General features: G+C 46.6%; 2 protein-coding genes across 3 annotated transcripts; one reads left to right on the top strand and one right to left on the bottom strand.

The window, feature by feature from the left end:
- Positions 1 to 451: 451 nt before the first annotated feature.
- On the top strand, positions 452 to 46,215 carry LOC142571123 (uncharacterized). Of its 2 annotated transcripts, XM_075679410.1 has the most exons (5): positions 452 to 549; positions 4,173 to 4,235; positions 5,662 to 5,736; positions 19,161 to 19,214; positions 46,116 to 46,215. In XM_075679410.1, exons 1-5 carry the CDS (start codon positions 478 to 480, stop codon positions 46,197 to 46,199), a joined length of 348 nt encoding a protein of 115 aa, XP_075535525.1. In that variant the 5' UTR covers positions 452 to 477; the 3' UTR covers positions 46,200 to 46,215. The 2 variants fall into 2 exon arrangements, with proteins under 2 accessions (XP_075535525.1, XP_075535526.1); XM_075679411.1 differs by lacking the exon at positions 19,161 to 19,214 and having other exon boundaries at positions 46,116 to 46,208.
- LOC142573354 (uncharacterized) lies at positions 43,318 to 44,989 on the bottom strand. Its single transcript, XM_075683006.1, has 3 exons — positions 44,766 to 44,989; positions 44,312 to 44,410; positions 43,318 to 43,471 (listed from the first exon to the last, which is right to left on the bottom strand). Exons 1-3 carry the CDS (start codon positions 44,987 to 44,989, stop codon positions 43,318 to 43,320), a joined length of 477 nt encoding a protein of 158 aa, XP_075539121.1.
- Positions 46,216 to 101,099: the final 54,884 nt, after the last annotated feature.

Below are 101,099 nucleotides of genomic sequence, written 5' to 3'. Positions count from 1 at the left end.
AAACTACGGTCAACGCTCTGCGAGGTTACTAAGCATGGCACGCCACAACACCTCAAGCGAACACCTCTCCCGGTGTGTTTCGTGTGCTACGCAAACAGCAGAGGTGCACGTAAGATAATGTTTGGCATTAACTCGCCCCTTAGGGTTACACTAAATGTAGAAGAAATTAAACATTCGCCGTCAACGTCGGTACTAATTATGGCCAATCAAAGCAAACAGCACAGAGAGTTTCACTTACATCGATTCCCACATTGCGTGGTATCCGCATATTTTGCCTTTTGGTTTATTTTATTGCCCGTCACCACCAAGAGCATTTCTGTGCTCGATCCCCTATTTAGGCAGAGTAACCATGCACGGGTTTACCTGTACGCTGGTAGAATTAGCTTTGTGTCATTAAAAAGATTTCTCCCTCTCTATCGTTGTCTCTCTGCCGCTTTTTTTTTTCCAGATCCTCTCGATAGAGCGAGGGCGACAAGAATGACGACTAACATGTTCTTCGCCTGCAAGAAAGAGTGGCTTGACTTTAACATACGACCGGCCATTATAAAGGTAATGTGTGAAAAACAAAAGTACGTCACTTCTTTAACGACAAAACCGGCTTAAACGCTGATCGCGAATTTCTCGTTCACTTCGTTATTTTGTCTTGGCGCTTCCCAATTATAGCGAATGGAGGAAATGTGCGACACAAACAGATTCCACCAATCCCAGTAGCCAATAGCGCATTCGCGAGCCTCTTCTGCGTTCCAGTATAGATTTCCATAGCCAGAAATAGGTGACAGTCGTGTTGATGAGCAGTTACTAAATGTGGTAGAATGGAGCTCCGGACCGCTTGACTTGCGAGTGTGCGCGCGGTGGTGTCATCCAAACTTCGAATGACATCCCCCCCCTCCCTGCAGACTTTGTGCAGCGTACCCAAGGCCTCTGGCCGAAATTTGCAGTGAAGCAGAAGGGGTAGCGCGCAAAGTTGATGTTCGTTTTTAGACATACATCTGACCCTGCCCCGACAAATGAATGTGATAGAGAGCGAGACAAAAGGAAGGAAAGGCAGGGCGGTTAGCCAGTGGAAATACCGACTGGCTACCTTGTGCTGGAGAAAGGGGTAAAGGCAATAAAAGGAGGAAGAAGAGAGAAAAAAACGAGAAAAATTCACGCAGTAACGCGATGTTACGCGCAACAACAGTGAAAGGCGGTCGCACAATTCACAAGCCCTTAAATACTTCAGCAACGCCCTTGAGGCCTTGAATGCCGGAACCCGTTTGGGCCAGTGTCCTAGAACTTTCTCTTCTGTGAAGAGGCGATTGTCTAGTTTTTCGAGCGCGGTCATGAGCACTTTTCTTAGCACATTGCAATGCGGACAGTCAAAGAGGAAGTGAGTGATCGTCTTCTCGCGGCAGCAGGGGTCGCAAGCAGGGCTGTCGGCCATTTCAACGCGGAAGGAATAGGAGTTCTTTTAGTGCCACGCCGAGCCATAGGCGGCACAGAAGTGTTGCTTCCGCTCGTGGCAATCCTAGTGGAAGACGGAGTTGCAAACGCGGATTCAATATGTAAAGACGTGCGTTCGTGAATTCACTGGTATTCCACAGAGTTTGCGTAAGCTCGCGTGCGAGGGAGCGAATATTTGTGGATGCATCTGTTCTTGACAGCGGTATGGGTATAATCTGGGCTCCATCGTGGGCGACCGGGCAGCGTCATCCGCATTGTGGTTTCCCGAAATTCTGCAGTGACCCAGTATCCTTTGGTAGATGATGTTGTGTCCCTTGTCGATTGCGTAGTGGTGGAATAGTCGGATGTCTGCGACTAATTGCACATTAGGTCTTTGGTTGAAAGGGGTCAGCAGACACTGGAGAGCTGCCTCTGAATAACAAAAGATGGACCATGAATGCGGTGACTCGGGACCATTTAACTCCACAGCAGCACGGATAGTTGCGAGTTCTGCAGCCGTCGATGATGTAATGTGAGACGTCTTGAAATTGATGGAGACAGATTGAGTTGGAAGTACCGCTGCTCCAGCTGAACCTTTAGAGGAGACAGAACCGTCCGTGTCAACGTGGGTGCGTTCGTTCTGTTTGTCATGTAGGAATGAAAGCGTGGTAGTCCCGTGTCTTCTTCCGTCGTCCGTCGTTTTATTTCGCCTTCGTTGTAGACATGTATACCCAACTCACCCACCAGCCGGTGCTCAGCGGCACCTTTTTCGATCGTTTTGCAACTTCTACGTAGGCTAAGAAAAAAAACTACGGCCAGGATTTAGCCGGCATATACGACGTTTTAAACACAAATGTGTCTCCTTCGGGTCAACTCTACACCATTTTTATAGTCCCAGATAAACCCTATAAAAGCGTCATGAATATCTTTTGTGCTAGCATGAACGTTGACTACTTTGTCAAACTGGTGTTAACTGAGTGCACCCTTCGAGATTTTGTGCGCTATCAAATTACAGGGGCCGCACGTTTCAAATGTTAGCTTGTGTAACCGAAAGCGCCACAAGAGCGGCACGCGCTAGAATTTCGTCCTTCGCTTCAAACATACATCAAACCACGCTGCGCTAACGTGAAAAATTCCCTGAAATACTTCAAAAGATTTAGAATTGGGCGTATACGCAGTGTCGCATCACACAAAGGCGAACTGACAAGAGTGGCCGGGCTTCGCATAGGGCTCTCACTGCTGATTTGGTAGCGGGTTTGGTTTTATATGCGTATCGCCGCTTTCCGCTTCTTGTGCGGGGACTGTAAGAAGTGGAGAGCGGTTCATTTCATATCGCATCGAACACAGCTCAACTATATTCAACTTTGGAGACAGAAATCCACGTCGCGTCACCCTAGTGTGACCGCGCCTTTAGGTTTGCTCGCGGCAACCCTTTTATTGTGCGCATACCATGCCCCTTAATCTGCTTAAAGCGAAAGTATATATTCTGCTATCGTGGAGAGAGGGGGATTAGGCATGGCAAACAGTGATTGACTTGATAATAGATCGAATAAGAAGGCCAGCGACGCCATGGCTCCACCACATAAATTTCTGGCGATCCGGCGTTTCGAAAGTAGTGCCTGCTACAGCTTGTATTGTGTTATTGATGCAATGGGACTCGGAGCTCAATTTGGAAATTTCTAGCCCAAGTACGCGAATCTTCAAAGTATCTGACTTGAGTTTTTTGCAATAGAGGTCTGTTAGCAAGCAGACGCCACTCGTAATAGTTAGCTTCCATATGTGGCATTAAAATTTTGCAGCTATGAATCCGTAACTGTGCGCACCAGCTTTAGGCTGTGTCTAGCGCTGTGTGACGCGCTTCTTCTTGGTCGGAGATCTCAGGATGAATAAACGAAAGATTATGGTCATTTCACATAGGTGATGAAGTGCGCATTACACAAATTAGCTCTGCAGAACCTCGCAAGCTAAAAGAAAGCTTGGAAACGAAATATTACTATCATCTCGAATGTAGCACGAAGCTACAAGAAAATGCAACCCGGTTTTTGTGAAAAGAAATATCTGCAGAGGAATGAAACTTCTTCCTTGTCCAGGAATCCGAGTCCGGCAACGAAGCCTTTCCGCAGTGCTTGCTCTACCGTCTCAGCTAACCAGGAGGTGAAGCGTCTACGGAGCGAAGGCTATTTATCGAAAAAATCGAAGCACTGGGACACCAAATATGGCGAACCAGTTTTTAAGAATCTGGAAAGGACCAGAAGAGTTCGTGAAAACGAAAACTGGCATCCACTCGACTGTGGCACCAAGACCCAAAAGAAAGCTAGTATGAGTTTCTCAGAAAGACAGCTTCGGAGTCTAAGGATAATTGTCGTCCATCCGACTGTAACAGAGAGGTACAAAGGAAGCCCAATACGAATTTGTCCGAAAGAACAAGGATGTTCTACAAACAGATAAATGTGCGCAATATGTGGTCTACTGACGTCCCGGTTGGACCGAATCATTAGTAAGCGAGACATCTCGTTTAGATATATCTATGTACAAAATGTGTCCTTTATTGACATTTCTGATGACTTACCAGGCAAAACGTTAGTAAACGACCCCTTAAACAATATTTTGTACTTATGTCCGTTTATAGAGCATCCAAGTTACAGACAAAGCGCTAAATACGGAATTTCTCTACTATTTCCAAGGCAAATTAGTATACATTCATACTTTGACTGCGATTCCTTAATCACATTAGTCACTTATCTTTGCAGGAGTTTAACGTATTCTGCATCGCCTTACGAATGTGCTACAGCTACGCCGAGGACCAAACTGGGGTAAGTTTGCTACCATCAGTCTACAGCGTGGGTCTGGGTTTCGTGTCGCTACTACTTCATTTGTTGCCCTTATTAAAGAAACAGCAATGACCGCTTTCTAGGAAAATAAATTGCTGAATTCTTAGGAGGTTTGTGTCTTTGGTCTCGTGGATAGGAGAAGATGATGTTTAGTAGTAGAACACGCGGTGCAACATCGGTTAATTCATACGAAGTAAAGCCGCTTTATGCTACTAGTTTTACAGATGCCGGCGCAGTAGATAGCACATGTATTAGCACAGGGTCATAAATACTTGTCAAAAATTACATAATTTCTTACCCTGAAATTTGAATTGCTTGTAGTCGTAAGCACCTAAAAAAACGAAGAAAGTTTTAAATAGTGTGCTAATAGTATATAGGCCATTCTAAAGCGCTGAAGTGCGAAGGAGTGGGTACAAGCCTCTTCCTCACCTAATAAGTGCGTTAGGGCGTCGAAATATCATTGGCAACACCCTAACGTTAATGCTTGCTCAATCACACATTCATTGAAGGTTATAGATGGTATTGGAAATGAAACACAGTCTCATAATTGCAGCCTAATGAATAATTTGAAAATGAGAAGTCAAACTAGGCCAAAGACAACTGATTACACTGGCTCGGGCGTAATTGGCTAGGCACTCTAGGATTAACGATTGCGTGAATGCTATTTGTTTAGCGGGGTTGCACGAGTACATCTGCGCGGCTTTCCTGTGCTGCCTTCCTGTTTCGACACACTCACAACAGTGTTAGCACTCACTTAAAAATTCACATGGGACTTTACGTCCACCTGCCCAATCTTTATTTTCTCTCTCGCGCTTACCTATTGCTTGCTATTTCTGCTTGCCATGTTATTCCTTTTTATCCTGCGGACGGGTAAGGATTTGTTTCAATAGTACGAAAATGCTTTATTATAAGACCTCTTAAATTTTGCTTTCTCAAGCTAACCAATTGTTGCTGGTTCCTACAGAGCGGGTATGAGCCACAATAACAGAGCTTATTAGTATTGTCATCATCACCGATATTACTATCATCGTCACTGAGAGCAGATAATAATCTGGGCAACGAGCACGCTGTACATCTTACAGCTCACGATGGAGTACAGGTAAGTCACTGCTCACGGTAAACACCCAACGGCTAGGCATGGTTAGAATTCAGAAACCAGTGGTCAGGTGTAAACTGCAGCAAACGGCGGCCTGTACTTAATGACTGCAAACTTTTGTCGTAACCTGAACCCTAACCGTCGGCAAATATTTAATTCAAGAAATAAAAGGTTTGAACTACTTTACTGCAGAAGTTCAAGCTTCACTTCGCTTTCAAGCCCCAGTCAGACAATCAAACTGAAACCATTGGGAGCAATACCATTCCAGTTCTAACTTCATGATAACTCATTTGTTTCTGCAATTCGTTGCAGGACTTCCGCGCCACAATGGCAACAATTTTGGATTGTCTTGACAAGCTGGCTCTTGCTGAAATCTCAGCCAAAGCGGTGAGAGCACGATGTCCCAGTCTTCTTTATTGTTTCAGGTTGCAGTAATGGGGCTTTTTGACAACTCAAACCTGCAGTTAAGGCTTTCCGCATGCTGTGAAAACTAGCAAGTGCATCCTGAGTACGACAGTGTTGACCTGGACGTTCACAACTCTGGTACTGTCAGAAAACATTAAATGGTTATGTGCTAATAGGCTCCTATTGTGAGTCCTCTGAAAAGCTTATTACATTGCAACCTGGCTTCACTTAGACTTTCCTGTGGGAAGCGCAAGGTTTTCTAGCAGATTTTACAAAATTATAACAAATATGAAAAGTTCTCATAATACAAAGTAAAGATACTCATAAACTATATATTATACATATAATATCAGCCTATTTATTTCCACTGCCAAACTAACGTCCTTGCTATAGACTTTCACTTAACACTTTCTTGCTCCCGGTGGCGGCAAATTTTGTGTTTACAAATTTCTTAATTTCATCACACCGCCTATTTGTTTTCCTCGACTGCGATTTCATTTCTTTGGCACCACTTCAGCTGATCTAACAGGCCATCAGATTAACAGGTCACGTTACCAATTACATGGCGTCGCACCTCTAGTTGGTCTTCTTAATCTCGACAATATCGGCAACTTGTGTATGCACTCTAATCCACACCGCTGTTTTCATGTCTCTTGAGATTACGCCAAGTCTCTTTTTTTCTCCTCAATATCTAGGTTGCCTCTTAGTAACTGATAAGCGTACTCTTCAACATATTCTAGAGGTGGACAGACAAAAATGAAAGATATTTCTTCCCAGTTTATTAACCGCTGCGTTTCTCTTCTGCTTAATAATCTTCAAACCCGCCCTTCCTATCTTCTAACGTCCTTAATCATTGTCGGCAAATCATTTCCAACATTGTTGAAGCGAGAAATGTCATCCGCAATGCGCAGGTTGCCCAGGTATTTGGCGTTGAGCCTCACTGTTACTAATGCTTCCCAGTAGACCAGTTTGCACACGTCTAACATGCAGCGAAGACATTGTAGAGATATTGGAGAGATTTATTTGGTTGTTTATTTATTTATTATTTATTTATTTAAGATACTTTCAGGGACCGAAGGCATTACAGAAAGGAGTGGGTGAACATAACAAGAAAATTTTGCAAAATATAAACATATTCAACATGGCGTTTCATGAATGCTGATTTTGAAGGTGTCAGTATGCAGGATGGCTGCAACGGTGGCGGGAAGTTGGTTCCAATCTTTGCTTGTGCTAGGGATGAATGCATTACTACAAATTTTAGTACGTGAAGACGGCACACCAACTTTGAAACTCAGTCAGAGCGAGATGATATGTGTGACGGTTGAGTGATAAGCTGTTCTTTCAACAAAGGGTTGTGGTGGTAGATTTTATGGAATAGCGAAAGGCTGAAGATTGTGAGATTGTGTCTCTTCGCTAAGCTCCTTTTCTCTGAACATTTTATCCCTCTACTTTCAGTACATTAAGGTGGTTGTGGAATCTCCGTAGATCTTTTCTAAGAAATGAAATTGCGCTGCTTGTAATCCTTGGCTACGCAATGCCTCTATGACAGTTGATATTTGAATTGAACCAGGTGCGATTTCGTAATTTATGAACGCCGTACCTAGAAGTTCTTTAAACTGTTCATGTCGGTTAAGGCAAAACTAATGGCAGGCATATTATCAGTTGTAGAATATCCCTTCTTGTAGTGAATTTGTTCTCCAGGTTGAATAATTGCAAGTTACCTTGATTGTACTTGAAATCACATTGGTGAATATGTTGCAATATAATGCAAAAAAACTAATGCACCTAAAATTTTTATTTCCTATAAGGTTTCCTTTCTTGTGAATTAGGACACTCGTGATACTTTTTCCGTGAAGTCTTGAGGCACTGCGAATAAAAAGTCGCAAGCTTTATGATTATAATATCCCTTGCGTATTTGATCATACGAATTCGTTTTCCATTTTCTCTTACTGCTTCTACCATGGACATTGTTGTGTCGTTAATTTTGGTCTCGATATCCCGCCTGGAAACCCTGCAAACGACTGTGACGTTGTTGTCCACAAGTATATAACAGGGTGTCATGAAATAAAGGAACATCATTACATTGGTTATGAGTGGTTGGCTCCTTTCTTCGTTGGCCCGTAGGCCGCTATACCACATTGGCGACGAGGACTCTAGATTGTTCATTTTTTTCTGAAGCCGTACCTACCCTGCAGCCACGCGGACCACGTCATGAATTTCTTCAGTCTAGCTCCACTGCCACCATTTCTGCATGTGCAGCGCCGCCCACCGGTTCCATGGCCGCAATGGTTTCGCATGTTTGTGACCTTTCTTTTGGCATCCGGAGCATCTCACTTCCCGGCGGAACGACGCAAAGTGCTCCTGATACACAGCCTGGAAATTGAAGGTCATCATGTTTTCTTCGCTCTGCATCCCACGTCTCCGAACTCTCCCCGCCGGCTTCCAGCGCGACAGCGTCCGATGGGGCCAAAACGTCGCCCAGTGCCTCGTCATCCTACGACCAGGCCGTCCCTGCATTGACGCAGCATTTTGCTTCTGCAAGCAATGCCATCGCAGAACGCCATCGGTTCCGCCGCCGGCGAGTACATACAACCAGACGAGTACTTACAAGAGTACGTCGCTGTTTTATGACGGCTTGCTGCTATGTGTTCTTTCGTCGCCCTTGAAGACTCCCTCCGCGACAGTTTCTTAGAAGGCATCACATCACAACACCTTCGAGAACGGTTGCTTAAAAGAAAGCTCATCGCTCTCCTTTTCGCGCATCGTGGTTCTGGCACAGCAACTAGAGCAGCCTGCTCAGCGATTTCGCGAGGTTACTCCCGGGCACATTCAGCAGGCAACTTCACGATGCGTTCGGCGTTCAGGGGATACAACAAGGCTGTGCTCGTCTCCCCGTCAGTAAGCTTCCTCTGAGCGCTTTCGCGACTCGAACAAGGCGTCAGCTCACTGTTTGGTTTAGTTCCTGCCAGCGTCGTGCCTCGTCATCCTCCTTTTCAGCACAAGTTCAGCGCTGTTTTCACTAGTCACCGTGGACTCTTCCGCTACGTCTGTAGCAGTCCACAGCGTCATTGCACCGCTGCCGCCGATGAAGCCGACTCCCAGGACTCCTTCGATGATGCAGAATGTTTAAGCGTTCTTACTGAGGTCTGTCCTCCTCGAAATGCCATTTTCACTGACGTTTTCGTCGCCGGCAAGTCCTTGAAGTTTCTTCTCGAGTCTGGATCGGCTCTTTCCATCCTGGAGGAACACCTCATCCAGAAATAATTTATTAAAGAGTCACTTCTTTCCATTCCGCGAGCGAAGCTCCACGATTACTCTAAGCGTTCCATTCCCGTACATGGTTCCTTCTTCTCGGAAGTTACGTTCAGGGAACGCATGGCGTACCTCCTGTTTTGCATTGTGCCAAACCCACATCCATCCTCGGAATTGATGTGATCAAGGATTTGGAACTGCACATTGAAGGCTCGTCTCTGCATTGCTCCAAGACATCGACCACGCCAGCGATACTCGACGTGGACCAGCTCTCAGGCCCGCACCAAGTTTCATCACCTAACCCTTTTCCGAATACTCTATCTAGTGGGTTCAGCTCCCTCTTTGCCCAAGGCCTTCATCTCGCCAGGGGTTTCGTCCATCGGATCAAGATCTGACTCGCGGTGCCTCCTGTGGCATTGAAACTTTGAAGCCTCCCGCTGCCACTCCGTCGATTGAAAGAACTGGAAGTCGTCGAGCGCGTTAATGCCTCGCGAAGGGTGTCCCCCATCGTCATGGGAAGGAAGAAGGACCAAGGCATTCGACTCTGTATAAACCTCCGTTAACCTAACAGAGCAGTCATGCCGACAGTTTTGCGCTTCCTCACTCTTAAGAGCTCCTGAACAGCCTCGTCGCTGCAACTACTTTCTCCAAGCTGCATCTTGCATCCGCCTCCTACCAGGTTCTACTCCATCCTGAGAGCCGAAGCGACTACATTGGTGACTCACGACGGACTGTTCCTTTTCAAGCTGGTATGCTTTAGGCTGGTGTCTGCGCCCGCAGCCTTCCAGCAGTCGATGTCGCAGATTCTCAAGGAGTGCTCCAGCGTTCTGTTTTACATTGACAATATTAATGTGTACGGCAAGACCGAACAAGAGCACCTAAAGAACGTTGTTCTCCGCTACATCAAGGCAATTGGACTCAAGCTCAACCAAAAGTTTACCTTTTGCGTCGAAGCATAGGCGTTCTGGGCAACAGGATCATTGCCCAAGGCATCACGCCACTGCTAGAAAAAGTGCATTCCATCATGAAAACTCCCGCTACCACTGACACCGCTGGTTTGCGTTGGTTCCTCGGCCTCATCGAGTACTATAGCAACCCTGTTCCCTGTCTTGCTGGAGTCGTTGATCCGATGCGCGCATTGCTAGGGGAGAATCGATCCTACATCTGGAGTGATACTGTCGACACTAGTTTTCGGAATGTCAAGTTTCTGTTGTCATCCAGCAAAGTCCTTCAGATGTTTGATCGCGCTGTTCCGGTGGTTGTATCCACCGATGTTTCTGAATGCGGCCATGGCGCCGTTCTTAAACAAATGAATAGGCGTCAGCTGCGCACTCGCCCACTCTCCCCAGTAAAGAGGAAGTATGTAGTTGGTGAACGAGAAGCGTCCGCGTGTGTCTGGGCTTGCGAGCGTTGGCATACACATTCCTCTGGGGATGGTGCTTGACTCGTCGTACGGACAGCCAAGCCTTTGTCTCCCTTTTGTCGTCTCAAGGATCACGAAGACGCCCCCTTCACATCGCCTTCTGGTCAGAGCGTCTTCTGCCCGATAACTGCACGGTGGAATACCGCAAGGGGTCAGAGAATCAAGTTGCAGATGTGCTGTCCTGCCTTCCAGTGTCTGTTTCGCAGGAAGGTGTTTCGTTCAACGAAAAGGTCGTGTCTCTCATTGCTCCACTCTGCCTCACCAAAAAAGAACAATTCCAGCACTCCCTGAGTGAAGGTGCTACCCTTATAGCAAGTCAACGCTTACGTAAAATCATCTCGGCCTCACAGCAAGTCCATTCCGGGTGAACTGCAACCATTCTTCGCCATGCGCGAAGAGCTGTCTGTGGCCGATGACCTGCTTTAGCGCAGGGAAAGGCTCGTAGTTGCTTTTTATGCGAAGGATAATGCTTCAGCGCATACAGGGGTACAGGACGCGGGCGAACAAGGCTCGTAGTTCCTCCTTCCCTTTCACCACAGGTCATTTCCACCGCGCACGAAGCCCACCCTGGGGATGTTTGAACCAAGGCGCGACTACAAGAGTAGTGTGGTGGACTGTCCTGGACAACCAAGTGGAAATTGCCAACCATAACTGCTTAGTCTGCCAGGATGCAGAAAAGAATGCCAACACTACATTAACTCTGCTGCAATATGAGCCCCTGCCAGAACTTCCATGGCAGAAGGCCGCCATCGACATCGTTGGTCCCATGGAAAGAGCGCCGCACTATTGCAGGTTCGCTTTCACCCACGTAGACTACTTTTCCAAGGCCTTAAGTACAGTTTTGCAGCGAGGTGTCGACGCGCACAGTAACAATCTTTTTGCTCTCAGTATTTTATAGAGAAGGGTAACCCGACGAGATTCTGTGCAAAAGCGGGCTTCAGTTTGGTTCCCGGGAATTCGACCAGTTCCTGAAGTATCATGCCATTCGCCTCACATACTCTTCAGTGTACTACCGCACGTGATTGGACCTGTAGAACGATTCAGTCGTGTTTTGAAGGACTTCAGCTGGAACATTAACTGTTCCCCTCATCGATTACTTTGGCATCGACCGGAGCACACCAGACACGTCCAAGGGAGTCGCCCCGGCTCTCTTGCTGCATAGAAAGCTGCCGAGAATACGCCTGGACGTCGTCGGGCTCCCACCGTCTTCCTTCTTCAAGGACAAAGCTACCGAACTATGTCAGCTGCGTCGTCGGTTTAAGCATAAGCGAGAGAACAGCAAGAAGCACAAATATTTTTGTCTAGTCACGAAGAAGACTAACATCGCAATTGGTGACTTTGTCCAGGTGAGGAAAACCTTCTTCGCCTTCAAGGAAGACTCCTCGTTTGGCAGTTCCCACAAAGTGCTGAAGCAGCGCGGACAGTCTTCTTTACGCCTCGATGATGGCATGATCTGGAATGCATCTAAACTTGCCAGGGTCCCTTGGGGTCTCCGTACTTTGTATCTAGAGGAGACCTGTAACGCGCAAGAGGGTAACACAACGAGGTTCCCATCACCGGGGATCCCTGGGCTACCAGCTGCTCCTGAGGCATCTCAAGCGGCGGCGGCGTTTCTGCCTGCTCCTGTGGCCCCCCGTGCTGCTCTCGGCCCAGACACGCCTGAGCCACAAGCAGGTGCGCCTCTTCCTGCTGTTGTGATCGACCGGGCCATTCCAGACCCGGACCCCTCTGTGCCGCAACCGGGTCCGGCTCCTGTTCGCGTGCAACCGCCACCGGCAAGACAACCTCCGAAACGTTACGGCGCCTATGTGTGGCAACTCTGTTTTCGTTCTACTCGTATAGTTTATGTTCTTTTGAACATACTGTAGAGATATTTTTTTTTGTAGGGAGAGAATCTAGTTTTCAAGAGTTCTGTATATAGAATTTGCAGTTGCTGCTGAGTGTACTTGCGTTAAGTGATGTTCCTTTGTTGTTGACCGTTTTTCATTGCCTTATGTTTCCCTCATGAGCGCTTATGATTTGTTAGTGTACAGAGCACCTCGCAGTACCAACCCGCTAACAGCTTACTAAAGCAATGAAATATTTAAGAAGGGCGACATGTTGTGTCGGTAGCTTTCGTTTCGATATACCGTCTTGAAACTCTGTGAAAATGTGGGGCGCTGTTGTGTCCATGCATCTAATTGCGTGTCACAAAATAAAGGAAGATCATTCGTGGGGTTATGGCTGGTTGGCTGCCTTCTTCGTCGGCCCGTAGGGCGCGATACCGAAGACGTCTTGGAAAGCCCTTCGCATCTCATATCTAGTTGTGCATGGAACACCTCGACCCTGCTCGTCACTATTTACAGTCAAGGTTACGCGGCTGCTTTGGGCACTCTACGGTTCAGTACAGAATACAACTACAGCTTTTACTATGTCGTAAAAATGGCTGATGGCTTCGCCGAGCTTATTACACCTTTCTATTTCATGTGCTCAGTTTCTTTCTCCACAATTTTATTATTCCAAAGTTTCCAACTTTCCCAGTTTGGAAAGTCATCATTTAGAATATCGCTTACGTTCAGCTTTGACAGTTCAGCGCAATTGACCTGATGCCATAAGGAAGACAATATTATGCGTCTGCTTTTATTCATTACGTCCTTAGTTACTTGGGAAAGCTTATGTGTTTCTTGTCTTGGTGCCATACCTACGACTTCTGTTGCCACATGTGCTGTCATTGTATTAGCAGCTAATGTCATTGTTTTTATGTGACCTACGCTGTGATAATTTTTAAGTTTTATGAAAGCTTAAAATAGCATGTCGCAAATAACCTTATTCTATTTCTTGAGCTGGATTGTTCAAGGAAGCAGGCATTACTTGCGCGAGACATTCTTAATGCTAAAGCTTCATCAAATTTAAGATTATCCGCAAGGAAAGGCACAGTAAATGCCGTAGTCTTTATGGGACACAACGTACTCGCCCCAAGAGAAACATCATTCTTTCCTTGCATGCTCTATAGCGACATGGCTTCCTTTCAAGATCACATTGTCCTACATATAAAGCGATAACCAATGAAGATATACGTGCGTCTAAAAAGAACAAATATCTTGTTATGAACCCGAATTAACACTTTATTCAGAAAACAGTTTGCTTATATGCATGCGCTTACTGCAGAGACTACGTCGACATTTCCGAATGCCTGTGGAGGACGATTTCCTCTCTGTAGGATGGAGGGATCTGTGGTAGCAACCCCTTTGTTTGATAGCTTGTGTGGAGGGATATGTACGAGAAAGAGTGCGAGAAAAGATTTACAACGTATATATAACAAGCTAGATCCTCTCCGTAACATAATTCTAATCATTTATGCAAAAGTAAGCAATAAATGTACCAATGCGCTAGTTGCCCAGGCTTTGCCGCATTGCTTAGGTTTCAGATTGCTTCAGCGATCCATCGCATCCATCTCATGGATATGAGTTCAGTTTGTCGTTTGTAATAACACGGCACCTCCGACAAATGATCAATCTGCCGTGTCGTACTGACCGGTATTCGGACCGTTTATTTTGCGTCTACAAATGATTTGTCTAATAACATTTTGTCACAAATGTGTTCATTTGGGCACGACTGCGCGACACATCGTCAGAAGGCGAATACTTTCGACTCGACACTTCTTCAAACAGACCTGTACACAGTGCATAAGTGGTGCCGTACAGGGCACATAGAATTGAACACCGGCAGTTGCGAGGCAATGCGAATTTTCCAGACTAATGTACTTCAGTCTACGTATCGCATAACCAGTGAGCCGCTAGGCTTAGTAACGACATACCGTTACCTAGGAGTCTATTTAACCAACAAGTTGTCTTGCAAGACACAAAGCGACCACGTTACTTCTAAAGACAATCTCCCCTTAGGGTACCTGAGCCGAAACATTTATATGCTGCCATCATCTTTAAAACTGCTCCTATGCACTACATTTATCTATCCGCAACTTGAGTGTGCCAAGTCGATATGAGACCCGCATCAAGCTATATTTACCCAAAACTGTGAGGCCGCGCAAACCCGCGCACTCCGCTTAATTTTATTTAACTATCATCGTAAATGGAGCGTAACTACCATCATATCATCATTTCAGCTTCTCTCACTCACCAGTCGCAGGAACATTTTCGTATATGCCTTTGCGACAAAATTGACTATGACAACACATATCGGTCTTCACTGTAGAGTCATCCTGCTCTTTATTTCTACGCATCTTGATCATCCTCAGAAGGACGGCATGCCGAGAACTAATATGTTTGCACACTAACTTTCGTATTTTCCCATGACTGCGAAGGACTGACGACAGCTAGCACTATCTTTAACCAGCATTAGCGAGCCCATTCATATTAATGATGCGCTACTAACTCAATATTATTGAGTTGTTCTTAATATGAGGCAATGCATACTGCCTTTTTTATGTGGCTATATTTTAAAGCTTTTGAATTCTCCTGTATTTTCTGTGCACTGGCCTGTACATAGCTTGATAATGATTTTTATGTTTCCATGTAACATTTTTGTGGATTTATAACATGCCTATCAACCTTGTTTTATGTCATAATCTTTCCCCTCTATCTGTAATGTACAAATGAGCTTTGAGGGTAAAATAAGTAAATAACTACTATATAGGTGACCACTCCGTCGCGTGGATATAGTGTCATTTTATCCTTGTGTAAATGCGCACACTAATACTTATTGACGCCTACTTGCTGCGGACTCTTCAAGCGCTACCTAAATACTCTGTCTAGTAGAGAGTCACAAGAGTGATTGAAGAGGTAAGTACAATTGCAGAAGCATTCCACAACACCGGCATACAATAAGCGGTTTAACAACCCCATATTACAGCGTCTTCTAATTCAATAGCATTCCCTTTGATGTTACACGATTTTGCTAAGCGATGACAAAAGCTGCATGCATAAAGAAAAGCTCTGTTTTATTGCCTTCATTAGTGTGCACGTGCTCTCACAGTATTTGCTGTATAAATAATACAGCAAAGAATAAAAAAAGTTTATTCCCCCTCGGTGATGCCTATCAGGTTTGCATTACGTTTTATTGCGATAGCAATATTACATATACCATACATCATATATACGTTATTATATGGACCATACGAGCACCTTCCTGCCGTCGGCGTCGCCGTGAGTTTGCGTATAAAGTAGCAGGACCATTAAACCATCGCCGCATGCAGTATGCTGTACGTGTGAGTGAAAGCGTGCGAGGGTGAGCGGCGATTACAGGGGAATCTCGCGGACGAAAGGAAGGAAAGTGGGGAGGAAGCGCGCCGTCTTCCATCGCGCGCAAGACTCAGGGTAAAATTGGGAAGGGAGGCACGTTCCACTACGGGCAGCGCACGCAACCCCACGAGCCCACGAGACGTTCATATGAGGGATCGCCAGCTGTTTGCACGCAGGCGCGAGTAAGAGCGGGAGCGAGAGAGAAAATCTGGCGGCTTTGGCTCCTTGAATATATGACTCTGCCTAGGCACTATGGAGGATGTTTCTTAGCGCTTGTTGCAGGCGTTTGTCCCTAGGCGTGCCGGCATTGCGGAGTGGGGTCGGGTTTGTTTACGCTCGGACGATGGCTGCTGGCGCAGTAAATAGGTGAAGCAGCGAGCACTGACGCTCTAGTTAGTGACCGCTGTGCCTGACAGTCTGTCTCCAACCTGCGGCGCTCGTGCGAAGTAAGTCGTGGCGGATCATAGCTTTCTCGCGCCTTACAGCAGTGTACCTTGTAAATACCATCATAGATGTTTCTGTGGGAGCAGTGGCAACCGTAGTAGAGCCGCCGCTGCGTATATTGAAAATCTAGTAGGCAGAGCACCTTAGCAACCGCGGTTGAATGCAAGTGCATGAAAGGCCGCCGGCGACGATGACTCTCTGAGCACCAGCGCCGCGGACGCGAGAAAGTCTGTCCGAGGTACCTTCACAGGCAAAGTTCTGACTGGTGTTGCGAAAGTTGCGGGGCCGGATAGTGCTGAACTTAGCGACACTAGTAGGCGGCTGAAACTAACTATATATATATATATATATATATATATATATATATATATATATATATATATATATATATATATATATGTGTGTGTGCTCAATTGTGTTTGTTACTAATTGTAACAATGTGTCGTTATTTCGTATTATTGACGGCGCCTCGAGGACGCCAAAGCGGCAACAGGGACACCGAAGCTAGAACCCGGACGGGTCCGTGGGTTGGGGCTCGCCGAGGTCTGCGCGTGCCAGCGGTGTAGAACATCGACTGTCCGCGACAGCGGACAGCCATTCTTTTAGGCGGACACCCCTTGGCACGTTTCGGCCTCCGCGGCCCCAACCCACGGGCGGCCCTGCATCCAGCTTTGATCCCCCCGCTACCCCTTCGGTGCCCTTGAGATCCTGCGACGCCTGCTTTATTATAACTTCGGGTGCTCTCCTGAGGCCTCCGTTTGCCGGTTACATGTGTCCTACGGGAGCAGAGCTTGTAAAAAATTCCATCTATCGCCGCGACGAAACAAGCGACCCTCGACTCACACAGCACCAGTCAGAACCTTGCCCCTTCAGACACAGCGAGGGGACAAACGCATACAACACGCGCAAAGAAACGTCCTCCGTAATGCGTAGGCCGAGTCGTATATTCAAGGAGCAAAAGCCCCAGATTTTCTCTCTCACACCCGCTCTTACTCGCGCGTGCGAACAAACGGCTGGCGATCACTCAAATGAACGTCTCGTCATGAGCCCGAGCCGTGACTTTACATTCGCTATTAAGTCCAGCGGTGCGTGGCATTTCCGGAGGCGCCCGAAGTTCGTGCGCAAGCGCGAGTTAGAGCGGGTGCGAGAGACAATCTGGGGGATTTTTCTCCTCGAATATCTGACTTTGCCTAGGTACTGAGGAGGAAAAGTTTCATTGCGCGTATTCTGTGCGTTTGTCCGTAGATGTGCCGGCATTCTGAAGTGCGGTCTAGTTTACGCTCCGACGCAGGCTGCCGGCGCAGCGAATCAGTTAAAGCAGTGGGCAATGACGCCCCTTTTAGCGATCGTTGTGTCTAAAAGTATGTAGGAGGTAGGCGAATGCCAAAAGCTAAAAGTAGGTTTGACAGACTCTCCCGCGCCTGCGCCGTTCGTGCTCAGTCAGTGAGGCCGCATTATAACTGTCTCGCGCGTTACGGTCCTGTGCCTTCATAAAAACATCACTGGTTTTACGGGGCAAGCAATACAAGCCGCAGTAGCGGCCGGGCCTTGCTCTTTTGGAGCAGTAACTTCGCTCATGCCAGGTTTTTTGTATACTGCGGCTCGTGACTTTTACAGAGCATCTTTCAATGGTACCCTTTGAGTAAAACGTATTTCCGCAGAAATATGTGGGAAAATCGGTAGACGGAAGGGCCGCCGAGGTACCGAGACGGAAGCAAAGCAGCTACGTCCAACGTATCTTTAGCCTGGTGCTAGCGACGATACTGCTCCAGCAGAGCAGGCACGGCCTCTACTACGGTCCCTACTGCTTCCCAAGGAAAATCATGATGTTATTTAGAAGGCAAAGCGCCGGAAGGTGCGAGAAATGTATAATCCGCCATGAATGACTCAGCACGAGCGCCGCAGGAGCGAGCTACTCTGTTTGATGTACTTTACGCACAGAGATAACCAAATGGGGCGTCGGTGCATACTGCTTCACCTGGTTTACCGCACCGGCAGCCAGGGCCAGGACCTAAACAAACTCCTGCATCGGCATGGCCAGTGCGCTAGCTCAAGCGGAATTTGCGGCACAGCTAGAGACAAGCGCATACAAATCGAGCAAAAATATTTCTCCATAGTGCCTAGTAAAAGTAAGATGTTCAAGGAGCAGAAGCCCTCCCCCCCCATTCGTACCTGCTCGTAGTCGTGCCTCTCGTACCTGCTCTTAGTCGTGCCTGCACACAATGTCGGAGTCCGGAAATGTCACGCCCCATTTTACTTACCAGCAGTTGCAAAGATGCACCCGGGCCCCTGTATCTGGAAAGGCATCCGCGACGGGGATACGGTCCGTCGCACGCTGTTTTGGCGCCATAGTTCGCGTTGCTACGAGACGCAGCAAAAATGTCTGTTCGCTCGCGGCTGCTGCCGCGCTTCCTCACTCCAGCGTTTTGAGAGCGATTTTCCATGGACTACGAGTGATCTGTGTTCATGTTTGCTTGTGAGCGCGTGACACTATGCTTGGTAATTTAGTCAGTGTGCCTGCGTTTACAAGATTATAGGGCCAACAAAACTGCTATCCTTATTTCGTACAGCAGCCCGGTAATTTGCTATCGCCATCGATACTTCGTATTTAATCTATTTAAAGTAGCACGTAATGAAGAATAATTGCGAATTTCGTGTAGTAGTCTGCTTGCTCTGACTTTATCCGCATTCACTCTGCTAGACTCGGTTAAGGCCGTTATAGCATCACGCAATGAATGACACTGAAAGACGGGACCAGCGCTGAGCGTTGTCCAGCAATTATATTTTTATGGAAAAAGATGCGCACTTGTGCTCAATGTAATTTCGAATGCCATTCAGTGTCTGTCCAGTAGTCTTTCCGTTACTGAGTTTGCTTAGTGCGTGCTGCTATCCTGGACATCATTCACGGCACCCAGTTCACCATCCTTATGCATATAGATTAAGCGTGCATTTCCGGCATCACAAAAGAATAACTCAGGTGTTGTTTGAAGTTCCGCTATAGAATCTGTCATTCGAGTTTCTAAGTAGTCGTAAATTTCTGTCTTTTACAGGGATGGGTTGACAAGTACAACTTCAACTTCACTGTAGCCATGAAATCTTACAGGGTACGTGTACTTCTTCTCGAAGACAACACCTGCCGTGCTCATTTTATATGTGTGTGGGTGTTGTGCCTTAATTAGCTTCCAACTTTTACTCTAGCCTTGAGCAAAATTTTCGATACTCAGCCGCCACTTCCTGCTTAAGAACACTGCACCATATTTCAGTAGCGGTCTCCAAGCAGAGATTAGCAATTTTGATAATTACAAATTTAATAATACAATTTAATCTAAGTCTTTCTTCAGAGATATCGAAAAAAATACGGGAGAACTCATCTCACGATGACTGTCGGCGGTTATATGTTAGTATTGAGTCAATACTGCGACACGTGTTATTGACACCGGCGAAACGAGTTATGTATGAGGCGTGTACTTCTGCGGGGCTACTCTTCCGCGTGTGCTTGAGGACATTCGGCGCCATGTAGCGCCGCCACAGCGAAGCCTGCACGTGGCCTCTGAAATAAATGGCCCGCTAGTGCGTTCTTTCTGGAAACAATGTGCCATACAGTAGCAGTGACGGGATGTCCGCGCATGGCCACCGAGACGAGAAGTCTGGCGTGCTGGTGCCTGCTAACGATGAGAACTGCTCCCTCAAGCTTGTTGCACACTCCGTAGTACCTTCCCAGTGCGCAATGTGAGCGAGAGGTCCTTGAAGAAGGGCCCATAAATAGTGATTTGATGACGAAACTAGCTAAAGTACTGGCGTGAAAGGCGTTCGTTAAAAAGCGGAACATACCTTATGTTGCGTCAGGTTGCTGTCCTTAAGGAACTCTTCTGACGCTTATTCGATTTCGCTCTTCATTGTAGAAGTTTAAGCCATCTATTTCTTCTTTGTAAAACGGCATCTAATTTCCAAATTAGCTTCAAAGACCTCCATTAAAGAGCGGCACGCGATTACTGGCACATACCCAGTGGTTCAAGTTGGGGTTATATAGTTTCGTTGGAGATTAGCGCAGAATGGCGCATACCCAGTGATTCTAGTCGGCATCAGGTTCTTCGACGAACGGTATCGGCCCAGTCCCGCATCTACAGTGACCCATGTCTGCGTGAAGGACGTTCTGTGAAAATCGACACGTATGTGCAAACAGCCAGAGCTCAGGGACCAAAGTACGTGCGATGTTTGCTTTGGAAGCCTATTACCTCAGCACAGCATCCCGATGCGCGACCCATTCGACCACGAACTACCTAATGACCTAGGTAGGCGGGAAGACGCCGCGATACTAACATATAGATACATACATAGATACACTCCAAGCCAAAAGAGACTAAAGGGGAATAAAGGTTACAAACTGCGTTGCCACAGCGACTACTCCCTCTTCGCACCAGTGGCAAGGGGACGAACTGTTAGTCTCCTAGCAGTTACTCTCTTCGAGATGGGCTTTAGTTCTTCCAGTTACTCTCTTGAGGATTAAATTTTACTCTCCCCAGTTCCCCGAAAATTATATGCTAGCCCCACCAGTTGCTTCCTGAGGACTAGCTTTTGGTGTTTGCAGTTACTCTCAAAGACCAACTGGTGGCCTTTGCAGTCACTCTCTGAGGGCCAAGTGCTCATCCTTCCCGTTGCTCACCAGGGGATCAACTGCTCTGTCCTGCCATGTCTGTAGTTAGTCCTTACGCAGTTAAATTTTTGTCGCGAAGATCATTCTCAAAGGCTCAACACCTGAACTAAGGTGTTTGGATTTGGATTGAATTTTTTGTCTTGAACGTGCTTTTCAGACGACTGCTTAAAACCAGAGCTGCTAGGGTAGTTGTAACATAAAATATGGACTAAATTGAAACAGTGGAACACTTTATATATTTTAATGCAGTAACGTGTCCGCCACACCCACAAGCGCAGTTGGCCGCCCACCACGGTGAACTCCAACCATGCGGCATATCAAGTGAAATGTTCTTTGTATTTTCAGTACGAAAACAATGTAGAATTCCCAGTATAAAGTAAATTGCTTTGTGAGGGCATAAACAAGGCAACCTTTATCCATTTTAAACGTTTCAAGCTGCCATGGGCTGTTGCTTCCAGCAGGCTAGTGTCCTCGTATGTCACTGTAGGCACATGATGTGAAGCATCCGTGTGTTGCAAAAAGAAAAAAAGTGCGCTGCACATGCCAAAAGCAATATATGATTATTAGGCATGCCCTAGATAAGTGGTCATGCAGCAAGTCTATTATCAGCATGCAAGTTGCCGATAATCTTACGCAGGGGCAAATAAAAGCGTCCATCCTCTCCTTTCCGACGCTTCACAGCACACAAACTGAAGCTAGGAGCTGCAGGTCTGAAACGAAAAGTTGACACAGATGAAGCATGAACGCCCTAAACCACTCATTGCGAAAGCCCGTAAAAGAACTGAAACATGGAGACTCATTTTACAAACACTTATAAGTCGACTATCCATTGGTCAGTCGTGCCTTCGAGTTGATTAATTTGCTCTCTAGCTCTAAACAGCTAGCCTTATGGATAGCCCCATTGGTAGAGAGACCGTCGTGATAATTCTGTGGTCCCAGTTTCGAACTTCTAACCAGGACAATATTTTCTCTAACTTTCAAGTGTAATTCAGCTTGGTGACCAATATGCAATAAAAAATAGGAAAATTTGAATTCAGAGAAGTAAATTCAGCCAAGTACAATTCGTTCGTTTGCAACTTTGACTGCATACTTGATAAAAATTCATAACATCACAAGAAATGAGTAGGGAAGAGCTCTTTCTGTGCTTTGTGATACGTAGGAGTGTGTTTGGCTTAGAAAATACTCGTAGCTTAATTGGAGTTGGGGCACAAGCTATCATACAATGGTACTAACAATTGAAATTTCCCTGGGCAACTAACTAAACTAATTATGACATGTCGAGTGCTCAGTGTGCAATGGTATGAAGGGTAAACCTGAACTTTGAACATTGCATTTTTGTTAACCGCTAAGCCACAAAACCCAAATACAAGAGCCTGGTACAAGCTTAGAAACACCACATTGGCTGGCCTGAAGCTATCCATTTGTTTCTTTACACAAGTGTGCAATGATATTCTTATTCGTTCTTCTCTAACGTAGAGTCAGACGTGCGAAAAACAGTGGATTTGGAAACGCATAATAAGAGCAGCAGTAAAAACTTCCATTGAACCTTTGGTTTAGAGCCTTTGCGATGAGCTGCCTTCATGTCTGCTTTATTTATTGTGCTATAGTTTTGTCATGACATAAATAAGAGTGCACTTCCAAGACCTTCAGCAACGCTGCTCTGCTATACTACAAATAAGTTCCACGCTTACCAATTCATTCAGCAATGCGCACAGAAGTGGAGTTCCCCATCAGCTATACCACCATGTCAGGCATGGGTACATCTTCCTGACAACACATGCGCTGAATGTACATGACATCTTCAAAAGTGCCATAGCACATTTGCGACACTACACATTACACTGGTGCTCTAAGAATGTAATCTGAAGAGCAGTGATGCACTAATTCCAAACTAAAAATGCTCAAAGCCCACCAAGAAAAATATCTTCGTGGGTAGGCTATGCGGCACTCATCGCCTCATCAAGAGAGCCAGAGGAATACTTCAAGTGGCGCTTATTCTTGGCAACCTCATAAATTTTTGTGGAAGTTGCGGACAGCATATCGTGCACCTTTCCAAGCAAATAAATTCCTGTGTTAGAATGAAATTCGCTATGGACCTTTGGGTAGTGCAGTGCAAAAAAGAGAGACATCAACAAAACCTTACTTCAAATGTACTACCCAGAACTGCTCAAGTAAATAGCTAACAAAAGCAAGTAACTTTTAATATTCCCAATTTGTCAACTTTCCAATACAATTTTAGCTTTCCAAAAGTAACCTGTACATCTGCATGTCTCTCTGCTAAATTATTAAAACTATTTGATGAAGTGATTTTATTTTTTCAATCGCATAAGACCAGGACGAAAAATGGGTGGTTACAGCAGAATCACTGAAAACGATGTAGTTAGCACAGAAAAAATAACTGTCTCCGGGATACTAGGAAGTCAGTCTTACGCTTTACCAGAATCGTTCAAAAATATGTAGTCATACCACGCAAAAAATTGGGTACAGGAAATTAGAAAGCAAGTATTCATCCATTACACTACTGATGGAGCTTTCAATTTTCAATATACGATCTCTGTCCAGAAAGCTTGCGACCTACGTACAAATGAACTGCTTGCACTTCACAGCAAGCTAGTTGTCTTTGTTGTATTCATAGTTGCCTCCTTCCGAGTTGATCCTATGAATCCAGTGTCTCTGCCATGACTAGAACACACCCTTTGTGATGCTGCACACCTCCGTGAGGGAATGTTTCCTCATAACATCAGTGGATTGGAAACAGCATCCGCTCAGAATGGAGTTGAGCATTGGTGAATCGAAAGTGCATGCGGCATAGAGTACAGCACCGCTGAACGCGTGCTGCATTCTTTTTCAAGGTTACAACCTAAACTTGCCGCTGTACTCTGCCACCTCTTTCTGGGAGGCCGGTTGATGTGACGTTGCTTGCACAAAGTAAAACAGCTCACCATCGCCACGTTGGTTCAACAACAACGTCAGCTAGGTGAGCAAGTACAGCCAGGACTGGCAAGGACACCGAAATGCCTCACTACATAGCTGGTCCCAGAGTCCCAATAAATAGTTGCCGCCAGCAAACACTGGTGAAAGTCTGCCGGTATAGGATGGCGTGAGCTCGCAGGTGACACTTTGCAGACAAATTGCGCTGGATAAATGGCACCACGTGGTATCATATTTCAGTAAAGTATCGCCAGCTTTAGCCGAATATCCTATCTTTGTACGAACACGTGCACACGCATCAGAAAAAGCAGGACGACTCTTCCACTGTGCCGGCCGAGCCTGTACCTGCTTTCTCTTCGAAAGCTTCGAAATGCTTCTTGGTATCAACATATTGGCATATAAAGAATGTTCAGAAAAAAAAATATGGGGTTTTACGTGCCAAACCACTTCCTAATTATAAGGCACGCAATAGTGGAGGACTCCGGAAATGTCGACCACCTGGGGTTCTTTAACGTGCTCCTAAATCTAAGTACACTGGTGTTTTCGCATTTCGCCCCCATCTAAATGCGGTCGCCGGGGCCGGGATTCGATCCCGCGACCTCGTGCTCTGTGGCCCAACACCATAGCCACTGAGCAACCACGGCGGGTACTATGTGAAGAAGTCTCGGGAAAAACAGTGGGAAACTGAATATGGGCTAGTGGACTTGCACAAGGAAGAGTTCATTGACCTGAATTGGAAGGTTCTTTCGTAAGAACAGACGTGGAGTACACTTTGAGAAAATTGGAGATTATTTATCAGAAACCGGAGTTTGTATTGCATCGTGAATTGCGATGTGTTCTATATAACAATTAAGGCAAATAACTTTCTAGATCTTTTTTTATTATTGCTGATAAGTAAGTGCCATTCTTGCGAATAATATTTCTCTTTGGCGGCACTGAATGCTTTGCAATGGGCTCGTAGGCATTCCTTATATTTATCCCAAAAAATAAAACGTATTATTGCGCCTCGCGGTGCTGTACAAGCGTTTCTTTTTATTTTGCAATAATCGAAGTTTCTTATTAAATGAAGGGTTAAATTTATTATTTGCTAGGTATTAATGGTACCTTCATCTCAACTAACTCTAATATTTTACGTTTAAAATATGTCCAGTTCTCATTCAGGGACCGGGAAGGAAACGATAGTAGACAAATCTCATTGACCAAGACTTATGATTTGGGGTTTTTTCCGTCGTAATTGGCTCTTGTATAAGCCCAGATAGTTTCAGTCGTTGCACCAGAAAATGTTAACCGTAGGTTAATTCTGAAATGGTCACTAAAGTCTTCTATGTAAGAAACTGAACCAGCAGTCTTCGGTGCCCTCGTTCAAACTAAATTCAATAAGTTAGTACCACGAGTGCTTTGATCAACAACTTGTGATAAGTTATATTCATGTATTATTATTATTATTATTATTATTATTATTATTATTATTATTATTATTATTATTATTATTATTATTATTATTATTATCGTCTTGTAGGCACAGCACGTAGTAAACATAGCAAATAAATCGATGAGAGGGTATAAAAAGATATATTACATCGGTTGGACAGAGTTATGCAGCGCCTGCTAAGTTGTCGTGTAGCTGCCTAGTGAAAGGAGAATCGGCATCTGGTGGGTGATAACATGATGCTTGAAGTAATTTAGCAGAAGGTGTAACGCATGCTGCCCATGTTATTTCTACCTTCGGGTTAGTATCAAGTCCAAAATATGACAATGTCTTCTTGACTGCTATTACCACGCGTTCTCCACTTTTTACAGCGAAGCTGAATATGGTTAGCGTTCTGTGCATTTTTGTTCTTTGTGAACAAAAATCATCGCCATCAATGGCTCATACCCCGTAAGCATTCATGCTCCCGTAAGCAAGCAAAAAATGCAATGGTTCATAGCCCCGTAAAGCATAGGTTACAAGCAATCAAGTGAAGCGAACAGTGCTTAAAGGGGTTGAAACACCAAATTTTGAGGCTATAAAAAGCCTGTTGTAGGCTGCTTCTGTATGCGAGGACACCAACAAGGAGGTATTGGACGCTGCAAACATTTCAAAATAATTTTAATTCAGCTCCAAAAAGTCAGTAAAAGCTCCTTCCTCGTGATCGAGACCCTTCGGTAGCGCGACTGTTATGACGTCACAGTGGAGGAACGAAACTATTGACGTCATAGCACACCACCACAAAAACGTGACGTATGATGAGTAGCGATGAAATGCTGCTAAATGTCCCTGCCTAACCGAGACATAGCGCTGCATCTGCGAGTCGCATAGTTGGGCAGCTCGTAGTGGTCTCTTGTTCAACTTGGCGTTTCCGAACGTGTAATCGTACCTTCTTCACATCGTCACGCAAACCGGCGACGTTCATCGTGCGAGCGCTTTCTCTTGGAGCCGTTCGAGGCATCCGGACGCTAGCTATGGAGCACAACTGCCGCCATGCCTTTGATGTACTGCGTTGTGGACTTTTGCCCTAGCAGAGTCGGAGACGGCGCAACATTTCATAAGTTCCCTCGGGACGGTGCGCAAAGGGACGCGTGGACGGATTTTATTCGTGCTACAGGGCGGCACTATTGGGTGCCGAGAAAGGCTAGTGCGGTGTGTTCACTGCACTTTTCGTCGGACTCGTACCGTAGTCAGTATGCGGCCAACTTCGGGATCCCGGCGAAGCGCTGCCTGAAACCCGATGCCGTCCCGATTGTGTATCCCGCTTCCACTTGCAGTCTCCTTCAACATGGGACTGGAGCAACTGCACCGAAGCGTCAGGTGTGTATTACATCCGATTGTGATGGATATGGCGCGTTTGTTGTCGGTGGATCTGACGCTGGCGTATGTGATATTTTGTGCAGTGCATCGCTGGAGTTGGCAGCGATCATGATAATTCCTGGGACACGACGGCCATCGACGAAGTATCTGCGAGTAAGTTTTGATCGCACCCATATGTGCAAAGTGCCGAGAATACGAAATTTCAACTAGTATAGGCGATTTTCGACATAGATGTGCTGGGTCTCAAATCTGTGTTTCAAATTCTTGATCTAAGGCGTCGCTATGGCGGAGCAATTGCTGGCAGAATAATCGCGAGGCTAGTCTTACCAGTAGCTTCTTACGTAAACCTTAACTCACCTCAACTTGGCGCGTAAGGTTACTGATAAACGCACACTAAAGGAAGCACTTCCAAAGATCTTACATTGCCGCGTCATTACATAGGCTAGAAATTTAAATTTCCAAGCATGATCTATGTTGTGGTAGTGGTATTTGAGGGGAGAATATGCCTACAAACATATGTTTGTACTTGTAAAACTGGGTGACAAGTCTACATTGTAATGGAATAATGGAACCACTGGCATGATTGTGGCAAGCATGTTGCTTATGATGTGTGCTCCGTGTGCACAAATGATCCATTAGCCATGCCTCCAAGACGCCTGTGATTGTTTTCTTTTGATCTGGCACTTGGGCAGCGCTACTTCACGCCATCACCCCCATGCGCAGCCACAATATGAATCTCATGCAGTACACGTGACTCCCAAACGCAATGCACTCTACAAGTGTCAATAAAAGCGACGCAGGCCACTCTGCGTCCGAAAATGAGGAGCATCGGTCCACAAACAGATTGTGCAAACCGAACTGCGGGTGCGTATGGAGAGCTAGCATGACTGATCTTGGTTCAGTTATGTGAGAAACTTGTCACATATGCCACTAGTGACGAGTTTGGATATGAAAAACGGGTGTTTTCTAAAGAAGTTGTCCATTATAGAGTGTAATCTTGCATGAGTGACAGCCCATCAATATCTGCAGGCATAGGGTATTTTTAAATTTGCATGTCCCCTGATGGCCCGCCTCATTGCTCAAGATGTCAGTGTAACCGAAGACACAAGCAACAATGATTTATGTCAGTGAATTAGGGCAGCGGGGAGGTATGCTCTGAGGAATTTTAGTGGCTACAATTAGTGCCTTATTCTAGCTGGCCATCAGGCACAGGGCCTCGCTTCTGTGAATGAGCACATAATCCATCTTGGCTGATAAGAACTTCAGATTTGAATCCAAATCTCCTATTGAAGCATGCATATAGTTCACAAAGCAAGAAAACATGCTCCAGATCGCTGATTGGAGTATGACATAAGATATGATATTAATAGCTCCTTTTCCAAGGACCTAAAATCTGTCTTTTGATAGGGGTCATCTTATAGTGAAGATAAGCGTACATGGATTGGCAGGTGGAAACAGCATTTTCGTGTTCTCCTGTCTCCACTGTGCATCGCATGTGCACTTTGCATTATGTATTCAAGTGAAGTATATGTAATATGGACAGCTTGTTTTGGTCTCGAAACATGACAGAGTTGATTGTTCGACCTCCCCCGTTAGGTTTTTGTGTTGTAATCTCGCTTCTGAGAGTAATGTTTGTAGTGCACTGCTTTCAAGCAACACACTTAGTGCAGGCGGGTTTTTCTCTTGTGGGCCCTGAAACAAAAATTAATGCTTCTCTTCTAAACAAGCGTTGCAGGCGCAGCGCCACAGCACAGTTGTTGCGTTACGTATACTTATAACACAATAGTATTAGAGAGAAAATTTTGGGCAAACCCCAGTATCCAATGACGAAGCTCTCCGATTGATCCAGTTAATGACGACATTGCAGCAGTATTGCTTTAAAAAAATGGGTGGTCATGCGGCACCGAACCATAGTCCTTGGGGTCATGAGGAGGAGCTTGGGTTAAGTGTAACATAAAGGAGGCCTTGTGTATGTGCCTCGCACCACAGAGTAGGCTACAGAGTGGGCAGTAACATGTAGTCGCTAATGTTGTAACGAAACATAACAACATAAAATAACCAGCATGTTACTACATGTAGTAACATATAGTTACAAAAGTGGCTAATTAACCTCAGTAGTTATTGTTGCCCATTAACAAAGAACATAATAGAAAATTACAGCCGCCTGACGTGTTGTAGCAGTGCCAGCGTTGGGCGGTTGCCGGAAATACGAGCGAGGTACAGAACTGGTGTAGTATGCCATGCATGATTGGTCATGCCAGCCGAAGGCATTTATAGGGTACCAGCTGCGTGCGGTGGAGGTAAGAGTGCGTGGCATTATTCCGCAGCTCGAAAAAGAGGTGTCAATACGCATAGCTGTGAGTAGCAGAATGTTGCATGTCGAGTTGCATGTAAGGGCCCTCTCACGCTCTTGCGGCTACTTGCTAAGGGTTTACTTAGGAGTACCCAAAGTTCTAGCTGAGCTGCTGCGTTTTTCACTCTTTACAATTTAGCCTCAACATGTGCACATTTACAATAGCTTTTCATCTTTCTTTGCAGAATGCCAGACTGAGTGTCATTTTGCTGACATTGTGCTGCCAGAGGTCCCAATGTGCTCTACGCCACAGTCGCAAGCATTTTCACTCAGTTTTCAGGACGATCGAAATGATTACACATATGAGCCATCTTTGGAGGATGTGGAAGTGTAAGTGTGTCTGATCGATTGATTAAACTTTTATTGACAAGGATGGTAATAGGCACATTTGTGGAAGAGCCCTCAATCCAGGGCTGCGGAGGCCTCTGTCAACCTGCTGGCAATTACAAGGAGTGCTGCCTGGTCGTCCAGGCATGCACTGGTCAGCTTCACCTCCCACGGTTCCAGGGCCACATTACACTGCTTTATCTGCTGGGGATTTTGGGAACATGTTCATGTGATACGTGTTAGTGTTCGGTGTAAGCGATGTGAGTGGTGTAGGTTGGGGTAGTGTGTCTGATGGCTCAAATCTTTGCTTACAGATATGTTGGTCAATGCAGGTACTTTAACCATACAAATTTTGTCAATATATTCGTGCTAAATAGTTGCTTTTCTCAGTAATACTCTGAAAAGCTCTGCCTTCTGCAGGAAAAATGTGAAGGATGCAGCTCAGAATCAGAGCAGTTGTGCTAAAGGGAATATACATTTGTTTTACAGTTCTGCCATTCAACCAGGATTTTCTCGCAAATTCATTGTGTATGAGCAAAACCTCCTGGCCCTTACGAAGTTTTGCAGGAAATGCCACCTTCCAGCAAAGTCATCTGTACAGGTACGGGAATCATTGCTTTTATGCAAAGCTGTTGAAACACACTTAAATTTCGTGCTCTCATTTTGCCAGCCCCATTACCTCTTCCTTTCTTGCATTCCCAATATGCATGTATCAAAAGACAATGCAAAGATATTTCTTGCATGTTGTCAGTTCCAATAGAAAAGAAACATTTTTACTCTCCTGTTCAAGCACCTATGAAAACAGCAGGCTATACTTAGAACACACGGATAAATTCACTGATCATTGAAGGCAGTGTTTGTTGGAATACCCGAGCTTAAGCGATCAGTAATCATTCTGTTCTAGCTATATTATAAAACAAGTGTTGTGTCCTAATTTTCTTCATTCAATTCTATGTAGTAATCGCATAATAGGAGCTTTAATCTTGCATTCTGGTATGTGTCGGATTATGTGGGTGTTCTTGTGTGCTCAGGTTTCTGGCTCTCTTGCCGTTGTTACATCAACCTGCTAGGATGGCCACACTTTGCATTGGCACAGTCAGCCAAAAAAGAAGCGGTTTGCCATGGGCAATGTCATTCTTGCTGCTTCTATCATGTTTACCGGGTCAAGTCCCACACAAGTACTGCGGGTGCTCCAGAGTGCCGGTATTGCGTGCTTCACCAAGCGAACGTATGACCGCCTACAGAGGGATCTCTTGATCCTAGTTGTGCACAAGGTGAGCATGATTAACAGTGTGCTTGTGCGCACTAGAAAAAAAAGCTTTAGTATCAACAAGTTCATGAAGCTAATAAAAATTGTTTGTTTGAAGCCTGTTTTATATGCGAAAGCATTACTAGCCCCATTGATCGAAAAAGCCATTGTTGGCGGCATTGAGGCCGGGTTCAAAATCAACAACCTGAACAACCTATGTCGCATAAGACCCACGGGTGGCTGTTTGGGAACAGCCACCTGCCAGAACAGTGGTGCGTCATTTAACCGCCACACCGCTTTGCCAGAAATGGTATAAGGACTTCTGGTGCTCTATAAAACCTGCCCAGCACATTGTGAGGGAACTACCCAACATGGGGGGCCGAGGGAAAGGCTGTGTTCTTGAGGCTGGATTGAAAATAGACAATGTGGCAACCTGGCTCGCACAAGAACCATGGGTGGTTGTGTTATAAACAGCACCTGTCAGGACAGTCGCATTACTTGTGTAAATGCATCACTGACAAGAAAGATGATCTTCTGAGGGGACACCACGAGAGAAAACGGCAAACATTGCTGGAGAACGTTGTTCATCATTGTGCCGCTTTATGTCTTGAATACTGCCGGCTCGAAAGCGGACACATTCGAAAACAAAACTTCGCTGTGGCGCAGTAATGCTTTCGCATACTGTATGACACCCATTTCTATGTCATACTACTTTGCCTATTAATAAAGCTGTGTTGTAGCATTGTCTCATTGCATTACACTTCTTGCTTTCTCTCTTCTTTTTTTCCTTACTTATGACCCTATAACACTGTTTATATATGTGTCTACTTTTCATTCTTGCTTTGGGAACGCGAAAAACTGTCTCTTTTGAGCTGCTTAAGCAGTACTGGTGCCCAGCTTGCAGGTGACAGCGTGCCGATTCCCCAGGCTACTGTGCGAAATATGGGACATACTCACTGCTGGACACCTCTCTCAACCGTGTAATAGATGTGCAGCTTGTCAAGGTGAAAGACCGTTCTGGATTTGGTATGCGCAGCATAATTCATTTTGTGAGCTTCAACTTTTCTTTCACTTCCCACTGCAGTCAAATGAAGTCGCCAGCAGTGGTGCCATGGAACTGCAAGGGTTGAAGAGGGCGCTGAAGGCTCTTGATGACGGAAAAATTTATATGAATCAATTATTAGCAGACAGGCACACCCAGGCGCGCAGCCATATGCAAAGAGAGCGGCCTGATGTCACCCACCTCATCGATGCTTGGCATGTTGCGAAAGGTTAGCGCTTCACCGCTTTCAGTGTATCATTGGTCTGCTTTCTGCCAGGAAACTTCACATTTTCAATGACCACTAGCACTACTGTCATGAAACACAGAAGGCCAAGCAGGAGATTAGAGGTTGTCACATTAGCAGAGTAAGAAGCTTTTGCTGTCATAGGTGCTGTCATCATTGTGTTCCATCCAAAAGAATAACCTTTTTTTAAGCTGCTAGTGTAGCAGACATGTTGTGACAAAGCAGCATTTCGACCATTTCTGACCATTGCAAACATAGTTGTGCTGTTCACCATGCACAGGGGTCTTGTGGTATATAACTGTTGTGTGCTCACGTTAGGATTTTTTCGTGTGAACTGCTATTTACTCATGAACAAAATTAGGCACAAGAGGGGTCCTCATCATTATGGAAGACTAACTGCAGTTGGTAGCTCTTGGTGATGCAGATGTGGTAATTACTGTTTAAGCAAGGCAGCTAAGAATACTTGCCTGGTCTGCCTTCTTTTTTTGTGTGTGTGCAGGGCTAAAAAAGAAGCTACAGGCTGTTTCACGTTCACGAGGCTGCAGTGTCATTGAAGAGTGGATCACGTCCATCATCAACCATTTCTACTATTCGGCGAAGATTGGTGCGGGCAGAGGCGAGCTGGCAGTGGCTGTTTGGAAATCTTTCCTAAACCACGTGCGAAATAAGCACTGCAACCCCAGTGATGACTATCCGCATTGTGAACATGGGGACCTGTTGCCCAGAAAGTGGATTTTTGCAAGTATTTACGTCATACCAGGTGACTTTTCCATTCATACTGCAGGAATATCTTTTGCTTTTCGTAGGCTGCAGATCTAAACAATGGCCCTTGGTGGTCACCAATGACACTTTTGACGTCATGAGATTATGATAAAGTGCTTGGTTAATGCATTTCAACTGAGGATAGTATACCTGCTCATTGATGCGCTCTTGATGATTTATTCTGAGAGCATTTTTAAATGTTTCTGCCTGTATGTAACGCTGTATCCTATTGTTTTGTGTGATCAGGCACTGACAGGTTTATAAAGCTCCAGAAGATTGTCGAAAACCGTCGCCTGATTATCGACATCAAGCAAGTGTCACCATCATGCTAGAGATCGAATGTAGAATCATTCCATTCATTAATTAACAGGTTCGCGACAAAAAGCTTCACGTTCTCCTTCTCTGAATGCTCGCAAGGTAAGAAAGCACCAATTTTTTACATACATTGATGTAGCTGTGTGCTAGGTATTGTAAAAGATGAGAGTAATGTGTCCAAAATACGCATGTTGCAGTGTTATAACATTACTTATTGTTCCTGCACAAAAATATCAGTATTGGATTGTTTTTCAAGATGGGAGCCAAATAGGTACACGAGATGTCTCACTGCAAAACTGCAGGCAGGCTGGCTTGTTGAGTTTTGTGCAAAGTTATTGCTACACCACATGACCGCAGTCTGACCACTTTTGACATTCTGCATATCCCTGCACAGGTCACAACTGGCTGCACTGCATTATAACGAGAATGCGGACAGGTCGCAAGGCAGAACCTCCATGGGCGAGTGTCGGTGGATGGTAAGACATCCCAAGGCAAGGAAAGGCAAGGCAGTAGCATGCCCAGTCAAAGAGCGTCCAACTTACGGTGCGTACATAACTGCAGAGGGAAGGCAACACTTGAATGCCTACAATTCAGGCACTATGCTTTTCCGATTGCTGGTTTCAGATGCACGATCCAAAATACTGGGCTACAAAAACAATATTGCATGTACCAACAGCAAAGAAGTGGTTGTGGCACTCTATGGCCATACCTGGCCCTTGCGCCACTAAGCAACACACATTCATTCTACTTCCAGTTAACAGCACTGCGGTGCAAAAGGACGATCTAAATGACTGCACCATTTGACATTAGCAGTGGAATCCTTATTTTAAATCATGCCTCTGATATATGCAATGAAATTTTATTTCAGTATGAACACAGTTTACTCCCGTTAAGACGAACTTGAAGGGACCAGAAAATTTGTTCATCCTATCAGAAGTTCAAGTACCCCTAAAGTATTTGAGCATGCTAGGGCTATCCGTACCATATTTACTCGCCTAATGATCGCACTTTTTGTCACAGCACCATGATTTTCGCAAAAATTTTTCTTGTGAGATTCAATTATTAACCTTTACTAATGATTTCTCTTCCGCTTTAGATCTAGCTTCAGTTATTGACTGCATCTTCCTTGACTTCGCGAAAGCTTTCAATACCGTCTCACATCAACTACTATTACTGAAACTTAGCACACTCCATCTTTATTGTAACTTGCTTAAGTGGATTGAATGTTCCTTGCAGAATAGAACACGGCACGTTTCTGTTAATGATCATGACTCTAAATCATGCAATGTAACATCCAAAGTTCCCCTGGGGTCAATCCTAGGGCCTCATCTTTTTTTTTATTTATAATAATGACCTGCCTGATTCTGTTCTAACATAAGGCTCTTTGCAGACGACTGCATTCTGTACCGCGTAATTTCTAATGAGTCTGCCTTCTCCGTTCTCCGACCTAAATAAAATTTCTTCTTGGTGTGATGCATGGCTTATGAAAGTAAACATTAATAAATGTAAAGCAATGAGGGTGTCTCGAAAGATTAGCCAGTCCATTTCTCAGGGCTATGATCTTAACGGTTGCCCTCTTCAGTTTCTAGGCGTCCATATCACTAATAATCTGTCATGGCAGAAGCATATCCACCATGTTATTAACAAAGCTGACAGTTCCCTTCGTTTTCTCCGGCGGAATTTTCGTCGCGCTCCCGTTCCCTTGAAACCACTACTATATAAAACACTTGTGTGTTCTAAACTCGAGTACGCTTCATCGATATGGGACCCGTACACTAGCTCGTTAACAAAGTTCATAGAATCGGTTCAGAACCGCTCAGTTAGGTTTATCCTAACTACTATCGCTTAGCCAGCGTTTCTCGCATGAAGCAAAACCTTGAACTACCTGTTCTTTCTACTAGACGTCGAATTTCCCACTTATGCCTGTTTCATAAAATATAATACACTAATAATGAGCTAAAAACGACCCTTTTTTCGCCACCCAGCCATTTGTCATTCCGGATTGATCATCGAATGAAGGTTGGGGTGCCTCAGTGTAGAAGCAATGTATACCTCGAAGCCTTCATCCCGAAAACAAGTCAAGACTGGAATCGCCTTCACGCATCATTCGTCAATATCACGGACCATGATGTGTTCAAGTTGGCTGTCTGTGACCATGTGCTGCCTCATTAGCTTTTTTTTTCTATTGCCACTCCTCTCTGTAATGCATGTACGGCCTTGAGAGTAAATAAATGAAATGAAATGAAAGGCTGCGGAGTGCAAAAAACATCTGTAAACATGGCGGAAGGGATATTTGCTAAGTAACGCGCAATCGCGTTCTCCACGGAAGTTCTCCGGGTAGTAAAATGCAAGAAAACTATATTCTTGAAGGTGGGGCCACGACGTGAGGATCTAACTTCACCAGAGCGCACACCTCTCACAAACACTGGTGGAGGATGGCAAAAGTTTGCTTGGTTATCCTAGTCCCCGTGGCAGGAGAGAGGAAAAAAGCTTAAGGAGGGAATGGCAGGAAAGGGGCATGACGGGGTTGCTTGATTTGGTTAGCTGTAGCTCCGCTATTAATAGTTTATTTAAACTTTAGTGGCCACGCATTCCGGAGACAACCATCTAGTTAGAAAATATTTTAGGCTGGAGGGTGGTCAGTGGTCCTTTAAGCAGGTTTCTTTTACATTGAGTACTATGGGAAACCAACCAAATGTCTCGCATTGTTCGTCTTATCAAATAATTGATCTTAACAAAGTTCATCTTAATGGGAGTCTACTCTATTTGCAATTATCCTCTCTCTTAAAGGATGTTTTATGCAATGTTAACATGTATCATATGGATGCACCTGGTGGGCTCAACTAATTTTAGGGGTACTTCTGTTAAGAGAAACAAATGTTCCGGTCCCTTGAGGTTTATCTTGAAGGGGTGTACTCTATATACAAAATAAATGACAAGCCTACAGTCGAATGGTAGATTGCAAAAGATAGTGATAGCACAGAGGTGCTTCACTCTGTTGTAGAGCAACCCACAGTTCACTGCAATTATTGTCACCCCTTTTGAAAAGTTCAGTTTGTAAATATTTTTGCCTAAGGTGGATATGGGGTATGCAGCACCGTATCAGTTCTCCAGCTTGCCTAAGGAGAGCAGGGATCATCAAGGCTGTGTTTGTTTTCAACTAGTAGCAGTCATTCTTTTTAGATTTCGAACTGATTACCTGCACTCCTGCTTTCTGTACATTAATAAAATAGGGAGACGGCAGGTACCCCACTTGTGCATCAGTTTAAAATAATCTGATGTGCTTTTCTTTGTTTGCATGTATCTTCTGCAGAGTACGTTAGGCGACTGCTTGAAATTGTTGAAGACCTTGTGGAAAGCAATAGCTTTGGCGCTGCCCACCTGATTGCCCTACCCCCTGTGCCACCACCTCTTACAAGCCGTTTTGAAGCTGTGGATCAGGTAGATCTAGTGCAGGACCACTTTTCACGGTTTGCACCAAGAGAACATCACCCCAGTTGTTTGGAAGACACAGATGATGAGAGTCTGTGATGTGGTTACACATGGACGAGACAATCAAGGTCAAATATTTCTAGGAAGTAGTTGTAGGAGTTAACGTTCTAGAGTGACACGTGCTGTGGGGATGCCATGGTGAATGGCTCTGAAATAATTCCATGCAGAGTGTAGATCAGCTGCAACACGTGAGATGTGTCGACCACTGTATTGCCCCGAACGTTTTTAATGTTTGTTCTTGTTCAAAGCCACGAGCATGTGGCTTTATCATTTTTTGTGAAGAAACAAGCGGCTAGATTTACGTCAAGTGATCGCAGTCGTGCACAAGCGCTTCTGTATTGTTTGAAATTGTTGTAGTTACTGTTTCGTCTTATCTTGAATACCCTTTGCCAGCTTTAAATTGAGTGTAGCAGAGATTCTGTTCTTCAACAACCGGCAAGCATGTTTGTTGCTATCATGTACAACCGCCGAATATTTGAGTTCTTCATAGGTGCAGTTCAAGCCAATCGAGTTTCTTAAGGAAGCCTGTCATACCTGCGGTACTATTAACTGTCGCCACTGCGTGACACCTGCTGGAGATGTGGTGTACCCGTTCATGTTCCAGATGCCCTCTACAAGTTGTTATACAAGCCCTCTTTGTGCAGCGCCAGAGGAGCTGACAACATTACAAAAAGCTAGCCATCGACTACTAAGTGTTGAGCCTGAGTTCGGGCCCTGCCAAATCAAACGCAGCAATTTGAGTGTGTTGCCGCATTCAACAACTGAGAACACTCCAAAAAAGTGGGCCACGTTTTTTTTATCCCCCTGGAAAGCCCTGCAAGGATGTGGTTTGGATATGTGGTTTTCAGTCACATAACCAGCACCCAAGCGAGACGGTACTTGCATTCATTGAAGAAATTTATTTAAGAACCCTGGCAACAACAGCAACTGGGGAGCAGCATCGGTCATTACATACACTGCTGCACCACGCAGACCTGAGCCATGTCGAGATGCCCTAAGCCCCCTCTGATGCCAACCTACCGCATTAGTATGCCACCTCATAGCCCTCACCTGCTCTGCGTTCAAACAATGATCTAGCTTCAGGAAGTGTGACACCTGGAGAACCCATGACAATCTTCCGCTGCGTGTTTATTACAGCAAACCTGGCCACATCCTGTAGCACTGCTCATACGTAAGAATGGATCTCTGAGGCTTCTTCTACGGTGCGCCATGACCACATCCCCGTCCCCGGCCTAGCGAGGTAGAAGTTTGCCTGCATGACACAAAATACATGCCAAGATACTCATGGTGCTCCTCGTTGCCATCAGCTGTGCACTTTGCTTCGCCACACTGCAGTTACGCAGCCGCTGTGCAAGTGAGAGCCCCTAGCCAGTGTAGGCAAACTAAACACAGCAATCTTTTGAGTTAAGGTTGCTCACGAGTGGAATGCTGAAGATCCATCGACCCTGGTCTTTCCCCATCTCATCGCCGTCAACTTCTCGCGCTCCTTCACAAGTTTCTCTCTTCTTTTGACTGTCATCAGACGTCATTGGGCCATGCCACCGGTGTTTCTCACACCATCGACACTCCCCCTCCCCCTTGCGTTCACACTCGCTCTTGCTATAGCGCCCGCATCGTGTCTCCGCCAAAGAGCCCCGAATCATTACAGAGCAAGTGGACGATATGCTCAAACGTAGAGTCATCCGTCCCTCTCAAAGTCTTTGGTTTTTGCCTGTTGTATTGATAAGAAAAAAAAAAGATGGCTCCACTTGCTTTTGTGTCGACTACAGACGCCTAAACAAGATAACGAGAAAAGATGTGTATCCACTGCCTAAGATCGATGACACTTTAGACTGTTTACAAGGCGCAGAATAATTCAGTTCCTTGGATCTGCGCTCCGGGTACTGGCAAGTTCCGATGGCCGAACCTGACCGTCCGAAAACCGCATTCGTTACACCTGATGGCCTCTACGAGTTTACCGTCATGCCTTTGGGCTGTGCAACGCGCCTGCGACTTTTGAGCGTATGATCGACACCATCCTTCGCGACCACAAATGGAAGACCAGTTTATGTTACCTCAATGACATCGTCATCTTCTCAACCGATTTTCCGACACACCTCCCTCACCTGCATAATATTCTGACCTCTCTCGCATCTGCCGGCATACAGCTTATCCTCAAAAAGTGCTGTTTTGCTGCGAGCAAGCTAACCATCTTAGGTCACAATATCTCAAAAGACGACATTCTCCCGGACCCAGACAAGCACCGCGCCGTTACAGACTTCCCAAAGCCCGCGTCTATCAAAACCCTGAAAAGTTTTCTTGGCTTATGTTCCTGTTTTAGCCGCTTTGTATGCAATTTTGCATCCATCATGGCACCCTTGACAAGTTTACTTTCCGCCAGCAACGGCATAGCAGCATGGTCACCTGAATGTGATGCATCATTTCAGCAGTTGCGCCACTTGTTCACCTAACCACCGATTCTTCGCCACTACGACCCTGATGCTCCCACGGAAGTTCATACTGACGCCAGCGGAGTTGGCCTTGGCGTGGTCTTAGCGCAACGGAAAGCTAGCTATGATGAATATGTCGTCGCTTATGCGAGCCGTACTCTAAAGAAAGCAGAATGAAATTCCTTCGTCACAGAAAATTAGTGCCTAACGATCATCTTGGCACTAAGCAAGGTTCGCCCATACCTATACGGCGATTCTTTCGCCGTAGTTATTGACCACCATGCCCTTTGATGGCTTTCTTCGTTGAAATACCCGTTAGGACGCTTGGGGGCACTGCGCGCTTCACTTGCAAGAGTATGACATCCGCGTCACGTACCGCTACGGTCGCAAGCAGTCCGATGCTGATGCGCTCGCCCGCTCCCCACTGACGCCTAATTTGGTGTCTTTGTCAGCTTCCTCGTCCACGCTGTCACCGTTGACCGTCACAGACATGCTCACAGAGCAGCGCAAGGACCCAACACTTGTAATGTTACTTGACTACCTTGCCGCTCCGTTTGATGTCCCTTCGACACAAGCACTGCGTCGCCAAGCAACCCACTTTTTTGTGCAGGACAACATTCTACATCGCCGCAACTACATGCCCGACGGTTGGAAATGGCTCCTTGCTATACCTCGTCATATGCGCTCTGACATCTGCGCATCTTTTCACGCTGATCTCCTAAGCGCTCATGCTGGCATCCTCAAAACTTACACAAGGTTGAGTCAGCGCTATTATTTGCTAGGCATGTACAACTTTGTGCAAAAGTACATTCAGTCTTGTACTACATGCCAACAAGGCAAGACACCTACCCAGTGTATAATAGGACCGTTGCAGCCACTACCGTGCCTGTCTCATCCGTTCGACCTCGTCGGCATCGATCTATACGGCCCGCTTCCATGTAGCGGCTGTGGAAACCGATGGATTCTTGTCGGCGTAGACCACCTTACTCGCTACGCTGAGACAGCAGCTCTGCCAGCAGCGACCACCCGTGACGTTGGTTTTTTCATCCTTTGCAATTTTGTTCTTCGCCACGGTGCTCTCCGAGAACTACTGAGTGATAGAGGCCGTGACTTCATGTCGGAGGACGTCCAAGCCCTCCTCACTGAGTGCAGGATAATTCACCGCAAATCAACCGCGTACCGTCCCCAAACGAACTGTCTGACCAAGGGGTTCAATCGCGCACTTGGCGACATGTTGCGGATGTACATTTAATTCAATCCCTCCAACTGGGACACCATACTCCCTTTTATTACGTTCGCCTACAACACCGCGACGCAAGCGAATACCGGCTTTCCCCCTTTTTTCCTTGCGTATGGCCGTGAGCCTTCAAGCCCTTTGGACACGATACTGCCGTAGCAACCTGATGCTACAGAGTATACTCCGCTTTCAGAAGTCGCCAAATATGCTGAAGATTGCCGTCAGCTGGCACGTGCCCTGACTAGTGAGACTCAAGAACGTCAAAAGACATGACCGTACTCATCAACCACCGCACAACATTGCTCCTGGTTCGCTTGTGTGGCTTCGGATACCAGCTCAGATTCCTGGCCTTCCTTCTAAACTCCTGGCACGTTACCACGGTCCATACCGTATCATCAAGGCCACTACACCGGTCAACTGCATTGTCGAGCCGCTCACACTGTGACCGGACCTGCGTCGTCGTGGACGAGAGACAGTACATCCCGGGGGCATTGTAATGAAGCAGACGAGCCCCTGTGTATGTGCCGACTGAAGAGGAAGACGAAAGACCGTGCCGTGATCGCGAGCGAGCCCCATGTTACGGACAGCCCTTGCAGTGCCTTTACCTAGCGTTCCACAACGTTGTGAACAATACACCTCGTCGCAATACATACAGTGCCTTCACCGAGTATAGACCTCAAACTCGAGCAGGAAATTACAGAAGCAGTAGCACTGATGACAACTGGCACAACCCAATGTAATTAATAAAGGGAAAATCAGAGATCCACCCCTTCGTAGCAATTAATACAAACAAAACACATACGGTTTCCTCGAAAGAAAAGCCTCGCAGTGGAAGAAAAATTTGTGGTCCAGGACTCGAACCCGGGACTACCGCCTTTCCGGGGCAGCTGCTCTACCATCGGAGCTAACCAGGCGGTTGGCAGGTGCAAGGGCGAAGTCGAATTTGTCAGCAACACGAAGCAAAGACAAGAATTTGACGTAATGGTTCTGGGAAAACCTGCAAGGTGGAGTGAAGTAATTAATAAAGGGGAAATCAGACATCACCCGTTCATAGCAATTGCTACAAAGGAAACCTATATGGTTTCCTCGAAAGAAAAACGTGGATGTCTGAATTTCCCTTTCTTAATTACTTCTCTCCACCGTGCGGGTTTGCACAGAATTATTACGTCAAACACTTGATTTGCTTCATGTTGTCAACAAATTCGACTTCGCCCTGCCATCCGCAAGCCGTTTGTTTAGCTCAGATGGTAGAGCGGCTGCCCCGGAAAGGCGGTAGTCCCGTGATCAAGTCCCGAACCAGGACAAATATTTCTTAAACTGTAAGGCTTTTCTTTCGAGGAACCTGTATGGGTTTTCTTTGTAGCAATTGCTAAGAAAAGGGTAGAAGTCTGATTTTCCCTTTATTAACTACTTCTCTCCACTTTGCAGGTTTCGGCAGAACTATTACATCAAACCCAATGTAATCTCAAGAAGCTGTGTAAAATTATGGCTCCTCACTACAGAGGTTTTGCTGTTAAGCATAAGCTGGCAGTAGCACCGCTCGCAGAGCACTTACTTGAATTGAGAGACTCCCTTCCCATGACCAAACGCCCATATTTATCATCATATGCGAACTGGAGTTCATGCCGAGAATGGCTGAAGAATACATCAGACAAGGAATCGCCAGACCAACTATGACGTTACACTGGGTTATCACGTAGAAGTTTGTCATTTACTGGAAAGGAAAACCACTGATCTTGGCTTGTATTACAGCACAACCTGTTACTGTGTGTGTTGTTTACATGTGACTCATGGTGAAATCGCTCGCGTGAAAAGTGCTCACTTCTTCGTCTATGTGTCACTATTTCCTTTGTCATTTTCTGCTCTGTGCATTGCCACAATTATGTGTTGCACTTCCAATAAGTAATTATTTTTACATATTTTGGCTTGTATCAGAGCACAACCTGTTACTGTGCATATTGTTTACACGTGAAATCAGCTCACAGTGAAATCTGCTCTGCTGCAGAAGCCAGAAGCAATTTTGTAGTTTTGTTTTGGTAGCATGGAGAGGAACTAACTTTTAGTAAGTTACTGTAGCTACATATGAAGGATTGCCCATACTAACACAAGAACTTTTTACATGTTCTTTCCAGCACCTGTGAAGTGACTGGCCTAGCCTACTGTTAAATGCATGTGGCCACGACAAGATTGTGATCCAAAAAACTGCTCATTCAATTCATGTAAAAAAAAGAAGCAGAGAAGCACCACTTCGCGGCAATTTAAGAAATTGCAGAAATCAGCCACTATATTTAGTCTGGGTTTACCATTGTATTATTTGACATGCCCATTACTCTTACCTTACATAAGAAAAGACTGGTTATAGTTCCTGCGACACATTAAGTTTCAAGCAACTATCAAGTGACAGAGCTCTCCCTTGTTGTATAAGGAAACCAAAAGTCATAGTCTTATAGCAAGGCGATTACAAGTGTGGGATAACTGCTTGACATGCCCGAAAAGCAGTTTTGGGGTGTGTCAGAACATTGATTTTAACTAATACTTGTACAATGCACCCTCACAGCAGTCATAACTAGAACAGTGGTGAAGAGAAATGGAGGTCTTGGTTGGGTGGAGATGCGATTTACCGGTATGAGGCCCAGGGTGATGTGGGGACAAATGTTGGGTACACTTGGGAATGTTGTGCAGGACCTACTTTTTGTGACTGGTGAATGCTACTCAAATGTGGGGGCGTTGCAGTGCTGCAAGAGCAATGACGAACAGGCTGTCATCATCATCATTGCTAGTTTGCTTTCAAAGGCGTGGGGTGCCCTCTGTCTCTGTGCCTGAACAATTTGGTGCTGATACAGTAATTGTCTCATCAGAAACCTGGAACTGTGCAGAAAGTGGACCACCTGTTTGGCTGCTGTCCTCTTCTATGGTCACTTTCACAACCTTTTCATCCAGCCCACATGCCTAACCAGAGTGGGTTGTGCAAGAAAGGGACAGATTTCTCAAATTGGGCATCTGGAGCCAACGCTTGGTGCCGTTTTCCCTAACAGCAATATTCACAGCTCAGTATTCAATATTCACTCACATTTCGGCATATTTGCGATTTGTTTCAGCTGCTGATAATTACACATTGAAGTCAAGTGGCAAACCGCAAAAGAGCCACTTCCACATCTCCATTTTTTGTCGTCATCACTGCTCGAGCTAAGACTGCTGTGAGGATATAGCTTGCATGTTTTAGACAGGGTATATTTCGCCACTATCCAACAACTTTCTTTTTTAGATTTCTGTTCTCTTTTTGTTCATGTTGGAATGGAGTTGTGACCATCATGAATACAAACATAAAATAAAGTACGATTGAAGTGTTGGCATTTATTTGTGGCAGAACAGACAACTTGTCTATTATTCGGGGTATCTCAATCCTGCATAGCGCGCTGATGGAAAAGCATTCCTTATTTTACTGAAGACGCAGCTGGGCAATACTCTGGAATTACGACGGCCCAGCCAAATCCATATCCAGCGGACGAACTGCCTGTAGGCAGTGTGTTTGTATCTCCTATAACGAGAGACAAAAAAAAAGAACAGATTAGCAAGCATCTGGGACTGAGCTAGCAAGGTGTCACCACAAGCAAACAAGTGTCCTCATCGCACAGTCTTTATTAAGCGCACCCTTTTGCAAATGCTGACAGCTGGCGCTGCTGGGCACGGTAGACCTTGTATAATGGCAGGATTTGTGGTGAACGGTAGGCACCAGAAAATAAAGAATGTATGGCACCTCTAATGCCCATTGCCAATCTGTACTTACAAATTCCCGGATTTGCGAATAAAAATTGGAAGGTAGATGGAAAGTAGGCTTGGAATGTGTGCATACTGGCAAGTAGTATTAGCATGGCTGCTAAGCGACAAACCTTGCATCATTTTTACCGCTCATGACAACTGCAGTGGCAAACTATACAACCATGGGTGATCAGTCTGCTCTCAAATTCGCCTCTCGTCCAGGCTGATCTCTGCCGAAATGTTCGCGTTGCAATATGTGTATCAGGTTTGTAACATGAAGCTATACTGATGTAGTGTGCACAGATATAAAATGTAGCGCCATCTGCGGCGTTCCGCACTGCGTAAAACAAAAGGAAATCTGTTATTAACATACAAAGTCAAGCTGCGGTACTGTTACAGAACGCGCAAGACTCGCCATGCGTGCGTGATAGCTTCTGCTGCACGTCAGCTCGCCACGCGCTCACGATCGTAAAAAAAAAACAGATGCACTCGTATGTACGTGTGGATATCATGTGCGTTGAGCAGCGAAGGTCGGTCCTCTCTCAAGGTGTATTATGTGACCTTTAAAGCATGCACGTTGAGGCACGCGTGCACAAAAGTGGGGGAGTTAGTTATACACTTGGCCCCTTCCGGCAGACGGGCTGCCACCTCCGAAATTTCGCGGCAGCACACCGATTCACGGTTCGTTTCAATCGGCCGACAACGACCACAGGTGCACCTGCAATGAACATACATTTTATCGTTTCTCGTACTCTAACATACATCATGCGTACTTAGAAAGCCTCAGAGTCAGGACGGCATATGGTACAGACTCGCAAGTAAATATGACCGCAAAGTTGAGAACATATTACATCGCTATTTTCGATATAAGCTGTAGCACCCGATCAGCTGTGTCACAGTGCTCGGAAGAAATATTCAGGAGAACAATTACCGACCACCAGCTGTCTTGAGCACAATGGAGTTCAGAGCGCGACAAGACAAAGGGCAGAAAACCTAGCTCACGTGATATGGGATACGCCATCTACGTTCAGGAATATAGCAAAGCCTATACAAACATAACGAGCGTATCTTACCGGTCAACGTTGCCGCTCCGCTCAACTTGCTGCTCGCGAACGGCAGGCACGACATTCTCCCCTTCTTCATCGCTGGCAAGCGGATCGAATCTAAAATGGTTTTCTGGATTTTGGACCGCGCTGTTTTCTTCACCTTCACTGCAGCCATAACAAAAGTCTGTGTCCTCGTACGACTCCGATTCAGAGAAAGACGTGCTTTCGGGGAAGTATGATTCGTCGGACATCGCGACATGCACTTCGAGTCGCCAGTTGTTTACTTCCGCTGGAAGAGCACGCGTACGCGCGAGCAGGCGACGCAGCATCGTTTTACGTCACAACTTTTTGTGACCCACGTGTCCAGGCCATGTTGAGTTTCCTGCTCTGTGACGTCATAGCATGCCCCGGAGCCCAGAAACCGAAAGCGAAATCGCACGGTATAATAATGCTATTATTAAATTATTTATCGGATATATATGAATCCCGCTGTGTGTATCGTGCTCCCTGAAGCATGACGCAACGTTTGAATCAACAAACGCATGAACGAAAATTTGGATGTCTCCATCCCTTTAAATACCTTATCGCACATACAGCATACAGAACAGCATGTCAAAAACTCTCACCATCAATCACTCCTAGCCCCGTAAGTAATGGCTCATACCTCCGTAAGCAAGCAAAAAATGATGTGACTCATAGTCCCGTGAGGTTCCCGGCTGCTCACTTTGAGCTAATTAGCTGCGATGAACCTACCCCTGTTTTCGTTGTTGGTGATTTCAACGTGGATGCGTAGGTACTGAAAAAGGAGCGGTTTACGCGTTCTGTGTGGCAGACATAGCCCTTGCGACGCCGCAGCGATCCGCGTAATGTATCCTTTCGTGTCTTTCAATGCCCGTTTACCTTGTTATTTTAACACATAACATAATTAAACACTTAAACACCGAACTTCCACTGTCCCTTTTCATGGCTTTATTTTGTGCCACTTTGTAATGTTGCGGAAACCAAAAATTCAAGCTCCTCCAGTCTGCTTACTGTTATCGCTCACAGATGCGCGTACATAGGCTGTAATCACATGTTAAGCCATTTTTAATTGAAGTGGAAACTGCGTCTTTTTAGAAATAATCAAGGAGTGGGGATTTGTTCCTCTTGCGAAATTTATTGTCATATCCGAACATAAGAAGACGGGGGAGCGCAGAAAATAAAAACACTTCCCAAATTTCAGCTTAGGCAGTAATAGGCTACAAAACATTTTTATAAATTGAAAATTATGCCTGCCTGGAACATTTTTCCGACGCATCTACATGTCTTTCTGCAGATCTTAGACGAAAGACCGGCACAGTTGCTGAAATGAGGCTAATAATATTTTTTTTCTTTCAGAAGTGCGCTACACCTTACATTTCTCAAGATGTTCGTTACGTCTTGGCGGGTCTTATGTGGATCAAGAACCTCGTTTCTGGCTGAAGAATAAACGACGCCATGCGTATATATGGATTACTGAGTGTACCTTGTCACGACGTGCCATTAACATATTTGTTATTACTTATATTGGTCGAATATATTGCCGAGTAGTCTTATAAAGAGAAGGTAACGTCTGTTGTCCAGCGCTGCCCTCATTGCTTGCTCCGAGCTTTAAGCAGCTCGTCATTGTTCTAGGTGTTTCTGAACGCGCGCAAGAGCATCCTAGGGTACTGGATACCAGACATGATGTGTCCATGCTAAACAAGCTATTTCGCACCATGTTCAGGTTAGCGAGATAGCTGAGTTTTTGTGTTGCGATCTCAATGGAACTCATGGTACGTAAAAACATTCAAGTTATTCCTGTGTACTTAGTGTATGAGGAACTCCCCTCTAGGGACGCAAACAAGCAATAAACCCTTCGCAAGTTCAGCTTTTCCCAACAAATGCAACTTTGCGCACAACCGCCACTACCTAGAGAACTCTGTACAGCAGGTTTCATGTTTCAATCAGCACTGGTAGGCAATTCTCTGTAGGGTTGCTGGAGACATTAAAAAGAAATGTTCAATTTAGTTCTATTAGCAAATGGGTGCCAAGACAAGGGAAGCTCAGTCGAGGACGGCAGAAAGCTAGGTGGCGCAATGGTATTGGGAGTCCCAAATCAGTCCCAAATGCTGCCAGAGTCAGAGTCAGAAGTGGTTTTATTCAGGCATGAACTGAATTACAAAATTTGTGTATACGTTCATGACTCCAAAAAGCACTCCTGAACACTGCACGTCTCCGACTTACCTGCACGTCGTGAATCGCGAAGATTCTTAAATCCAGCCGCTTCAGTTTGTGGAGGCGCTTTAACATGAATCCGTCGATGACGACATGGATACTCTGAGATCGCCTTCCTTCTGTACTCTGGCACGTGGTGTACAGAGCGGCGTGCGCGCTCGTTTGCCGATTTTTGTTTCTTCCAGTCCCACCAGGTCACAATACCAGTCGGGAGAGGATGGTCTCGCTAACATAACGGCACAAACGCTGAAAGTCAGGCAAACCTGGACATATGACGCTTTTTACACGGTACGAGATCCAAGAAACAACGCACACAACAGCACACAAATAAGCGCATGCAACCATAACAAAGACTCCCTTGTGTGCGACAACGTGGTGGCTACAGCAAGAAATATCGCGTGTCATCCCCCGCACTTTTCTCCTTGAACGCGAACTAGGTAGAGACTCTCCACATATTTCTCCTACCTCAATGGTTACAGCTATAAAAACGTACAAACAAACGATTCGCAGTTTGTTCTCCATGTTGTTATTTAAGCACATTAATTGAAGCAGATTATCCTCCTCACTTGACTATTGTCACCATGGGTTTATGAGGTTGGAACAGTCCTGCACTTTAGAGTTGGGCCACGAGACCTGTCTAACCAAGCTTCCCGTACAGCACAGTGGATGGTCCTCGAACATCTGCTTCCAGACGCCCTTGACACATGACGGCCAGCCAAACGCTCTTCCAGGATGCTGACGCCCCTTTGGGCGAATGATCTATTCAACCACATTAAGCGCGGATACCACCTAACTTCTATTTGGCCACAACACTCACAAAAAATAAAGAAAGCGTCACCAGACCAAGCATGCCCTATGCTTCAGATGAAATTCAACCACAATTCTCGGTAACCTAATATACGAGGAAGTGCATTTGCCAACTTCGGAGCAGTTAAACCACACGTCACGAAGAGTAGACATCTAGCCATTAGTTAAAGACGGGCTGTCTTTGAGTGTTATTTGCGACTTCAGAACAAGGGAGAAAAAAAGCGTCAGCATTGTCCGCAGAACGTTGATCAAGAAATAACACAAACACCTCAATATACAGTGTTTTTCACGTAAATTCAGCGAAACTTTGAAAATATGCAGATTCCACGGAGCTGGACCGAAACAAGGTAATATTTTGCAGTCGCTTGCAGGTACTCTGATTATTTTTTTATTAACCCTCATTACATAATTAGTCCTATTGAATTATTCAACTAAATTATTATAATTAGAAGGAACGTGCCAATGACAAAATCGTAGAGAAACATAAAACACTCTTAATACAGCTTTCTGTTGCTCAATACGTTCCCCATAAAAGTGCTTTTGTGAGCGTCAAAGAAGCCCGTGAATACAGGCAGAATTGCCGTGCGAGAGGCCACTCGAGGCACTCTGCGTGCATTCGCTGGCGTTTCTATAGCGGCCTCCGCGAACAGTGGAAGCTTTCCGCTCCTCTGTCAATGTTAAGTGCGCAGCCGTTGCTTCCCCTCAGGGCACGCTTGAGGTGTGCACGGAGAATCTAGTCATTTGTTTCGCCTTTTGTTTCCACAAAATCAATTTTTTTTCGATACAAACGTATCCGATTGTTCAAGTAGAATAAACTCATTACAGTCGCCATTTGATATCGCATAATTACCTCATTCAAAATTCAGGATATTCGTAATTGCTGATGTAGGCATCAGTACATGTCTCTAACACGCTCCACTGAGGTAAAGAAAATAAGTCATAGGTCCCCCTAGTATCCACATTTAGCGTCCGCCGCCAACAAGACGGACATCAACGGCCACTGGAAAAGTTGGTTCGTATTTGAGTTTCCGCGTAACATAATTATGTTTTCTCGCATATTCAAATCACAATCCGATGGTATCATGCCTGTAGGTTAAGTCGTACATTAGGAGTTTTCAGACGCCGTTTACTTGTAGAAATTCAATTATAATTCAGTAACGATTGTGCGCCACGTAGATGGCCTGCATGGTTCGGGATGATCTTTCTCCAACGGACAACGCTGCCGACGCCTACACCGGATTTTCCTTCACATTGGACATTTGACACTGTCGCCTTAAAATACCCAGATACCACCTGCATCGAACCCAGGCCCTCTGCGCGGGAGTCAGCTATTCTGTCACTGCGCCACGCCAGCGCTCTCCAGCTGCTGCGGAAACTTGCCTTTTACATGCGTCCTACCGCATGAGCAGTGAGGGAATTCGAAATTCCAGCCGCGTAGAGTCGATACGTGTAAATTTTGCATTTCAGTAGCTCTATGTTCCACAAGGTGTCACGACATCCAGTAGTTGAATCTTATTGTGCCACGTGTTAAGGTATGTGACATGTGTCACGCGTAATCTGGACACCTATGTTTAGTTCTGAATACACGTCATGGAGCCTCCTCACAAGGTACGAACTGCTGCTGAAAAAGCGAATCGCAAAGCTACGCGTGGGCAGAGACCAGCACAAGCCACAGCTAGCTGTTGACACTGGCTCGACAACTAGCATGCCTCTTTATCTATTGGGTAATATGAACATATTCATATTATCCAATAATTACCACCTGGCCCAGTTTTCTGAACTTGTCTTATCACTTCTAATAGAATCATTCTATTATTTATTGTTGTTATCAGGCACGTGTGACTGCACAAGAACATAACCAAAGCATGCCTCTTTATGTAGAGTCGCGTCACACAGACACTCCTAATGGAAACGATAGAAATTTGCCGCCTTTGTAGGCCGGTTCTCTTGGTCAAGCTAGATGTCATACTCAAGCGGCTGTTCTTTCTTTTTTAGTCTCATCCGTGAACAGAGCTCTCTGTGCTGGAGCCGAAGCAATATTTTGTAGTCGCTGCTTTGGTTTAGTTCACCATACCTAGCGGTAGATTGATGTTAAACTATATGAGGGTTTCAAAAATTCCAGGAATACATTTAGCAAGTTCTGTCATCTCCAATTTTATGACACAAACACAGGTAGTGCCTTAATGGCACGCATAACTAGAGAAGGTCCCCTACTGCAAGAACTCACTGTATTGCTTGTCTTTGTCACTATACGTCGATGATAGGTGGATAGAGTGCTTATCCTCAACCATTTTTACTTCTTCACGCGAAGATGTGATCCAATAAAACAATATGATATTAGGATATATGATATGATTATGAATATGATATCATGCAAGTAAAGGGAAACGAGAAATTGGTGCGTTGAGCGCATGCTATTCGCGTAATATCTGTTCGAGTATTCTGCTATGCATCGTAGCATTTGTGGTGGCAATAGGATAAACATACAAGGTATACCAGCACAAAAAATGTATTTTCTAACAAGAGTCTCTAGAAGAATAATTAACCCCCGCATTTACGTGCTCACTTTCCATGGTCATACGAATAAGAGACGGCTTGAGCCAGCGTATTTAACTGCACTCTTGAGAGAACTCGCGTATTTCAATAATCTCTGATTTCAATGGCATTTAAATGTGCACGCTTGAGTTAAGTAGATTTCATCCTTCAAGGAGGTCAGACCATTGTATTACCAAATTGGCTAACATCAGTGGCGTAGCCAGAAATTTCGTTCGGGGGGGGGGGGGGTCTCACGTTGGAGCTTGGCCGCCTCAGTGAATTTCCCGAGGGATCAAATACATGAATAATAACTGCATTGCAATTGCCAAAGATGCTGCAAACAAATTCTTGAACGCTACGCACTGGCAAGACAAGTAAAATATTGTTACGAAGAGTTGCGAAGAAATGGTTTTATTTACAGGCGATGGATGATGATTGTAGCGTGATAGTAGCGCAGCTCGGCCTCTCCAACGTTTCGTCCTCTTCGTCTTCCCTTCTTTTCTCTTGTCCGTGCCTTTCGTATCTGTTACATTTCCCCGCAAGCAGACGAAGCCCGTGGGACGAGTCAGGATGCACAAGCAGGGTAGAAAGGCTTCAGGCGAGCAATGTGAGTCAGCTGAGTTCTGCTTGATCGCCGACCGTTGCACAGTAGGCGAGCTATGACGTAAGTGAGTTCGCTCAGGTGGTCCACAACTACAAATGGGCCTGAATATTGTGACAGTAACTTTTGGCACAATCCACGTTTGCGTTGCGGTGTCCAAAGAAGGACCAAGTCACCTTTTTCCAACGATACTTGTACGTGACGGTTGTCGTATCGCTCTTTCGAACGACTTTGCGAGGCCAGAGTACGAAGACGAGCTATTCGACGCGCTTCTTCGGCGAGACACAAAGTCTTCGATACAGAATCGTCACTGTGCAGAACGAACGGTAAGAAAGTGTCCACAGCGCTTCGCGGTAACCTGGCATAGAGGAGATAAAATGGGCTATAGTTCGTGGTTTCGTGTTTCGCCGTGTTGTATGCGTAAGTGATGAAGGGCAGCACGTCGTCCCAGTTCTTATGATTGGAGGAGACGTACATGGCAAGCATGTTGGTCAGCGTTCTGTTCGTCCTTTCAACGAGGCCATTGGTCTGTGGATGATACGGCGTGGAATGACGGAACTGGGAAGTGCACAAACGAAGTAGCTCTTTAATGGCATCAGCAGTGAACTGGCGACCACGGTCCCTGATGATGACACGTGGTGGGCCATGACGAAGGACCACGGAACGCAACAGGAAGACCGCCACGCAAGCAGCGGTGGAAGACGGTATGGCTGCAGTTTCGGCATACCGTGCAAGATGGTCTACGCCGACAATTATCCAACGGTTCTTGTTGCTAGATAACGGGAATGGACCCAAAAGGTCAATGCCTACTTGCTCGAATGGCGTGTTGGGTGGTGTCAATGGCCGAAGGGGACCCGGGGCTGCGGTGGTCGGTCGCTTGTGACGTTGGCACGTTTCACAACTAGCGACATAGCGCTTGGTTGTTTCGTACATCTTGGGCCAGTAAAAGCGCTCTTGCGTGCAGTGTAGCGTTCGTACGAAACCGAAATGGCCGGATGTCACATCGTCATGCATGGCGCGTAGAACGTCGAGCGAAGGCTCTCCGGGACAACAAGCAGAAAACGCGCTCCACGCCCGGAATAATTAGTTTTGTAGAGTAATTTATCACGGACGGTAAAGCGACCGCTGCCTTGAGAAGTACGGGCGGCGACAAAAAGCGGATCGAGGGTAACATCACTTCGTTGTTCTCGCTGAAAGTCTGCCGCGTCAGGGAACGTAGAAGTAACAGCAGCGAGACAGTCGTCAAAATTCTCAGCATCGCAGTCGGTAGCCGCAAGAGGAATCCGAGAGAGGCAGTCTGCGTCAGCGTGACGACGGCCACTCTTGTACGACACCACAAAGTCGTATTCCTGGAGGCGCAGTGCCCAACGTGCGAGGCGACCAGAGGGATCACGCAATCCGACCAGCCAGCATAAAGAATGATGGTCGGTGATAATCTTGAATGGTCTACCGTAAAGATAACACCGAAACTTTTGTATGGCGAAAACAGCTGCTAGGCATTCCTGTTCCGTAACCGTGTAATTCCCTTCAGATTTGCTCAGGCAACGGCTGGCATATGCGACTACATGTTCTGCGCCACTGTGACGTACAAGCACCGCTCCTATCCCAATTTCACTAGCATCAGTGTGGACTTCAGTTGCGCAAGACGGATCGAAGTAACGCAAGAGCGGTGCTGACGTTAGTATAAACTTCAGTTGAGAAAATGATGCGTCACACTCTGGTGTCCAATTGAAGGATGCATTTTGTCCCAAAATACTTGTCAACGGGTAAACGATGTCGGCAAATCTGGGAACAAAACGACGAAAATATGAACATAGGCCAATGAATGAGCGAAGTTCTCGTGCTGATTGTGGTGGCTTGAAGGAGCTCACCGCTTCAATCTTACGAGGATCGGGTCTGACGCCATCCTTGTCAACTAAGTGTTCCAGGACCAGTGTTTGACGTTCGCCAAAGCGACATTTCTTTGAGTTTAGAACCAGTCCAGCTTTCTCGATGCAGCCGAGAACAAGGCTGAGGCGTTCATTATGTTCTTCAAACGTGCGGCCAAAGATTACAACATCATCGAGGTAACACATGCATATTTCCCACTTCAGACCACGTACTACTGTGTCCATGAATCTTTCGAAGGTGGCAGGAGCATTGCAAAGGCCAAAAGGCGTAACATTAAATTCGAATAGGCCATCTGGAGTCACGAAAGCGGTCTTTTCCTTGTCGGCAGGGTCCATAGGTATTTGCCAATACCCCGATCGCAAATCAAGTGTTGAGAAGTAAGAAGCAGCGTGTAAGCAATTAATGACGTCATCTATTCGCGGTAGTGGATAGACATCCTTCTTCGTCACTGCGTTTAGATGTCTGTAATCCACGCAGAATCTCCAGGAGCCATCTTTCTTTCTGACCAGGATTACTGGGGCTGCTCATGGACTAGACGACTCTTGAACGACACCTTTGTCCATCATCTCCTTGACTTGTTGTGCAATAACTTTTCGCTCGGAGGATGACACTCGGTAGGGCTTCTGGCGGATGGGGTGTGCGGCGCAGGTATCTATTCTGTGACGAGCGCGGGACGACGGCAAATGAAGGGGTGCATCTCCATGCGTGAAGTCGAGTGCAGCCTCATGCCTGGCAAGGACATGTACCAGTGCTTGCCGTTCCGATGTACCGAGAGCCTTGCTGATTATGCCAAGCATTAGCTCTTCAAAATGGCTATTAGCGCAAGAAGAGCAAGCTGTAGAGACGTCCGTAGTTAGGGCCGCCATTGAGTTACATGCGGCTTCATCGAAGAGAGCGATTTTCATATCGCGAGGAAGGACAACCGGCGTGGCGGAACAGTTCAGCGCCCACAATGTGGCGACTCCTTTCGTCATACACACGACAGAGCAGGGCGCAAGTATATCTTTTTTAGCACAGTTTATGCGGAGAGGCCTAACTACAAGATCAACGCAATCAGCGTCAACAGTAGTGGCAGAAACACGAACGGGCGTCAGGCACCACGATGGTGCAAGCACTTCATCAAGAACACTGAGTGTGTCTGTGTTCCTGTGTTCGCCACGCGAGCTTTGTTCGGATTCTGTTGATATCTTTAACTTATTCAATGATATTTCGCCACAACCACAGTCCACGGAAGCGCCGCACTGTTCAAGAAAATCAATACCAAGAATAACATCGTGCGAACAACGAGCAAGAACAACGAATTCCGACACAAAGATTTTCCCAGCCAACAAAACAATCACAGCACAAACACCAAGGGGATGAAGCCACTCGCCGCCCACTCCACGAAAAGTAATACCGTCGTTCCAAGAAAACATAACTTTGTGGCCTAGACGGTTCTTGAAAGCGAGGCTCATCACAGACACAGTCGCCCCAGTATCAACTAACGCCATGGTCGGTATTCCGTCAATCGATACATTCACTTTGTTTTTGAGCATCACAACAGGCAGAGGAATTTCTGACAAAGACCGTCCGGCGACCTCACCTCCATTGGCCGCGGATGCTAGTTTCCCGGCGGCGGTGACGAAGAACGGCGCCGACGGGACGGAGAGCGACGGGGACGATTATTTGGCGGCGTCAAACTCCGCTCAGAAGTTGGCGAATCGCTGCGTCTGGTCTCGTGTGGGAAGTGGCCCATTGGAAGGGAATCGGTCGTCCGCAAGTCATGTGAAGTGCGCGTTCTGGGTGGTGAGAATATTGATGGTGTCCTTCGTGATTGACGGCCTTGGCGACAATACCGTGCTATATGGCCTGTGGAACCGCAGTTGTAGCACACGGGAGGGTCGCGGTTCACAGCATCTTCCTCGAAACGGATGCTAGGCTGCTGCGGGCGGCGAGAAAGTTCGTTCTAATGTGGATAACGTGCCTCTGCGCCTCGCTGAAATCCGTCATATCGTTCATAAGTCACGTCGTGGTAGTAGGGTCATGTGCCCTTCATGTCGCGGCCTGACAGAAGTCACAGGACCTCGGGGGTAAAAACGCGGCTGCTCTCGTTGTGGCCGAGCGTCATAAGTAGCGCCTCTGTCGTAGAGACGTGGCTGCTGTCGGGGCTCGAGTTCATAATCCTCGGTGCCCCTCGCCGCAGGATACGGGGCGATAAATGCCACGTTTGACTCAAAATCTGGTGGTAGGCGGAAGCTGTGAGTGCCTGAATGTGTCGCTTGTGCGTGCAGGCTGAGCTCTTCCCGAACTATTTGTCTGATCGTTGATGCAAGATCGAGGGGCTGGTTGCTGTCCACGCTTGCAACTGTTGTCACATTGGCTAGCCTGCCAAACTTCGGCGTGATGCGCCTCGTTTTCAGCTGCTCGAAAGTACGACAATGCCGAATGATGTCAGTGACGGAAGCCAGGTTGTCCTTTGCGATGAGGAAATTATAGACGTCTTCGGCAATTCCTTTCAGGATGTGCCCGACTATATCATCCTCAGACATTCCAGAGTCCACCATCCTACACAGTTTTATTACCGCCTCAATATAGGTCGTGCAGGTTTCGCCTGGCACTTGCGCACGTTGCAGTAGCGTCTGTTCCGCCCTTTTCTTTTTCGTCGCGGAGTCGCCAAATCTCTCTTTGATTTCGGAAACAAATCTTCCCCATGTTGTGCACGTTTCCTCGTTATTGTCGAACCACAGCAACGCAGTATCCGTTAGGAAGAACACGACGTTCGAAAGCTGAGAAGCGCTGTTCCACTTGTTGGCGGCACTCACCCGGTGATAATGGATGAGCCATTCCTCGACGTCTTCGTCCGATCTTCCGGCGAAGGGACGCGCATCTCTCAGTCGTAGAACAGAACTGGTTGGCGCAGCAGTTGGAAAGGGGCCGTTGTTCGTCTGCGTCGTGGGACATATTCAGCTCCGGTAGATACGGTGGGAGTCCAGCAATGCGACGGCTCCGTCGAAGAATTTCTGGTTCAGCCTCCGTCTTCTGGTGTCGATTACCCCGCACCTTCCACCACAACTGTTACGAAGAGTTGCGAAGAAATGGTTTTATTTACAGGCGATGGATGATGATCGTAGCGTGATAGAGTTCGCAATAGAGTTCACATATAAAAAGTTACAGTTCTGCAAAACATACGTTAGAAATTTGAAGTCCAATGGAATACAGATAAAGATGCCAAGATAAAGATTGATTAAAAGCAAAAAAATATTCTCTGGAAACAAAGTTCACTGCATGTATCCACAAAACCTGGCAACAATATATTTAAATATACGTATAAGTAACCAATATATCTACGTATCGAAGCAAAAGTCACTTTATACAGGGTGTTTCAGGTAATTTTAGCCAGAGTTTAAAATTATGCCGATGCACTCTAAGACGACGCGACCAAATGCATGTTGCTTACTTTCGTACGTAGTGGGTCACACTATACTTTTTATTTTGCGTAATTAAATTTTTACTCAAGATTAATAAACAGACATCTGAAGTAACGAATTAGGAAAAAATTCCCTTTAGAAAATTCCATTTAGCGAGCGTCCGAATAAACAGTTTCTGTATATATATATATATATATATATATATATATATATATATATATATATATATATATATATATATATATATATATATATACACAGCTTACTGATGATGCCGCGAACTACAAAACTAGTGACATTCCTGCTTGCGCGTCGTGATTGCACTGCTCCCCAACGTTCCGCGCACAAACAGCCACAGGCGCGCTACCACTTAAAAGGCGACAGGGCAACCACGTAGGCGTCGGCTGTGCCGTTTACGCAGGCGATATGCTCCCCTCGCGAAAGTTCGTTATAGCGATAAGCAGACGCAGCGGTTATCGGTTGTGCTTCCGGAAGCAACAGGTCCGTCATTTCGCGATAGCTGTAAGCAAATTGAACATACCTAAATTAAAAAAAATGTGTTTTCAGAAGAGTGAAAATGGTGGAATAAGAGTATCATTAATGACCAGACGCATTGTATCACTGAATTTAGGTTTATTTTTATGCGCTTTCACAGCAAGCACTCGAAGTGGCCACCTTCTGCAGCGATACAACACTGGGACCTTCTGAGAACGCTTGCTGTCGCTGCCATGAGCACCGTCGGTGAAGTGCTGTGACAGACTTCAATTATCTTCTGCTGTAAGACTTCTCGAGTCGTCGCTTCCGTTGTATATACGTGATCATTGATATAGGCCCAGAAGAAGAAGTCAAGAGGGTTGAGGCCGGGTGTCATTGCCGGCCGCAGCACAGGCCCGTTTCTCCCTATCCACTGCCTTGGGAAAGTAACATCAAGGCTTGCTCGTGCTTGACTGCCATGGTTGACTGGACCCGTCGTGCTGACACCACATTGCGTCAAGCTGGGCTGTGGCATGTTGCAGCAGAAGTCTTCAACCTGCCCTTTGAGGAAATGACATACCTGTTGCCGGTCAATGTGTTGTTAAAAACACTGGGCCAATGACTGTGCTGTCATATATTCCGCACCAAACGTCAAAATACCACTGATATTGCTGGCGAGATATTCCTAGCCAGTGGGGATTTTGCTCACTTCTATAGTGGGCGTTGTAGATATGTACTTCGCAATTTCAGGAGAAGTTCATCTCTTCAGTCCGGATACCTTGGTGAGAAAGTCAGAATCCTGCTCCTCCTGAATCAATATCCAATTCGCAAAGTTGAGTCTCTTTTGAAGATCCCTTGACTCCATGCATTGATGCAACTGCAGGTAACAAGGGTGCAGTCCAGCTGTTTTTAAAATCCTCCAGGCAGTTGAGTTGGACACACCGAGCTGTGCGCTCAGGCTGCGAGTGCTAGCGTGTGGATTAGACGCCATGAAAGACAAAACGTTGGAGCGAACCTCATTATTTATCACTGAAGTTATCTCCCTCTTTCTTGTGAAGCTGCCGCTTTGATTCGGCGACTCGTAGGTGTTGAATATTGTCATCGGGCTCAGTGGCGTACCCGGGTGCCAGCTTCGAAATATTCTTGCCGCCTGCCATCTCTGTCTGCTTGCAGCTACTAGGGCAAGGACCTTGTTTGCTTTTTCCTCGTTGGAAAAAGGCATCACGAAAGTGCTCGCGCGTTAGCGGCCGATGCACGATAGTCTGTTTATCGCTGTGTGGAATTACCACCTACCACTACAACCACGTCCATCAGTCGCTTTACACAGCACAGGCGATAACGGTTGCTAACTTAAATTGAACAGCCACCGCTTGCGTAGCTGCTGTGTCTCTTTTTAAGTAGCAGCTAGTTCACCTATGGCTGTTGTGCGCGGAAAGCTTGGGAGCAGTGCAATCACGACACGCAAGCGGGCGTGTCACGTTGTGTTTTTGTATTTCGCAGGAATCCACAGTGAGCTGAAAAACACTAATATTTAACAGATAGAAAGACAGAAACTGTTTATTCGGATGCTTTGCAAAGCGCTCTGAAACTTTCTCATTGGAAGTGAGCGACATGCATTTGGTCCCGTCGTCTTAGAGTGCATCCGCATATTTTGAAACTCTGGCTATAGTTAGCTAAAGCACCCTGTATAATGCGTCAAACAAGGCAAATAAACATGTTGCGCAATCACAGATTCACAGATCACAGAATCCCAAGGCCTACACCCCCCCTCCTTCCACTCCCCCGATGCATCGTGCGCGACGGAAGGCAGCGCACTCCCTTCCTACTTTTCTCCGTTGCGCACACAAGACTGACCCACCATCGCCGGCTCCCCCCTCCAACCCCCCCGCCCCCCCGCTGCGCTTTCACTCGGACATGCAGCATGTGGCGCGCGCTGACGATGGTATCTCCCGTGGACTTCATACGGAACATGACGGCGACGACAGGAAGGCGCCTTGAGTGTCCACCTAATTGCTATCGCAATAATATAGTAAGAGTATCCGGCAAGTAAAGAGTCCCATGGCCCCTAACTTTTCGCAAAAGTAGTAACAAAATCGAACTTTCAGCCTGCGACAATTCGCTGCGCGGCAACAATGACTTTGTGTGCGTGGTTCTGTGAGGGGGGGGGGGACACCGAAATGAAGAAACGCAAAGGAAAGCATCTTGGCCACAATCGAATGCCTACTTAGGGCACCTAATGTAGCTACCTAAGGAATATCCAAGAAAACGTGAGACGCTTGGTCCACAGAGAACCATAGGCATGCTGCTCGTTATCCTACACTGGCAATATAAGGCTTTCCGTAGACGTTGCGATAACATCGAAACGATGGTGACGCCCTCAAGCGAACGCGGTGCCATCTGTCGAGTCCCCTCAATGGTGACGGCGAGCGACCATTGCTTGTTTTTCTCACCTGCTAGCCAGCAAGTGTCCAAAACCCTCCGAGGCCGAAATCCGCTTGGCCAGAGAAAAACGAACGCGCACCGCATTGCGCGGCGCGGTTGTCAGGGCAACACGTGAAAAACGCATGACCTCTGGCTGGCTCTGTGACCCCGCTGGTAGCGAGAACAAAAAATTGGAGTGGCTCAATGTGTCCCCGCGAATAAAATTCAAAGTATAAAAAATAAATAAGAACGCAGTTACCTTTGCTGGCTTTAGTGTCTTGACAAGGATGCTTTGGCGCAAGGGAAAAAGATGCTGATACTGTTTTCTGCGACATGATGGCAAATATGAACCATCACAATGCTTCGTCTCATCGGACCTCGCTGCGTGCTTTGCTAACTTGTCTGATAGTGTATTGATTTTGCTTGTTTCGTTGTATGCTCCGATGTACGACATTAGAAAAGTAAGTGCAGCTTTGGCATCAAATGTTAATAAGAACAATAAACCCACAAAGATCCGGAATTTATAATGTAAAGCACGACTTTCGAAATGTCAATGCACCTTTCGCGTCAAAGCATTATGTTATCTTTATACCTCGACAGTTTCTTATTTGAAATCCATCCGCTCCGTAGATTCTGCGGCCTCTGCTAGATGCCGCGGCGGGCCCGCTCGCCATCAAAGCCCCCTTGAAGCTTTGTGCTCGGATGGGAATCTTTGCCCTATGTGACTCCAGGTGCATGTGCGGCGCCACCATATCCAGCCCGAGTTCGCAATCTTCGTGCTGCAATGTTTTTCGTGTGCGAAAAATAGATTTTAGAGAAAATACAGAATGATTTCCGGCGCCGTGGGTTGTTTTGGTTGGCGGTGCATCACAGCACGAAAAAATTTCGGGAGGGGGGGGGGACTGGAGGCCCCATGAGCCCTCCCCTCCTGGCTACGACCCTGGCTAACATATACACTTTTTGTTGCTTAGGTAAATTTGAGCAAAGACAAAGTAATTGAGCACCGACAAAGAGTTTAGTTTTCCGTGGATACCAGCGACCAACACCCCCAACATGTCTAGTGCCGCAAGTAACTGATGCAATTGAAGAAAGCTTTATTAAGCTTACATCGACAAAAAGCTCAGCTAGTTGGTAAGCATTCATTATGCAAAGAAGTCGTAAGGCTTCCCGACACGGCGCAAGAGTAGATAGGTGGACAGCGTTCATGTTGTCCACTTCTCCACTTTTGTGTCATGTCTGCACCCCTCACCTCTTTTTTGCTTTATTAAGCTATTCTACAGGTCACTTCGAAACAAAGGCTTTGCAAAAATTAAACTCCACTCAATAACCTCACAATCAGTTTTGTGAATCGCATTCTTAGCGATGAATCAAAATATTAGTTTTTTCAAGCACCTGAACAAAAATAATTCTGTGAACAAAGCACAATAAAGGTAATGCCAACAAACCAAAAATGAAGCGGCTGACTGCATCAAGGTTTAATACTCTATTTATCGTGAGAACCTTCTGGTTTTCTAACAAGCCGAATTACGTTTTTTATTCATGTAGTTGAGTAATTCGAAAGGGACATACACATTCTTCCAGAAACACGTCATCATGAAAGTTTCTACCTCATGAATATCAATGAAACATTGAACTGTAGAGGCTGCAAAAATGCAATACATAGGAATGTGAATATTGTCATCGGCAGAAATTGTCATCGACTCGACTAATAGCACGGAGCAGCGAAGGAACTCGATAAATGTTTCTCAGGGAGAAAGCTTCGCAGTTGAAGAAAAGTTTGTCCTGGTAAGGGGAATCGGTCCTGGTAAGGGGAATCGGCCTGGTGTTGTGCTTCGATCGATTCACCCTCGCGCTGCTATTTTGCAGCCTCCTGGTTCACACATAGGGTAGAGCAACCACCGAGGTAATGTGTCGCTCCGCGATTCGATAACCGTCAGGACCATTTTTTTCCTGCGTGCAAGCTTGCTTTCTGAAAAGGTCGTATAAGCTTCCTTTGGAGCTCCTTGCTATAGTTGGGTGGAGCACAATTTCTTGTTTTTGTGAGCCTTCCTCCATGTTGTGGGCTTTCGGTGAACTTATTTGTTAGGTGTATAAATATATATATTGTAGTGGGTAATATGCATGGGGCGCTGTGCGGACTGCCACCGCTGCGGCGCGAGACCCGAGCTCGGGCTGCTGATGCGAACGCCTAGGACTCGCGATCAAGCTCTACTTGCGATCTCGCGTACGAGCTGCAATAAGCCCCCTTTCATTTGGTGGAGCTGGGGGTTAGACCTCTGAAAAGGGAACTCCGAAGCCGGACGCTACCTACTGCTGCGACCATGCCTGACGAAACCACCTAGGAAGATACACCACAGCCTCCGGCGGTCATCGTTTCCGGTGTGTTGCGCCAGTGTCATCCTCCCATCTTTAGCGGCACCGATGATCATGACGCGGAGAATTGGTTGTCTTCTTACGAACGGGTGAGCCAGCATAACAAGTGGGAAGACGTCACCAATTTGCACAACGGGATGTTTTACTCAACCGGCGTCGCGAACCTCTGGTTCCGAAACCACGAACACGATTTCGCAACATGGAGCACATTCAAAACAAGTTTCGCAGAAGTGTTCGGGCGCCCCGCTGTGCGCATGCTTCGCGCAGAACAACGCTTACAGGTGCGTTGGCAACATCACGGTGAAACTTTCACAAGTTACATCGAAGATGTGATTGACCTGGGTAAGCGCGTGAATCCGTGAATGTCAGAACAGGACAAGATAAAACACATTACGAAAGGCATTGATGAGGCCGCCTTTCAAATGTTGTTAGCGAAGGACCCGCGTACCGTGGCTGAAGTTATCAATTTGTGCGGAAGTTTTGACGAGCTACGGAAACAACACATCTTAGTCGGCGCCCACCGCCTATGGAAGATTCGTTAGCAGCATTAATTATCGGCGACAACCACACAACATTGCTGACGCAAATAAAAGAATTTGTGCGCGAGGAGGTTGCACGACAGCAAAGTTCAGTTCAGTTTATTTTCCTTAAAGACTCCCGATTTTAGGGGTATTACATAAGGGGTGGGTACAAGATTCGAATTAACACTAGTTAAAGTAACGTTCAAGTTCAAGCACGCATACATGTACACACATACATAGTATACATGTTCAAGTATATTCACACAAGTATTTACACGTATCAAAGCCTATATATGTAGACCAACGTACACGTATGTAATTACAAACAACACATATAAGGAAAAATCATGTACAATGTAGTTGGAGATGGTCAGTAACATGTTGTAAAATACGGATGGGCAGATTATGTCGACAATGGCGGCGGGGAGGCCGTTCAAGTCTGCCGCCATGCAAGGAAAAACGAGGCTAAAAATGTTGGTGTTCGTGAGCATGGTCGTGAAACTTGCAGCGAGTGGCTCGTCCGGTAAGATATGCGCGCTGCGGGCGTGATATATGGTGATTGATGAAGGATAGGACTGTAAAAGAATTTGGGTAAAGACAGAGGGAAGCGATGCGCCGACGTAAAATGAGGTCCGGAAGCCAAGATAGTGATTTCAGTGTCGTGACGCATATTATGCGTCACGACACTGAAATCACTGTCTTGGCTTCCGGACCTCGTTTTACGTCGGCGCATCGCTTCCCTCTGTCTTTACCACAAATTCTTTTACAGTCCTATCCTTCATCAAGCACCATATATCACGCTCGATTCACCGACCACGGAGAACCCTTTTCAATGTTGGCGCCAGCGATCCGACAGGTAATTCAAGAGCAAGCGACCGAAGCTCTTCCACCTCCGTGTCAGCCGGCTCCCGTGGCCACGCCTCTGACGTATGCTGAAGCCGTTGCACGGGCGCTTCGTCTGCCGGCATTCTCTCCTCCGCCTTTAGCGCCTCGCCCGCCGGGGTTCTCTGCTCCGCCTTCGCCTCGCCAGCTGGCGGATCCCTTTTTCAGTGCACCACAGCAGGGTACAAATCCTTGGCGCACTGCTGACAACCGCCCAATATGCTATGCCAGCGGTACCCCGGGTCATGTAGTGCGCTTCTGCCGCCGGCGCTTGCCGGCTTTCATGGGCAGCCTGCGACGACCCACCTCCGACTTCCGACCTTTCCGTGTGCCTCAACGACCGCCACCGGAAGTCTACGCTGCTGATGACATACCGGCACCGCAGCCACAGCTCTACGGCACTCGTCGCTCGCCTTCGCCTCGTCGGCGCTCACTCTCACCCATGCGTCGTAGACCCAGTGCCAGTTCTACAGAGGCGGAAAACTGATTTCCGCGGTTCCTGAGGCACGAACTACGTCATTGTTGGAAAATCAAAGTCCTCCTTTTCCCCCGCTAACGTTTTTGAAGTGTCCGTTGATGGCATCAGATCTCTTGCGCTCGTCGATACAGGTGCTGCTGTATCGTTGATTATTGAGAAACATTGCCGTGAATTACGTAAAGTTATCATGATGCCTTCGGTACTATTGCTTAGAACAGCCAGTGCACAACAGGTTCAGCCAGTCGCTGTGTGTGCTGCCAGGGTGCTGATTTGAGACATTTTGTATTCGATTGATTTCTTAGCGTTAACTTGTTGCTCCCACGATGTGATTTTCGGTTGGGATTTTCTGTCGCGCCATCATGCCGTCATTGGCTGTGCACGTGCTGAGGTTCAGTTCTGCGTTCTGTGCGATTTGCCATCTCACGACTTGCAAGTTCAGGGCCTTAGCAGGGTCTGTCTAGCTTCAGATAATGACCTTCCTCCTCACAGTGCTGTATTTGCCCCTCTTTCATGCGCATCGCTTGCCGAAGCGATGGTCATGTTTACACTCGCTGCCGTGTTCATTCGCAGCCAGCCTATATCGTTGCCTTTCGCCCTCCTCACGGTTCACCATGGTGCTGCACAAATACTGATTTCAAACCCAAATTCGTACACTTTGGCTTTGCACTGTGGCAAGACTATTGCTACCATCGAGTCTGTGGACGCTGATTTATTGTGCATTTCCCTATTGCCGACGATGTAGATACTGCCAACGTAACAGCACTGACACCCCATGTGCCATCTAACCGAGTACCCCCAGATGTTTTTTTGTCGCTCCATTGCCGATGACCTCGAGCCGACACAACGTGAGCAGCTAATAACTCTTTTAAATGATTTTCGCGCCTCTTTTGACTGGAACCAAGCATCATTAGGCCGCACAAGTACCGTCTCTCACCACATTGATACGGGACATCACGCACCCTTACGCCAGCGTCCGTACCGCGTGTCATCCACCGAGCAAGTTGAAGACATGCTTGACCGTGGTGTTATCAAGCCATCCTGCAGCCCTTGGTCGTCGCCCTTAGTACTCATTAAGAAAAAAGATGGCTCGATTCGTTTCTGTGTGGACTATCGTCGCCTCAACAAGATTACACGAAAAGATGTCTATCCTCTATCGCGCATAGATTACGCCCTGCATTGTCTACATCGTGCTGAATTCTTTTCTTCTTTAGACTTGCGGTCGGACTATTGCCAAGTGCCAGTGGATGAATCAGACCGCTCGAAGACAGCTTTCATTACGCCTGATGGCCTGTATGAGTTTACTGTAATGCTATTCGGCCTCTGCAATGCGCCCGCGACATTCGAAAGGATGATGAATAACATTCGGCGAGGCCTCAAATGGAAGACGTGCTTGTGTTATTTAGACGACGTGGTAGTTTTCTCTCCTGATTTCACCACTCACCTCTCTCGTCTCCGTGAAGTCCTTACTTGCTTTGTCACCGCCGGCCTTCAGCTTCACTTGAAAAAGTGCCGCTTCGGAGCCCGCCAGCTGACCGTACTTGGCCATGTCGTCTCCAAAGCCGGCGTCCTTCCCGACCCTGACAAACTTCGTGCTGTCGCAGAATCTCCGCGACCGACTACACTGAAAGAGCTCCGAAGTTTTGTCGGTCTTTCCTCTTATTTTAGAAGCTTTGTGCGCAATTTTGCCTGCATCATCGCTCCACTGACAAAGCTCCTGGCTGGCCCTGGTGACCTTCGCGATTGGACTCCGGCATGTGACCACGCCTTCACCACTTTGCGTCATCTGCTTACCTCACCGCCTGTTCTACGCCAGTATGACCCGACTGCACCGACCGAAGTTCATACGGACGCCGGTGGCGTTGGTCTGGGAGCCGTCCTTGCGCAACGCAAGTCTCGCTTTCCGGAATATGTGGTTACGTATGCGAGTCCTGCCCTCACGAAGGAAGAAACCAATTATTCTGTCACAGAAAAAGAATGTTTGGCTATAGTTTGGGCGTTTAACAAATTTCGCTCTTGTATGGCCATCCGTTCGATGTTGTGACAGACCACCACGCGCTCTGCTGGCTTGCGTCACTGAAAGAGCCGTCAGGCCGTCTTGGACGTTGGGCTCTTCGGCTTCAAGAATTTGACATTCGCGTCATCTATCAATCCGGGCGCCAAGATTATGATGCAAATGCACTCTCCCGATCGCCCATGCGATCCGACGAAACGCCACCCTCATCCATAGAGTGCCCGGTTGCTACACTTGCTATTACTGACACGCCATCTGAACAGAGGAAAGATCCGTGGATTGTGTCTCTCATTGAAATTCTTCACAGTTCTTCAGCGGCTACATGCCCTCGAGCGCTTCGTCGCGAAGCCACCCATTTCGTGCTACGGGACGCCATCTTGTACCGCCGAAAGTATCAGCCGGACGGTCGCAAATGGCTGCTAGTCATCCCTCGCCATTTGCGCTCCGACATATGCACGTATTTCCACGCCGACCCACAACAAACTCATGCTGGCGTCCTGAAAACCTACGAGCGGCTCCGCCAGCGCTACTACTGGCGCGTCATGTATTCTTATGTCCGCAAATACATTCGGTCATGTGTAGCCTGTCAGCGACACAAGACATCTCCTCATACGGCAGGCCCTCTGCAACCTTTACCGTGTCCTGCACGGTCTTTTGCTCCGATTGGCATTGACCTTTATGGACCTCTTCCATGCACTGGTAAAGGAAATCGCTGGATAATTGTCGCAGTAGACCACCGCACAAGATATGCCGAAACTGCTGCCTTGACTGCTGCACTTTCTTCGGCTGCTGCTCGCGACGTCGCCGCATTCATGTTACGGCATTTCATCTTACGGCATGGCGCACCGCGAGAACTGCTCAGCGACAGAGGCCGTGTCTTCTTGTCCGAAGTTATTACTGAGCTACTCGCCACCCTGGCCAGCCTGTATACGCAATGCCTCATGACCTCGAGCGTACCGGAATCTTGGAAGAACGCTAACATAATCCTAATCCATAAGAAAGGGGACGCCAAAGACTTGAAAAATTATAGACCGATCAGCTTACTGTCCGTTGCCTACAAACTATTTACTAAGGTAATAGCAAATAGAATCAGGAACACCTTAGTATTCTGTCAAGCAAAGGACCAGGCAGGATTCCGTAAAGGCTACTCAACAATAGATCATATTCACACTATCAATCAGGTGATAGAGAAATGTGCGGAATATAACCAACCCCTTATATATAGCTTTCATTGATTACGAGAAAGCGTTTGATTCTGTCCAAACCTCAGCAGTCATAGAGGCATAGAGGCATCAGGGTGTAGACGAGCCGTATGTAAAAATACTGAAAGATGTCTACAGCGGCTCCACAGCCACCGTAGTCCTCCATAAAGCAAGCAACAAAATCCCAATAAAAGAAAGGCGTCAGGCAGGGAGATACGATATCTCCAATCCTATTCACAGCGTGTTTACAGGAGGTATTCAGAGACCTGGATTGGGAAGAATTGGGGATAAAAGTTAATGGAGAGTACATTAGTAACTTGCGATTCGCTGATGATATTGCCTTGGTTAGTAACTCAGGGGACCAATTGCAATGCATGCTCACTGACCTGGAGAGGCAAAGCAGAAGAGTGGGTCTAAAAATTAATCTGCAGAAAACTAAAGTAATGTTTAACAGTCTCGGAAGAGAACAGCAATTTACAATAGGCAGCGAGGCAGCGGAAGTTGTAAGGTAATACATCTACTTAGGGCAGGTAGTGACGGCGGATCCGGATCATGAGACGGAAATAATCAGAAGAATAAGAATGGGCTGGGGTGCGTTTGGCAGGCATTCTCAGGTCATGAACAGCAGGTTGCCATTATCCCTCAAGAGAAAAGTATATCATAGCTGTGTCTTACCAGTACTCACCCACGGGGCAGAAACCTGGAGGCTTACGAAAAGGGCTCTACTCAAATTGAGGACGACGCAACGAGCTATGGAAAGAAGAATGATAGGTGTAACGTTAAGGGATAAGAAAAGAGCAGATTGGGTGAGGGAACAAACGCGAGTTAATGACATCTTAGTTGAAATCAAGAAAAAGAAATGGGCATGGGCAGGACTTGTAATGAGGAGGGAAGGTAACCGATGGTCATTAAGAGTTACGGACTGGATCCCAAGGGAAGGGAAGCGTAGCAGGGGGCGGCAGAAAGTTAGGTGGGCGGATGAGATTAAGAAGTTTGCAGGCATGGCAAGGCCACAATTAGTACATGACCGGGGTTGTTGGAGAAGTAAGGGAGAGGCCTTTGCCCTGCAGTGGGTGTAACCAGGCTGCTGCTGCTGATGATGATGATATGCATGGGGCGCTGTGCGGACTGCCACCGTTGCGGCGCGAGACCCGAGCTCGGGCTGCTGATGCGATATATATATATATATATAGATATATATATATGTGTGTGTGTGTGTGTGTGTGTGTGTGTGTGCGTGCGTGTGTGTGTGTGTGTGTGTGTGTGTGTGTGTGTGTATTCCTTATCAAGCTCTAAAAACGAACGTGAGAAAACATCCTACACTACCTAAATCATAAAAGGCAAATTGACAAGAATGAGCGGGATGACACTGATATAACGTAATTGCTCCATCATTTACGACGCCTTCAATTTCAGCCATTTTACCACTACAGCAATGTAACCGATTAGAATATTGCCAATGCCTGCACATTCATCTCCACGACTAGAAAGAAGAGGAAATGTGGCAGCACACTAGCACGAAATAAAGGCATCAGTAAGCCTATAAAACAATAGTGGAATAAACACTGCTAAGAATGTTGTGATTACGAAATCAGGGAGCGCTTACCATTCTGTTCACCCTGTCCTTGCAGGTACTGTGGATAGCAGAGTCTTCCACATAATGATGAGCAGTGCTTCTAACAGTTGCTTTACATAGAGCAAGAAGCATCTTATAAGATTCATAACAAAAATATAGCAAGTAAGCTAGAAAGAAAGAAAGAAGGAAAGCAGTGGACTCTGTATCAGCAGTCCATTTCCCGATTGCAAATGTTTATGTATGCCACATGCTGGGCTTACCTCAAGCAAGGTTAAGAAGAACAAGGCAGCGGCTTAGTTAAGTATATGTAGGTATGCAAGAATGCATGTTATGGTTGAAGAAATTGGGTTTAGAGACGTAACTGACGTGAACGGTCACAATCTGCCAGGGTTCGTGAACGCGGGAGGGCTCGGGACACCCTCCGGTAGACAGACGCTCCACAGCGTGGTGGTGATGAACGATGACTGACGGCCGGGCAGCTGTGCTCGTCCATCTTCATTCGGTGCGGTGACCAATGTTTCCCACCGAGCCTGGTGCGCCAACGATGATTATGCCCGGTGGGTGTCACATGATTGGTAAACCCCAGTACCTCCAGTTTGTTTGTTAACTAAAACCATAAACGTCCAAGTTCAGAGCATAAGGCTCTGCCATCATGCCAGCCGAGTAGACGGTGCCTGCTATCCAGGCGAGTAATGGTCCGGCGGCCTCCGCGGACGGGTGCTCCGACTGGGCACCGGTGTTGACGGGCTGGGTGTGACAACGCTGGGGGCAGCCTGAACCAACCTTGCTTCGTCCGGAGGGTCCATAGTGAGCAGCCTTGCGAGTGGTGCCGGACATGACACTGGTGCGACGGGTGCCGCACCAATGGCAACGCTTGCTGCCTCCGAGGTGGGTGGTGTTCCGCTGGAAGTGACTGGTGTTGCCGCTAGTCCTCCTGTGGACTGGAAGTTTGAAGCGGCAGTTCACGGTCCTAGCCGGGTCCCGAGGCAATGCTGAACATAGTCGGCGTGTCGGTGCCACGTGGCCCCGTCTGACACGTGGACGAGCAGCGATGAGGCACTAGCAGCCGACACCACCTGTCCGACGGACAGCGATGGGCCAGGCCGAAATTTCCTAATGAAAAATTGAGCTCCCGTCTCCCGCAAAGGTTCGGGACGGCACCCTCGGTCAGCAGCCAGCTTCTGCTTCAGCTGCTTAAGGAGCGCCGTGGATCGGAGGTCCGGATGCAAGACGTTCAAGGGTGTCTTGTCCATCCGACCCAGCAGGAGCTCACAGGGGGCACGGCCAGTGACATCGTGTGTCGTTGTCCGGTACTGGAAGAGTATCCGGGCAATCTGCGTGCGGAAATCCCCAGGCTCACTCTTCTTGAGCTTATCCTCGATGGTCTTCACCACCCGCTCGGCGGCACCGTTTGAAGCAGGGGGATACGACGGAACCATCATCTGGCGGATACCGTTCTTCGTCAGCCAGGGCAAGTAATCTGCGCTGGCGAAAGCAGGACCATTGTCGGACACGACGGCGACGTCCCGCAACCCCTGGCCAGCTAAAACCTGTCGCAACGCCGCGATGGTCGCGCTTGCTCATGGAGTGTTGACAAGTAGAACCTCCACCAACTTCGAAACGGCATCCACCACCACCACGAAATAATGGCCCTTGAAAGGCCCCCAAATCCACATGCAGGTGGAACCAAGGTATCTGGGGGAACGATCAGGGGGTGGTTTCCACATGACGTGAGGCCCGCTTATACTCCTGACAAACCTCGCACCTCTGCACCATGTGATGTCCTGGTCCAGACCAGGCCACCTAACGTGGGACCGGGCCACCATCTTGGTATTTTCCTCGGCAGGATGACCCGCGTGCAGCAACTGCAGGGCCCTGGACCGGAGACTTTCTCGGATCACCGCCCTGGAATCTCAAAGTAGGCAGCCCAGCTGCAAGCTCAGCTCGGCGGCCTTGTGGATATAGGCCTGCTGAACCAATTCCTCCGCACGAGACACCGCCTTGGCCACCTGAGACAGGACTGGGTCGGTTGCGATACTCCAAATCTGGAGAGTACCTTTGGGTACGCGTGCTCTAGCATGTACACTTCAGCAGGTTCTGAAACAGCACCAGGCAATTCTGGCAGGGGCAGGCGGCTCTCGTTCTCAGCAGGCCCTTTCCCGGAGGGTAAACCAGCTGGTAACTGTAAGCTGCCAGCCTCAAGCCCCAGCGTATCACTCGATGTGATGTATGCACGTAAACTTCCTTGTCAGGCCCCAGCAGCCCCAACAGCGGCTTTTGGTCCGTGACCTCCTCGAACTTCCGGCCCTACAGATACTGGTGGAAGCGTTCGACACCGAACATGATGGCCAGGCCTTCCTTGTCCGGCTAGCTGTAGCCTTGGTCTGCAGCATGATGCTTACGAGAAGCAAACGACACAGGGAGCTCCTGGCCATCCTTTTCCCGTTCCTCCAGGATTGCTCCTATGCCATACGGCAACACATCTACGGTCAGGACGACAGGCTTGCCAGGATCGAAGTGTACCAGCTCTGGAGCGTTGGTGATAAGTTCTTTGCTGTGCTGGAAGGTCCGGTCCCGCTCCTTTTCCAAGCCCATTCCTGACCATCTCGTAGCAGAAAATGGAGCGGCTGTAGATGCTCCGACAAGTTCGGCAGGAAACTCCTCTAGAGGTTCATGAGGTCAAAGTAGCACTGAAGCTCCTTCTTGTTCTGGGGCTTAGGCACCTTGAGCACAGCATGGACTTTGCCGAGAGCCGGGGCTAGACCTGCCTGGGAGATGACATGTCCCAAGTACTTAACACTGGGGGCCAGCAAAATGCACTTTTCCAGCTGGAACTTCATGCCGGCGTCCTGCACCCGTGTCTGGATGTTGTGCAGGTTCTGCAGGTGGTCCCCGTCTTCGGCGCCGGTAACCAGGATGTTGCCCAAGTATACCGCCACTCGCCTCATGCCCCTGAAGGGGTTGTCCATCTCCCTCTGAAAATGGCGGGGGTTAAGGCCACGCCAAACGGTAAGCGCTTGTACTCTAAGAGCTCCAAAGTTATCGATACTGTGACAAACTTCCGGGAGGCATCCTAGAGCCCCATCTGTTGGCGAGCGTCTCTGAAGTCAAGCCTCGTAAACTTCTGTACACCGGACAACGCTGACCAGAGATATTCAATCCGAAGCAGCGGGTACTTCTCGACTGTAGCGAAGGAGCGTATGGTAACCTTTAAATCCCCGCATTTCCTGACGCAGTCCTCAAGCCGTCTTGCTTGAGGACCGGTACGATTGGAGCGGCCCATTCAGATGTCTTGACGGGCACCAGGATTCCCTCTGGCTGTAAATCTTGCAACTCCTGGGTGACCCCGTCCTTCATGTGGAACGGCGGTGGGCGAGGCTTGAAAAACGTAGGCCGGGCTCTATCAGGTACATCGATGCCAGCCGTCGTGCCGGCGAGTGTGCCCACAGCTCGCGGGAACAGGGACATGAACTCGGCTAGGAGGCTGGGGACGTTTCTCCCACATGCAAGCTGGTTTCCTAATACTCTATTAGACGAACACCCAGTGCATGACTCGAGTTTCCGGCCAGCAGCGTCGGCGACGACACCTTGATTAAGTAAAGGGGAAGGGTTGCCTCCCTGTCGTGAAAGTGAACGCTGACCTGGGCCTGACCCTGGACCTGGGAAAGCTGCCCGGAGTAGCTGCGCAGCATCATGCGCGAAGCCTCGACGGATACGCCAAGGCAGGTACGCTTGAACAGTTTCGCGTCCATGACTGACACCCTGGCCCCTGCGTCCAGCTGCATGGAAGTGGCTTGCCCGCAACGCAAAATTCGACAATCTGCGTGTACGGAGGCACAGACGCCGGTAAAAGGCCTGTGTACCACATGTCGAAAATCGGCGGCTCCTCGGTCACGACGTGGAGCCTGGCCGCGGAAGAACTCGAGCCTTCTGCTGCGCGCCCCCACCGCGCACACTTGCGGTGGCTACCCTTATCGCGGGCTTCCTACTGCTGCTGCTGTCCCCTGTTCGACGTCCTCCTCGGCATACCCGTGCCAGATCAACACAACCTAGACTAGAGAAGGCCTGAGGGCTAGGAGAGGGACGTCACAGGGAGGAGGCAGGCGGCGTGCTCGGCGATACGGGTTGAATGAAGGGATCGCGCCCGTATGGGAACGTTAACCATTGCGCAGTTATTGTTTTTCGGCATGGTTGAGCAGACGGCCCGCAGAGAACAGAGGGTATTCCATGATTATTTTATTTATGCAAAACTATTTACGCGCTGCTATATTAAAAAGGTCAGTCCATAAAAAATGAAATGGTTCAACCTGATGATTGAGAACAAATTTGGGGTAAATAATAAGAGGTAGCATGGCCAATATTGAAAAGTCACAGTGCTGCCTTTTTCTTCAGAGTAACTTCTTTGCGTTGATATATCGTCGGCGTCAAGGAGTTTGCCGTTCAAACGACCACAAAAATTATTCAACAAAATGTTAGAACTGCACCATAACACATATCCCATGACAACTTCACTGGTGTGCCCTTCTTCTCATTCGGGATACATGTTACAGTCTAGATTAGGCTCTAAGCGAATAATTTCGCTTTCGAGCCGTGATTTCATACTGTACCGCAGTCACATATTTACAACACCTCAAATGAATTTAGCGATGGAGATACAAGACATTCGTGCAACTATTTACAACGAAACAGCTGCCTTATTCCCCAGAATTCCAGCTTTTTTCTTCTTTGCCTTAGCCTTCGCACACAATATTCTGTCATTGATCTTGCGGAAACATGAACACTTGATTTTTCGGCACCAATTTGTAATTGCTCCAGCAATTGGGCACGCAGCACTTATTAGGCATATCGTGGCCTGAGCGTAATCCACATTCCGTGGCAATGAAGGCTTGCCGGACCCACAACCGCAATCGCAACACAAGTGCGGAGCACATGCATGCTTCACGTCCAGAAAAAAGTGCGCTCGGAAGCATGTCGCAGCATGCCAGTACATCTTTCAACCCGACGTTATCCAAGCAGCGGCAGGGTTCCCGGAACTAATTGAATTGTTATCGCCGTCGTCGCCCACTCGGTCTTCCGCGTCTCGTTTTCAACACAGGTTCGCCGCTCATAACTTGGTAGCACGCTGCACGGAGCTTCTATGTGGGCCTCTTTTGTGTGACGTAGCTCAAGAGGAGAGGGTACAGCCAGAAGGATTTAAGTTCTCTAGAGGGTGTTGGCCAGATGCCCAGTTTTCGCGCACGTGAAGCATTGTGCTTGAGAGAACTGGCACTGTGAGGGGGAGTAGGCACCACCACAGCGACCGCAAATACTGCCCTTTGTCGCCAACTTGTTGACCGCCGCTTCCGCCGACCGTCAGTCAGTCGCACGTGCAATCTCGCTGGCGTCCTGGGCGGTTGGTTTCATTACCAGCACTGTTTTCACGGTGTCGCCCAGCGAGCGTCAGGAAGCTCCAAGAGCCGCGCCTGCATCGTGGGGTTGTGGATGCCGAATCCGCAGACGAAACGGTTCCGTAGCAGCATGTCCAGCTGGTCCCCGAAGGCGCAGGCACTCGCTAGCCCGCGTAGCACAATAACGAACTGCCCGAGGGTCTCTCCTTCCCAGCGGCTCCAGTTATTATAGCGCAAACGCTCTATTGGTGTGGACGGTGCTGCGTTGGCATGGTGGCATGGAACGATCTGCGGCTACTCATCAACAGTGTCACGATCCGCCTGCATTCGTGCTCGAGGCACCCTACGTTAGACAGAGGCTCCGCAGCATGCTGGTGATGAACAATGATCGACCGCCGAGCAGCTGTACTCGTCGGTGTTTATTTGGTGCGGTGACCAAAGTTTTCCACCGAACCTGGCGGGCCAACGAAGATTATGCCCGAGGGGGCGCCACATGCTTACTACAAGAACAAGTTTGTTTATCGCGAGGCGATCTCATCAGAGAGGCGACGCTTGCTTTCTTTAACTTCATAACTAGTAACTCTAGAGGAAATATACCAAGCGACCAATTAATTTCGGGCAGTTCGCAATGGACCAAGAGAAGCAAGTAATGTTCAAATTAGCAGCACTATAGAGATAAACATACAAACTTGTGGTAAAGTTTTTGGGTGCCACACGTGTTTTCTCAAACAGCGTTTTCACAGCAACGCCAGGCATCTACCATAGATGGTACGGCATATAGGTGTACAAATTTTTCCCGAAAATGTTCAAATTGTTGGGAGCCCAATTGTTCTTTTGTTCAGGAAAGTACCAGTCAACTCATCAGCTCCAATTCGCAATCATTCAAATAGACTAACTTTTCCAGCGAAAAAACAAACCAACGAAATCATTTGCTAAATTTAGTGCAATAAGTGTTCGCACGTTACAGTAGCTCGGATAAGTAGAACATTACCACCTGTTACACTCAGTTTATAAAATTTATGTACAATATTAAAAAAAGAAACACACATTGTACTCAAGACGAAAGCAGCTATTAGGGCAGCGTCTTCCTTCGGAGCTCAATCTTCCGAGGATTCTCCGCAATTTGACCCCACATACACTTCTGAACATGAACACTTCTGCAAGTGAACGAAACAAAGAACAGAAGCATAGCACTTGGCAACGGGTTTATAGATGACACTGTCATAGGCCCCACTTTTACGACCAATCTTATAGCGCCTAAGGTCCTTCCTATAAGAAATACCTATAAAACGACCATAGCTTCAGTATGTATCGCGCCAGTATGATGATTACCAATGGACCCGGCATGCACCGCCACTGCATTTGTAAACATGATCAAACACACGTAAATAATAAATTAACCAAGAGTTAGGTGATCAAACGTAATTTGCTTGTGATCTATTTTTCTGACACTTGATATACAAAAAACAATGAGGACTAAGAAAAAGCATTCTACTGCGAGAATGTCAATAAAATGCAACTTGGTTTCCGTACGCGATGTTTCTCTAGCACAGACATTGAAACTTTTGCGTAACACGGAATTTAGTACTAATTGTGGGGTAAGAACAATAATAGAGCAGCCTTCAGCGGAGCAGGAATTGTACATTGTACTCAAGACGAATGCAGCTATTAGGGCAGCGTCTTCCTTCAGAGCTCAATCTTCCGAGGATTCTCCGCAAATTTGACCCCACATACACTTCTGAACATGAACACTTCTATAAGTGAACGAAACAAAGAACGGAAGCATAGCACTTGGCACCGGGTTTATAGATGACACTGTCATACGCCCCACTTTTACGACCAATTTTATAGCGCCTAAGGTCCTTCCTATAAGAAATACCTATAAAACGACCATAGCTTGAGTATGTATTGCGCCAGTATGATGATTACCAATGGACCCTGCATGCACCGCCACTGCATTTGTAAACATGCTCAAACACATGTAAATAATAAATTAACCAAGAGTTACGTGATCAAATGTAATTTGCTTGTGATCTATTTTTGTGACACCTGATATACAAAAAAACAATGAGGACTAAGAAAAAGCATTCCACTGCGAGAATGTCAATTGGTTTCCGTACGCGATGTTTCTCTAGCACAGACATTGAAACTTTTGCGTAACACGGCATTTAGTACTAATTGTGGGGTAAGAACAATAATAGAGCAGCCTTCAGCCGAGCAGGAAACGCGGCGAGTGCGAACGCTTAACAGCATGCAAATACTGCCAGAAAAGAAGCCACATCAAGTCGTAGTGCGAAAGCTAATGTGACTCGGTGGAGCAGCTGATGCGTTATATTACACAGTTCTCTAATGAAAGCAGGTGCCCCTATGCAAATGGCCATTTGCGTCAGCCGTGCTTTTACTCACAAAATGGAGTTTGTTGTTTGCGCCCTTACGAAAAACCATATTGAAAATAATTATGACGGACGGTGCACTGGAACTATTCTGTATTAGAAATTCTCTTAATACAGAATAGCATACAGAATAGCATGCTAATACGGAGAAGTAGCCAAGTCATTGCCCACAGAGCCAAGGCATGCGGCATCTTTATTCCAAAAAGAATGAGCGTGCGGAAGGCAACATAGCGTTCGATTGTCGAAACACAAATTATGTGAGGACAATAAACTGTGTTAAGATAAACAGGGCCTCGCTGAAACTTCAAAGTGGGCACCAAGCCTACGATTGCGTTTTTCGTCAAAACAACTTGGCCACTCAGACGTGCTACGATCATTCAAGCTGAAGTACAGCGAATGAATATTGAAAATAAGAAACACCTAGCTACGGTTAGCATTTAAAAAGCTCGCCGTCATCGAAACTCTCGACACCAGAAAAAAAGCCTTTTCTTCCCATGAAATATTGTGTTGTTGATTTCTGCCATACGCAGAGAAAAATGAAACAGTGCAACTGTCGCGCCGCTGCGGCCACCAAGCCTACTACTTGCAATATGACTAGCTCAGGACTACAGGAGGTCATGGTCACGTGGCCACATGCAGCAAAATGAGAACGGCGGAGCGTTCCGCTTTTCCGGAGAGATCTTGCGCGCTGCGGTTGCCTACGCCGTTGCCGAGCAGGTGACAAAAAAAATTGGAGGCTTATCAAGGTTAGGCCCAGTGGATGCGAAGCATCCACTGGGCTTAACATTAGCGTATCCTTAGCGTTTGGAGGCATCTTGACCGCATACACGCCCGGCGCAAAGACGATGGCGCGGTTGCGGGCACAGAGACTGACGCGACGGTGGGCGCGCGCCGCTTCATCCCTGGCGTGACGTCACATACCACGTGATGCAGCGATGGTGGCGCCGCCGCCGCGTCGCGCGCGACGGCGCGAACCGAAGCGTGGAGGCCTCCGCCGGGCGACGTCCGACGGCGCGATATGAGGCCCCATCTGCAGCCGGTGTGACGTTATCACGTGACGTCACATCATGTGATCTCACTTCAGGGTCAATGGTGGCCACCGCCGGGAGGCGACCGACGGCGCGATATGAGGCCCCATCTGCAGCCGGTGTGACGTCATCACATGACGTTATGTCACGTGACCTACTTGAAGGTCACTTGAAGGTCAATGGTGGCCACCGCCGGGAGGCGACCGACGGCGCGATATGAGGCCCCATCTGCAGCCTGTGTGACGTCATCACGTGACGTCATGTCACGTGACCCCTCTTCAGGGTCAATGGTGGCCACCGCCGGGCGTCGCGCGAAGGCGCGAAACCTACGTTAATATGCTTCGCAAAATATAAAGTTATGAAACCAACTGCATTCAACATCGATAGACACAATAGACATGCCAACTGCGCACAAGAAGCCTCTAAAACGCGAGCCTAAAGAGCGGAGGCGATATAGCGTAGTAGGCAGTACGTTCTACCGGCTCGCTTTCAGGCAACGGGTGTAGCGTCACTTAGTGGCAGTATAAAGTTGACACTTCCTTCTTAAAAAAGCTCCATCTTGCTGTTTCAATGAGAACTTGCAGATGGCGCTGCTACAAGTATTTTTCAGTAAGTTCTCTTTCTGCCACTAAACTGGCGTAGCAATCTTGTAGCATGCGCTGCTCTTGACTATTGCGCTTCTTTTTATTTTCTGTTGGCATGGGAATATACAGGGTTTATTTTGATTTTCGCATTCAAGTGGAATATTTAGTTCAGGTTAATATGCTCCCATATGCCGAAGCGGCCATAAGTAAATTTTCAAGGTTTCACGTGCGATAAGCATAACCAATGCTAAAAAAGCGAAGCCCGTAAACTTCACCGCGAAAAACAAGTACGTTGGTATAACTCAGTTAAATATAGGCGCCAATTCTGTTTATGTAGTGCAAGAACACATGGTATTGGGCGTCGTTTTTTCAAACCATTTATTGTTAAGCTCGCACAGAGTTTCATACAGTTACTAGAGGGAACTGTCGCTCTAGTGCCTATGGGACCTGCAAGCAGGGCCGTTTAGCCAACATCTGAATGATGGGTAGTACATGCATTAGCCTAAACTTCGTCCTTCTGGCTTGCAAAAGCTTCGCGACTTCGCAGAGTGACCATTTTTATGAAAGTAATGCGTTATAAATAATTAAAACAAATATTATTAAAATTTTCCGACGGCAGGATTCGAACTAGCGAACTCTATGGCTCCACCATGGCAATCATGGCTCCACCGACGCCTGGACAAACGAAACCACTGCAATTAGCAGCGGCTGCGTGAGCTTACAGTGTTTTATTACCTTCATTAAAAAATTGAGGGGTCTTACGTGCCAAAACCACAAGCTGATTATGAGGCACGCCGTAGTGAGGACTCTTTTTAGTACAATAGGGAATGTGGAAGTGCACGAATCGCCTCAGCTTTGTTATCGGTGCGATAATATCAATCAGCGGTAGGCTTCAAACTCGGGGTCCGTTCGAGCGCGTCTGAATGACTTCTGCATTTCATGTCCACTCCACAACACTGCAACAACGGCGAAAACTCCCAGTCATATGTTACGTCATCGAGAACTACTAAAAAACACGCCGTCCTCTGCGTTTGCGTGGTTTCGTTCAAGAATTTAGCTGTCCACCATTTGAAAAGGAAAAATGCAAAAAACGAAAGTGTTCTTTAGTGTCAAATGTGCAGGAATAAACAAGGCAGCTCGCACTCCTTCATTCCATGCTGCGACACGATATAGTATTATGATCCCAAGATATAGCGTTATTTAGGACAAGATACTAGTATCAAGCGATGAAACTGTATAAAGCATTTCATATTTAGGAGCGCTCGTCCTTGCGATCTGAAGTCAGCGCGGCACAAACACAACCAGCGCATTTCCAGAGCGAACCAGCGCCTGTACGGCACAATTCAGTGCGCCCTAGCGACATGCAGTGGAACCAGCGTCTCTTCCAGTGTAACCCAGCTCTTATCCAGCGTTCTCACTGGTCTCGAGTGAGTCCCAGCTAGTGCCAGCGTGCCCAGTGCGATCCAGCGCCAAAAAAACGCGCTGGTTTCACACTGGAAGGCACTGCAAGACGCTGGTTGTTGCAATCGGTATTTCAGAGTTTTTTTTTTACTATCAACCAAAAGCATCGTTAAAAAGAAACTCATTGACGAAGGCGAACATCTCACTAATCGAAATGAGGAAAACGAAATAAATATGATGAAAGCGCGCATTGTGGTTTCTATCGCATATGCAGTTAAATCACAAAGATACATACCAAGAAACACTAAGCAAAACTGCGCGTTAGCAGCCGCGTCATATCTACTTGCTGGTATGCAGTGACCGCAGCACTTGGGGCAGGAACACATCGAACGCAGTCGTACATTTCTGGCGCACACCACTCAAATGCGACAAATGCGCGTTGCGGAAACGTGTTTTTTTTTTTCGAGGAATCTTCGTCGGTCACGCAATGCACAGACAAGGCACGGACCTCATGAGCGCGATCCGCGCAGGATCAGCACATCGCCAAGAAAGCAAGATACGGAACACATAAGCGTAAATTGTGCCTCACGGGTAAAATTAACAATCATCGTATATTTGTTGCTGTGCGACGGACACAGAAAGCACACGGAAACATGACACACCGCACACGTGTACCTCCGAGGTTGTGTCGACAATTTTTAGGCTACGTTTAAACGACAGCAGGAAGTTACATCAATGCGAAACGAAGTGACGGCGCACATAGTACAGGTAACGGCTGCGCATAAAGTTATCTAGGGCTTTAAGGCCGGTGACCGAGGTTGAAATCGTTAAAATCACACCCCCACGATGGCTTACTCAGGGTAAATTGTTCAGGTCTTGAAGGCCATGCTTTTGCTGACTGCATGCGGCATAAGGATTCAAAAGCAAGAATACTGCATGTAATATTTTTCTGCCCTAAACTATAGCACACACATGTTTCTTCTTGTCTCGCAACATATGTATGCAGTTCGGCCCAAAATGGCACGCAACCTGCTGTAGTGGATATTCTTGTAGGAACCAAGGAGGCCCCAACAGCCGCACTATTATACAGACGGCGCTGGCGGCGCCGGTATTTTGGTATTCTACGCGAGTGGTAGAATACGAGGATACGGCGTGTTGTTATTGCTCCGTCTTCAAACGGTTGTGCGAACTGCTTCGACGTGTTTGTTTGATCGTGTGTTATTAGGTTTGCTGTAATAAAATGAGACGTAGTTCGCGAGCACGAAAGTGCCAGAAAATGGCTTGCGTCTAGCTGTAAACACGTCGCATGCGTGGCGCGCCAGCTAAATGTAGGCCAACGATTTTCATGCCGTGGAGTGCGTTCCCTTTGTCATCGCTGGTTGTCGAGGAAAGTTTGGTGGAAAGCGCAAAGAAGTAATGCGTATTATTAGCGTGCCTCAGCTCGTCCACTACCCAGCGGCTTGTTTGCTGCAAGCAACATTGCAGACGCATCACTGGAAACTTTGAGAGCGGCTTTCGACCTCGATCGTCGTACTGTTGAAACGGTAAACAATTGTGCTCGCTAACTACACGTGCGTTTATGTGTGTTGTGTGTGCTTCCCGTGTGTGTATAGAGTGCGTTGCGAAAGTAGAAAGTGGAACACCCACGACAACATTGCAACCTGAGCTGATACTTGCTACGCGCTGGTTGTAAAAATTGTGTACGCAACTCTATTGCCACAGTGCGGAATTGATAATCCTGATAAGCGGTTGCTTCCGCTAAAAAGTTTCGGAAATCGTGTTCACCTTGTGCAGCAGTCTGTGAGCTCCCGCTTGTCTGCTAAAGTTGCATAGTAACGACCCGTCTACTTCGTCATCGATTCTCTCGTCAATGACGTTTCCTCGCTTATAAATGCTTCGACGTTGTGCACAATCTCATGCTTACGAGTTTTTTGGTCAACGGACAGTTCTAAGGGAAAAATGTAAGCCAATCACAGCTTGCTACAAGTGCAGCTTTATTTCGAAGACAAGATGTGTTGACATAACTGACTTAACTAAACATGACAGGGGAATGTTGCGTATACTAAGTAATGAAAAAAATTAGATGAGATTGTAATCTGCTGCAGCGGCTAGTCCAAAATTTTATTTGATGTAGAGGCCCCCATTATCATGACATCCGATGATTTCAAGCATTTGCTCTCTTTCCACATTAGTGCAGACATTGTTTTCATGACTCTTTTAGGTGCTGATTGCATGTTTTCGCGAGTGCACAGCTTTATTTTGCCACTGCTATAAGCTTACATAGAATTCATTTTGTAGTGGTGAGGCCATGACCAACAACATAAACCACAAGATCAAGGAGCCCCCAGCAACGCAGACCCGGAGGACACATGGCTGCAGCAGCATGGTGTGTGATCTGGATGGTCATGTAAGGTGTGTATGAAATGTACGTGTGCCAAAAAGTGGGCTTGGTGTCATTCATGGTGAAGTTTATCAACACATTACTTAACGCAGCTTACTAAAGAGACTAAATATTTATGCAACTTTATTGAATCATCATCGTTATCATCATCAGCCTGGTTAAGCCCACTACACGGCAAAGGCCCCTCCCATACTTTTCTAAGTACCCCGGTCCTGTACAAACTGTGGACATGTCGTCCCTGCAAACTTCTTAATCACATCCGGCCACCTAACTTTCTGCCGCCCCCTGCTATGCTTCCCTTCCCTCGGAATCCAGTCCGTAACCCTTATTGACCATCGATTATCTTCCCTCCTCATTACATGTCCTGCCCATGCCCGTTTCTTTCTTCTTGATTTCAACTAAGACGTCATTAACTCGCTTTTGTTAACTTACCCAATCTGCCCTTTTCTTATCCCTTCACGTTACACCCAACATTCTTCTTTCCATAGCTCGTTGCCTATTGCTAGGCAATTGCTACCTATTTTTGTGCATAGCCATTATGCCCACATTATTGTACTCTGTATAAAACTATACCTAACCTTTCCTGGTGTTTCGTGTTTCTTTTGCGTAGGTTGCTCACCTGCAAGTTAAATATTATTTTTGCTTTTTACGTGGTATATTTATAATTTTTATTGTGGTTTTATTCTTTGAAAAGTGTTTCCTATGCTGTACCCCTTATTTGCATAATATTTTTCTGTTTGTGCTACAATCTCGTGCAGTTTTCTGTGCATGTAGGAATTCGAAGTATAGTGGGCTAAATATGTCACATGTCTAAGCACGTAGTGTGCACACCATTGTTTATCATTGAGATCTTTACAGTTACTTCTCTGTTCCCATAGTAACAGCCACTGCAAAATTCACATTTGATGAGCTTGAATTTTTTGAAAATTAATATGAAGGTCAGCATTTACTATGCTGCATTTACTTCAGTAGTACATAGGCACAGACTGATATGGATCGCTTGTAAACTACACAGGGCGCCTTTTTTTTGTTTGTTGCATTAAAAATGCGGGCTCGCCCACATGTTTGGCTATATATGTGGTATGCCTCATTGATTTCACTTCTCAATTTTTACGGTGAAAGAAAACAGATGAACGATTGTAATCCAACATGAAGCCCCATTTTGGAAATGTACGAACAAGTTTCATGACCATAGTGGTCTTTTGAATGAAATATGGTGATCTCTTACACACATAAGATACCTGCCAGTTTGCCCTATGTACGCTTGACCACATGTTAAAGGGATACAGTACACTGCCTGTGACACACACGACCAATTTGGTGGTATCTTTCATCGAGCAATCCTCCCTTGCCTTTTTGCCTTTCTCAATTCTCTTGCACACTGCTGTGCATATGCTGCATACTTTCTCTTTCGCTGGATATATAGGCACCCTGACAAGAAAGGCTTGCTTAGATACCACTAAATTTGTCTTGTCTCTGTCAGGGGTAGTGTAGTCTACTCCTGTGATCACGCGTATATTCGGTCAAATGTACATGCAGCAGATTGGCCGGTGCTTCAACACATGTCTAAAAGAGCACCATAATTGACTCACAGGACCAGTATGTTCGTCCCACTTGACCATGCACTGATGGGACTGGGGCTGGGCTCCAGATTTAGACTGTTAATCTGTTTTGTTCACCTACGGCAACAAATTGACCAACAAAATCGCTGAGGAATGCCGCATAAAAAGAGTGGGTCACAATCTGTTTACTGAATTGTCCGCAACATTCGTAGTAATAAATTTGTTTGTTGCAACTAGTTTCCGGCACCTTACTTGTCAAATTTCCCGCTTGACCTATAGAGCAGTTATGCAATCAATTTTCAAAATTACGTAGTTAGTATAGTTATTTTGTTTTTCACATGCTGGGTGTTGCAAGAAAGACCCTTCTTAATTAAACTGAATTAACTTTTCAATTACAATTGGGAAGTCTTATCATTGCGTTTAGGATACATATCAGTGTACATACACGTACTAGATTAGAAACTTATTGTGTCAATAACTAAAAAAGCATAAATATACCGTGTCCATTGTATCTGACAGCGACACTGCGACTGTGTTCCAAATACCACAAATTGGCAGTTATCCAACATAATTTGCAAAAACAACTTAATACATTATTGGTCCCCATACAATGGATACTTACATGCATCATCATGATTGCTCAAGCTCCGTGTGAGATAAATTTATTATTGGCATATTAAGCATAGTACATACCAACTATGGCTAACAGCGGATGGAATATTAATTTACCGCTGAACAATAGAAGCCAGTAGGTCATTCCCTTCTTTTCAAAAAATTTGGTTCCTATGCGTAGTGTGACGTCTGTATAGGACTCTTAGCTCATGGGTGTTCCTGCATGCTTACGTTATAAATGGGAACGTGATGTCATTGCAAGATGAGATTAATGTGTGACTAGGCTGTTGTCGTTTGGAGATTCTTTTTGTCATTAGCATTGATATCCTAGTGCCAGGCACTAGAATGCTGATGTCACAGAATCTTGGGAACGTAAAAATATTCTCAAACGAACTGCCGCGTTTGGCAGAGTGGTGAGGGAAGTGGGGCGTTCTGCCACTTTACTGTTATAATTTTTTCTGGAATACTGAAATAAAACTTAGCATACTGCTACTATATATATATATATACATATATATATATATATATATATATATATATATATATGTATATTTGGCATGTTTGTGCCTGCTACTACATTATGGCTGAATGTTCATTACACCTTTTTAAAATTACTTTAAATTGTATTTTCCAGGCTCCACCGTCGCTGATTACTAGACGAACCAAATGAGGCCAAAAACTAGCCTTTCCTCGCTCCTTTCCTGGGAAGTGAAATAGCAGGTGATCATGTAAGAACTTGCAACATGTGAGCAGTAGCCAAAGCTCCATACAGGTCATGCTGGTGATGGAATCATAAGACAGACCACAATATTTATTTGTTTACTTATTCACTTAATATTTGTTTATTTATATCTCATGAATACTGTACAGTTTTTCACCAAGGAATCGGGTAAAATAAATAAATATTGTTGCATCAAATTAAGCATGTTATTCGAATTCACGTTGCTCAGTACCATGATGAAACGTTTTTAGACAAGTAGTCTGCTTTTGATACGAACTCATGAAAGCTGCAAATTTTGATAAAACCAAGCTGTACGGTTACCAAATCTTACTCATAACTAAAAAATGAGATCACATTTCTGTTGGACCTAATACCATAATTTATTCTGGCAAATTTGAGATACCATATGCTGCTCTAATATACAATCACTAATTTATGATTAGATGCGTGAAACTCTCAAATATTGCAACAATTTCATGTAAGCTGTAAATTCATATATCAAATTTGTTGACTTTAGACATTACAGATGGAGTCTGCAGAATTGCAGTGTCTGTTTCTGACACCGAGACGTGAATTATTAAGCTTCGTGTTGTTATTTTTCTTATACCTGCCAAATAGTTCTTCCTGCAAGGAGTAGAATTCTCAAATGTCACAAAATTAATTCAAATTAGTCCTGCGGTTATCTCAAAATAAATTTCTGTATTTTGGATGTACTTGAGTAGGAAAATTTACTGAATTAACGGACTTGTGCTACTTCTTTTTTTTAATTTACAGTTGCAAACTGAGTAAGTTCTTTTCCTTCAAGTTTGGCTATCTTCTGCAATTTTTAATAAAATTGATGGCGTTAATGTAAAAACTATGATTTAAACATCTTTAAATGTACCAAACCTCATCAAATTTGGTTTCATAGTTGCCGAGAAAACGATTTTACTGTTCATGTGCATTACATAGGAGCTCCCGAGCTAAATCTCATTTTTATACATTGCGTGTGTCGGTCTAGTTTGTATTTGTCACCCTAATTTTAGAATATTGGCTCTGATCTCAAAACTGTTTCCCTTACAACGAAATTCAAGCTTTTAAACTTTGTACGATATATGGTGTACTTGTCCATGAAAACCACTGTTTGCCACATTTTTGCAGGAACTGCCACTGTTAATTTTACACATAAACACACTAAAATGCTGTGTCGTTTCGTCAGGCTGACACAACAATGCAATGCAGATTCGTCAGTCTGTTCTCAGGCTTTAGTATCCAACCATTTAATGTGCACTGCTGGAACAGGCATTCCTTGTGCAGTTTTAATGGTATGGTTTCTTGTCCTAGTCAAGCCTGTTATTGCCAGGTGTCCACTGTAATAAAGTCTGCCACTGATTTCTTTTTACCTCATGTTTCGTGTGTTTGCACCACCAGCGTGACTAGAGAAGCATGTTGGCAACTACAGTTTGTGTGTTGCAATTTCTAGTCCGAAGCGTGTATGCCACATATATGAAACATGTATCTAGTCTGAAGTGAAATAAACATTTCAAACTGAATACTTTCTGGATGTAGCACCAATTTTTTGCCACTGCATTTACTGTAGTCCTTATTGCCTACAGAGTAGAACTTTGGTAAATTGCAAGCGCTTTACACACATCGGCTTAGGTTCAATAGGTATTTGCTTGTAGGGACTCGAAAGCAACTGCGTAGAAACATTCTATAGAAATTTGTCTTTAGCATCTGTGAAGAAACCCGACAGAAATATTCTATAGAAATTTGCCTTTGGCATGTCTACAGCCACTTGACACAAATATTCTATAGAAATTTGTCTTTAGCATCTCTGAAGAAACTCAATAGAAATGTTCTATAGAAATGTCTTTAGAGTTCCTATAAGAATGCGGTGGCCAAATAACTTTTGAAACTCTATAAGAATATTCTATAGGCAATCAAAATAAACACAATAGCGTTCTATAGAAAAAATTCAAAAGACTTTCTAAAAACACATTAAAATTTTTGTAGGGGGGGACTCCAGAAATGTGCACCACTTGGAGTTTTTACCATGCACCCAAATTTAAGCGCACGGGTGTTCTCGCATTTCGCCCCCATCAAACTGCAGTCGCCGTAGTCTTTCCTTCTGGATTAAAGAAGTATAAATGGTTATGAAATTTAGTCCAATATAGGCCATAATAAAGCGTAATAAACGGATCCACAATAACGTTTGATGCACCCAGCACGAAAATCAGAAAAATCCATGTACTGCCCATCACTCCCATGGTCACTGAACGATTGTGGCGCCAGAGTTCCCTCTAGTAATCATGGAAACTCGATGGGAATCAGCACTAAGATATACTAGTCAGACAGTTGTCTTCGACACTGGCGTGTTTATCAGTCGCCGCATGTTCCACTTTTGAGTACTCTTCCAATATTATCATTCACTTTTCGGTCGCATTTAAACTATTGTTGATTAATATGGGGCACGACAACAAAATGCAGCATCAGCAGGCTTTTCCTTCTAGAAAAGGAAGCCATCCGATGCGCAAGTCATGTCGACTATTTACACCATGTAAATGCTTCAGAGCGTGGCGCATGAATGTTTATTCCAGAAGGGTAGTGGTTTGTACAGAACACGAAGAAGCCGGCTCCCGGCTGCATAATGGCCTGACTTTGCGCTACGTCGCATCTTCCTCCTTTTGCTGCTCTTTTTTGAGCTTAAACATGTAAAGATTTAGAACTTCAGCGCAGCGTATCTTCGCGGTGGCTGACTCTTGCGTTGGCTTCTACGGAGTTCTGTCAACTCGGATGGCTGGGAGGCTCCATCGGCTCGCAAAAGAGGCAGTTGTGTTATTTATTTATTTCAAAATACTGCAGGCTGCAATGCTGCCCTAGCAGGCGAGGGTTATATCAAGTGCAATGACAAAGATTTCACAAAGGAATCTACATTTGCACAATCAACAACAGACGCTGGCAGACAATTCCACTCTTCAAATGTGAGCGGAAAAAAAGACGTCTGAAACCTTTTCGTCCTCGCAAAGTACAGGCGGATAACATTCGAATGATTAATTCTAGAAGACCTGTGCTGTGAGCGGGAAAGATAAGTTTCGCGCGGGAGACCGATTTTGTTCTGATATATCAAAAAAAGCACTTTAGTCTCGCAATCTTTCGGCGAACAAGGAGGGGTTCCAGATTCAGTCGTTGTAACATGTCAGTAACAAATGAAGAAGACCGATAGTCAGATACAATAAATCGGGCAGCGAGGTGCTGAATTCGTTCTACTTGTGCGATATCTTTAACGTAGTATGGCCCCCATACTGTGCAGGCGTACTTAAGGACTGGTCGAACCAAACTGCGGTGTTGGTGTCACGACGGGTTCAGCCAAAGGAATAGGAGTCAGCCTGAGGTGTTCTCGTGCGCGCTTAAACTGTCGCCCTTCTTCTGTTGCAAGGATGTACGCTCGAGGGCTCTCACTCGGTTTTACGGCCCTGACAGGGGACCACACTCTTTAGAGCACGCTGTACATTGGCGCGGTCGAGCCAGTGCCAAGCTCTGAAAGAGGCCGTGTACATTTCTGGTAGAATTGGCATTGTTTACACCTGATGTCTTGAAGCCGTAGCCGCACCGTCTTGGGTGCCAGTGTTAGTGGCTTTCAGTGGCTGGTTGGCACCAGAACTAGCGTTCTTGTCTGTCGACCCATGAGCTTCTGCATCAGGGACTTCAGGAAAGTCCCGAGCAGAGTTCGGCCACTCAAGCAAAACAACACAAAATTCAGTTTTGTGTTGCCTTAGTACCGGCAGTCCCTCATTTCTCGGTTTGTACCTTTGGCACGTCTGACAGCTTCGAGCTACTTCCTCAATATCCCTGTTTATGCTTCATCAGAGCATTAGGGTTCAAGCACGAGCGTTGATTTTTTTCTCCTCCTGGGTGCGCAGCATGAAAACAACCAAGTACCGTGCTGCGCCGTCTCGCAGGAATGATGAGCAATTCTTCAAGGACACCAGGCGATCTTGAGTACGCCGCTCGTCGCTTAAGCTCCAGTAGCTCGCGAGTGACATCCGTTTCGTCGTTGGGCCACGCTGTACTTGCATACTGGCGAAGTTGCACCATGCTTGGGTCACGGTCCACCCTCTTGCAGGACTTGCTCTAAGCCCTCGTCGGAAGCTGGAAGACACGCGATGTCGTTAGCATGGAAATGAGCGTTCTCTTCATAGAGCTGTGCTTTATTCGGAAAACGTGATAGTTCATCAGCAATAAGGAGTTGTTTTCCCGGATTGTCCTGGGTGGCACCGTTTGTGGCATTTCTGTAGGCTCAGGCGCGTAGGCTGCAGGCGGAGAGGGCACTGACCTAGCGCCTTTTTGAAAATCATTTCGAGTGGTTTGTGATCCGATTCTACAATAATTTCCTGTTGTACAAAAATGTAGTCTAGGAGCTTCACACAGCCGTCGACGATTACCAGCCTCCCTGCAGCTTCTCCGCCAGCGAGCGGGATAAGTAAGGTAACAGGTGTCAATCCTGAGTTATCACGCAGCGAATTCCAGTTTGGCTGGCGTCTACTTATAGGGTGATTCGTTTTCCCTTTTGAGAGTATGCTAATACGGTAGCTTTTGCCAGTGCGTCATGCAGTGCTTGAAAGGTCACGTAATGTCTGCCCTCCCAAACCCAGGGGGCGTGAGTTTTTTTTCAAGAGTTCACGGAGTAAGGTGCGACGGTTGACATGTTCGGAATGTAGCGGCACACTGAAATCACACTGCCCAAGAATATATGTAGCTCTTTCCGCTTGCAAGGCGCTTGCATGTGAAGGATGTCTTCAAGCCTGCCTCAATGTGGGCTCAAGGCGTCTCGCATTAACGTGTACCAGAGGTACTTCACAGCTTCCTGCAAGAAATGACATTTTCGTAGGCTTACCTTGAAGTTGTGCTCTCTTCTTTAGTTCGACGCGAGATTAGAATGCAATACATAACGACTGCTGCGCCTACCAGACCCTCTAGTACTTTTGGCATGACGCTCTGAAGTACTTCCGCAGCCGAACAAAAACCGAACGTCAACGTAGGAATCTGTAACGCCGAACCGAGAACTCGTCTTGCAAATTTTTTAGCTTTCTTCAGCCTGGTTTATCTGCCATGTCCCGGTAGCAGCATCCAAAGTCAAAAAGCACTGTGCGAAACTCAGTGACGGAGCAATATCCTCTAGCTTTGGCATAGGATAATTTTCCTGCAGCGCCACTTTGTTCAAATCCGATGGATCAAGTCATATCCACCCGGTCGTTCTTTATGACGACAACCGTGTGGCTGGAATCCCCTATTGTCTCCGTCACCTCGGGTACTACTTCGAATGCGTCCATGCGGTCCAGTTACGACTTAACTCCGTCTTGGACTGCAAACGGGATTCGGCGTGTTGACTTGAACGCTCTTTGGGAACCGGGTTTGAGCTTCACGCGGTGTTTGACGCTCTTGAGCTGGCCTGATCCGGTGAAAAAGACTTCATAAGGCTTCATTACGCCGCAGGAATCTTGCTGCTCCAGTGAAGCAATTAGACGAACCAAGCTCAGCTTCTCTGCGACTAAGCCGCTTAGAGTAACGGATACGTCGTCTTCCACCACGAATAATTCCGTTTCATACGTTCCCTAAGGGCCGGTCATATTAAGGAGTGCACATTTTGTTCTTTTTTCTTTTAAAAGCAAAAGAAAAAAATTGTTTTTAGAACAACGGTGCAGTGTGTGGCTTGCTTTTATGTTATGTTCTCCAGATGAATGCGTGATATGACTGTAGTTCGCGCCTGTGTGGAGCTTGCAGATAACGGGTGTTTGTTCTATTCTTACGATTGGAGTCCGGTGATCATCTTTCTTGCTGCTTTGCGTTATCGTTTCCAACCATAAATCGTCTGCTTGTCTGTCTACATTGGCTTCGAGTGTTACTACTGTTTTCTCTTTCTCGGCAAGAGTTGCTGTTCTGGTTTTGCATGCAGCAGCAAAATGATTCCTTTTGCCGAATTTTACGTACGTGTGTCCCTTTGCGGGGCATGCTTGCTGGTTCTCGTGAATTTTTCACGTTTGCTACAGCGCTGACTCACATGAGAAACTGCGTTGCCTACTACGTGACTTTTCGTGGCTTACGTGACTTCGCTTTGCTCTTTAACGCGGTTCAAAGCTCGGCACATTTTATCAGTTTTGGAAAAGGAAGTCTTTTCTGAAAGAAGCCTTTCTTGAAGTTCGCTTAACCTTTCGTTAAAGTGTTCGCATTCTTTCTGGTCACGCGTTTCAAGCAGAGACTCGTAGTAAGCTAGCTTTAGCGCTGGTTTCTAGAACGCTTCGAACTTTCGCTTCAGTACTTCAATGACGCTGTTCTACAGCTTTAAATACGGAAGTGCTGCACATTTTGCTCGCGATCTCCCCATATTGATGATAAAAGTGGCTCTCTTTAGCTCTTTCGGCTGCTGGTCCAAGTATGTAGCAGTTGCGAAGAGCTGGCACTCTTGCCTCCATGCCTTCCAGTTCTGCCAAACGTATCCCGTCGTATCCAGGGCTCTTGAGGGTGGCAGTAGCGTAGTGACTAGAAGAGCTGACTGACAAATTGGCTCATCAAGTTGGCAGTTGTAAATTCTCACAAGCTCTGTCAAATTGAATGTCAAGCGAAGCTTTTGCAAAAACACCACAGCAACTGCTGAGTGTTGTATTCAATGCTTTATTCATGGGTCAGATGCTTGTTGCGAGCTTGCTCTTTATTGGAACGTATGTTGTTCTGTTTCCTGTATGGGTGGTTTCAATCAATGTATGCACTGTTCGCTTCATTTTGTTGAGCGCTAGCAGCCTTCACTGGGGTTTGAGGCATCGTGCTGACGGACTGCTGCTTACAGTTTCTGCCCACGGAAAAACACGAAAAATGCCGACCAACGAGTGGCTAAGAGCTTCGCTGTAATAAGCTTCGGAAGCTGTAAAATGCAGAAAAGATTTATATAACATGCCTCTGCCGACTGCACGTTGTCCCGTTGCGCAGGCCGACTACGCCCATTGTAACGCAGGATGTATACATGACTTTGATCTCAGGATTCCAGTCAATGCATTCATCTAAGGCGGTTATTGTATCGAAAGTCCAAGGACTCAAACTATGTGCAAAAAATTCGTAGAAGTTACTAGGTGAAATAGGTAAAATTTCGTGAGTCAGATCTTGCAAAGCAACCAGTCGCAATTGAAGTGCTTGTTGAAGCGAAACTCTCTTTCATCGCATTGCGCACTGGTGCACTTCACACCACCTTAATGACACAATATAATGTGTCTGGGTGCGTGTTTATGAGGAGGGTATCAGGTTATGCTAGCAATAAAAAAAACTGTCGACTCTGAGCAGCAAGGTCTGGCCCCAGGACTGATATCTTCTGTTCCAAGTGTCTTAGATAAAACATAACTTTTTGTGGCTATAAGATAAAGCGGCCAATTTGTCTCATCTGCGCAGACTAAATTTACACTGACACGCAGTCTTATGTCCCCCCCCCCAAAAAAAATAGAAGAAAGAGAAATACTCCTGAGAAGTCACTGGAATAACAACATTCTGGGCTAGTTGATTCAAGCCTACGCAGTGCGGCCTCTGACCATGCAGCCATGCCTTTCGCGCCAGAGCCTTCCACGGCGTCCACATACAAAGGAAAGCTGATAATGCAACTTTACTTCACAACAAAATGTTTACGTTCCTCGTTGTAGAACTGTGACCTATTAACATGCATTCTTACCTCGAACCACCTCCAAACGGAATCAGCGGCCTGATGGAGCTACTGCTATAATGGATACATCGCGCTTGAGAAGATTTTTGACTAAGATGCTTAATAATGCTTATTATTGTCTACTCAATTTCTTCTTCTGTTTTAGCCTGTTTGTTTGTTTTTGCTTTTAGATCTTACAATGATTCTTTTTCTTAGTGGCAACTGTGCATTTTTGCATTACTTTTGTCCATTCTTGATTCTCCTTATATTTATTCTATAAACTGCTTTCTTTACAGTTTTGGTCTGTAATATGGCCCTCCCTTGTGTAATGTGCAAACCACTGCGGGTAAAATAAATAAATGCGTTTACTAGTGCAGCAAGCACGGACATCCCTAAGACATCCTATGGATATCCGTTTCTTTTATAAAGGGCATCAAATGGGCGTCCGCAAATCTCCAACAGACGCCAATAGGACGTTCAATGCACATAAAAAAGGAAATTGTTTAAGTTATATATATATATATATATATATATATATATATATATATATGTGTGTGTGTGTGTGTGTGTGTGTGTGTGTGTGTGTGTGTGTGTGTGTGTGTGTGTGTGTGTGTGTGTGTTGCGAGGAAGAAGATCGGCACGCTGAAAAGCCCCGTTGTCCACAGCGTGGCCCGTGCCCAGTTCGCTCTCTGGCTGTGCCCTACCTGCTCCTGCTGCGTTTGTCGCTGCTGCCTTACGACCCGGATAAACCCGCTTTACAATCGCTCCAATTCTTGGACACAACAGGAAATTTCCAACTTCGCAATCGGACACTGCAGCCCGTCTTCAGTGTGGCGGAAGAAGGACCACCACAACCCGCTGCTCTGGCGACTACCGTGGTCTGCCCTGGCCCGTTGCGTCAACGCGACCCAGCCATTTTCAGCGGTACAGAATACGATGACGTAGAAGAATGACTCACTGAATACGACCGTATGAGCAACCACAGGCACTGTGATGACACGAAAAAAATGAATTACGTGTCTTTTTATATGAGCGGTGTCGCCAGCGTGTGGCACCGCAACCACGAACGTGATCTCATGACGTGAGCGGCTTTCAAAACTAACGTGACCAATCGCAAGCTTCGCACTGAGCAACGTTTTCGTGGTCGTGCAAAAGAAAGGGGTGAGACATGTACTAGTTATACATAAGATGTTGTCGACCTCTGTAACCGCGTTGACGTCACAATGGCTGATGCCGAGAAGATCAAACATATTTTAAACGGCATTGAAGACAACACCTTCGAGATGTTATATGCGCAAAATCTGGCAACAGCGTCTGAACTTCTAAGTCTGTGTCAAAGCTTCGATGACCTACGCAAACAACGCGTAACCACCCGCCCATCTCCTCCTCAGGGCACTTCAATGTCGAGCTTGGTTGTTGGCCTGGATAACATTTCGCTGCAGCTATAGATCAAGGAGTTCGTCCGTGAAGAGGTCGCTCGTCTCCTTTCTATGATACCGCTTACACACGGTCAGTCGAGTTCTGCATTGGTGTCTGCTCTCCAATATGCGATCAAGGAGCAGGTAGCCGACCTCATTTCGCCTTCTCTCCAGCAGGCTCTGACTACCGCTCCCTTGACGCTCGCCGAAGTTCCTACGAGGTCGGCACCGCTGATCTACGGTTCCCTTGAGCCCGCGTTTGCGCCCGCCCTTATCCCCTACCGCCCGGCCAGTGATGCATTATTAGCGACCTCAAGACCATTGGCGCACGGAAGACAACCATCCAATTTATTTTTATTGTAGCCATGCTGGACACGTGGCAGGTCACAGTCGCCAACTTACACCAAATGTCTCCAACAATGTGCGTCCATACGCGCCCCGTTTCCAACACCCCGCAACTATTCGCACAGCTTTGAGCGTCCTGCTGCCGTCGAGACCGCCTTCCCCGCTCGCCGTTCACCTTCTCCTAGCCGCCGCTACCTTTTCCCCATATACCGTTGGCGCAGCCCTCTGCGCCAGGGAAACTAAACATCGCTGTTCAGGAGGCGAGAACTGCGGTGTCAGCGAAATCTATAGGGCCTAGCACTTCTCCGAAACACGTTATTGAAGCCGCAATAGAAGGAATAATGAGGGTACCATTTATGGACACGCGCACTGTAATTTCACCGATAGCTGCCCATATTCGCATCAAGATAGAAAAAATAGGAAATAGGAAAAGGGCCCAGCACTCTTTGCGCCATCAGAACTCTTGGTTCGCCACCGATCACTACCACTGCATCTCAAGCCCCGCTACTGGATTATCACCATTCTTTCTGCTTTACAGCCGCCATCCCTCCAGCATCATTGATACGGTTCTCCTGTACTTGCCGCACCCTGCTGAATGCTCACGTCTTTCTACGTTTGCTCAACACGCCGAGAAATGCCGACAACTGGCGCGCTCTTTGACGTCTGCTCAACTGTGTCGCCAAGAAAAGAGTCGTGATCTAAACCCATACCCTCACCCTTTCCCCATCGACTCACTCGTCTGGCTGTGGGTCCCGCCTGTTGCTATTTCTGGTCTTTCGTCCGCACTCCTCGCGAAGTGCCACGAGCCCTACCACGTGGCTGCGCAACCATAACCAGTTAATCACGTGGTTGAACCCGTATCGCCCTCTTCCGATCACCGTCGTCGCGGGCGAGAGACTGTGCACATTGACCGGTTCCAGCCGTGCTACGATCTGTTCACCTCCTTTTAGGTCGCCCGGATGGCTACTCTTTAATTCCAGGGGTGATTGTGAGGAAGAATAGCGGCACGCTGAAAAGTTCCGTTGCCATCGCGTGGCTCCTATGAAGTTCGCTCGCTGGCTGCGCCTTACCGGCTGCTGCTGCGCGTTTGTAGCTGCTGCTTTACGACCCGAATGAACTGCCATTACTTATATATATATATATATATATATATATATATATATATATATATATATATATATGGGGTTTCTTCAAAGTTCAGCACGCAGAACCCGACGTAACATGCGTAGGAAAGAGACGACGAACTTTTTGGAAGACTGAATTACTGAACGTTTTCGGCTGATGTACCAGCCCTCGTCAGAGTGCAGTACTGTAGTGTACTGAGTACTGGGTACAGTACTGCACCCCGAAGAAAAATTGACCACTAGCCGAAAATGTTAAGCAAATAAGTCTTCCAAACGGTTCCTAGTCTCTGGCCTGCGTGTGTATATATATATATATATATATATATATATATATATATATATATATATATATATATATATATATATATATATATATATATATATATATATATATATATATATATAAAGTTAGTCTGACTGGGTTAGACTTCCCGGGTTTTAAAAAAATGCGAAGAGGAGTACACAGAACCCATTTGTCTACCTAGGTTATGCGGCCAGGCGGTCGCAAACTGTGCGGATAATTGTCGTCGTAACGTCAGCATTCAATAAATTCGATAATTCACTTTTTATTTACTGCAGTTAACATGTATGCTTATAATGAAAACTCAGAGGCGGTGCCATTTGGTGAATATTCAAATTTCTACAACTTACTAACGTGCCTGTGTCCCGAGATATGCACGTCTCTAATTTCAGCCCAAGCCATCTATTTACCCATGCGACACGGCGGCACCCGCTATGAGGCCTCTCCCTAGTGTGACACAGCTGTTGGTTATGATGCTCCGTCTGACAAAAATGCGGGATGACAGGCGATGGTGGTTACTTTTCGTGCTTGGCCACTGTTCTTGTATGTGGCCAGCGAAACTGGATGATCTCTCGGAGTTCTGCTGATCTCGCCAGCAGAACTAGTGTATGGCAGGACACTCCGTTCTCCACTGAGAATGTTAGAGACATGTGGGAGCAAAGAGGAGAGAGTCAAACAGTGGTTGAATACCTGCTAAATCTGCTGGAATGGCTAAGTGCAACCCAATAACTAGTCGAAAAGAATATGGGAGTAGCCCAAAACAACGCGAAATTCTATTACGACAAGAATGCGAGGCTTCATACGTTTAACGCCGGAGACCAGGTAGTGAACTTCAAACCTTCAAGAAAGAACAAGCTTGAAGTTCACTGGGATGGGCCCGTTAAAGTGTTGCACAAACTTTCAGATACTAACTATGCTCTGAAAATGCCCGGTCGCAGGAAGGAGGTGAGGATATATCCTTGCAATTTGATGAAGCCGTATATAGAGCGGATCGGAGTCGTTAAATATACCCTCAAACAGCAGGATGGCACTAGTACCAAGTTTAAGGAATATAGGGCGACCTACAACTCTGAACTCAGCCTAGAAGAAGTAGTAAAACATTCGGTAAGCTCGCACGCTCTAAGACCCGAGCAGCAAGATGAGCTAAAAGCGGTGTTAGGGGAATATCTGGACAGATTCCGCGATCGGCCAGGTAGAGCCGAACTAATAACGCATGAAATAGAGCTGACATCAACCGAACTTGTATGGTCAAAGCCTTACAGGGTGTCTCCAAGACAGAGAGAGATTATGGAGGCAGAGATACAGCTCATGCTAGAGTTGGGAGTTATTGAGGCCGCTGAGAGTGACTACACGTCACCGCTAATACTGGTAGAAACCCCTAACAGGGACCCTCGTTCGTGTGTTGACTACAGGAAGTTAAATACCACTACTAGAGATCTGCTGTACCCGATACCCAACATTGAAGAACGAATTGAAAGAGTTAGCGCTGCTAAATACATTTTAACTATATATGTCGTACGGGGGCAAGTTCCCCTTTTAGAAAGTGCCAGCCGCTATGCCGCATTCATCTAACCTACAGGCACTTTTCGCCCTCTCGCACTCAGCTTCGGGCTGAAGAACACTCCGTTTAGCTTCTTTAAGTTAATGGATATTCTCCTAAAAGACTTGCAGGAGTTCGCCTTGCGATATCTTGACGATGTAGCAATTTTTTCAGACAGCTGGGAACACGTATCGCACCTCAAACAGGTGTCCTCACGGTTAAGGAAAGCCGGCTTAACGATGAAAGCGGAAAAGTGTAGATGTGGGTGTTCACAGGTTTCTTATCTGGGCCATGTTGTCGGCCAGGGCACGAGACCGCCGGCCGAGCTGAAAATAGCTACGATTCGAGAATCTTTTCAGCCGCGCACGAAAACAGACTTTCATTCATTTTTGGGACTTGTGGGGTAGTATCAACGGTACATTCCGAATTACTCGCAAATGGCAAGTTCATTAACGGACGCCCTCCGAAAGGGAGCACCGAGCAGCGTACACTGGGATAAGGACAAAGAGAACGCTTTCCAAAGTTTGAAAACGCTATTAGTTTCTCATCCTGTGCTTCGCGCGCCAGACTACACAAAGGAATTCCCAAGTTCAATGCGACGCAAGCGACAGAGGTATGGGCGTGGTACTTAGTCACGTCGGTGACGATAACGAGGAGCATCCTATCCTATAAGCCAGGCGTCAACTAAATGTAAGAGAGGAAGCCTAACGCGCTTCAAAGAAGGAATGCGCTTGTTTAGCTTGGGCCGCCCAGAAGTTGTCGTGTTACTTGCACGGAGCGAAGTTCATCTTCGAGACCGACCACTGTCCTCTGACGTGGCTCAATCAAATGTCACACAAGAATGGCCGCTTGCTCCGATGGAGCCTCACTCTCTGAGAGGGTACTTCTACGTTAGATATAGGAAGGGAAAATTTCATAGCAATGCGCATGGTTTGAGCAGGCTCATTTAAATTCTGTGTTTAAGGGACCCGCCTAAATGTTAGGGTTACTATTCTTCATTTTGTTAAGCCAAGAAGATCATCTCTCATTTAGCAGGATTCTCTCCATGATTGGTGAAGTTGTCAGAAGGAAATTTTTTTGAAAATTTAGCACTGCAAAATGCAGCATATTTGTTTCTGCACTTATGTTTTCTCTGTAGCTTAGCGGGTCTAAAGTGAGAACCAAAGTACGCCATCTCGGCGCAGAGCCATGTTGTGGGTTTCCTTTTGCAGTTGCCTGTCCTTGTTGGATCTTTTGTGGCGGTGACATCATTACACAAGTGGTCGCTGCGAGCCAAGGCAGCATCACCTGGCCACCAGCCGTTTTCTTCCTGCCCAGCGGTTGTCAGCACTGGAGAGTCGAGATTTTCTGGGCCAAGGAGGCGCTGTTAAGAACGGCCTGCTGAGGTGCACGTTTTGCCAGCCAGTGGCGACAGTGGCGTCAAAGTTTTCCTGGAAGGCCGCCGCAACCCTCTAGCCACGGCGTCACTATGTCGGCTGTACCCGGAGGACATTACGTGCGTCCTCGACTCTCCGTCGCAGGAGCTGAGAGATGAGTTCGACAAAGCAGGCTTTGTGCCGGGACACGACACCGCCTACCCGGCCTGCCTCGAGCGGGCGAGTCCTCGAGGGAACGTAGTTCGAGGACCCTTCCCACGCACTGTTCAAGACGCAAGACAATGGGCAACTGGCGGCGCGCTGCAGAGGTGAGCTCGGGGAATAAGATGCGGTTTTCCTGAAGTAAGCTCCGAGTTCTACGAAGTCCATCTGACGTCGGTTGAGGACCGTGAACCTCGCGCAAAGAAGTATGTGTGTGTGTGTGAGTGTGTGTGTGTGTGTGTAATCCCTCGCGCAGAGAGGCGACTTGTTTACGATGACTGGTCGAGCGTTTCCCTCCCCTTGGGATCGAGAGAGGACCGAGTGTTTATAAACCGTTGTTGTGCGGCTGCTCAGTGCACTTTCTCTCGCAGTCATGCTAGGCGGATGAACTGCAACGTCCATATGTAGATACTGTAAGTAAACCAATATTCCTCGTTCTCGATCAGATGCAGTCCTTCCCTTCAACAACGTCCTCAGCGTGGATAAGTTGGACGACGGCATGGGCCAGCTACCTTCTAATTCATGCCCGACTCCAATCATGACAACTGGTTACGAACGGTGGGATTTAGCCCCCAATCCTGAAACCAGCTAGCACCACGGCGGGCACCTGTATCGTCCAGCAGCTACCTGAGGCATCCGAGCTTACACTGGCGCACTTTTCACTGATGTGCAATCTCGGAGTCATATCGCTAGAAGCTTATCGGAGGGATAGGTTTGGTTTTCGGTGACGTTTGAAGCTGTTTTATTTGTGGCTGATGTGCTACCACAGTGCACGTCAGCACAGAGCGCCATGCAACAATTACTAGAAGGAACCCGTGCACCAGTGTCTACGGAAGCCGCATTTTAGACGGTTCAGCCAGCACAGGAATTATGGGAAGAACATGCAGTTGATTAGACTTCGTCCTTCTGTCTACAAACAGCTTTGTGACTGTGTGAATTTGTCATTTTTAACCAACGTACTGCGTAATAAATAAATAAACATTATTAAGATTGTACGACGGTAGGATTCAAACACAGAGGCTCTAGCACAGAAGCCAGATATTGAAACCATTACGTCAGGACGCGTGCTTCGACAAGTGACATAAAGCGCCCTCATGAATTTATCACAGACAAGCAACTGCCTTGAGTCGCTTGGCGCGTTTCTATTTGGCCATCTAGACAAACTGAATCTTTGCCATTATTAACGACTGCGCTTTTTGGCAGCGCCTTCTGCACTAACAAAAGTACAGATTGCTCTGAAATTACGACAATGTAGGAATATAAAGCTTTATAAACAAAAAAACAGGAAGGTCGGAATCCACGAACACGAAGGTCCGACAAACCCATATACTTCCAATCATTCCCATGGTCGTTCAACGATTGCAGCACCAGAGTACCCTCAAGAATTATTGTAAGAAATTCTACGCTCCCAATCGCACATAGCTTAGCGCCTGACATCCTATGTTTCGGTGGCGACATCCACATAAATTTCTCTCTGCGTCCCCCTTTTTTTGTTGTTGATTGGCTACTGCATTGACGGCACTTTCGTACCACGGTGCTAACTACGGAAGTTTCAGGGATTGCGCGGTCTCTACCCGTGAACGGTTGGCGCTGAACTTGCGCTTGATTTCGGCGATGGCCTGATTGTTCTTTCGACAAACTGACGAAAGCCAGCCAGAGCCTGAAGAAAAAGAAGACGTCCTGAAACGGCTGACCCCTACTATCGACCAGCTCATTGAAGGCTGCACCAACATGGCAGCCAATATTCGCACCCTAACCACACGCCTCGACCGCCTTACGGGCCCTCCGCAAACTGACGTCCTCACTACACCAAAGGCCACTCAGTCGCCTGGTCCGCCTCCCTCGACCAGGAGTGAAGCCGCGCGCGCGTTTGCTGGCGGTATTCTCAAAGCCGACGTAGCGTTTCCGCAGCGTCCCGAACCCTACAGGAAACGCGATGGCTGGCGCGCCAATCACAGCGTGGCAGTGAAACTGCTGGGGCTTCAAGGCAAAGCGGAGAGCCTTGGAGTATACCCTGCCGGCCCAGCCATTTGTACCCCACATTATAGCGCTCCAGGAAACATACACCGGCACCAGACTTGCCAGCTATACCGCTTACAACCAACCGGTGGCGTCGGATCTCCGCCCGAGCATCGCCATCCTTCCACACGGCAACCTCACCTTCAGCCAACTCGATCTTGACTACCCCGAAGTCCCTCACACTTTCGTGCAGGTCCTTCCAAAAATCCTAACCGAATCCCCACGGACATCTTAAACGTGTACAGCCCCCCAAGTGACAAGAGCACTACTGTAGCCACTCTTCTCCGCAAGGCGTTTGCGACCGCGCGGAACGAGATGCTACTTATAGTGGGTGACTTAAATGTACCACACGGTGAATGGGGCTACCCCAGCAAAGTCTGCGGTCGCAAAGGAGCCATGCTTTGGGACACTGCCCAGACACTGGGTCTGTCGCTCCTCCTCGACCCCGAACGGCCCAGGCGTTTCGGTAACAGCATCACGAAAGACAGCTGCCCCGACCTCACTTTCACCCGCAACATCCCACGTGAGCGCTAAGAAAATGTCGGTATGAACATAGGTAGCGATCACAATGTTCTCAGCACTACCTTTACAGCCACACACAGCAAAAGCCCCCGCCGCTCATTCAAACACACCAACTGGGGTGATTTCCGGTACGTTCGAGCTCAGCGTCCGCAAAGCCCCATAGACGACCTCGACACATGGAAAGATACTCTGCTCCACGACGCAGTCAACGCAATCTCCATTGTCATCAAGGAGGAGGGTTGCCCCACTCCAGAGGCTAAATTCATGCATATGTGGTAGGCCCAGCACAGCCTCCACGCTCGCTGGCTCCGACGCAAACACAACCGCCCTCTCAAGCTTCGTTCTCTTGCCTC

Source organism: Dermacentor variabilis, chromosome 2 (genome assembly GCF_050947875.1).
Source record: "Dermacentor variabilis isolate Ectoservices chromosome 2, ASM5094787v1, whole genome shotgun sequence".
NCBI classification, from domain to species: Eukaryota; Metazoa; Arthropoda; class Arachnida; order Ixodida; family Ixodidae; genus Dermacentor; species Dermacentor variabilis.
This window is presented reverse-complemented; position numbering and strand designations above follow the sequence as displayed.

What these genes read in the sequence shown, in the direction of transcription:
- LOC142571123 (XM_075679410.1), top strand. Translation starts at nt 478, where the DNA reads ATGACGACTAACATGTTCTTCGCCTGCAAGAAAGAGTGGCTTGACTTT. An exon ending in TACGACCGGCCATTATAAAG is followed by an intron (nt 550 to 4,172) that starts GTAATGTGTGAA and finishes TTATCTTTGCAG; the next exon opens with GAGTTTAACGTATTCTGCAT. An exon ending in CTGAAATCTCAGCCAAAGCG is followed by an intron (nt 5,737 to 19,160) that starts GTGAGAGCACGA and finishes TGTCTTTTACAG; the next exon opens with GGATGGGTTGACAAGTACAA.
- LOC142573354 (XM_075683006.1), bottom strand. Translation starts at nt 44,989, where the DNA reads ATGTCCGACGAATCATACTTCCCCGAAAGCACGTCTTTCTCTGAATCG. An exon ending in CGGAGCGGCAACGTTGACCG is followed by an intron (nt 44,411 to 44,765) that starts GTAAGATACGCT and finishes TGTTCATTGCAG; the next exon opens with GTGCACCTGTGGTCGTTGTC. An exon ending in CGTCTGCCGGAAGGGGCCAA is followed by an intron (nt 43,472 to 44,311) that starts GTGTATAACTAA and finishes CTCTCGTTATAG; the next exon opens with GAGATACAAACACACTGCCT.